Raw genomic sequence first — 126852 nt, forward strand, 5'->3', positions numbered from 1 at the left:
CAATAACTGAAACGACGCTGACGGTAGACATCCGCAAGATCTCATTTAATAAGCAACTTAGATTGAACTTAAATTTAACATTAGAAACTACGTTAAGTGTTTTGATTAGCCCGATATTTAGCTGACCAATAAGCTGAATGGAATCACCGAGGCATGTCTAAGGATAAGGATAAGATCAGTATTGAATAATGGCCAGCAAAGGCGGATTCGTGGTCTAGTGGTAACTCACTTGACTTTCAATCCAGGGGTCGCAGGTTTGATTCCCCGTCGCATCACTTAAAAAATACTAATCGTCTTCCGGCAGAGACGTTTAATGGGGGTCCCGTGTGACAGTGCTATACACTGGTGCACGTTAAAGAACCAGGGTAGCTCAATAAGCCCCCCCCCCCCCCCAACCAGTGTTACATTATGTATGTGCACTATGCTACTACAACATAAAATGGCAGACTAACAATCTTAACGGAGGGCCAGCAAGGGCAATGACATATTTCTCCAGTGACGGTTAGGTCGCGCCCGTTCCACAGGATACAGTCCAGACACCGTTTAGACAACACTACGATTTTGTACATTCTGTATGGATTTGATCCGATACATATTAGTTATCTTTCATATTTTTAAAAATACGGAATATATTGCAAGCGAGCCTTCGGCTCGCTTGCAATATGTTCCGTATTTTTAAAAATATGAAAGATAACTTGCTTACAGTTTGTCACGTCCGCACACCGGGCAAAACGTTGACTGACAAACGCCGACTCCACCCAAAAATTGATTGACAAGCCAGGGAAATAATCTAGTGGCGCGGCACCGGTTCTTTGATGTCACGTGATGTCTGGTGCGGTACATGCAGACCTTAGAATCGTTTTAATAAACACACAAGATATGTTGTTGATTAATTTTGGTTGCAAAATTTAATAAACACACAAGATATGTTGTTGATTAATTTTGGTTGCAAATCTAGGGGTCGGCCACTTAAGAATGCCCGTATTATGGAAAGCATCAACATTTTACAGTAAACAATACAGGCACCGCCTACTTTCTAGAAAAGTCACGTACGTAGGCCAACTATCACTGTATTTTCTCTGTATCGGAGTTCATATCAGGGACGAATTGCAGAATATGGGAAATATTTTCTAAATTTAAAACGAAATGCAGCAATCTCATTGGCTTTCAAAGTAGGACAAACTGTAAAGCAGTATCTGTCACGACATAGTCAGGATTGGAATGACTTGACACAATCGGCCGAGTTTCCCGAAAGTTACGGGAAGCACATTTCTGTAGGGAGCCATAACGCAATTAAAATGAAACGACTTTACGCTTGTATTTATGAATTTCTGTTCAAATGAGTATCTGCCAGTTGCTGTTAGCTCATAAAAGTAGGTTCAGATTCTTAAGGAGAACACTTTAAAGAATAAAAGCATGTTAATTTGTGAGCGAGTCCTTTTAAGACGTGTTCTTCATTCTATATGTTAGATTGTCCAAATTGCGGAGGAAGTGTGTTGTTGTCGGCGTTGTGCAAAAGCTTACGCTATGGGCATATAAACTCTGAACTTTCGAAGGTATTCAAATAAACATGGAACACAGTATGCAGAAAGATACAGTCCTCTGTACCTAACTATTGTCTAGTTGTATTCCATGTTAGACTAAAACAACAGGTTGCGTTTGTTCCGCGGCGCTCTCGTATATTATCCCCCGCCGAATCGAAGATTAGGTAGGGGGATATTGTTTTGGCGTTGTCCGTCCAGTCATTCCGTCCTTCTGCCCGTCCGGTACCATATCTTGGTAGGCATTGATCAGAAAATGATCAGACTTGGTCAGAATGTTCCCCTTGATCAAATCTCGACCACTTTCAAAAGTGGGTCACATTGGGTCAAAAACTAGGTCACTAGGTCAAATCTTTGGAACATACTAAGAGGCATTATACATGGTCAAATATTCATGAAACTTAATCAGAATGTTTTCCTTGATGAATTCTTGGTCGTAAATAAAAATGGGTCACATATGATTGTAAATTAGGTCACTAGGTCAAATCTTTAAAAAAAACAAATATTGTCCGGAACCATATATCATGGTAAATGGTTGGTCACGTTATGTTCAAAATTGGTCATGATGTACCCCTTGATGAAATATGGACCACTTAAAAAAGTGGGTCACTAGGTCAAATCTTAGAAAAATCTTTGGAACATATTAGAGGCAGTGTACATGGATAAATATTCATAAAACTTAATCAGAATGTTCTCCTTGATGAAATCTTGGACTTATTTAAAACTGTGTCAAATATGATCGAAAATTAGGTCACTTGGTCAAATCTTGTTTGTTTTTTTGTCCGGAATGGAAATGATTGGTCGGATTATGTTCAAACTTGGTCATGATGTACCCTTTGATGAAATATGGACCGCTTGTAAAAGTGGGGCACCTGGGGTCAAAAACTAGGTCACTAGGTCAAATCTTAGAAAAATCTTTGAAACACAGTAGAGGCATAATGTATTGTCTTATATTTATGAAACTTGATCAGAATGTTTCCTTGATGAACTCTTGGACATGTTTTAAATTGGGCCACATGTGATACAAAAATTAGGTCACTAGTTAGTTATTACTTCAGACATATCTGAACTTTCACTTTGAAATCATTCAAATTCATAGAAACTATTTCAAATGTTACTCTATATACGAAACTTTTATTTCAAATAATTCCAAACAAACTCAAACTTATATCCAATGTTCATAACGGTCCATTTCTGTGCAGCCATATTACAGGTTAATGTAGGAATATTCAACCTACTTTTCATTCCCAATCCATGAACTTGCCTAATCAGGCGGGGGATATCAATTCAACGAATTTGCTTGTTTATTTTTCGGTACATTTAATTATTTTGTCTGACCAAGAAAAAAACATTCTCATTCATCAGGGGTTTGATAATGATAAATCTGTGGTACGCGCTCTGGTGAACGAGAGTGGAAAAAAAAACTATTCCAGTCACCTTAACAGTCATTACTTCAATAACTACAGTTATGCACATAGCTCGGTAACCATATTAGCATGATTGAACTGGATTTCATATGTGCCCGATTCGAATTCTGGTCCTCTTGGTTGCCCATGAAGTTTCATTTTGACCGATAATGACTCTTAGTGTGTGGGTTTTGCTCTGTATGTAAAATTCATGTCCTCGTCCGCGCATTAACATTAAACCGGTTCGACATAACTATACTTGTATGTTACAAATACTTGAACAGTAGATGACACGCTTGTTTTGGTATATGTCAAAGGTCATGCATGGTCACAATCGATGTTGAACAAAACAAAAGGGTAAAGGTTAATTAGATTCAAATTTGTCCTCATGATGAACAAGTTTCAAAATGTCTGGATGGCAAGGCCTTAATTAAGAGCTTTATTACGATAAATATACATAGGGATTTAAATTTATCCTATATACTTGTGATTAATCAACATTTACCATTCCTGGCTGAAAGTGATGAATCTACAAGCTGGGATCGAACCCGGAATTCTCTGATCCAGAGTCAGACTATATAAGCGTACCACGTAGTCATCACTGCTTCACCAGGATGACCATGACACCAACAGGTAGGTTATTTATAGAATTATACCTGTTTGACCATGGCTTTTTGGTTGATAATTGCCCCAGTGGAAGGAATTTATAATTCACCGAGGGCTTTAAATAGCCCGAGGTCAATTATTTTCACTGGGGCAATTCTCACCAAAAAGCCATGGTCAACCATGTATTATCCTGTATAATACATATGTTTTGTCATTTGTCAATGATAGTAAATGTTACTATTTATAGTAACATGTGTATTATACGCCACTAATAGGTCTTTTGTTTTGGGGGTAAGTAGGTTAAGGTCATGGCCAATGTTGTATAGAAACTAGAAAGTCTTGTCTGATCACTGAAGGTTTTTGAGCTAAGACAATGCAACTTAACTGATCATTGACTAGAACATGTAGATGCTACTTTGTGTGTTAGTCACAGGTCAAGGTCACAGACAATACTGTTTAGATTGTAACTTCGTCCATACGTACATTTACTCGAAAACTGTCTAGGACCATGAAACACCTCCGATAGGTCGTAAGATGACCCCTTTAGTTTTGGAAGTCGAGTAATAGTTTGAGAAAACATTGTTACTCCGGAAACTCTGCACGATAATTTAAACAGTAGCATTTTTTAAAAGGTTGTGCTGACCCGTATATGACTCCCAATACTTTAGTCATCCATTTTTGCTTACCTTACTGCATACCCCCCCCCCCCCCGTAAGATGAGTAACGCGCCACTTCTTTTTGCCTTTATATACCATAACGGTATGGTTATGATGAAAAGTACAATTGTCATATCAATGCGTATAGCGCAATTAAAAAATGTAAATACTAAATAATCATCAAAAAACGCGATATTTAGAGGAACTATTTGACGTCAATAGTAATCTTAAGTTACTACATTTCATCACGTCAGTAAATAACGTCATTTTTTCCAAAAACTGATAATTTAAGCTATGCAAGAAAAGGTATCACTCATGTTTTTTTCCGGTCCGGATCGAAAATTCCGACATGAGGGCACGCGCGCAAGTCGGTAACGAGACTTGCCCCGTTATCGACCACGCAGCGTGCCTGACGGCCCGATAGATAGTTAATGCTCTAATTAACGTTCAGCATCCTTTTGTACATGATTTTTTTTTTATACCACCTTGAAAAGAGTGCATATTTGTTTGGAATCTTGCCGGGCCAAGAGGTGAAGGTGAAATGATCGCTCAGCTGGCTAGAACCGAAGTTAAATCTCAATATAACTGCGTAAAAGCCAATGATCACATTTGGATCAAAGGTCTTACAGCTGTGTTTTGTTTCAGGTCCATAACTTCTTAATTGCTAGACCAGTGTGTGTATACCACGTGAAAAATTACGTCATATATGCTACGTCGGAAGGCAACATAATGCTTATAATAAAGACTTAAATCAGAGATAACTTTTCTTTTACTACACCATTTTAAATCAAACAAAGGGCAGTCTATGCCGCTTAAAGAGCCCCGCCTTAGTTGTATTTCCGAAGTTGATAAGGTGATCAATTAGTTTCATCAAACATTTCGACAGACCTGTTTCCAAAATAATGTTTCCACAGTGCGGCCGTACTATGAAAAGGTTTGTCGAAGTGTTTTAAGAAACTAAACTCTCAATCATACTCTGGTAAAAGACCGAAGGCGGGGCTCCGTAATGTATCAGTCACATTATCCAGCGATGGGATATACGATGGGCAACCGATGCGTTTGTTGATAAAAATGGCGTGGTTGCCGGCCGGACACCCATAGTTAATCGGACGGTGACTGAGGCCATCGGGCGAATCGGTGGGGGTCATCGGGAGAAAATAAGTTGTAGTTAAAATTCAGCGATGTCTCCGCCGATGCCCACATCGCTCCTCATCGGCAACCCATCATTAGCACATCTTTCCAGAATCGGCCGATGTATGGCCGAGCATCGTCCAGTGTCCGTTGAATCTGAGGTCATCAGGGGGTGAGTGGTGGGCAACAGACATCGGCCGATCATCGGTCGATGTTCGACCAAACATTGACCCATAGTCGACTGATGTACGACCGATGTACGAACGATGTTCACCAATGTATGAGCGATTTAATATATATCGACCGATTACCGCTCGAACATCGGTGCCACGCTGGTCAAAACATGTTTCCCTCTGGAGTCACTCGCCAAACGATCATCGGCAGGGGTATACCTGTTGCTGTGACAGATGTGTTAAGGATAACTTGACCGATGAGGACCGATGTTTGAGCATCGCTCACACAACCGGTCTACGGCCACCGGTCGGGAAATCTGACTGAGGCATTAAGCGGCGTAGACTGCGCTATGTTTCATTTAAAATGGTGAAGAAATAGTGAAGTTATCGATGTTTAAAGTCTTCATTCGAAGCAAAAGATTGCCTTCCGACGTAGTATTTATGACGCAATTTATAACGTGGTATACACACACTGTAGACGACTGAGAAATATTTCTTGGCACAAAATAGTCGCTATTTCAAGACTGCGTTGAGTAAATGTTTTTGGTAACATTTACTATTAAGATATTGACAATCAACTGTACGGTACGGTATTGCATGTATATATGTATGGCAAAAATGCAGGCCTCTTAGTGCTCGCAAACCTTCAAAATAAAGAACTTTACCTAGATAGTGTACATGGACGTAGACGCAAACATGCTGCCATTTGATATATAAAACGTCATTAGAATTTGTCGAGAATGCCGATTGACATTTTTACCCAATTTTTGGACTGACTTTATTTCAAAACTGGCCTATATTCTATAGAGAAGAGCATTCATAAATAAATCCCGAGGGTTCGAAAATGTGGCTGCTTAAGTGATAGCTGTATTTTTGTTTGTTATTTTAGCAATTAACAATGAGACCTAGTCTGACCATACATGATCCAATAATTTACGTGTTATCTTACACAGGCATTCTGACAATATTTTTATGAATATTAGGAAGAACATGTGGTCGCCTGTGTTCCCAAGAGCTTTTATTAATCTAGTAATCTACTTTTTGACCCATTTTTTTTTACCTCTATAGAAACATACATTATGATGAAGTTCTATAAAAAAAATGGGTATAAATTCTGGCTGCTAGATTGTTTACAAGGAATATCGACAACTCACAACCTCTGTGCTTAGGCGAGATAATACACTGGTGAATTAACTGGTTCAGCCAAAATATTCATTATTTGTTGAAAATGTATCCAATTATCATTGTTGGCATTTTCAAAATTGAGTAATTTAGATTATTTTAATAAAAATAGCAGCTTTAGGACTTTGCATTGTTGCTTCAAATTAAATCAAGAGATATTTGTCACACATTATGCCCACCTGAGCGCCATGTTGTCATGAATATTAAGACAATTGAATGAAATATGCATGGACCGAAATGACAGCTGATTTGTCATTGACATTGGATGCCTTTAAGGTTGTTTTAAGATTATGACCATTGTGTGAGGATAGAAGTTACAGTTTTTAATCATATTCAGATGATGACTGATATTTGCAGATAAACATGTATTCTCTTAGCAACAGGGAACAATTTCCTTAAAATCAATAGGGGTTATCTACTGGTCAGGGCCAGCCTCCATGTCAAATTTGATGGCCATTGGTCCAGGCATTGTTGAGTTATCACTTGGACAAGCTTTGACAACTTTTTCCCATTCAAGGTCACTGTGAGCTTGACGTTTGACCCTAAATCAATAGGGATTGTCTACTGGTCAGGCCCAACCTTCATGTCAAGTTTGATGACCATAGATCCAGGAATTTTGAGATATCACTCGGACGATAGACAAAAGCAAAGCAATATACCCCCTCTTTATCGAAGGGGGCGCATAAAAAATACTAACAGTTTCAGAGAAGGCAAACTTTGAAACATTGCCATAACATTACAAATTGCCATAACACCAAAAAACAAGGATATAAAGATATAACAAGACATATTTCATTGAAAGCATGACAATTTAATCTAGAATACATCCACAGTGTCAAAAACACCAGGAATCATTTTAATAACAATTTCATATGTATACATTTATTAGTAATCTGAATCTGTAGTTTTTCTACAAGTCAGAGAAAGAGCATAACAAGGACAACCAACCATGATTTTTACATGTGTTCATGCATACATGTTCCTAACACACTGCCCTTTTTATTCCTTAGCAACTATGCCTTAAAAGTTATTCCTTAAACAGGTTTTTGACTGACAGTGATATTAAACAGTGAAATTTAACATTCATAAAGAAAATATGAAATACAAAAATAACAAAAACATGTGGGCAGAATTCTGTAAAAATTAAAATAGAAAATGGCAAATCAAGGTTTAATCAAACTGAAAATCTACAAAAATCTGGCATATATTTCATTATTTAAGCAACAAAAGATGTTTGACTTAAAATTGTATGAGCATGATTATCTTGAAATTCAACATTCTCAAGTTACTGTCGAAGCCTATGATGAAAATGTTATTCTTATAATACACATGTTTACCATTGTTGCTATCAAAAGTAAGGCAATATATGAAATGCAAACAATTATAACAATGTCAACGAAATATGTAATGAACAACATTGTAATATATATCCTCTTTTTTTTCTCCATTTTAAATTTTGATACATTCAAACACGTACAAATAATTCATGAATCAAATGATGATAAATACATACAAAGTAAACAAAAATGAACACAATAAAACAAGTTAGCATAAAACTTTGTTAAAAGAAGCAGGCATTATTCAGGTTAAATTTGTTGTTCTTTAACCTTTCATTAATAATTTTATGAAATGAAAATTTCAGAATAACACAAAAATCTAACTCAAATAATTTACTGTTTGTGCTACTGTTTCTGCCTTGTTATTTGCTTGGATAATTCTGATAGCTTACGCAGACTTATTTGTTTAGTAAAACAAAAAGTAAAGCTGTTTCATACAATTAATCATAAATGTTATGAAAATTCATGTTGTTGATTTTTCAACACACCTTTCCACACTTAATTGAAAGACTAAGTGACATAATTTATAACCATTTCCGTTGAATATCAATATGATATTGAAGTACAATTGCAATTTTAAGAGAATGATGACGGTATGAATGAATGAAAAACTTTCTGCAGGAATCTTTCTGCAAAATTTCCACAACACTGATGGAATGTGAAACCACATAATTTTCAATTACATTAATAGAAAGTGCCCGAATTTGAACACTTGCTTTTCCAGGGTTCAGCACAAGACACGCGTATCTCAATAAAGAAATAGAATATGTTAAGTCTGTCTAATGCAGAGCCTGCATTTCACACAATTTGACAAATATGCATGTATCCATTGAACATGATCTGTCTTAACATACAGCCCACCTGAGGAAGGCAATTTCAAATTGGACCGTCCCTTAGAAGAATGTAATTCATAAAAATGTCCCAGTCATAAAAATGAAAGTTGAAGGAAACCAGTATTCTATCACAAATTGGCTTGATTTTTTTAACAAGCTATAATATATTCCAGAAAGCCTGGATAGCTTTTTACCAATCTTGGGTAGGAGTCTTGTGCTAACTTCCACCACTGCAAAAGAATCATCCCCATATACATTCATTTTGACATTCCAGCTTCCTTGGGTGGCAGTAGGTTTGACTGAAATAACCCTGATCACAAAATTCTCTTGAGTGAATTAGAATTATACAACTGTATGATCCAACTATGAATCAATCAATCTTTTCATCAAGATAATGCATTTCTCAAATATTGGATCAACATATATACATGTTGCAAATATTTACAAATGAATGTCCTCATCACAAAACAAATCACAAGACTGTGCCAATAGAAAACAATGAATTAAATTCACAGCAATATTTTAACCAATAGATAACAGGCACCATACATGAACATTTAAATTACATTTAAGTTCCTTTCGAAGCCTTATGTTTTTCGTGTGAAAAAGTCATCACCATGTGACTGTTACAACTACTAATTCCAAATAGTCTCTCAAATATTCCCCCTACTAAGACAGTATCCAACAGTACAAGTTTATCATACAGTAACTTGACCTTGGAAAAATGAACATGATTCACATGGTCATTCTGTATAATACACCACAGGATGTTTTCATACACAACAAATCTTACTTTGCCTACAAGTCTATGACCATCTTTTTAAAAAAATGAAACAGGACTTTAAAGCACATGCTTAGGGCAAACAACATCCGGTTCAAATCCAGCATTAGCATCAGAAATGATCAAAGCATTGATCAACATCGACACCATGAATCAAATCCATAGCTGAGACAGGCTTTCGGCAGTTCGAGACCGCATCTGTATCATTTTAACATTTCAATCTTGTGACCACTGACTCATTAACACACAAATATTGTCACCACTTTTCTCTTTTGAACTGGTTTCCTCTGAATCCTGCCGAACCTGAACCACTTCTGCGACTTGATTCAAACGACATCAAGGGGCGGGGCTCCTGCCTCCCTTGTGCCCCAAACTTCCCTATGCCCCCACCCCCTCTTCCAGACGCAAACCCACCTCCCAAACCATCCCCTGACATCTGTCGTCCATATATCGCACCTGACGTTGAGTCCGATTTTCTTGGAAATGGCGGAGACGAGTCTAATAAACTTGGTATTCCAGCACCGGAATTGGAATAATTTGAAGAGCTAGAGTTTCTATGAGAACTAATTCGTTGGGAAGTTTCACCATTATCCGACCCATAGGAATACTGTTTCTGAGCACTGTGTCGCGCATCCGACCCCCCGTATCTATTATAACCACCCACACCTCCAACACTATCCTGTCCTGCTTGCGGGGGCAAACTATCATGACTATATTCCCCATATCCAACCCCAGTAGCACTATCCATACTGTAGTTCCCTATTTCTGAACTATTCAATCTTTCCCGGCTTGAATTGTCTACAGATATATCAGCACTGTCATTAGAAATATCCATATTTCGAGTCTCGTAATTTGTGTATGTATCCACCCCACCCTCCCCGAGATTCCTGCTCTGGGGATAAGCTGAATTTTGAGCGGAATAATCTTGACTGAAATCACCACTACTTGCACTCAAAGGTGCTTGAGAGTTATCATTCACAAACGCATTTCCATTTCCACCAACCGACACGGTGGGATTGGCACTATATTGAGCATTGCTGTAGTCATAAGTTTTTCCAACATTATTACCAGACGGTTTGCCCCCAGGAACTGGTACCCCTGTGGGTGCGGTCATTGCTGATTTTGCAAGTGCTGAGGCCAACACCAGTTGTTGTTTAAGAGTGGACAGTAACTCGAAAGTCTGTTCATCAAGTTTGATATTCATGCCCTTGGCAACTTCTTCTATAGACATTCCCTGTTGTAACATTATAGTCAACTGGTTCATATCGGGATTGGGATTAGTACTTTTTACAGCCTGCACCCCGGAGCGATCATCATCCCCCTCCATATCTTCTGGTGCTTGAAACTGCGTTATATCCATAAACCTATGAGGCAAGGTGGGGTCTTCAGGAGGAGTGGGCTCACGAGCTTTGGGTATGTTTACGGGCTTGGGTTCTGGGGGTTGAGACAACAGCCCTGGCTTGCCTGAGGGAACACTGCTCACATTGGTACTAGAGCTCAGCTGCTTTTGATTGGCTGTATAACTAGCACTACTTGCGCTACGTGACACTGGTGGTTCCTGTTTCACAGGTTTAGTGTCTTTAGCATTCATGCTTTGACGCTTGTTTTTATCGACACTTGATGCATCTTTGCTAGAGGGTGGTGGGACATTTTTCTGTGGTATCGATATTCTATCACGACTACCCTCCCTGCTTGAAGGCTTATCTGAAATCAGAGATTAAGTCATCCTCAGACAACAATGACGGAATAACTTATTACTTTATAATTGCTTATAGAATCTGCAAAAATATTACTTCAAGTTGCCATATTTTGGAACAGGGGTGTGGAAACATTAAAATTATCAACTTGTCCACAGACAGGTGATTTGCAACAATCCACATGCCTGTTGTTCAATTGTATTTGCCAATACTTTTGGAATAAAAAATGGTCAAGCTGCAAGAAGGTCAAGTTAAAAGACAAGCAAAATCTGTTAAAATGAAGATATATACTGAAAGTAAAATATAACGCCATTAAATTTTTCCAGATCGGACAAGGTGGGCAAGTTTTCCACACCCTTGGAAAAGTACCGGTAGTAAACAAATTTAAAATCTTGGTTAAACTATACTATTTTACCTCCTGCTTTGTAAGGAATTCTGTATAATGTAATAATATAAACCTACTAGGCAGTATTTTGATAACTGTGTGTTTACTTGAGCAAACATGCAAGATGGTAACTTCAGCAAACATATTGGGCACTAGTATTGGCTTGTATCTCGAACTTTTTTGATGGTACCTTGAGGACACATACTGGGTTGTATCTTGAACAAACTTTTTTGATGGTACCTTGAGGACACATACTGGGTTGTATCTTGAAACTTTTCAGGATATTAAGCAAACTTACTGGTTGTTTCTTGAGTAAATTATGGGTGGTATCTTATGCAAACTTACTGAAACATGTAGGTATCTTGAGCAAACTTACTGGGTGGTATCTTGAGCAGGTTACTTGTATCTTCTCCACGATTTTTCATCTCTTTTATCATCTTTTTCCTCTCCTTACACCACATCTCATGGCAGTCCTGGTCTTTGGGCAGACTGAAGGGATGGAATAAAAAATTAATTAGCATCAACAAAGTGCTGCTTCTAGTCATTGAAATCAGCACCAACACCCAAAAAATGCTCTGATTACTAAATTGCTGGGCTTCTTCAGTGTTCATTTACACCGCAGTGCCTGTTCAATTTATTAAGCCAAGTAATATTATGAAAATTCAGACTGGTTGATCCAGAAGTCTAAGTGCTAAGAGATTCTACATTTGGAGGAAAAAGTTATTACAACAGTAGACAAAGTGGCGTAAACCAGAGCAGCAATTTTCAAGGACACTGTTTGCACATGTTTTAACAAAGCTTGCATTTCTTTAAGATTTAAAATAACTCATTGCTATGTTATATGTTCATCCCTCTTTTAATATTTTAATTTGACTAAGTCGGATTTACAATTTCTTGACACAAGAAGAACGAATACATGAATAACATCAAACAAAGTTCTATTTTTCATTATTAAAGTTGATATAAATGATTCTAAGAAACCTACTCTGGTGGTACAATGAGTTTTGGTTCGACATATTTTAGCCACGGAGACATAAGAGCCTGGTCTGCGTTGCAACGTTTGATCGGGTCAAGCTCCAACATTGTGTCCATCAAGTCTAGAGCTGGCTTTGGTAGGCTAAAACAAATATATATATATGTATATATTTACAGTTCAAATATCTTCCAGCAATGTCCGACATGTTTTCGTGTACACTGTAGAGTTTTAAACTGTCCGTCATATCTTCGAAAAACGAAGGACATAATTGTCCAACATTTTTGCCAGTGTCAAACTGATATATATCCAAAATTGAATTATCCATGGCCTATAATGCCTTTTAATAACTCATTTTTTTATATTCTAAATCTGTGCAAAGTGCATATGCAGTACCATAGATTAAACTAAAATACAGATTCCCAGTATTTTCCTGGGTTCAGTACAAATTAATTTGCATTGTAAACATGTATTGCCAAATTCATTTACAAATTATTTGTAAAGTTCCAATGCAAGACATAAAGTAGTTGCTGAGATAATGACTTTCAAAAACTTAACCAGAATTTTAAAGTCAAATAATAGATCGGCAAAATTTGCATTATATGCAAGATAGAGTTATCTTTCTCGATTAGAGTATAAAGTTTCAACATATATATATGCAATATATCAAGTAGTTGCTGAGTTCTTGACTAATATTTGCTTACCAGCAAAACAAGAGCTGTCAGTAGACAGCGCGCTCGACTATTCTCAGTGATTGACAATATTAAATAATATCCATCCAGGAGGATATTGTTAAAGTGTAGTTAATAACAGGAACTTGTAAATAGAAAAGAGTGTAAATAAAAAAAGGCTTGTTGAATGGTCAATAGTAAGAACATTAATAATAAGATAATAGAAATTAAAGCATATTGTATCATTAGAAAAACATGTACAAGCATACATATAACAGTAACATAACAGGGCTTTGTAGGAAAAAAATGTAAATAAAAACAAGAATTAGTATTCATAGATAAATGGGGTTGTTAAGATATTTTTGGGTGTAAACTATCCAACACCTGGAAAATGCATAAGAAGTTTGAAACTGTGAGTCTTTAACAATCAATCTGAACATGCTAACATCGAGTTAAAAAGTTGTAGTAAGTCTGTATCTGTTGATGTGCATCTAAAAAACAGAAATGTATTGTTTAATACTAGAAGTAAACAAATTAGTGTCAAAAGGCTTGATAGAGTTACCACCTCCTGTGTACAGGTTGGGAGCATGATGGTGAACAAGCGTGCGAAGTTTCAAAGCCAGATGTCAATGATCTTTGAAAATATTTGAGGTGGTATGCAAACTTTAACGTAAATTCTAAGTCAAAAAAGGGCATAATCCTGTCAAAATGCTTGATACAGTGACCTCCTCCTGTGTACAGGTTGGGGGCATGATGGTGAACAAGCCTGCAAAGTTTTAAAGCCAGATGACAATGAACTTTGAAAATATTTGAGGTGGTATGCAAACTTGAACGTTAATTTTAAGTCGAAAAAGGGGCATAATTTTGTCAAAATGCTTGATACAGCTACCTCCTCCTGTGTGCAGGTTAGGGGCATGATGGTGAACAAGCATTCGAAGTTTCAAAGCCAGATGTCAATGGACTTTGAAAATATTTGAGGTGGTATGCAAACTTTAAGGTAAATTCTAAGTAAAAAAAGGGGCATAATTCTGTCAAAATGCTTGATACAGTGACCTCCTCCTGACCAGGTTGGGGGCATGATGGTGAACAAGCGTGCAAAGTTTCAAAGCCAGATGTCAATGAACTTTGAAAATATTTGAGGTGGTATGCAAACTTTAACGTAAATTCTAAGTCAAAAAAGGGCATAATCCTGTCAAAATGCTTGATACAGTGACCTCCTCCTGTGTACAGGTTGGGGGCATGATGGTGAACAAGCGTGCAAAGTTTCAAAGCCAGATGTCAATGAACTTTGAAAATATTTGAGGTGGTATGCAAACTTGAACGTAAATTTTAATTCGAAAAAGGGGCATAATTTTGTCAAAATGCTTGATACAGTTACCTCCTCCTGTGTGCTGGTTGGGGGCATGATGGTGAACAAGCATTCGAAGTTTCAAAGCCAGATGTCAATGGACTTTGAAAATATTTGAGGTGGTATGCAAACTTTAACATAAATTCTAAGTAAAAAAGGGGGCATAATTCTGTCAAAATGCTTGATACAGTGACCTCCTCCTGAGTACAGGTTGGGGGCATGATGGTGAACAAGCGTGCGAAGTTTCAAAACCAGATGTCAATGAACTTTGAAAATATTTGAGGTGGTATGCAAACTTGAACGTAAATTTTAAGTCGAAAAAGGGGCATAATTTTGTCAAAATGCTTGATACAGTTACCTCCTCCTGTGTACAGGTTGGGGGCATGATGCTGAACAAGCATGCAAAGTTTCAAAGCCAGATAGCAATGAACTTTGAAAATATTTGAGGTGGTACCCAAACTTAACGTAAATTCTAAGTAGAAAAAGGGGCATAATTTTGTCAAAATGCTTGATAGAGTTACCTCCTCCTGTGTACAGGTTGGGGGCATGATGGTGAACAAGTGTGCAAAGTTTCAAAGCCATATGTCAATGGACATTGAAAATATTTGAGCTGGTACGCAAACTTTAACATAAGTGGTTATGCCGACGATCAGGTGACTAGGATAGCTCTCCTTATTCTTCGAATAGTCGAGCTAAAAAGTAACCATAATTTCTGAGTTGAATAATAAAGGGCCATAATTTGCATTATATGCAAGTTGGAGTAATCTTATTTGATTTATCAAGTACGGTAGGTTGGATAATTGGAAACACGTGTCTGAAGTTTCAATGCAAAAAATGATGTATTTGCCAAGATATTGAAATAAAGGTGGTAACATGCAAGTCCTTAACCAAGGTGTGACACTGATGACGGGATGAGTAGTATAGCTCTCTATTTCCTTTGAATAGTTGAGCTAATAAATTATTATATTATACAATCAACATATGACAAAACATCCATAGTACAAGTTTCGATGATATAACATTTTCAAGTTGCATCCTAAAATTAAGGTCAATTTCTTAGCATGAAAATGATGACTGACAAAGCCTATGACAATACCTGAAATATTTTTTTGAAAATGTACTTGTATGCTAATTACATTCATGTAATGAGCATTTTGCTGACGGCCCTACATTCATTACTCACAATGAGAACTCTTCCCTGAGTTTTCTGCGGTATTGTTTCTTCGGTTTGAACGTGTGGAATAGTGGCAACTTAATCACGTCAGGCCAGACTGCGGGGCAGGGGGAGCCACAAGTTTTACTGATCAACTCCAGCTGCGCTATCTCTTGTTGGGCTTGGAATATTGGCTTACGAGTGAATAATTCTCCCAGAATGCATCTGAAAAATTGGAATGCAGTGTGCTACATTTATGTATATAGCAGGTACTGCAAATATTCATAGAGATTATGGCCTGTTTATTGCGAACATTTTATTAAAAAAGTCTTTAAAGTGTTCACTTTAAATACAAAATCAACAAATTAAGACTCAACATATCATACAGATTTGATATATTCAGTTTTGGTGTAAGGGCCGGTGCAGTCTCATGCACCAAATATAAAGATTATAAGTATCTTCCATGGCTGAGAGTGTAAAATAGGTCCATCCCAACCCAAGTGTAGGGTGTTTTTTTCGCAGAACACCCTGCGCAAGGATTGTGATGAATCTATCTTACACGAGCGGCTATGGTAGATGCTTTTTCTCCCACCTCAGTTTAACAAAATGAAGTTAAAATGTAATTTTTCGCTATTGTGTGTAGTGAAAATATTGTGCATATAGATGATGAGATAATTCGTGGTTGTCATGGATATGCGTACAGTGATTCAGATTATGTAGATAGTCAAATCCTTCTTTAAATAGTTCTTAGGAGATTGCAGCATTAAATCTTGAATGGGGCGTGAAAACTTTTTAATGGTGCCATTTGAAGCGAGAAAATATTAATTTGGATTTTAAATATTTCCTCAAGACAAGGTTTCCATGATGCTACAGACGAGACTCTTCAACAAGGGAGGTAATTTTGTGATGAGAATAAAAAAGGAGTTCCATAGGGGTACTTGTTTTATCTTTGCCCATGGATAAGGATTTCCAAAACAGCCATTTTTTTTTATATCTACTTATTGTAGGTGGGAGATAATTCACTGCCCATCCCGCCCCACCAACAAGCCAAACCTACCCTATACTCCAGATGTCTATAGAGGGTCCATATCTCTCTTCTCCTAGAAGAAGTTCCGGGGGTCGATACCAGAGCGTGATAACCTTGTTTGTATACAGCCGTTCCTTGTCCTCGGCATCATACAGTCGTCCCAAACCCCAGTCTCCAAGCTTAATCTGGCCCCTGCAAGAAAATTCATTCATGTGCTTATTGATTTTCATCTGGAGATAAGCGTGATCTCTACCTTTAAATTAAAAGTGAATCATTACCCTCAAGGAAGGCAATTTTACTGGCTAATATAAGTTAGAATTTGATCATGCTTGGACGATACAGAAGCCTTCATGTTGGCACTACACAAAGGTAGCAGCGTTCACAATAAAACAGGCTGCCCGCCAAAATGGACAGCTCAAATGTCATTTGGGTTGGTTAAAAATTGAAAAAAAGTGAATATTAAGTAGAATAAGTAGGAGCTGGTCAGTTACTTTTCTATTTGAGATGGTTCAACAGAAACTTAGTGAGAACCCTGAGGTAGGTGTTATATGTCAATGCTCATTAATCTATTTGTTTTAGGCCAACCTTAAAAAATTTCTTGTTTGGAGTAACCCTACCCAGATTTTTTAAGGTGGGTAGGTAGGTAGGTTTTTTTTTGTTTTTTTCTCCAACGACAACTGGATCTTGTGTACAGTACATTCACTACATAACACTAGTTATTCAAGGCATTGTAATAAACTTTTGAACAACAAACATCTTAACTTCTGATCCTTTATTTTTTTAATTTCAAAGAATTTCAATCTACTTAAGACTGACACAGAGATGAACTCAACAAAACAAACTTATGACACTCAAGATAAGCAAACGAAAATGTTTCTGTTGCAGTCTCTGAGGGCTTTGACGAGACCGTTATTTTTGACATTTTTTCGAAGTTGTTGTAGTAGCTCTCCGGAATTGTTTCATCATTCTCCATTAAAATATCAAATACATCGTACCATGTGTAGTCGACATTGAATTTTCTTACAAAGTTGTTTTTAATTTTTTTATTTAAGTAATTTATTGTCACACAAAACGTAATTTCGTTCCGTTCACGTTCGACAAACTTGCAGTCAGCCATGTTTTCGAAACGCTCATTGCGATCAGCGATAAAAACCGAAGCTCTACGAGTGTGTCTACAAATCGAAAAGAACCGAAACAGAAGAAAAGAGCAGAAACAGAAAATAGTAGCGGAAAGGCGTTGAAAAAAAAAATCGCGGATCAAAATGCCAAAAAAAAATTTGAGTCAGCAACGATTTTTATGGGTCGGTCGCGTTACTCCAAACAAGAAATTTTTTATTTTAGGCCTAATAGAATATTACACTAGTGGTCCTTCACTTTATCAATTTTATAAAAGCAAGCACTTAAAACACACAATGATTTACAAAAATTAATCTCATTTTGAGAAAAAGTTTTTTTAAATACCCCAAGATGTCACCTGGACACAGGAATGCTATTTTACAGTCCATTTTTTTTTTACTTTATAGCTCTGGGGGTATTACCAGCTATTACTAACTGGGGGTAAAACACATAATATAAAACAGATAAATGACCAGATATTGTTTTGTGTTTTTCATTTATTTTCATCTAGATACATTAACTCCTTTATCGTATCAGGAACAAGAAGTCAGAGCTCCATGGTTCAGGTACTAGCATGCAGTTTAATACTGCCCTCTAGCTATTGAATGTTGTCCGTAACAACATGGTTCAAAACAGTACAAGTGACCACCCTCGTGCTGAAGTGTTTGTGCATAATGGTTGTGAGTGTACATGTAGTAATAAGTAACTATTTCTTAATATCTGGGGGTATTATAAACTTCACTCACCTGTTATTCAGCAGAATGTTTGAGCACTTAATATCTCTGTGCAGGAAGTTCTTATCATGGCAGTATTTGAGTCCCTCCAGGAGCTGTTTCATGAACGAGGCTATATGAAGTTCGTCAAATGTGACAAGACCAGATTCGAGGATCCCCATCAAGTCATGGTCCATGTACTCAAACACCAAGTAAAATGCACCTGCAAAGAAATCGTTGTTAAGAAATCGTACCAATTTATTAAATCTTTATAATTCATGATAGCCTAATTATCAAGGTTCATTGCCAATTTCATTGTTAACATTGGGTAATATATTTTATTTTGCATATTGGTAATACAGCAAACCACTGGCTATATTATAATTACTCTATTGTATCATTGGAGCTGTGTATAAGGCAGGCATATTTGTGGATGTGTTTTAAAACAGGACAGATACGGAGAGCATGCTTGTGTTTTTCGAAAAACAGTTGAGCTTCATACTAAAAACAATAGTTTCTACTGATTTGAATGTTTGTCTGAGGAGGAACGAAGAGCATTGTCATTGACGGACAACACTCCCAGAATTCCCCACTTTACTCTTGGAAAACATGCATAGAAGGGAATATTACTCTTCATTCCTTCGAGAGGGTGTATTTCCATAAGGATTCATTAAACATACTGCTTAAGAGCAGTTGGTAAATTGATAATATGCGTTAAGATTTTTTAAAATAATTAAACATGCTACAAGACTTATTGTTATAAAGTAAAGCTAAACCTTGTAAATTGCCCAAGACTTAATGTTCAAGACTGTGGTAGCTGATAATCGATCAGGTGTTCTTTTATTGAAAAATGTTTAAGGCAATTGGTAGCTGCTTACCAGATAAAAACCAAAATGATAGGTAATTGCTTCCGTGTAAAGAACCAAGAAGTTGATTTAATATTGGTCATAACCTTGTGTAAAAAGGCGAAAAATTCAGATTAAAATAAAAATGTCTGAGGAGGAACGAAGAGTGTTGTCAATGACGGACTACACTCCCAGAATTCCCCACTTTACTCTTGGAAAACACACGTTGAAGGGAAAGTTACTTTACATTCCTTCGAGAGCATGTAATTCCGTAAAGAGAAATTTGTAGAATGCACCAATAGTCATCTAAAGCTACAGACCCTCTTTTTTGTTCCAGACCTTTTTTCCCATGGTTTTGAAGTGAATGGTCTTCATAACATACATGTATGTATTCCAAGAGAATGTGATATTGTAAGTGTTGGGAATCTGTAAATGGTGACTGGCAGCTGGTGCCTTAACAAATGTAAACTATCGTGTATCTTTATTTCTAAATAAAAAAATGTGTTCTACAGATTCTTAACCGAACAGAATGGTCATTGTTGAAATACACTCCGAGAATTTCTCACTTTACTCTTGGAAAACACATGTTTAAGGAAGCATTCTTTTCATGCCTTTGAGAGTGAGTATTTACAGTGTTTTGGGGCCAAAATTCCACATATTCCCCACCTGAAAAGTATCCCCAGTAAATATTTCCCCTTCCCAGGTAAATATATAATAGTTAATTTTTAACCTGAGGTGACTCATATTCACAAATGTTCAAGATAACATGCAAACAAGTATTCTGACAAAGTTTCATTACATTTGGATAAAAAAAGTATGAAATGGGGAAAATATTTACTCAGAATTGACCTAGTGACCTGGTTTTTGATCTGAGGTGACCCATGTTCACAAATGTTCAAGACAACATGTTGTCAAATATTCTGACAAATTTTCATAAAATTGGATAAAACTACTGACTTTAGGACATGGAATAAAAACTTAAAACAGACTTGTTAATGCTCACCTCCCCTTTAACACCCACCCACCTACCTGTTTTTGCCATTTTTTAACCTGTAATTTTTCAATGAAAAATCTGGCTAAAAGGAGTGCATTATAAAAATCATGAGGGATTCCCTTTAGGAACCACATATATTTGATATCTTAACTTATAATAGAACAATTGATATGACACTTAAATCAATGTAAATTGCACTGCAACCACTTAATAACAACATTTTAATAAATTGAATACAAGTCCATGAGTATTCATCATTTGTCCATGGTTATCATGTGACTAGTGAATATATTAAATTCTTAATTGGTAAACATTGATGAATATTAATATCAGGGTGGTTTTGGTGTCATGGTTACAATTGTGTACAGATTTAAAAGTATGTTTGAGGAGGAACGAAGAGCGTGGTCATTGACAAACTATGCTCCCAGAATTCCCCACTTTACTCTTGGAAAACACACGTTGAAGGTAATGTTACTCTTCATTCCTTCGAGAGGGTGTATTTCCGTAAAGCATTGAGGGGTCTTAAGACATTGGCAGAATTGTTGACAGATCCAGTAAACGGCCACCATGGAAATAGAATCTTAGTAGCACACCAGTTCATTACATTGTACCTTGAACAGTCTTTATTAAAAATTATCATAATTATCAAACTTGACAACATAATAACTACTATAAAACTGTTTATGTCTATCTGCTCTAATTCAATATTAGGCTTAATCATAAACTTAACAAACATATTAAGCAGATAGTTTGTTCTCCCTGACAATTTTATGACAATTCTTTTTATAAAAATGTCACTCGTTTCAGCCAGGATTAGAATGACAACAAATGTGTCCATCTTTTGAACCTATAAATGAGGAAGAATTCACTGTCCTGCATTTTCAGTTACATCTCAAATAATTGGATTTAGTTGTAGTTCGCAATTTTTCTATGCTTCCAGTGTTGTAATCATTAGAAAGACAACATTGATGGAATTTTACACGTGTATAATAATAATTTTTAAAAATACAGGAACTAGTTATTTTTTTATAAAATTTGGTCAGTTTTGTTTGACATTTGATGAACATTTTTACCGTGGGTTCTGAAAACTGATATTGCCTCCTTCAGCACTTTGGACTTTTGGTCACTTCAGACGATTTATCTTTATAGAAAGGTATATTTCCCAACTTCCATTTGCCAAATAAGCATTTGGAAGAGTTGAAAACATATAAATCCCGATTAAATCTGAAGAAAACATGACGTAACATTTCGTGTCAAATATGTTACGTCTCGAATCGCTTGGTTTTTTGACAACAACAGACATGTATAATTCCCTTTAGTGACCTGTTTTTAATTTTACCGAGGTCAGGTGTTCATTTGATGAAAACAATAGTTCCCATAAATACATACAAAACGTGTATTGATCGATCAAAATATTTCGCCTAAAGTCGTGTCTCAAATGTTACGTCACAAATTATTCAGATTTTGTTCATGTACACAGCCCTTTGTGTATTTCGACAAACTTTAACTGTGTGGCATATAGCTAATACCGCGACAGAAAAGTAGCACCGAACGCGCGCATTGATACTGTGTAGTATATCCAAGATGGCGGAACAAGCAAAGCATGGGTAAGTGTTGTCGTGGAAGTTACGTCCTAACAGATTCGAGGTGGGCTTATTTCATTCAGTTTCATGACATTAATTGATGTAGCTTGTATATTTCGCCTGTACGGGTGCACAAACTAATGATTTGTCTCAATTGCCTTGAGGTTTAAAACATTCGAATTCACGCGCGTTCAGTTCAAATGTGTTGTAAGATCGATCTGAAGCTGGTATTTTGGTGTCTTATGTTACGTTTACGAAGTATTTTGGTGTCTTATGTTACGTCTACGAAGTCATTGTGTTTACATCGGTACACGCTGTATTTTAAGCAGTCATAATTCGCAATTTTGCATATCAACTGAGTAAATTTTAACCAGATAATTGGGAATTTCTTAAAAAATGCCTGTTGTCACACAGCTCTTATTACACGTATACGTAACGGCGACACCATTCATTACCGATTTTGACATTTGGGTAAAAGAGTCCCAAGTTACGTCCAAATAATTTTGAAAAGCATTTTAAGTCTCTAGTGCTAGTAAGAAAGAATGTATAAACATGTTATGTACCTGTGTTACGCAATAATCAAGAGACATATACGAGAAATAAGCCTCAAATAGCTCATATTACTGCCACAAATGTATATAACTCTACTCTTTGATGTGTGCCTTTGTGTCCAGTTACATCTGGATGTAAAGTCCTAAAACCGATTGTATGCTTCAAAACTCGGCATGGTTTGCTTTGTTTTTCTGCATAAAAAACAACTATTTATGTGACAAAGCATTACAAATTATAATAAAGCAAATGTTTACAACAAGAAAGGGTTCCATTTATTGTAGAATGTCATCGTTACATCACCAATTTTTTAAATAAATTGAAGGCTCATTACTTCTTTTGTGTGAAGTGCTTTCAGTGTTTTTTTTCACTTTTAGGGGAATGGGGCCAGGGCCCGTCAGGAGGGGAAAATCGCGTCGTAAAAGGGCAAAAAGGGGAAAATGTATAAATGCAAAAATCATTAAAGCTTTGCCTTCCTCTTTAATAAATTGAACATGGGACGCTTGTTTTTTCGTATAATCGTAATATAATTAATTTTCCGAGCGCTTGAACGATACCGATCAATCAAGGGAGACTAGCACGTATAATCACTACGTGTAAAATGCGGCGCCAAACTGCGTTTACCGTATTGAAAAGTGCCGTAATTACGACCGGCAAAGTTATTTTAGAGGACGATTTTGACATCGTCGGGAGGGGAATTTTTTACTGAAATAGGGGAAAAATATATACTTTTTGGAGAGGGGAATGGGGCCAAATTTCGGCCCCAAATCAGGCCTAAAAAAAACACTGGCTTTATTTAAATCTTCTAAGGTATTTTAGAAGTGACAAAAACAAATGCAGTAGCATGTAAAAGAACTTACTAAACTATTGATCAAAAAAAATTTTTTATGTGGACACCAAGCAATTTGTGATGTAACAAAACAAGCTGGACAGTGAATTCTTCCTCATATAGATGAATGTAATGTCCCTCTGTTCTGAATGAAGTTCCATATATTTCAGAAACTTCACAAGATGTAGAACAGATTTTGTTATTCTCCCTGACAATTTTATGACAATTCTATTTAAAGAAATGTCACTCGTTTCAGTCAGGATTTTAAACTCCTACAACATATGTTCCCATCTATAGATCTTTAATAAATGAAATGTCCCTCCGTTCTGAATTAAGTTCCATGTATTTTCGAAACTTCACAAGATATAAAACAGATTTTCTTTTTCTCCCTGACAATTTTATGACAATTCTATTTAAAGAAATGTCACTCGTTTCAGTCAGGATTTTAAACTCCTACAACATATGTTCCCATCTATAGATCTTTTATAAATGAAATGTCTCTCCGTTCTGAATTAAGTTCCATGTATTTTCGAAACTTCACAAGATATAAAACAGATTTTCTTTTTCTCCCTGACAATTTTATGACAATTCTATTTAAAGAAATGTCACTCGTTTCAGTCAGGATTTTAAACTCCTACAACGAATGTCCCCATATAATAAATCTTATTTATGAATCAGGATGAAATATCTCTCTGCTTTGAACAATGTTCAGTTTATTTCATAATCTTGCCAGCTACAATACCTGATACCAGTTCCATTTTCAAAAATGTCACTAGTTTTTATCAATCTTAATATGTAAATTGGGCCAAACAACAAAATCATGGGGGAGGTCAAACAAGACACAAGTAAATGGTTTGTAAAGCTGTTTCAAATTGTGAATTATACATAGCAGGCTAGTTGAAATATTCAAACATGACCATGTACATGTACATGTGTAATCATAAAGGACTGTTGTGCCTGTTATAATACAAAATCCTGTAAGCAGTTTCAACACCTACATCTAACCCTTACCTCTATCCTTTCTGAAGTCAACAGCGTCCTGTTTATCGGTGACGATCTGTTTCAGATTAATGATGGACGCATGGTTGAGCTGGCGCAGAATCTTGATCTCACGCACCGCTGTGATCGGGAATCCCTCTTTTTCGTTCTCCAACCGGACTTTCTTCAATGCCACCAGCTCGCCTGCGAAATGGAGTATTCTTGTGCAATGCCATAATTATTGTTTCTTACGAATGGGAATAGTGCAAATTTGTTACTCAAAGCCTTTATTTTCTAAATGAGCTTTTATTCCTCTGTGCTGCTCAATGGAATATATTTTAGATAGTAAAATTAGTGAAATCCTAGTCATAATTTCAGTATCATCAAAATTTTATATCATGAATTTTGGTGCTTGCCAATCAAATTTTGTTTCTTTATTCATCTACTGCTACCCTGCTACCCTACAATTTATTATTTGTCACTTCAGTAAAATTAGTCCAGCATTGACCAGAATATATATATATATATATATATATATATATATATATATATATATATATATATATATATATATAGCAATTTTAGGTTCGTAAAGTTATTTTTAAAACACTGGCCATCTGTTGATGGTTTGGAAAATGAAGGCCAGTCGGATTGTGTACTATACAATACCAAAAAGTACCAACATGCTTATACAATGGCATTTTTATAAGCCTTTCAATTTTTAGTTTGTGCATTTCGCGCAGACCGCAGTTGATTTCTTTTACACATACATTGTATTCATACCTGTTGCACCATCCTTTGCTTTATACACCTGTCCAAATGTTCCCTCTCCGATAATCTCAATTATATTGTACATGTCCACACATCCCTCTCCCCACTCCCCCTTGACACGCTCACGAGTAAATCGATTTTGGCAAAGCCTGAACAAAAAAATCTGAATATATAGATATACATACATGATATTATATGCATACTAAACAATTTGAATCCAGTGTTTTTCCCACTTTTTGTGAATTGGACCATATCAGTTTAAATAAATTGAGAAGCAAAATTTTCAGTAACAAATAAACATGTATTCTTTGTATATGTGACTATTAAATAGTTTATCACAAGATAATAATAATAATGATGACATTAGGCCAAAAAAAATATTGTTTGTTTAGGGTAACCTTCCCAAAATTTCTTTGTAGGGTAGGTAGGGATTTTTTTTTTTTTCAAAATCTGTCGTAAGTTCAGAGTCTTTCCTACATTACTGTCATTGCCTGACTTCGTTTTATCATATAAACAATAATTCTGATAAAAATCTACATTTATCCACCCTTCGTAACTCTCTTTTAGTTAACGAATATTTTTTTTGCTCAGAAACAGAAAAAAATAGTTAGGGTCAGCGCATATTTATAGGTAGGGTCGGGTTACCCGAAACAGACATATTTTTTTAAGGCCTTATTAATGTTACAATTCATGGTTATTAATGTTACAATTTATGGTTATTAATGTTACAATTCATGGTTATTAATGTTACAATTTATGGTTATTAATGTTACAATTCATGGTTATTAATGTTACAATTTATGGTTATTTATGTTACAATTTATAGTTATTAATGTTACAATTCATGGTTATTAATGTTACAATTTATGGTGAACAAAACACACTTGTAAGCCTTAATATCGAAGACTACGATAATGCTTTCCTAGCCTTTACAAAGTCTATATTTCACATAATAAATTATAAACATCCAGTCATCTAAAAAAGACTTTTGAATGAACAAGCCTGAATTCTTATACTGTTGCTTGACATCAAATTTTTGACCAAGCCCTGCTATATAAAATTGCAGGCTTGTGTCAATTTCTACCTTTGAACTTTGTGTTAAACTGCATAACAAAGTTTGTGTTTGACACAGTAATGTCCAACCGTTACCTAGGTCTCTTTGGTTTATGTTCCTTCTTATCACCAGAACCCGCATCAGACACGGGCGTATCCACCGTGTCCACGTCATTATCCGGCTCGTCAATGATCGGAGGCATTGGGAGATCCATCAGCCCGCTACGTCGCTGAGGACTGGCTGGCCGATGCTCTCTGTAAATAACATGTCAATTGTCCATTTCATGAAATGGAAGTACAGATTTATTTATTTTTTAAATTGTCTCAAGTTTACAGATTTATGCAGGAATACTACAACATTTGTCACAAAAGTTTAAAATTCTGAGGAAAAGCATATACTGAAATACATGCACAGAGGGTAAATAGTTTGATTTTTACAAATAATTTAACAACTGAATGAGACGGTTTCATTTTCAACAGCCTATGTTTACAGGAATACTGGAGCAGGGGTTGATTGTAATAGGTGGCTTCCACTGTCTAAATGATTTTAATCATCAAACCTTCATCCAATTTTGAAGGTATCTCTTGAAATTCCAACCCACAAAATTAATGAGGTAGAGGTCCCTTCCCCCAACTAATACCTTTCAAGTGATAACCCTGCATGATAAACCAGGGTAAAAGCACTTATTCAGTTTTTGGCCCTATTCCACTCCTTAAAAGTTATACAATCCCCCTATCCAGATAAAATCCCCTTTAAAAAAAATAAAATAAAGGAAAAAGATATTAATTTTATTTTAGAGGAGCATTTAGCAGTTAAGTGCCATTCATAAATATGTTGATAGAATTGTTGAATATTAGGTTTGGAAACAAGTTATGAATCAGGTAAGGATTATCCCCATTTGCAAAACAACGCTTTTTGCCCCCTATCAAATGGCCCCATCACCATTTCCTTAAAAGTGGAAAAAAACACTGCCAAACATGTGTACAAGTCCTACCTAGGTCTGCTCTTTGGGTAGTCTACAGTGGGTGGCATTGGAAGGTCGATGATTCTGTGCTTGCTGGAGACAGAAGAAAGGGGTGGGGTTGCCTTCTGGGGCACGCTAAAAAAACAACACATGGGATGATTTGCATACATGTTTGCTGGAAACAAAAGAAAGAGGTGGGGTTGCAAGGTTCTGGGGCACGCTGAAAAAACAACACGTGGGATGATTTGCATACATGTGTTTTAACGCAAGTGTTTTATGGTTATGCCCTACTCTCTTGAACTACAATCTTGGAATCCATGATTTTGATTGTCACTATATTAATACAACACAGAAGTTTGCGTGAGAAATTAAATGTAAGTAATACGTGGAACCAGAAATCAATTTTTAACAGAACAGCAGTCTGCTCAAAATAACCTGTCGACAAGCTTCATCTTTTTTTTTATAATAGTATCAAATTTTGTAAACAAAAAATAACTGAATGTACATACCTAGCAGCAGGACTAGGTTCCACATCGCTTACATTCTCATATGGCGAATCTTTGGCGAGAGAAACATGTTGATGCATTGGTGGAAGTGCTGATGGTCTCTCCTCATTCATAAATTCTTTCTCAGGTATTTTCTCTGGTGGTAGCCTTTTAGGTGAATCAATAGGAGCCTCTAGAAGACGGGTCTGTGAAGAGCCCCTATGGTTATGCTGATGCTGGACGTTTTCCACCTTTACTACAATATTTGACTGTCTAGCATCCTGCAAACGCTCTTTTCTAGAATACTCAGGCTCTTTAATTAATGGAGGTTCAACTGTTTTTCTGCTGCGATCAGGACTTGGAGGTTCTGCCCGTTCGTGCTTTACTTTAATGTCCTCATGTTTACTCGAAGAATGCCGCAGCTTTGCTGCAAGCTGTGCATCTCGCATTTCACGAGCTTTTTTATGCTTGCTTAGCTCTGATGCAAGGCTAGTTGGAGCATATTTGAGCTTGCTACTGCTCACATAGTCACGAGATTTTGAAGTACGAGTAGGGCTGGCTGGTGGAGAATTACGCCGTTTCATCTGTCTGGAATGGCTACGAGACCGCGACCGACTTCGTCGTCCCCAACTTCGGCTTCTGGAGCGACGTACTGCTTTGTTACTGCGACCTCTAGATCTATTAAAAACAATAACATACATGAACCATTAAAATATGATACACATAAATATAAAAAAATGACAATGGGGACAAGATATAAAATGCTGATATTTTTCTGATTTTTGAAGATATCTGAATGAAAATTCCTTTCTAATATTGCTAATCTTCTGTTCAAATTTATAAAGCAAAATCAAACTAAAAGGTCTGGAATCAATATAATTTCAATAAAAATGGGAAATGGAATTTGCAAGCTTAAATTCGGGAGAAAGAGAAATTTTCAAAACCAGAAAAGTCTGCGGGGAAAAGGAATGCCGATTTTTGGGGATAAATGGACAATTTTTTTTAACATGGAAACGGCCCATATCCTGCAGTAAAATTTAAAAAAAATCACTATTAAACTTAAGAAGAGGCAAAAATACTGAGTCTGAAACTTACTCACCTACTTCTAGTACATGGCCAATTTAAGTTTAGTACAAACAGCATTTTTAATTATTTGTTCCACAGTGGCTTGATGACAAAGGCTCATTAAAGTCACAATAAATAATTTCAACTAGCCAAAATTATATTTTATACATACTTGAACATGTATATAATCAATATAATACATTGCCATAAACATAAAATGAGATTTGACAAAATTCAAAAATAACCTATACTGTAATATGAAACAAGTGAAGAATGTTCGCCCGGCGAAAATGTAAACAAGGCCAATTCTCGTTGAAAATTATAACTTCTTCGTAAGCTACAAACAAAATACCTGGCTCATAGATGCAGTGGCCCGTTATATACACGTTAAAAACGGTATTCTTGTCGAGAGAAACAGTATACGACGAAAATGCTTCAAAATGCGAATTATCACAAGCGCTAGCCAGACACTGTTCTGTCAAAATGACATAGTATCCGGCTCGCCTTAATCGATTAGCGAAAGCGGCCGAAGGGCGGGAACCAACGGAACACTCAACTCTTTTCCGATGGTTCCCGTCCTTCGGCGGCTTTCGCTATTCGATTAAGGCGAGTCGGTAACTACGTCATTTTGACAGCATAATGTCTGGCTAGCACTTGTGATAATTTGAATTTTGAAGCATTTTCGTCACATACTGTTTCTCTTGACAAGAATACCGGTGTTAACGTGTACATAACAGGCTACTGCATCTATGCGCCTGAGGTAATTTGTTTGTAGCTTACAAGAAGTTATAATTTTCAACGAGAATTAGACTTTGTTTACATTTTCGCCGGGCGAACATTCTTCACTTGTTTCATATTACAGTATAGGGTATTTTTTTTTTTTTCAAATCTCATTTTATGTTATGGCAATGTATTATATTGATAATATACATGTTTAAGTATGTATAAATTATAACTTTGGCTAGTTGGAATTATTTATTGCGACTTTAATGAGCATTTGTTATCCACTGTGATTTGTTCTACACGATAAGCATAAATGGAAAAGACAAGAAAAAAAAATTAACCTGCTTCTACTGCGTCTCCTGTTGTATGGACTAGTAGGAGATCGAGACCGGTACCGCTTCTTCACGCCAGTTGGACTTGTAACACGGTAAGCACTTTTTGATGATGATGATGATGGCATGTCTGCATATGCCTTAGGAGGTTCTACATATGCTTTGGGTGGTTCTGCATAAGCTTTTAACTTTGCGTCCACTTCTTTAACAAGTTCTGGTGACCGATGCCGCTTTTTAGACTTTTTAATTTTAGCACTTTTTTCAGTTCGATATGGACTAGTTTCACGTATCACAGGCGAGCTACTATGGCTTCTCTCATTCATATATGACCGTATTGCTGAAGCAGGAGATTGATCTTTTTTGGGTCTATTTTCAACACGTCCTGGTGCTACTTGCGCTGCTGCGCCAGATACGTCAGATAACGAACCAGAATCCGAACTAACATCTTCATACGCGACTATACTTGTCCGACCAATCATTTCAACTGTAGCATTTCCAGAACCACGACCTTTTTCACGCTCATTTCTGTCTTTTTCTTTGGGTCTCTTGTGAGATTTGTGTTTGGACTTCTTTCTCTTCTCCGTTTTTTTGCTGTAAGACTGACTTTGCGACGTCGAGTTACTTCCGGGTACAAGATGTGCGTATGAACGAGCGTCATACTCGTCGTAAACATCTTGCTCCCGCTGACGAGGCATCTTTTACAGAAAATCACACAAAAAAATAATGCCACATGATGGTAGTTCAGAAAAAAATCGATAGTTACCTCCCTTCCGACATTTTGAACCGCAAGATGTCTCCGTCCATCTTCACATAAACCTCATAAAAATCCATATTTTGACCACAAGAACGAAGTCCACAGCATTCAAACTTGATTCTTTATGCAAAACACTAAGTCCTCTTGGCATTTGCAAGTTGCGTACAATGGCGACGGTCACTAATCTGTCTTTTATGCCATGTTGAAACAGGATGTTGCCGGGACGTTGGTTTCGATTTGTTTATTTGTATTTTTCGTAATTATTACGTTTAATTCGCTGTTGATAGCGAAAATATACTGATATTCAATCAAAAAAGACTTTAATGTTTTCAAGATTTTATTTGTTCATGCAAATTTTTCAATGATGCCATAGATTTTCAGCGATTTCTACAGAGATCAATTTTGACAATTCGACAGTGAAATGACCTAAATTTTAGACTGCACCTACACAGAAATTGATGACGTAGTTAGCACCCAATTATCAGGAAGTAGACTTTTTGGCTGTCAGTATTTTTATCGATTGAACAACATTTCAGGTATAATTAAGAATAAGTATACTTTGTTTAAATAGTACGGAACTTTAAGATACATATGATTACAACTGAGTTATCAGAAATTAGTCTTTTGAGAACATAATCGAAACAATTAGTAAAGTAATGTAAATCCGCGACTTGTGAAAATATTCAGGTAGTCTCACATTAACATGAAAGCCAGATTACTTTTCACTAACACATTAACGTCAATGGATATTCTCAGTCAGTTGTCATTTTGCTGTCAGGTGAAGACTGTCATGCGCTTGTTTAAAATGTTTAACAATGTTAATTTATTATTATTTTATATTTATTAATTTAATTAATCTGTATGAATACTTAGTTGTCTTGTATATTTAATTAATGTTGTTATGACTTGTTAAATACTGATTATCCATATCAGTTTTACTCTTAGGCTTAAAATGAAAGCTATGTGTTACCGTTTTTTGTTCAATTTAAATTAAATCATAAGATTTAAAATAAATAAATATTTTTTTTGTGTCTATTTATTTAGACTAGGTGGATTGTTGGTTTTCATGTTATTTCCTGAGCATTTAAAATCCACAAGCACAAGATCCTTTACAGCTTTTATCCATTTTTTTTTTTGAAAACAGGATTTTAAATTTGAAATTTCCTTAGATAATTCAAAGCGAAAGAAGGAGAAATCTCCATATAAAATTAGAAATCAGGGCTTGACGCTTATTCTAATACTTGGTTGCCCTTCGGGCAACCACCTAGCCATTTTCACTTGCCCGAATAGATTTTTTACTTGCCCAATTTTTTTGGGCTCATTTTGTTGTTATACATCACATCAAAACCCATTTCCAGATTCAACCTGCACATCAGGGCTTGCTGTATTTGAAATAAATCAGTTGTCATGAAATTTGTAACTTAGCACATACATTCAAATTATTAAGGATGAAATAAAATTGAATTATAAGAACGAACAGTCAAGCTCTTATTATCTTAGCCTTGTAATCTTACATTTATTTTGAAGTAAATTACAATTTATCGCAATGTAAAGTGAAGTAAATCGTAAAGTTCCAAAAACCGAGCATCCGAAAATTGGGGCAGTCCGAAAAATAGCCAAAATTAACATTCTCGCTGTGTCTGAGTCCAGGAAAATTGTTTCCGCAAGACTTGACCCAGCGTCATTTTCGTTTCTTTCATAGCTGGTCTTTTTTTCGGATGACTTAGCCTGTTTACGTTGAAACATTAAAAAAACTTGACAGTGTCGACTGTCAAAACGCCATTTGTGTACATTGTGAGGGCATTAACTGTAATGCTAGCTATATAGATTTGGTGCAGCTCACGCGATTGGCCAACGGATCAAGATGGAATTACTCAAGCTCTATCGGAAAATATTCGGCCATCTTCGCCATCGTAGTTTCTAATGAAAATGTCAGAGGAGCTCCGTTTGACCCGATTTTTCGAGTCAACAACCAATGAGTGCATTAGTTTCGGTTTGATAAATACTTTCCAAGAAGGAGAGTACGGACTACTATTTTTTTACCAGAAAAGTCGCCACTATGACGAGGTTTTTTTTGTTACTGCCCGATCGGGCAGGTAGATTCTAAAAACTACTGCCAGCCTGCAAAAATTACTTGCCCCGGGCAATCGGGCAGTGGTAAATGTAGAGCCCTGGATATATATTACAGTGAACTCAACATATTAGACCCACTTTGTCTTCCTCACTTAGCCAAGGGATAAACCCAATGTTAGCGGGTTTCCTCTGAGGGTAATACTATTTCCCTGCCTAGTTTTTTGGAGCTGCTTGTTTACCATGGAGGGTAAATATGAACAGTAGCTTCGGTAATCTTCAGATATTACCGTATCTCCCCGACTATAAGGCTATCAGCTTATAAGACAACCCCCTAACTTTGCCCATGAAATCTGGTGTTTTTGTCTAGACGTTTATAAGACCGGGTTGATTTTTAAAGCAAATCAAGCATTTCATTTTCTCCAAGTCTGTGACAATGTTCAATCTAAACAGTCAATTATCATCTAAATTTGTTCATTTGCTTGAAGAAAATTACCGATTTCTTGTCAACTGTGAGCTCTCTAATGTGGAGGTAGGTTAATAATAGAACAAGGTAACGGGGTGAAGGATTTATTTTACAAATTTTATTTTCGTACATCCTAAGGTTCATTTATATTTGAAGTATGTTCTAATATTTCAGTCATGATTTGAAGGTTATCAGACGACGAGTATTGTTTTTTTTCAATCATATGGTATTTTCTTACCAGCCTAGACGCAATCTTTGGAGTAAAATGGGATCATACGGTAAAGACTAACAGATTTTAATAAATGCAAACCATTGCCACACATCTTTGATCTCCACACAGCTTGTGCTGTTACGTCACAAATTGTACTGTTTGATCTGCAGCCGAAAAACACGACACATTCTAATACATGTGGAAATAAGTTAAATTTTGCACGTGTTTGTTTGGATTGCTGATATGGGACTTAATTTCGTAAAATGCATATTTTAGACATTTTTTTTCAAAAGCTGTATACATGTATGTTAACAAAAATGGTAGAATTTGTTGGGACAGCGGTAGAAGGGTTCTTAAAAGCGGTATATTTTTATTACCGCCGGTAGTGTTCACATGTCTGTTATTAATTTGATATGATTCTAAACCATGACCTCTGATGTCATGCTCAAGCCATGATCAATACAAGGTAGCATATAATTATATATTTATTATTTAGGTAGTAAAAATTATATAGAGACGTTTATGGGAATATTCCACAGAAAACCAGACATGTTTGCCTTTCAACATGCGCTATGAACTTTGAATGCATGTTTGACCCAGTTACTTTCAATCATGATTTTCTTAAATAGTTGTAACCTTTATAGCCTTTTTGGGGTGTAATGTATTAATCAATGTGATACTATATATCAAATTAAATGTCATTATTCAGTATTCTGTTTAATGTTTGAGCATATATGACTGCAAAACATTATGTGGTAAAGTTTATTTAATATTTTGTTACAAGTGGATCTGAACAATAAATTAAAATGTCAGAGGAAAAATAATAACAGCAATTTAATGTAGCCATCATAATCAATTGACATTTATATTGAATTTACCGAGAGTCTTATCAATTTCAGTGGCATTTGTTGGAGTTAACCCCTCCGAATGCCACGGGCGTAATTCTTCAGTCAACTGATCAGCCCCCAAGGGCTGAATAATCCAAACTCTGAGGAATAGGGACAGCCGATAAATTCATTGTGTTGGCACCAAAATTGAACATCTGCAGAGGGAAACAAAAAAAGTGGGTCTTACGTGTGGAGTGTACTGAAAATATTTTGCCCCAAGTTATCAGCATTTTGCTACATTATTTTCAGGATGAAAGTCTACGACCTTGTAGCAGCATTGCTTAGTGTTGCGGAGAAAGGTGCAAACATAGCACGAATTATTCGTTCAGAATCTTCATTACTGGAGCTGCTTGTACAGGAGAAGAAGGGAAAACAGAAGAACGAGAGGTTTCTTCAAGACTTTAAAACGCTGGCTGATGTTCTTGTACAGGAATTGGTCAAATTTGATCTCAAAACTAAGGTATACAACAAATATATATATATATTCATTATGTTTAAATTCTAATTGCTATAGCCTTAGCTTAAACAAACTAATATTCTTGTATTATAGCACTATTTTGGATGGTTTTCAAGTGAACTTGGCATTCAAAGTTTTTGCAAGCATTTTTTTGCTTGTGGCAGGATTTAATTCCACCTCATATTTATCAAGTGAATTTCAAATGAAGTGCAATATTGAAAGTTCACACATCAAAAGAGAAACCAACTGCTGATATCAGCCAATTGGCATCTACTTTTATGTATGATGTGGGACTTAAACTGAAGAGGCTGGCTCATATATCCACACAAAGCATCCATACACATAATTTTGCAATGGTTTTACTCCAACTGACCAATTAAATCATAGCATAATATAACACTCTCAAAAACAACTTAGTGACAAAATAAACTCTATGAAGTGTTAAATATGGCTGTTTGAAGCTGTTGGAGCGGTACAAATTGACCATTTCGTAGGTGCAAAGTGTTATTGCAATCGTGCTTCTTTTAACTTATCGACAAGCACTATTCACTACAGTCTTGTACTTGTGTATTAGCTAAAGTTATAGTTCAGCTATTCAGCTATTGAGCAGTTTTCTCATTTATTAGGCCGCTACATTCTAACTACCGGTATTACTAAGGCATACATTTTACATTAAATGGAATATCTGACAAATATATATAACAATGCACATCATATGAACCCAAATATTGTATTATTACTTCTTTTTTACCCATAAGTTTCCAGGAATGGCGGACAGCATTCATGGAGAGGAAAGCACAAAGTTTACCAACACACTAGGGGACACCGTAAGGGTAGAGATTCAAGACACACCAGAGGAGACCCAGAATTTGCTCAGTGAGGTTTACAACCCTTTTTTTGTTGTGGTGACTGGTATTATAGCAATGCTTAAAGAGGCATTCTCACAAATGGTTTAACTTTGGCTATACTTCAATACTTGGTTCACTTGTTGCCAGATACAATTTTTGGTTGTTTGGCAAGGCACATAACTCTGGCTTTAATAGTGGTTGTGTTATGTCCCTTGTTTGTTTTGACCAGAATTTATTGCAGAATATGAGGAACCATGTAAATAAGCATTTAAGCTACAGAAATGCATAACATACACAAAATAGAGAGTGGTGAAATGCATAAACAGTGAGTGAATCACAGAATTGAGAATTAACCATAATTGGTTTTACTAAGTCTCTTTTATGTCCCTTGTTTGATTGAAAATAAAACAAAAGGGTGTTAATTTTCACTCCCCAGCACTCTTGTTTTTAAGTACTACAGCACTGCCAGGAATATATTTTCTCTGTAAATCATGTAGCAATGTTTATCAAATTATGTTCAATATCTCCAGCCGATATGCCAAAATATATACCATATTGTTGTAGCCCTTGTTAATAGTTACTCATTCCTCATTTGGTGTTATTAAGATTTGAGTGATGTTGTTATTTTATATGCAGTTATTTTTACATTGACAGGGCAAGTCTTAGATGAAAATGACACAGCGGCCAGGATTTTGTCCAAGGCTATTCATATACAGACTGCTGTCAAGGACGCTGGGTTGTTTGCTGATCAACTTGACCATGACCTCATAGTTGATGACCTTGGAGTCTGGATTGACCCAATTGGTATGATGTGACTAAAATTTAGATTTGAGCTGGCTTTTTTATGTGTGTATGTGATTTTATGAAACAATTAAGGTATTGTTGTAGTGTTGGCATTGGCAGATGCTAGCTTCATATTAGGGGCGTAATGTGATTGCCATTTGCCTCTCCATTTGGATGAGTTCACATGAATTATATGAATACCTTCTAAAAGTGTAACAATTCTTTAACCTTTCTTGAAAATTCTGTGCTCATACAAGTGTGTCAATAATTGATTTATTTTTGGAACTTTGAAAAGGGTATGCATAGGTATACTAGCTTAAAATATGGGTTAAGCAAGCTTTCCAGCCTTCTTCATTTTTCCAACCTTTTGAAAAGGTCTCATATTTTTCTACTTCTTACTAAAACCTTTTTTTTCCTTTTTTGTGTGAAAAATGCTGATTTATAGATAAGTTTTTAGCTTTTTTTTTTTTTTTTCCCTCTTAAGTCTGAAGCAGCACATATTAGTCCAGTTAAGCATTTTCATCCTGAGGTGGCCTAATGCCTTTAAACTTTTCAACAACTTGAAACAAGTGATCAAAGCTGAGTTTCATAACAGGTTTGATGAAATAGGTATGACATTCAAAATGCTTGTCTAAATAAAAGCAACTAATTACTCACTAAGATCCTGAGTAAAATAATTATTTCGTTATCAAAAATGGCAGACACCATAAACTTAACATTTACGCTGCTTAATATAAACCACAACACAAATTAGTGACTGGGCTTGTTATTGGAAGCGCGTATCTATTGCACAAAGTATTGAATGAATAAGTAAATATTGCATGTAGCATATATCTATGAAAGGAGTCAGTAAAAATGATTATTTCAAATCGAAAGATACAGGTACAAATTGTTCAACACAATATATTTGTAAAATCAATTTGATTTCAAGGGTGAATATATAAGATCAATATTTCATCAAATTGTCCACATATACAACATTACGCTTACTGGCAATCAAACTTCACACTCGCCCACATAGATGTGCTAGGCCAGAGTAAAAACTAAAGATAAAAGTTCAGCCCAATTATGGAATATAAAAAGCTGTGGAAAACTGTACCCACTGCGGCCAAGCGACATGTATGAAAAAAATAATGCACTTATGCCATGTATATTCACGATGTCCTCTCTCATTTTTGGCTTGATTTTTGATGGGGCCACGTCATCCGTTCAAAATGATACAACAAGGAGCACCGAACACATTAGTTTCTGTTGGAAAGGCAATGTGAACATTGAAATGCTTGCTTCAACTGGAACAAAACTAATTTAATCATGGAAACACTATCTTCTAGTGGTAGCCTTCTGCAATTTAAAAAAACACCCACATTGATGTATACTTTTGCCAAACGAAAATGTCTGTAATATAAAAACCATACAATATAGCATATATAGCGCAGTACGAAAAAATTGTGCATTCCCTCCAATATCCTTCCGACAAACGTCTCACTTCTGAAGCAGACAACAAATCGTCAATTTTGAAACAGTAATAATAATGTTTTACATTTTTTTTATAAAACTAATTTGATTACTGCTTTTCTATGTGACATTGCTGCTGGAGAGCTTTGACTGTTAAGCATAAATCAGTGTCATGTTTGAACGAAAATTTAAAATGAGCAGAATCCATTGCTCAAGTATTTGAAAATTGCAGTATTCTTTTCCATGGGCCTCATAAACTTCTAAAATAATGGGAAGACATTGCTTTTGCTCCAGTTGTCTGTCTTTCCATCCATCTGTCTCTGTCAAAAATCCTGTCTGCTCTTTACCTCGTGAATCACTGGAAGGATTTTGAAATATCAATCCACAAATGTTTACTATACTGAGATAATGTGCAGAGCGCAAATCATAACCAGCTTGGTTCAAGGTCAAGGTCACACTAACAGGTCAAAGGTCATATGACTATATTTTGTGTCTGCCCCATATATCTGAAACCGCTAGAAGGATTTTGAAATCAGTACTCACAAATATTCACCATATTAAGACGATATGCAGAGAGCATGTAACAATCAGCTTGATTCAAATTCAAGGTCACACTTAGAGGTCAAATGTCAACCTCTTGAATTGATTGAGGGATTCTGAAATAACTACCCAATAATGTGCAGAGTTTATGCTATCATGTTCAAATGAATAGGTCAAAGGTCATATGGTTCTAATATGACTATTTTTTGTGTCCGCTACATATCTTATGAACTGCTTTAAAGATTTTGAAATAACTCGCCACAAATGTAAACCATATTTAGATGACATCACACTTAGAGGTCAAAGGTTATATGACTATGTTTAACATATTGCAACAATTAATGCATACGGGAGACATTAGTCTTTTATTACAAACACAGCAGTCTAGTTTCTTATTGTAATTGTCTTATTTCAATGACTGATGACTGTTTTTTTCATGTATATATATATATTCCATAGATTCTACAGGGCAGTACATACAGGGTGACATTGGCCAAGAAGAAGCTGGGCTCGTAACGGAGGGCCTACAGTGTGTTTCTGTTCTTATCGGCGTCTACAGCAAATCCACAGGACTCCCAATCATTGGCGTCATTAACCAGCCTTTTGCCTGTCTAAACGATGATGGAGTGTAAGCAATATTTATAAGTTCAAGTTTAACCACCCTGACTTTGTGTTTTTCAAAGAAACATTGCATTATTGTCAAAATTTTCTGTTATTTTTTTTACCTAAATTATAGATAACTTTAAGATACCCTCATTATTCCAGACACAGAGTAACCACCATTATTGTGCACAATACGTCCGTTTGATGTCATTGATTTTCATACAGTTCATTATAAGTTTATAAAGCATTTAAGAAGATAAAGCAAAATGATCAAACATCCATCAATGCAAAAAATGTTAGGTATAATGTATTAAGTGGCAGATCGATAAACATACATGACTGTATGCAAAACGGTCCTATTTCTTTATTTTTTTACTTTTACATAATATTACTTCCCTTCACTTTAGTTTGCATTGCTGCCATTTTCCTCATCTGGAGGTGGTTGGGGTTTGTTTGGGAGAAAAAGGAATTTTCATAGCCTATCATTGTCATTGCTCCCATCTTGCAAAGTCTTTCGCCTTGGCGATAACTACTTCTTTTTAGCTCCACTGGCCGATGGCCATGGAGCTTATGTCGTCACAGATTGTCCGTCGTGAGTGTGTGCGTGCGTGCGTAAACTTTTACTTTAAACGACATCTCCTCTGAAACTGATAAGCGGATTTTGACAAAACTTCACAGGAATGTTCCTTTGGTGGTCCTTTACCAAAATTGCTCAAATGGTTCCGGTCCATTGCACAATATGGCCGCCAGAGCTAAAAATAGCAAAATCTTTAAACGACATCTCCTCTGAAACGGTTCGGCAGATTTTGATGAAACTTGACAGTAATGTTCCTTGGGTGGTCCTTTATTAAAATTGCTCAAATGGTTCTGGTCCATTGCACAATATGGCCGCCACAGCTAAAAATAGCAAAATCTTTAAACGACATCTCTTCTGAAACGGATAGGCAGATTTTGATGAAACTTGACAGAATTGTTCCTTGGGTGGTCCTTAACCAAAATTGCTCAAATGGTTCCGGTCCGCTGCACAACATGGCTGCCAGGGCAAAAAAATAGAAAAACCTTTAAAGAACATCTTCTCAGAAACCGATGATCAGATTTTGATGAAACTTGACAGAAATGTTCCTTGGGTGGTCATTAACCAAAATTTGTTAAATGGTTCCAGTCCACTGCACACCATGGCTGCCAGAGCTAAAAAATCAAAAAAACTTTATACGACTTGTCGTCGAAACCGATGACCTTTTTTCGATAAAACTTGACAGAAATGTTTGTTTGGTGCTCCTTTACTCAAATTGCCCAAATCATTTCGGTCCACTGCACAACATGGCAGCCAGAGCTATTAAAGTAAAAAATTTTTTTAAATAACTTCTCCTCAAAAATTGATGATTGTATTTCTATGAAACTTGACGAAAATGTTCGTTAGGTGGTCTTTGCTTGAACCTTTTGGCCAGTGGAGCACAGGCACTGATGTGCCTCTTGTTTTGTATATGATCACATGGAATTTAGTACACATGTTACAAATGGCAATACTCCCATTTGTAGCAAGGCCCAATACAGGTACTTTGGCTTTAATAGTTGTTATGCCCTTTCATTGACTGGACCTGCTTGCTTTGTTAATTTTGGTTAATTTTTCTTTGTCTTAAAACCAGCTCGTAGTCTCAACATTTCATTAGTTTCACATTACATTACTTCAGTTTACAGTAATTAACATTACATTAAGTTACATTACATTGCTTAACATAACATTTCTTTACATGTCTTTATTGTACAGGTGGACAGGCTCAGCAGTATGGGGTGTCAGTATTGCAGATCTCAATTTAAACTCACTTGCCTTAGATTCCTCAAGCAACTCCCATTTGTCGTCAACGAGCTTCCCACCACAGCCAGATTCAGACAAATCAACAAAACAAACCATCCTTATCAGCTCCATTGAATCGCAGAACATTCGAGACATTCTTGCCAAGAATTATAATTTAAGACACATATCTGGCGCAGGAAACAAGTTGCTTGGTTTAAGTTTAGGCAAGGCAGCAGGATACGTGTTAACACAAAACACCATTTTCAAATGGGACTGCTGTGGTCCACATGCGATCTTAAGGTCACTGGGAGGTGGAATTGTTGCATTTTCTGACTTTGAAAGGTTAAGTTTGTCTGAAGAGAATGATGTTTGCTTGTTGCCTCAGATTATGTATAATAGGCAGGATGTTGAAGGTGCAGTAGGCGCACAGAAATGGTGCAACCACGGAGGGATTGTGGCTTACACATCACCCACATTTCTGAAAGAACTTGTTTCATTATTTAGACCTAAAACATAGATTGCTTGTCAAAGAGCAAGTAGGAATTAGAGTTATCCCTGTCTGTTTTGTTTACATTCAATGTAGCAAAGACATAAAAGGACACAACAGGAATTATGTGGATTGTTTTAGACCAAATAGGATATATCTATTGTTGATTTGTTTGTTTGTTTTAAATCAATTAGGACTTTAATTGTTTTAGATATCATGTTGTGTTGACATATGCTGGCCCTAGATTGTTTAATGGTCATAGGTCTTTGCTTGTGATAAAGTGATACTCATATTTAAAGTCAATACATTCACATGTATAACAAACATAAGTTTTGAGTGATAAACCTTTAACTGCTTACTAAAGTGTCTTTAAAGAGACAGGAGGAAATGCACTGTTTCTTTGGGAGCAATTGGACACACACGGTTTTATTTATTACATTAAGGTTGCCTTGTTAATAAACAAGTGGAACATCAGTGCTCCAGTATGATTTTAAGAAGGGCAGGGTGCTAGGTCAGAAAGGGCACTTTTTATGCATATCGAATGAGCCTTAACGGCCCCTTGCAAGGGCTAAATCAGCTAATGTTCAATTCTTATTGTGTATGTGTTGTAACTTCTTTCAATACTAATAGTTTGCTAGGAATACCTTAGTGTTCATCATTACTTCAGTGTTAGAATAATGTTGATTTATTATTTTTATACTTGTTTCTGAAAATTGACTCATAGTTTGTTCTGTTTTCTGTTGTTTCTTAAAAAAAATGTTGAAAGATGTGAACAAAAAATCAGGGCCAGTATTCATTAAACCTTTTAACTCATTTCATAACTTTCTCCATCTTTTTAAGTTAAGTTATATATATTTGTTTGACCCAGAAATGAATATCCAGTTATAAGTTAGTATATCTTATATGCTCTGGTCAAGTTTTACATACAACAGGCAAAAGATGATGAGTGGTCGGTCAGATTGAAATGAAAAAAAGCTACTAAAGAAAACAAAAACTTATAGTCTTATTATCAATATCTTGCCTGTTGGTGATTATATTTATTAGTGTCAACAGGCAATTTGTTAAGTGTATTTTGAATTGCTTGTAATTTGCATGTACATACATTTATACAGAGAATGTTTATTGAGGTGAACATATAACACCAGGCTCAGTTTCTCAAACAATCTTTATTCTTTACAGACAATTTGGTATTAAGTAAAAACATAATCCTTTCAGTGTGTTTACTGAGGCTAAATAGCATCTAGATTGGGATTAATCATGATCAATTAATTTCTTTAATGTTAAGTCGTTTAAGTATTTTTTGCTAATAGAATTAAGATTCTAAAGCTTTTTAAAAGATTTACAATATATTTATGTGTTCAGTGCATGTTTTTTTTATAATTTATTTATATTTATTTTATTAACTTTTCATGTTATTTTATTATAGTATAATGTACATTCAGTTTTAAATAATTCATCACTTAAAAACTATGAAAACTAAAGGATCATTGTTAACAATTGTAAATTCAATGTTGATTGTGTCATTTATTGTAAAATTGTTCTTCTTATTCAAATGCATTTGTTGTAGTTGTTGTTATTAAAGAATGTATAAGTCCTCCTTTCGGCTCGAGAATTCCCCTTTAATACTGCATGGGGGTTACAAATGGTCTAGCCATAATGCACCAAACAAGGGCAGGCAGACCTTGAAGAACTTCAAGCATCACCAGCAGAATAAGTAGACTTATCTGGCTGGTGAGACGAAATATTCCTTCACACAAGTATTACCACCTGTCTAGTTTAAACCATGTGTCTAACATGTTTAGTGATCAGATATTCATATGATTTATCTATTTATTTTGAGCATTTGCAATGTTCTTATTTTATTCAATTGTTATATAATGATTCTTATTTTTCAAGTTTTATAATGCGATGACTTGCCTTTGAGGTTTGATGTGTAAAGAGAGGCAATTGTACCCACTTATTTTAATGCAATTCCACATGAATCCGTCACAAAACTTCATGTTTGGCAGTATAGTCTGTCAAACAAGTCTTTTGTCTTTTTTTTATGCCCTTGAAGGGCAGCATAAAGTAATCAGCCCATCCATTCACACGGCTTCTAACCAATAAACAAGTGTGACTTAAAACTTGGTAGACAGGTTGGTCATTACCAGTAAATGAACCCTATTGATTTTGTCAGTGGGTGACCTTGAGCTGAAAATCTGTTTCCGATCAATAATGGAAAAACTCCTAGCTAACGGACCTCAACACTTGAACACTACCAGTGGATGACCCCTCTTGATAATTGATACCAGGATTTTAAATTAGTGAAAATAACCTACTTCATTTTCTAAAAAAACAACAGTACTAGTAATAATGTTCCTTATTCTCTTTAACATATAAGTGTGTTTTTATATACCATGTTTTTGTTTTCAAGATTTTTATTAAATTTGAATCCTGACAAATTGGTGTTCACATACATACATGCTTAATAATACCAAACACTCATTTAAAGGTACAACAGACACACATTAACTGCTACTTCAGCTGTCAATGATAACTTTCAATGATTGAATAAAAATGTGTTTATACTTTCCTCTTTAAAAATGTAACAGATAAATATTTTTCAATACTGCTTGGGAAGATCATTCTGAAAATATTTTGTTTACTCAATGGTACTTTTGGGGGCATTTGTCACATTCCTGTGACACATCTTGTTTTTAATGATAAAAACACACCCAATAAGCCTTGATCAGGTCAAATTGCCAATTGTAAGATAAGTTTCAAAAAAGGAGTTTTTTTGTCTGGGGAAAAGAGCGTGTCCATCTCACTTATAAAAATGCCATGACAAACTGACTTTGTACTTGCCCATGTTCACTCAGTTCATAACTCCAGATGAAAATCAACAATGGTCATTTACTGATGAGGGAGCGATATATCATTTAGACTGAGTAACGTTGTGTACTTTAATCATTTTATCATATTTTGAAAAAAATAGTGGTGTAAGCGATTGTAACATTTGAACATAATATGATAATTTTACCTTATAGTTAACAATAATGTTGTTAATCATGTTGTTAACTTTAACAAAATTCTGAACACTTGGCCCAAACATGAGGTATGTGATTACGTAACATAAAACCCAAACCCTGACCAAAACTGGCACCTGTGTTGGGTACTTGTTAACACAGATTGTTTTGTCACAAGAGTACTGGTAATGTTTGGTATTCCGACACTTGGTTAGTCACCAACACTGCCCTATAATATTATGAAAATTATGAGTTTGGAAGTATAAAGCTTGTGACGGTCTTATTTTTTGTCAATGGTGTATGATTTTTTAAAGCTTTCGTCCATTTGTTAAGAAATTAGAATTTAATCATTGTGATGTTTATATCTTTCTTCAGAAATAAGACATAGATTTTATTGTAAAGTTTAAAATTATGGCCTTGTGTTGTTGGACTAATATTAAAAGCTAATTAATTTATTTGCAGTGTTCTATTTTCAGAATTAAACATTAGAAAAATGAATTGATGAGCTGTAATAAATCATAAATTGTGACAATTACTTATTATCCTTATAATAACCAGTTAGTATCATGTTCAAACTCGATATATTAAATATTGCTTAGTCATGTATTATTACTTTGTTATTATTATTTTTGATCTTGTAGTATTTTAAGACATTTTGTTTTATTGTTATCGTTGTACAATATATTAAAATACCTAAGATACCAGTCTTTTTGTTTCCATGTCTAAATGTGTTTTTAGCTCACCTGAGCACAAAGTGCTCAAGATGAGCTATTGCAATCTGTCTATGTCCGGCGTCTTTCGTCCGGCGTCCCTTGTCCGGCGCCTTGCAGCAACAATTGTTTCTAAACATCATCTTCTCCTAAACCGCTGGGACATTTTTTATTAAACTTGTACCTTGTGTCCTTTTCAAAATTGTTTAAAGAAATTATTTTTATGCAGAAATCTTGTTGTCATGGCAATGTAAAGAAAAAAACTACAAAAAAATTCTTGACAAAAAAGGCCTAGAGCTTAGATATTTGGAGTGTTACATTGTCTAGTGGTTGTCTATTGACTATGTTCAAATTATGCCGCTGGGGTCAAAATTGGCCACACCTTGGGTTACAAGTTTACTATAAACACATTTTTTTAAAATCTGATTGTTATGTAAAGTTTACTCTTGAAGCAAGTCTTGCTATGTTGTCTCTCTTTCTGTTGGAGATTGAATTATTATCTATAACAATGGATTAGATTTTAGATTTTATAAATTCTTCAAATATACACTTCTTAGGTAATTATTGTTCTTTTTATAGGTTTAAAGGTTAAAGTAATTAGTACATATATTTACTTATTTTCTTGAAGAATTTCGTTTTTTACTCAATAATGAATTTAATAATCGGACTTTTCCATTGAACGTCATGTAGACCATTGTAAGCTACAATCTTATAATTTGCGTGAATAGTTAAGAATTTAGTTCATGTATATTGAAGGAAATGAATGTTGTGTTAGTTGGAAACAGATACTTTGTTATTTGCAGCAGAGCAGTGTGTAGGTCTATCAGATCCTCAGAGTTAGCGGCAGTTCATTGTTTTTATTGGATGGTGCACTGCCCATCGTTTGTTTGTCTGTACTTAACACAATTGCTTGTAAACATCAAATTATGACCCTTTGGTCAAAACAGGACAGGCCCCGAGGTTTTTCATTGGACTTATATAGGGAATTCTTGAAAATCCTCTTGTCTGAAACCGTAAGGCCAAGACCTGTAATAATCTGTAACAAGCATCATATCTTTCTTATTTTTGAAGGTACAGCGAATAAATTTTGACCATGTTCACAATTCTGTAAACAAATAACACTGCTGTGCTTTTATGACATTGACTGTGACCTTTTGGCCTACTTTCTTAATTTTGGAGCTACAGCAATGAAGTTTTGACCATGTGTAAGGTTTTGAAAACAAATATCAATGTTGTCCTCGGATGACCTTGGCTGTAACCTTTTGACCTACATTCTTATTTCTGGAGCTACAACAATAATATTTGATCCATGTATAGAGTTTTGTAACCAAACAGATATCAATGTTGTCCTAGGATGACCTTGGCTGTGACCTTTTGACCTACATTCTTATTTCTGGAGCTACAACAATAAAATTTGATCCATGTATAGAGTTTTGTAACCAAACAGATATCAATGTTGTCCTAGGATGACATTGACTGTGTCTTTTTGCCCAACTTCCTTATTTTTGAAGCTACAGCAATGGAATTTGAACTTTGTGTAGAGTTTTGAAAAAAATATCAATGTTGTCCTATGGTGACCTCGTCTTTGACCTTTTGACCAACTTCCTTATTTTAAAAGCAACAGCAATAAAATTTGGACCATGTCTACAGTTTTGTGAACATATATCAATGTTGTCCGTTTGACCTACTTTGTAATTCTTTAAGCTGCCGCAATGAAATTTGGACTATGTTTACAGTTTTCATAACACATATCAATTTATCCGTATTTGACCTTGACTGTGACCTTTTGACCTACTTTCGTTTTTTGAAGCTACAGCAATGAAGTTTTGACCATGTTCACAATTTTGAAAACAAATATCAATGCTGTGCATGTATGACATTTACTGTGACCTTTTGACTTACTTTGCTATTTTTGAAGCTACCGCAATGAATTTTTGGTCATATGCAGAGTTTCGAAAACAAATATCAATATTGACATTGTCAGGTGACCTTTAGAACTACTTTCTTATTTTTGAAGCTACAGTTTCGAAATTTGGTCCATATGTTCAGCTTTGAGTACAGATATCAAGCTATGTTGATATACAGGTTAAACACTTTTACTCAGGTGAGCGAATTAGGGACATCATGGCCCTCTTGCTTTTAATAAAAATGATTATGATAAAATCTTGTGTTGAGGGATGGGTCAAAGGTGTGGAATTAATTGTCGAATGCAAAAAGAAAAATACGGGAAAAAACATTAACCAAAATTACTTCTTGATTGTGTTCGATGGTAAAATGATCAAACACTATTATTCATAGAGATGAACAGAATACCTACAACGACCATGGTTAACATATATCCCAGTCAACCGGTTATTTCTAAAAAAAAATGTGTAAACGTCAAGAAATGTGCCAACAACAGCAGGACTCAACGTTGGTTTCACCAGTTTTGAACACTCCACTTGGCACTTATCAGCAATTATCAAAGAAATCAAAACTTTTAAGCCTTATCAGATCCAGCATCATCTTAAAGACAAGTATAAATATACAAACAAACAGTAAAGTAAACCATACCACTGTCATAATCATTCTCTTACTTAAGTATTTGTAACCAATTTTTACCAAACTTGATGACAATGTTTACTGGCTTAATATCTTGAGCGAGTTTGATCAACAGCCAGATCGCATTATTAACTCGTGTTTTGGCCCTCACTTCTTTTAACAATTTTTCTTTTGTCCGCTTTTTATCGAGAGCATTTCTAAACGAATTTTTACTAAACTTGGCTACACTGTTTATGGCTAATACCTTGCCTGATTTCGATCAACGGTCAGATCGCAATTATAAAACTGCAGCCCTTTAATTGTTCAAAATAAATTGATCAAATGCACTTTGACCGCTGTCTTTATTGTGTATCCGTTTTAAAATCTTCACTTCAATGAGGCAATTTACCTTTTTAATCAAGGTTGATCAACAGCCAGATCACACCAATTTCTCGGGATTTATGGCCTTGAAAATAGAGAGGATGCAAAACATTACTTATACAGGTACGTGTTGACCAATATGCCATCAAGGTATGTGTACATCGTAAAAGTTTATACTGACATGTACAATAGCACGACGAAATTTATTACTGCCACTAACAACGTACATACAAGTATACAACTTTGATTAAAGTGATATTTCGCAAACAACTTTTAACACATACAAGTTTCACACACACAAATACACATACACGGACACATACAAGTACAGCTACAATAACACCTACACATACTAGTTCACATGCAGGTACATGTACAAGTACATATAAAAGTACACATACATGTACACACACAAGTACACAAACATGTACACATACTAGTTCACATGTAGGTACATGTACACGTACACATACAAGTACACACACAAGTACACAACCATGTACACATACAAGTACAGCTATAAGTTCAACTACACGTACCAGTACGTGTTCAAGAACACTTACAAGTACACATACAAGTACAAGTGAACACAAAATACACATACAAGTAAACGTACAAGCACACATACAAGTACACGTACATGTACACTAACAAGTACAAATAGTGTTTTACAATCTCTCTATTTTCAAAATTTGACCATCTTCATACAAGAGCTATACTTATCAAATCCTAAGCAAGTGGGATGGCAAGTTTTAATGGGATATTCTTTTTATATCTCATTCGGTGGAGATAAGCCAGCAGATCACATTATTTAAAACAGAGTTATGGTTCATTAAACTGTCAAAATTGACCCCATCTTCTGAAGGAAACGCCATACCATCAGGACCATGATTCAATTACATCCATTCACCAAGTGATGTTTGCTTGCTAAGATATAACAACCATGTTTTAAATTTTCTAAAGTTTAATGAATACCATGTATGATAAAGAATATATAGATGAAATTGTTTTAACTAATCACCATATGATATACAGAGTATATGTAAAAGAAAATAGTATAGTAATATGAACAAGAGGGCCATGATGACCCCAAAACGCTCACCCAAGCAAAGGGCCACAACTCTGTGATAAAGCATTAATAAAAATGTTGCAATTTAAACATATCTTTGCTGATGACGATGCCTTATTTTATATTTGTAAAGGGTCATGCAATGAAGATACCTGTACAGTTTAATTGAATTTGGCCGGGTAGTTCCAGAGATTTTTTTAAGCAAAACAGTAAGTCGGTCATTTTGTTGTTGTTGTTGTTGTTGTTGTTGATCAATCTCAATGCCTTGTTGTATTTTTGTAGATGGTCATGCAATGAAGCTTCCTGTTAAGTTTCAGTGAATTAAGCTTGGTAGTATCAGAGGAGATGTTTTTTTAAAGCAAAACAGGAAGTTGGCCAGATTGTTGTTGTTGTTGATCAATCGTGACCCCTTATTGTATTTTTGTAGAAGGTTATCCAAGGAAGCTACCTATAAAGTTTCATAGAATTTGGACTGGTAGATGAGATGTTTTTTTAAAGCAAAACAGGAAGTTGGCAATTTTGTTGTTGTTGTTGTTGTTGATGATGATCAATCGTGACCCCTTCTTGAATTTTTGTAGAGGGTCACCCAAGAAGCTTCCTGTAAAGTTTCATTGAATTAGGAGTGGTTGTTTCAGAAGAGATGTTTTTTTTTAAGCAAAACAGGAAGTCAGCCATTTTGTTGTTGTTGCTGTTTTTTGTTGTTGATCAATCGTGACCTCTTGTTGTATTTTTGTAGAGGGTCACCCAAGGAAGCTTCCTGTAAAGTTTCATAAAATTTGGACTGGTTGTTTCAGAGGAGATGTTTTTTAAAGCAAAACAGGAAGTCAACCATTTTGTTGTTGTTGTTGTTGTTGTTAATCAATCGTGACCCCTTGTTGTTATTTTGTAAAGGGACACCGAAGGAAGTTTTATTGAATTTGGCCAGGTAGTTTCAGAGAAGATGTTTTTTAAGCAATTGTTGACGGACGGACAGACTGTGTGACGGACGGACGACGGACAAAGACCGATCACAATAGCTCACCTTGAGCACTTCGTGCTCTGGTGAGCTAAAAATATATTAAAAACTAGCAAGAACTAACCAGTAAATGTAAATATTGAAATGAAAATTGCAGCGTGACGTATATAGACGCATATAGCATACAGAGAATTATATAGCATAAGTGTATTCAAACATTATCATAACATAACTGTAGAATAACATTTGGATACAAAAAGCCTACTAAATCAAAGCACTGAAGCTGATGCAATGAAAACAAAAGGGACAAGCCAATTCGTCAAAACATGGAGTATAACCTCTGTTTAGAGACACAACACTATGACTTAAAATACACTGCACTGAATAGAGACATACGTAGACATGCCATAAATGATAGCGTTACGTCCTTTAATCGGTCAGTGAAACATGTGTTCACTGGAACACGAGTCTACTGGATACTTATCTTTAAGTTTGTTTGTATGCGCCTCATTTAACATTGTTTTAAGGCACAAAAATCAATGCATAACAAGTCAACGAAATACATAACAACAATGAATACAGATAACATTAATATAATACAATCCTTATCAATAAATGTTTTGTGATTTCCTTGAAATGGTCGTCACTGAAATTCGGCGATTGTTACGTTTAACACTTGGAGCACAATTTTAACAGTTTTATAAAAATGATTCAATAAAATAAAAAGTAGTCATTTTTGCGACGGTAAAACATATCAATTGGGTAAAATTAATCTTAAAATTTATAGAGACAAAGCATACCGATACCACATTATTATTCTGAAAAAGTGGCATTCGGCACACAATTCTCTCCTTCCCAAAATATCCAAGCAAACCCATTTTGAGGAAATTTTTAGAAAATATATGCATATAATGCAAAACGCACACTATTAAAATGGATATTCGCATACGTCCCTGCCAAGTACTATTCAATGAGTAGAATAACATCTTGTAACCGTCTTACTAAATACAAGAATGACAATAACCTAAACATGACATCCCATTTAAAGGAAATACTCGAAATTAAACACGATTCTCCAGAATAGATAAGCAACGTAAATATATTTAAATCTAAAACGAAATTATAAATACAAACACCTTGCACATAAATATAATTCATACATTTCGGTATGTTTTTCAATTTTCAACAATTTCTCCCCAAGTTCATAGTTTGGCTTCCTTTAATCTGAAGTCTCCTTTCTTCTCTCACTAAAAACTTTTGCTGGTATCATGTCACGGCCTCAAATCCATATGTTTGTGCTATTAGTCTGCCATTAATATATATATGGTGTCTGTACAGCTTACTGTGTGGTCACTCATACTACTACTACTACTGTGTAGTTATTAATTTTATGGACATACGAAATTGTTTACTATGCCATAGTGATTCGTAAATATAGAATACAGCTTAAGCCGGTGCTAGGAGCCGTTCACAGAAATGCCTCAGAAGGGTCTGTCATCCAGCGTGTCTGTACACCTATTTTGAAATACCTTATACAAAAACAACACTGTTTCTATATGTTTCCTCTTTTTTGGACATGCTTTCATGAAATGTAACAAAGATATACAATTCGTTTGTTTCAATAATGGATTTCTTATTTTTTATGTCTTAAAAATGTAGTATAACTTGTGATGCTTACATAACTAGAAAAGTGCTAAACATTTATCATGCCATGATTGCAACATATCTACATTAAACAAAAACGCTTATTTCACCTCTTTGCCATCCTTTTCGGTTTAGTTTTCTTTTTATCTGTTTTTTCTTCACCATCCAGAACACACACAGTCAATGTCAAATAAAAAAACAACACACAAATACATTCTACACCAGTCTTATTAAAGAAAATGGAATTAATAACTGTATGAATTAGAGCTACCACTGGATGTGATTAATACCCCAACCACACGACTTTCTTGTAATAAGAAGTATCATTGACTTCCATTAAATTACTAGTCTTAAGGTTCTACCAAAACTACCATATACAAAATAATAAGTTTTTTGTGTTTTTGTTTTAAGCACAACGCTTCTCAACAAAGTCAATGCGGGTATGAAGTTTAAAGTCAGTATTAAAAAAAAAACTATGGAGTTACGGAGAAAAGTAGACTTGTTCCGGTTAAAAAAGTCTAAAATTATCAAAGTGCATTAACTCTAAAATATCTTGCACGAAATCACGTTTCTTTTGCACAGCAAGTCTCAACACAGTCAATATTGGTATGGAGTTTGAAATCAAAACCTTAAAAAAACATATGGAGTAAAGTTGACTTTTTCCGATTACCCAGGACATAACGTAAATCAAAGCTGTTTTACTTGTTAAATGATAACGCTTCCTTGGGCATACCTGGTCATAAAATCGCTGATCGTTTTATTTTAAAACAATTACTCAATTGAATAGTACTAAATTATTAGACAAATGATTTTAATTAGTATAATTAATAATTAAAATAAGTACAAGACAAATCACCAGATGATTGCTGTTTCTATTTATTATAAACTGAATAAACAAGTCTTGGGTCCTTCAAATAACACAACGTCAATTATAACAACATACAAGGCCTGACCTAAATTCATTAGGTATCCACAACCACTATAGAAGCAGATATTTGGTGTTGCTACCTTTGGTGTTTGGGCCTCCACCAACTGCTCCCCTTTGAACCGAGTCTGTCTTATTTGCCTGAAAAATAAATCGTCACTTGAGAGCCGATTCTTTCCCAATGGCCAGTAATGTAAACCATCCATTGAGAGCCAAGTTTGTCTCAATTGCCTAAAATGTAATCCTTTTATTGGGAGTCGGGTCTGTCTCTATAGCGCGAAATATAAATCGCCCATCGAAAGCCGAGTCTGGCTCAATATCCTGAATGTAAATCGGTTATTGAGAGCCGACTTTGTCTTAACTGCTTGAAATGTCAATCGCCCAGACAGAGCCGAGTCTTTCTAAATAACACGAATAGTAAATCGTCGATGAAGAGCAATGTCTATATGTAAATCGTTCATTAAGAGCGGGGGTGTCTTAATACCCTGATATCCAAGTCGTCCATTAAGAGCCGAGTCTGTCTCAATTGTCTGAAATGTAAATCATCCATTTAGGACTGAGTCTGTCTTAATAGCCTGAAATATAAATCGTTTATCAAAAGCCGAGTTTGTCGTTACTGCTTAAAATGTAAATCGCAAATTCAGAGCCGAGTCTTTCTCAATAGCACAGACTTGAATTGGTCCATCAAGAGAAGAAACTGTCTCAACTGCATAAAATGTAAATCGTTTATTAAGAACCAGTTATGTCTCAATAGCCTTATATGTCAATCGACCATCAAGAGCCGAGTCTGTCTCAATTGCATGAAATGCAAATCGTTCATTGATAGTCGGGTATGTCTCAATTGCCTGAAATGTAATGTTTTGCACCTTTTTTATTGGGCACCAAAGTCCTGTAAATTGTGAAGATATCATTAAGTTTTTTAGTAATAATAATACTTCATGTACAAGTAAAACCTCCTAAAAATGATGTTTAATCACATTGCTTACGTCAATTTCCATGCTGCAATACATCTATTTTAGGACGATTTCAACAGGCATTATACGTATTTTCTATAGCTCGATTGTGGCGAAAACTTTCAGCCTATAGGAACTCTCTCGAGTCCACACTTTAAGTAGAAGCCAGTACTGGTGTTCGTTTTGAGATGCCATGAGAAAGTGGGAATCGAACTCAAAATCAGTTTGTTGAGAGGAATTAAGGAAGGCAGAAAAAGGTGTCAAATATTGTTGGCTGTGAATTATCTAAAAAAAAAAAAAATGGTGTTTTTTTTAAAATGCTGCATCTTCAATTGTTTGACATGTAAATCTACCTTTTAAAACCAAAACGATCAATCATCAGCCTTTTTATTTCATGTTTATAAACAATATATATATATCAGGGCTGATGAGCTACATATATATGAATGTTTGTGTGTGCGCGCGCGTGCGTGCGTGCGTGCGTGCGTGTGTGTGTGTTATTTTATCATAATTGAAGCGCATACTAGCTACATAAGTGAGAGGCCATCTAGAAAAGCGCTACCTAAGATTTAATAATTTTTGATCAGGGTCAGGAAAACGCGACCATATACTTCATTAATGCGATTGGTACATTTTTATGGTCTTGCTATAACTGGACTTGCCTTTGTCGTCTTTCCCTATTTTTGCTCCGTCTGCTTTAACTTCGGATTGCCTGATGTTTTACTCGATTTGCTGCTACTAGAGGCTGCGGCTTTTCCAGCATCACTTCGGCTGTTTCATTCATACAAGGCTATAGTTTAGGCAGGTTGTATAAAGGACAGGGTGTTGCAAAAAATAGCCAGGGTACTAAGGGCAAATTTGGCATATTGTATCAGGCTAAGGGGAACTTGAATATTATGAATTGGACGGAAAATGTTAGGAATCGTGTTTAATTGATTTAATATTATGTTCCAGCTGACAAATATGTTAAGTATTTATAATCTTGTGATTTTAATCAAAACAAAAGATAAATTTGATAGTCATAAGCATTTGAATTTCAATGAATTTCTATGAAGGCAGAAGGGTGCCAATGAATGCGGGTTTCCATGAAGGCAGAAGTGTGCTACAAATAAGGAGCTGGTGCAGCACCCTTCCGGCACTCTTAGTTAGCTTACCCTACAACATCCATGGAAAACCATAATTACGCATACCTGGTGCAGTCTAATTTTAAGATATTATGCAAGATATTATGCTTGGAAATATACTCTAATTTAAAAAACAATTTAACTATGAAAATGCTCGAAACTTAGATTATTTATCCTGACTAACTGGTAAAGTAAAGAATCATTTGGACGTTTGAAATAGAAACTTTTCATGTGTATACATGACGACTAATGAACTTTTCATGTTATATACTTGACGTCATTGACTTTTGAGAATTACCTCAGTAATCATTATTTTAAAATACTTTACGAAACATATTTACAAACATAAATTGATTCAAAACTGTTTTATTTAAAGACATTGCAGTAGATATGACAAGCTGGACTTATAAACTAAAAAAATGTTAAGAGTTAAGCATTTCTTATGCCACGATTGAAACATATCTAAATAAAACAATAGCGCTAATATCACCTTTTAGGTTTAGTTTTCTTTTCATCTGCTCGTTCTTCACTCTCCTCCTTATCATCATCCTCCTCATCATAATCATCCTCCACCTCTTCCTCCACCTCCATTTTTTTGCCAGCTTTAAATACATTACACACGTCAATGCCAAACGATAAAAAACAATACACAAGTACATACTACACAATCATGTCTTTTCTGTCAAAAGATTTATAAAAGAAAATGGAATTAATATCCGTATGAATTAAAGCTACAACTGGATGTGATCAATACCCCCACCACACAACTTTCTTTTAATAAGAAGTATCACTGAGAGTGGTGTATGCTTCTCAAATGCCACATATCGGTGAACTGACGCCAATTAAATTAATAGTTTTAAGGTTCTATCAACACTACCATACACAAAATAATGTCTTTTTGTTTTTGTTTTAAGCACAACACTTCAACAAAGTTAATGCGGGCATGATGTTTGAAGTCAGTATTTCAAAACACATATGGAGTTACGGAGAAAAATAGACTTGTCCCGGTTAAAAACAAGTATAAAAATAATCAAAGTACATTAACTCTCAAGTAACTTGCACAAAATCAAGTTTCTTTTGCACATCAGTTCTCAACACAATCAATATGTGTATGGAGTTTGAAATCAAGACCTAAAAAAACTTATGGAGTAAAGTAGACTTTTCTCGATTACCCAGGACTTTAAGTTATTTAAAGCTGCTTTGCTATTTACTTGTTTAAATATAATGCTTCCTTGGGCACACCTGGTCATAAAATCGCTGATCGTTTTATTTTAAAACAATTACTCAAATGAATAGTACTAAATTATTAGACAAATTATTTTAATTAGTATGAAGATAAACTGATTGCTGTTTCGTTTTATTATAAACTGAATAAATAAGTCTTGGGTACTTCAAAAACACAACGTCAATTATAACAACATACAAGGCCTGACCTAAATTCATAAGGTATCCACAGCCACTATAGAAGCAGATATTTTATTTTGCTACCTTTGGTGGATGGGCCTCCACCAACTGCCCCCCTTTGAGCCGAGTCTGTCGGATTTGCCTGAAAAGTAAATCGTCAGTTGAGAGCCGATTCTTTCCCAATGGCCAGTATTGTAAATTATCCATTGAGAGCCAAGACTGTTTCAATTGCCTAAAATGTAATCCTTTATTGAGAGCCTGGTCTGTCTCTATAGCGCGAAATATAAATCGCCCATCGAAAGCCGAGTCTGGCTCAATATCCTGAATGTAAATCGGTTATTGAGAGCCGACTTTGTCTTAACTGCTTGAAATGTCAATCGCACAGACAGAGCCGAGTCTTTCTAAATAACACGAATAGTAAATCGTCGATGAAGAGCAATGTCTGTATGTAAATCGTTCATTAAGAGCGGGGGGGGGGGGTGTCTTAATACCCTGATATCTAAGTCGCCCATTAAGAGCCGAGTCTGTCGCAATTGTCTGAAATGTAAATCATCCATTTAGGACTTAGTCGGTCTTAATAGCCTGAAATATAAATCGTTTATCGAGAGCCGAGTTTGTCGTTACTGCGTGACAATGTAAAACATCCATTCAGAGCAGAGTCTTTCTAAATACTAGTAGCCAGAAATATAAATCGTTTATCAAGAGCCGAGTTTGTCGTTACTGCTTAAAATGTAAATCGCAAATTCAGAGCCGAGTCTTTCTCAATAGCACAGACTTGAATTGGTCCATTAAGGGAAGAAACTGTCTCAACTGCATAAAATGTAAATCGTTTATTAAGAACCAGTTATGTCTCAATAGCCTTATATGTCAATCGACCATCAAGAGCCGAGTCTGTCTCAATTGCATGAAATGCAAATCGTTCATTGAGAGTCGGATATGTCTCAATTGCCTGAAATGTAAACATGTTTTGCACATTTTTTTATTGGGCACCAAAGTCCTGTAAATTGTGAAGATATCATTAAGTTTTTTAGTAATAATAATACTTCATGTACAAGTAAAACCTCCTAAAAATGATGTTTAATCACAATGCTTACGTCAATTTCTATGCTGCAATACATCTATTTTAGGACGATTTCAACAGGCATTATACGTATTTTCTATAGCTCGATTGTGGCGAAAACTTTCAGCTTATAGGAACTCTCTCGAGTCCACACTTTAAGTAGAAGCCAGTACTGGTGTTCGTTTTGAGATGCCATGAGAAAGTGGGAATCGAACTCAAAATCAGTTTGTTGAGAGGAATTAAGGAAGGCAGAAAAAGGTGTCAAATATTGTTGGCTGTGAATTATCAAATGTTTTTGAAAAAAATGGTGTGTTTTTTTTTAAAATGCTGCATCTTCGATTGTTTGACATGTAAATCTACCTTTTAAAACCAAAACGATCACTCATCAGCCTTTTTATTTCATGTTTATAAACAATATATATATATCAGGGCTGATGAGCTACATATATATGAATGTTTGTGTGTGTGCGCGCGCGTGCGTGCGTCCTTGCGTGCGTGCATGCGTGCGTGTGTGTTATTTTATCATAATTGAAGCGCATACTAGCTACATAAGTGAGAGGCCATCTAGAATAGCGCTACATAAATTTTAATAATGTTTGATCAGGGTCAGGAAAACGCGACAATATACTTCATTAATGCGATTGGTACATTGTTATGGTCTTGCTATAACTGGACTTGCCTTTGTCGTCTTTCCCTCTTTTTGCTCCGTCTGCTTTAACCTCGGATTGCCTGATGTTTTACTCGATTTGCTGCTACTAGAGGCTGCGGCTTTGCCAGCATCACTTCGGCTGTTTCATTCATACAAGGCTATAGTTTAGGCAGGTTGTATAAAGGACAGGGTGTTGCAAAAAATAGCCAGGGTACTAAGGGCAAATCTGGCATATTGTATCAGGCTAAGGGGAACTTGAATATTATGAATTGGACGGAAAATGTTAGGAATTGTGTTTAATTGATTCAATATTATGTTCCAGCTGACAAATATGTTAAGTTTCTAAGTATTTATAATCTTGTGATTTTAATCAAAACAAAAAATAAATTTGATAGTCATAAGCATTTGAATTTCAATGAATTTCTATGAAGGCAGAAGGGTGCCAATGAATGCGGGTTTCCATGAAGGCAGAAGTGTGTTACAAATAAGGACTGGGTGCAGCACCCTTCCGGCACTCTTAGTTAGCTTACCCTACAACATCCATGGAAAACCATAATCACGCATACCTGGTGCAGTCTAATTTTAAGGCATTATGGTTGGAAATATACTCTTATTTAAAACACAATTTAACCATGAAAATGCTCGAAACCTAGAGTATCTATCCTGACTGACTGGTAGACTTAAGAATCATTTGGACGATTGAAATAGAAAGTTTTCATGTTTATGCATACCGATTAATGACCTTTTCACGTTATATACTTGACGCCATTGATTTATGAGAATAAAATCAGTAATCATTATTTAGAAATACTTTATTGAACAAACTTACTGGTATAAGTTGATTAAAAACTATTTCATTTAAAGACATTGGAGTAGATAGGACAAGCTGGACTTTTAAACAAAAAAAATGTTAACAGCTAAGCATTTCTCATGCCATGATTGCAACATATCTAAATAACACAACAACGCTAATATCACCTGTTTGCCACCTTTTTATGTTGAGTTTCCTTTATATATGTTTGTTCTACCATTTCCCCCTCCTCCTCTTCCTCCTTCACCTCCTCCTCCTCATCATCATCATTATCATATTCCTCTTCCTCCTCCTCATCCTCCTCATCCTCCTCTTCCTCCTCCTCCTCTTCCTCCTTCACTTCCTCCTCATCGTCATCATCATTATCATACTCCTCTTCTTCCTCCTCCTCATCCTCCTCTTCTGCCTCCTCATCCTCTTCCTCCTCCTCCTCTTCCGCAAACCCCTCCTCCTCATCCTCCTCTTGTTTGTCATCACCAGTTTTTTCTTTGCTAGCTTTAAATACATTACACACAGTCAATGCCAAATGAATAAAAACAATACACTGGTTCATACTACACTAGTCTTTTCTGTCAGAATTTTTTTTTTTAAAATATGAAATTAAAATCTGTATGAATTAGAGCTACCACTGGATGTGATTAATATCCCCACCACACAACTTTCTTGTAATAAAAAGTATCACTGAAAGTGTCGTATGCTTCTTGAATGCCACATATCGGTGAGATGACGTCAATTAAATTAACAGTCTTAAGGTTCTATCAAAACTACCATACACAAAATTATGTGTTTTTGTTTGTTTTAAGTACAACACTTCTCAACAAAGTCAATGCTGGTATGAAGTTTAAAGTCAGCATTTTTTTTTTAAAAAAACTATGGAGTTACGGAGAAAAGTAAACTTGTACCGGTTAAAAACAAGTCTAAAAATTATCGAAGTGTATTAACTCTAAAATGACTTCCACAAAATCACGTTTCTTTTGCACAGCAGTTCTCAACACAGTCAATATGTGTATGGAGTTTGAAATCAAAACCTTAAAAACATATGGAGTAAAGTAGACTTTTCCCGATTACCCAGGACTTTAAGGTAAATGAAAGCTGTTTTGCTATTTACTATTATAATATAATGCTTCCTTGGGCACACTTGGTCATAAAATCGCTGATCGTTTTATTTGAAAACAATTACTCATTTGAATAGTACTAAATTATAAGACAAATGATTTTAATTAGTATAATTAATAATAAAACTAGCTATAAGAATAAACTAACTGATTACTGATTATATTTGTTATAAACTGAATGAATAAGTCGTGGGTACTTCAAATAAAACAACGTCAATTGGAACATCATACAAGGCTTGTCCTAAATTCATTAAGTATCCACAACCACTATAGAAGCAGATATCTGGTTTTGCTACCTTTGGTGGTTTGGCCTCCACCAACTGTCCCCCTTTGAGCCGGTTCTGTCTTATTTGCCTGAAATGTAAATCGTCAATTGAGATCCGATTCTGTCCAAATGGCCAGTTATGTAAATCATCCATTGAGAGCCAAGTCTATCTCAATTGCCTGAAATGTAAATCGTCAATTGCGAGCCGGGTCTGTCTCAATAGCGTGAAATATAAAACGCCCATCAAGAGCCGAGCCTGTCTCAATATCCTGAAATGTAAATCGTTTATCGAGAGCCGACTTTGTCTTAACTGCTTGAAATGTAAATCGCCCAATCAGTGCCGAATCATTTTAATTAGCACGAACAGTTAATCGTCGATAAAGAGCAGAGTCTGTATGTAAATCGTTCATTTAAAGCTGGGTGTGTCTCAACACCCTGATATGTAAGTCGCCCATCAAGAGCTGAGTCTGTCTCAATTGTCTAAAATGTAAATCATCTATTCAGAGCTGTGTCTGTCTTAATAGCCTGAAATATAATTCGTTTATCGAGAGCCGAGTTTGTCTTGACTGCTTGAAAATGTAAAACGTCCATTCAGAGCAGAGTCTTTCTCAATAGCCTGAAATATAAATCGTTTGTCAAGAGCCGAGTTTGTCTTTACTGCTTGAAATGTAAATCGCATTTTCAGAGCCAAGTCTTTCTCAATAGCATGAACTGGAAATCCATCAAATGAAGAATCTGTCCCGACTGCATAAAATTTTAATCGTTTATTAAAAGCCAGGTATGTCTCAATAGCCTTATATACGAATTGTCCATCAAGAGCCGAGTCTGTCTCAATTGAATAAAAAGCAAATCGTTCATTGATGGCCGGATATGTCTCAATTGCCTGAGATGTAAACATGTTTTGCACCATTTTTATTGGGGACCAAAGTCGTATAAATTGTGAAGATATCATTTAGTTTTTAAGCAATAATAATACTACATGTACAAGTAAAAACTCCTATAAATTATGTTTAATCATATTGCTTACGTCAACTTCCATGCTGAAGAACACCTATTTTCACAGGCATTATACGTATTTCCAGCCACATAAGTGAGAGGCCATCTAGTATAGTGCTGCTTAAGTTTTCATATCGTTTGGTCGAGATCAACAGAACGCGACTATATACTTCATTATTGCGACTGGTACATTTTTGTGGCTTTGCTATAACTAGACTTGCCTTTGTTTTCTTGCCCTTTTCTTGCTTCATCTGTTCTGACCTCGTTGTGCCTGATGTTTTACTTGAATTGCAGCTCCAAATAGAGGCTTCGGCGTGGCCAGCATCTTTTGGGCTGTTGCATTCATACAATATTATAGTTTAGGCAGGTTTTAAAAAGGAGAGACTGTTGCAAAAAAGGGCCAGGTTACTAAGTGCAAATCGGGCACATTGTATCAGGCTATGAGGAACTTGAACATTATGAATTGGACGGAAATTGGTATGAATCGTGTTTAAATGATTTAATATTATGTTCCGGCTGACAAATATGTAAAGTTTTAAATATTTATCATCTTGTGAATATAATCAAAACAAAAGATAAATTTGATAGTCCTAAACATTTAAATTTCTATTCAGGCAGAAGGGTGGCAATGGATGCGGTTCTCAATGAAGGCAGAAGTGAGCTACAAATAAGGACTGGGTACAGCACCCTTACATTACTCTTTAACTAGACCCTACAATATCCATGGCAAACCATAATCAAGCATACCTGGTGCAGTCTACTTTTAAGGTATTATTCTTGGAAATATACTCTAATTTAAAACACAATTTAATCATGAAAATGATCGAAACCTAATTTATCTATCCTGGTAGAATTTAGAACCATTTGGACGATTGAAATATATATATATTTTATGTTTATTTATAAGGACTAATGACCGTTTTACATTATATACTTGACGTCATTGAGAATTACATCAATAATCATTATTCTAAAATACTTTACATTGGTTTTATGAAACAAACTTACAAACGGAAGTTGATTCAAAAATGTTTTATTTAAAAACATGGAATATATATGACAAGCTGGTTTCATGAATAAGAAGTGTTTACAGTTTTCTTTTTCACGTTGACTGCAATCTGCATAGCGTTTAAAATCGAAAGGGGTTTCAATTCTCAAACAATAAAATTTGGTTTATGAACATGAATTGTGTAGAAAATGAAAAAAAACCAATGTACGGATTATATTGTGCATGGAAGACGCTTCACTTTCTTCAATCCAAATATCTTAGACATATAATTAACCGCAGTTTCATTTGCTTCAACACTTATGATGAGGTTTGCAAATTGGTAACAACTGGTAATATAGTTAACGTTCTTTAATCGTGCACAAATCAATCTCATATCAGCATTAACCAATACTGAAATTTCATTCAATTCTTGCACTATAAACATGTTTTAACATATATTTGTTTTTAAATCTAGTGAGGTAATTTGGTATCAATGTGTCACATTATTATGGTTCTTATACAGCACACTCGTTCACATTGCTGTTGATCATTAAAGCTACTTTACATCTAATTTATTATACAAGATTTCAAGTTCTGAAGAAAAGACCATTGATTTGCGGATTTCTGAAGTTTTAAACAGGGCCATCAATCTGACAATGTCTAAGCTGGAGTTAAATAACTTGTGAGAAAAGAGGCCATTGTTACTGTTAGCAAATATATAAAGATGTTATGATTTAGCTAATGTCTTTGACGGTTAAAACATATTCAGACAAAGAAAACAAGAACAACGGCGGTGGCAATAACAGATGGACGGACATAACTTATGGAAAACCAACAAATTACTTGCCGAACCGGCAAACATATTTATAAAGACGTTTGTTTTAGTAATGTTTTAGCTGAATTACCTTAAAGTCATTTTTTGTGCTTGTGTAGACAGGTCATCTTTATCGGATTGCCGTTCTAGGTACTCAAAGTATTCCTTGTCGATGTTGCCCTTTAGGAAAACTTGTAAGCGTCTTAGTTCTGCAAGCTTTTGTGGTCCTTTGTATTTAACTTCATAGATATCTTTCTCAGTGAAGTCAATAAGTGTGTAACTTTTAATCTCAGTGACTTTACAAATACTAATAGCCACAATTTTATAATTGCTATTGTACAACTCTTTTAATTTTTCAGCAGTCAAAAAGCAGTAACCTTTAAATGTGCCATGGTTATTTAAAATGACATTTTCCAAATTACTTTTTCGAAGTAATGGATAATAGAGTATGGTTGGCTCGGAATAAACAACTTTCATACATTTGACAGGTATAGCGCAATTGCTTATTAAAACTCCTTGAGTTTCGGTTGCCCATAATCTACAATTGTAATTAAATCCGCGGTCAGGACTAGTTTGACTCTTCGGAATATGTTCGTCCAAAGTATCTTGATTTGTAAGATCCACAATATTTGCCGCCTTCTTAAGCTTTTGCAATTTTTTAATGTCGATTCTTACGATTATATATTTTTCGGGCCGATCCAACGATTTACTTACTAAATAATTTTTTGCTTTCATCAAAAATGATTTATTCGCCTTGAGATCTGCAGATGTTGAAATATACTGTGTAGTTTTACATGTTCTTCTTATATGTCCACGAACAGTTACACATCCATCTGGACATCTTGCAGATAGAGGCTCTGTTGATTTCTCATAAGGACCCAACACACGATAAACAAAGTGTGAACGTTCCATTGTGTGTAAATTACTTTGAATCAACCGTTTTTACATGTGTACTACCGCGTCATTTATAGTACCAATATTCTGAAAGTCCAATAAACATTCCTCTCGTGTAAACATATTTGTTTTATTGCCGGGTCAGCAGCGTTGAAGCTCTAGTTGCATCTAAGGATTCGATACATTTAGTGAGGGGAATCTCAGCGTCTGAAATGAAATGTAATTCAAGAATTAACATTTTTTTAGTTGGGAAACATAATTCAAACAATAAGTAAACCTCTAGCTGATGCCATGTACCAAGGGTTTCAGTTTTTTGCCTTTATTGAACTTATTTAAACTTTAGGAATACATAATATCGCGGGCTTAGGGTGAAAAGTGACATTTTGAAAAATTCAGGAAAACATAAAAACTTATTTTTTTTCTCAGTTGCTTTTATTTACCTTTTTTATATATATTATAGTTTTAATTTAGTGTACATTTAACGATTACATCACATTTACACCTACTATTCTTTTTTCAAAAAGTGATACTTGTAAAACATCCAGTTACCACCATTTTGCAAATAAAAGTATTTTATAATATTTAAAATTTTCTTTTTTCGCAAAAGGGTTGTAACTGAAACTTGTTTTTTTTTATATAATTTGCATGATAGCTATAAAATTTGACTTTTAATCACTTTTTATTATTTGCATTGTAAAAGATGCTAAAACATCAACAGGAATAAAAATAGCTATGATGTTTTAAGTTTTATAATACATTTGAAAAAAACCCACCTTAAATAAATCATTTAATAAAAGCAACAACACCATACACCATACACTGTAATAATCTTGATTATAAATTTTAAAGTTAAAAAATCATCTTTATTTCCAAGTGTTTCAAAGTTTTATTTCAAACAAGTATTTAGTGAATATATAATAAAGTACATTGTACTTTTATTTAATTAATTAACACAAACTTCATTCTTTGAAAAATCGTATTTCAACTTTTTAAAGTTTAAAGTAAAAACGTTTTTTTTGTCTTGAATCTGATTTAAAGCAGAATTTTAGAAATATCATTACGAATCACCATATCATGCTGTTGACATCAACTCTTACAATGGCATTCATGGTGAATAAAATAACATGAAAAATTAAAGATTATAAATGAAAGGCATTTTATATTGAATGGTGATTGGAAACTATACCTAATCGCCATTTTTACATGAAATCACATTAGGGGTTTAATTATTCCTAAACTCATCAATTTTAGACTACCACTTTCTGAAAATCCTTAACAAAGCATGATTTCCACCTTCTAGGTTCATGAATACTAGTATGATTTCTAACTACTCTAAAGAAACCCCAGCATGATTTCAATTTACTGGGGTCATAGATAGCGGAATGACTATCGGTTTTTTTCTAAATAAACCATCAACCCTGGCATGATCTACATCTACTTTCTTCATTTTAACTCATGATTTTCATTACATGGTTCATGAATATATTAATGACATATACTACAATTAAGACAATAGCCAGAGCATGATCTTTATCTACTTGGCTAATTAGTATAAGGACTTTCATTGATCTACATTAATCTGGTAATTTACACAAGCATAATTTCTATCTACGCGGCTCTGATATCCGAATTATATCCATACTGGAATAAAGCCATAAATACCGGCATGGTTTCCGTATAGAATAACTTAAAAAGATTTACTTTCTCGCCAGAGGTCAAGGGAAACATCAATTAGTGCCCAAGCATTTTCACATAATAGCAAATCAAGTCACCGGTACTAAGTTTCAGTGCTAGAGGCAACAGCAGTTTCCCCTATATTGGAATAAACTGCGACATCTGAGTCGGAAGGAAAACACTGTACCTCTTAGCCATCAAAACTGTCATTTTTGTTTGACGTATGGCCACTTTCAATGTTTTTGCGTTACTAAAGACACCAAGCGTATCACAGTGGTTCCAATTTATACAAGCCCGTAAGTCCTGCACTGATAAAATGTCTTCCGGGCTTGCCCAAGTAATAGTATAAGAAATTAGCTTGTCCATCCATAGATCTAGTTTTAAAGACTGCATTACAGTTGCACATCTCTTCTTCGAAAAACGCATGAGCTAAAAAGTCAAATCTATTTTAATTTTAACACATTGCCATACCGTTAACATGTGCACCAAATTTCAAGTATTATGGCAAGTAGAAGCGCTGTAATGGATTTCGAAAAGTAAAGCTAAAAATACACCAACTAATGAAAACAAGTGATAACACATTTTATTTCATCCGATGTTTTTTACACTTAAACAAGACATTTCTCATTCATGAATCAGTTTACTCTAGTACAAATATATAAGCAAGTCAACAACAAATTGAAAATCAAAAGATTGTTTCCAAATTTACAGTGCAACATTTTTGGTATGTGAAGTTAAGTTTAAGAAATCTCGAAAAATGGAATCCGATTCTACATACGGTATAAAAAGATAATATGTATTGATGCATGAAACATTAATTAATACTATTTTTAGTTTATGTTAAAATTGGAAACATGTTAAAGTATAAAACATTGAATTGTGTTTATATACACTGACCACCCATTTCATAACATGGTGTCAGAAGTAAATTCCACTGGGAGAATGGGCAAAAAAAGCAATATATTCAGTGCTATTGATTTTTTTTCTCTACACCATCGAACAATACTTTCACGGATTACAAAATGAACAAATTTCATCCGCCAGAAAATTTTGACTTTTCATGACCGACTAAATGGGAAGATTGGAGAGACTGTTTAAAACGTTATAGGACAGCCACAAAGAAGAAGAAGAGTTGCAAATTTCATAGTTTAATCTTTTCTATGGAGAAAGACGCCGAACATTTATTTCACAGTTTTGGACTTTCGGCAGAGGATCAAAAGAAAATTGATACCGTATTAGAAGAATTCAACGGACATTTCACACCGATAAAAATCATTATTCATGAAATAGCAATGTTTCATTCTCGAAAACAAACAAAAGGCGAATCGGTCGACTCTTTCATCAAGAGTCTGTACTAGTAAGCTGAGAGCTTCGAGTTCAACGCTGCCGTAAAATCAGAACATATTCGAGATGCATAGTGGTCGGAATTCTCAGCAAACATTTGTCAGAGAAAATGCAGTTAGAATGCGATCTAACATTAGAAAAAAAGTATCTCAATGGCAAGACAGAGCGAACTGGCTAAGGGACAAGTTCGAGCACAATCGACTGGACCTGCCGAATTGGATGAGCGGGCGTGGCCAGCCGAGATCCAAATAATGTTATCAACGTCAACGACGTGATGAAGCTTACCCAATGCCACAGTGTTCTCGGTGTAGCCGTAGGCACGGTTTGACGGAAATCGCCAAAGTGTTGGAAATTCAATCATTTTGAAGTGTGCTGCAAAAATGTAACAGTGTGTACTTTTTATGTTCCATTAAATGTGACACGCACGAAGAAGATTAGTGGAAAATCAAATTGACAATTTGTAATTCAAATATTGTATTTAAAATTGACACAGGGACAGACGCTACAGTCATTTCTATTCCCCGACCATACCAGCACTTAGTTTTTCCTATAGGGCATTTATGAGCAGTTATGAAGACCACTTACTATGCAGGTATGTCATGATCGAAATCTTGTTTTATTATCTTTTATATATATATATATATATATATATATATATATATATATATATTTAACATCTGTTGAGAATAATTATTTTTTAACATTGAATGCACAAACTAGAGATTGATGCCCAGAAATATATTTCTTATTTTAATGCATTATCATGTCTAACTCATTTGACTTAAATGATCAAAGCAAAATAAGTGCAAACGATTAAGCTACAGCAATACATTAAGCACATTTTTGGCTTTTTAACTGGGAAATTGTTTGTTAATTAATATTAAAACACAATTATAATTAATACTTTTTAATCTGTACACAAATTATATGCTTTTTGGTATTTATCATCAATCAGGGTTTAAATTTAGCTGTCGCTAACTCGCTAAATAAGGTTCAAATTCAGAAAAATGCGAGTAGAATGCCACTCGATGTTCCTAGCGAGTCACTTTTTTCCATCGAAAAGTAAACAAAACCTCCGACAATTGTTTCAGTTTTACGCACTTTTGAATTTTTCAGCATTATTAAGTAGATCAGGCACCTGTCTCGTTGTCATAAACCCTGTATGCACATGTGAAGTCATACTCCAAGAACGATGAGAATGTATGTTGACAAATCATGTAGATATTTAGAAAGATCAAATTAAAGTCAGAATTGCCGAAATTCATGCTGATCAAAGAGCGATTATAAATACTCTGCGATGAAGAGCCGCAAACCGTAATAATGAATGTTTTTTTTTTCAATTAGTGTTTATTTATTTAATTAAAGTATACAAACACATATAAAGAGTAATCAACGCCCGAAGTGAGAAGTGATTATCGATTTGGCTCTGACCAGTTACTGACTCAAGTAGCAGCAGTCAAAACAAAAAACAAACAAAAAAAATGTATTTTATTCACTGTGTTCAAGTATGTTCAGGTCAAGTATATCTTATTTATCAGCTAAATCAAAAGAAAAATCTTAAAGTTTATAATGCGTAAGATAAAAAACAAACATTTTTCATCAAATAGTATTTAAAGCGCGGGAAACAGGTGCCCGTTTGCTTTCTGTCAATTTCAATAAAAGTTAAAGGAAAACAGTTGTACACAATAAAATTGTTGTCAGTGTACAAACAGTATGTTCAATTTGATACCTTTTTATTGCTTTGCCATTTTTTAAAAGGTGCCCGTTTGCTTTCTGTCAATTTCAATAAAAGTTAAAGGAAAACAGTTGTACACAATAAAATTGTTGTCAGTGTACAAACAGTATGTTCAATTTGATACCTTTTTATTGCTTTGCAATTTTTTTAAAGGACAATTATTGACCATATGGTATATTGTCATTGAGTTGAAGTGTTTATTAAAGCTGGTGGGAAATAATGGTCTCTTACCTTGTGTTGTACATGCATTGCCAAAATAAACACAACATCCATCACATGAGTTTTAATTTTAATTAGTTTTAATTAAAAATGCTGTTAAATTCATGCAATTTGATAAAAGAAATTAAAAAGCAAGTAGTATTGACAACTTTGCAAGTAAGTGTTTAGGTCTCTTTTTTTAGCACGTGGCAAAAAAGTTAAATTTTAACCCTGATCAATGTCAAATGAGTTCAACATGATAATGTACTAAATTAAAAATATGCATGAATTTATATAAACCCTTTTAAACAAAGACATTTCCTGAATCCAAAACAAAATAATTTAATATTGATGCAGAGTTAAGTTAGAATATAAATATCCTCTTTATTTGCAGGTGTTACAGTGAAATTTGCACCAGTGTTTTTTTCTGTGGAGATAAAGAGAGTGCCCTGCGATGAGAAGCCAACTCCTGATCTGACCTTGTTAGGCCAATATGAAGTAACTGCGTGGCAACTCTGAAAACCCTGCAGTTAGGAATGCACTTAAATCATTAAAAGAAAAGTGTGAAATTAACCTTAAAAAACTTGAATTATGTTATAATATTTCTTTTGTTTGACATTCATTCAAGGTGAAAAGAAAACATGCTGTTTTCCTCATGGTTATTTTAATTTAAAATTGGTAGGAGGGAACATCACTATAAAGTTTCATGTTTATAGTCAGATCAAATCTCATATACATGCCAAAAGCAACATTTGAAAATATCAAAATGGTACATGTTGTATGTAGCGCAAGTTAATTAGTAATAATAAACAAAATAAACAAAACATATTTCATCAATCTCAATTTATTTTATTATTTTACCCTTGTCTGTCCGTGCATGTGTGTTTGCAGCAGTGTGTGGTTCTGTACGATTCTGTGTTGCTCAAAACTCGAAGGTTATTTTACCTAGAGTCAAAAAACCTCGATGGAATGTTATTTAGGTGCAACTAGGATTTGTTTCCTCCTACTATTAGTAATACAAGGGTTATTGTCCTTGATTTAGCAATAGACTGTCAATTAAAACCACAAAACTATATTTCCTAGAGTTATGAAACCTTAGGGGAATGCCAAAGGGATGATCAAGTATGCACCTTAAGAAATCTAACTCTACATACAATAAGAGAAGCACGATCACAACACACAGATAAACTAGCAAACAAACTCAAAGAACCTAATATTATATGTACAGACTTTTGGAAAATACTGAAAAAATTTAGTAACACAAATTCGACATCTGCATCAATACCACCACTCAGACACAATGGTTCGTACATCTCAGACGACAAAGACAAGGCCAACCTCTTAAATAACTTCTTTCAGTCCAAAGCAATACTTTACAACGCCGACAAAGATCTACCTCTAGTCGACCAATCTTCCATTGTTAAAAACCTATCCTCAATCGATATTTTACCGGATGAAGTCTCATCAGTTCTTTAGACTCTAGTAACTGGTAAAGCAACGGGTCCTGACAGGATTAACAGCAGGATTCTGAAAGAAATCGCCTCTGAGATCAGAGGTCCACTCCGCAATCTATTTAACCACTCACTATCACATAGTCGATTTCCCACCCGATGGAAAATAGCAAATGGCTGTGCAATTTTCAAAAAGAACGATCCACACGAAGTCAGCAACTATCGTCCGATCTCGTTGCTATCTGTCATCAGTAAGACGCTCGAAAAAATCATTCACAAACACTTGTTCAACTTTCTTTATTCAACAAATGCAATATCTTCTCTTCAATCTGGCTTTGTACCCAATGACTCAACAGTCAATCAATTAGCCTCTCTCTATCATACATTTTGTCAAGCCCTAGATACCGGGAAAGGGTTTGGCATAAGGGACTATTACATAAACTTGAATCAAAAGGAATTGCAGGCCCTCTTCTCCGCTGGTTCTCGAACTATATCTCAGACCGCTCTCAGAGAGTTGTTATTAATGGATCGGTGTCGAAACTCCTGAAACATCAAGCTGGTGTCCAGCAAGGGTCCATACTTGGGCAACTACTATTTATTGTCTTCATTAATGACATTTTTGATCAAATACAATCAGGAATACGTCCATTCGCCGACGATATAAGCTTATACGTGATTGTTAACGACTCTGTTACTGCTTCTGTATCTCTGAATGCGGATATGCAAAAAATCTCCCAATGGAAGTCACATACAAGAGGTTTCCTCGCACAAACATCTTGGGCTCACATTTTCAAATGACGGCTCATGGCAAAACCATATTCTAGCTATTGTAGAAAAGGCTTGGAAGAGAGTACATGCTCTCATATCACTCAAGTTCGCCCTAGACAGGAAGTCCCTTGAAATAATGTATAAGACGTTTATAAGGCCGACTCTTGAATATGGTGGCATTGTATGGGGAAACCTAACCCTTCGAGATGAAAATCTACTCGAACAAGTTCAGTTAGAAACACTCAGAAATATCACTGGTGCCACTAAGCTTGTAAATTCTGATAAGCTTTATAATTTGGCTGGGTTCAAACCACTTAAGTCACGCCGAGAGCAACATAGACTCACACTGTTCTATAAGATGATAAATTCCATGACACCAACTTACTTTTCAACTCTCGTCCCGAACGTAGTACAGAATGTTACGTCCTATAATCTACGGAATTCTGCTTCTACAAGAAACTTGTAGCAGACAAGTTTTCGCTAAGTCATTCTTCCCATCCACTATTGCCTTAAGGAACGCTCTTCCTTCTTATATCCGAGAGTCTGAAACTGTGTCGAATTTTAAGTCACGACTATCCACACTTTATCACATATCAAACCCACCAATATAATATATTATTATAAAGGCAATCGTTTCGACTCCACTCCTTAATGCACTGCAGGTTAAGGACCCATTGTAGTATTTTAAAGGAGCATTGTTTTCGAAGAACATAATTACAGACCCCTACTGTCAGTGCGGCCAGACAGAAACGACCAAACACTACTTCTTTAACTGTCACCTATATCGCAACCAGATTCTCTTTCAAAATTACCAATCACCTCAACCTGTTTATTTACAAACACTCTTATTCGGAAGTCCTCTTTCTGGTGACATAACAAACCGTAACTTATTTCGCCATGTTCATAAGTTCATATCAGCCTCGAAAAGGTTTTCGTAATCTATTATAAAGGCCTACTCGGGAGTGTCCCCGAAACATGAGCCTAAACCAGTTCACATACCCTACTTCTTACTACCTCTTTCTCTCCTACCATCTCCTTTCTCTGCAACAACCGGTCAAAACTCCGCATAAATAATCTTTATACCTAATTCTAATTCTCCCTCTTTTCTACCGATTCTTTCCTATTAAAGTTAATTTATGAATATTTTTTATGAATAAAAATACTTTTCTGTCTACGCTATTTTTTGTACATAAAGATACATTTGTGGCTTCCGCCAACCTTACCATATGTATTTTTCTATATTGCTATAAGTTGTTTATACTATATCGATGTATTAATGATATAAATAAGGACAGAAGTCTTAATATTAGCTCTAAGTTATCTCTTCAATCCTTACCCTGTATACTTGTAACATGCTGATATATGCTGATATATTAACAACATATGAATAAATACTGTTTAAACCAAGTATGTATCTTGGGTTTTGTTTGCGGCTGCACTTAATAAAACCAGAATTAAACCCTATAGAAAAATATGCATTACTGGACTTGTGTTGCTTAAAACTCATAAACTGTTTTATCTAAATTCATGAAACATAAGGGCAATATTAATGGGGTGTTGGAATTTTGCACTTGTTTTTTTGCTGCACTTAATAGAACGTGTGTTATGGCTCTTGATTAAACAAAAAATTGCATAGCTGGTCCCAATTCCAACACTACGGTAGAGTCATAAAGGTTATGGGGAATGTAAATGGGGTTATAATTTTTGCATGTATAACAAGTGAAAGGCCCTTCAAAGAGGAAAAAGGGAATATCTGGATTGTTTCACTAGAGTCACTCATAACTTCACCTTTCAGGAAGGTATTTGATGTTATTAAGTAGTGGAACTCATTAAGATAATGCAGATGTATGAAGCAGGAACAAAATAATCGCCATTGCAGTGGTGACAAACAAACGCGGCCTTCGGGAACGTCCTATGGACACATTTCTCGTTGAACATGTTTTATAAGTAAGTTAACGTTTTGACGATGGAGATTTTAGAATTAATAAATGCAAGTATTTTAAATGTGGAATTAATTGTCGGAAGTTATTTTATCCCCTCTTGCCATGGACAATTTTTTGAAATTACATGTTATCCAAGTAATTAAAATGAAGAATGCCAAAATGCGTATAATTTAGTAGTAACTTGATCCCAGCAGTCTCAAAATAGGTTATAAAATGCAGATATGGTTCCATCAACCGGACATTTTCATTTTATTTTTAGCAATTCTATCTGCAGTTGAATTAAAAAAAATGCAGAAGTTTTACAATGCATTTCATGCTAAGGAATATATATCTGTATATCGATCGGTTTAGCCATTCGGAACTCCTCGGCCATTTTTTTTCAAAAACAACCTCGGATGTATGCCGGTACATCAGTTGAAGTAGTTCGTATTTGTTTGAATTACATCGTTAATTAAATTTAGTGTTTTAGAATTGTATTTATTGATCTAAGTTTAAATTGATTACCAGTGAAGTGTATATTTGCAAACATAAATAAGATTCCCGAGAGTTAAGACATAAAGTTTAACTGCTAAATAAAATTACTACGCGATCTACTTGCAGCGGACTTAAACGTACCTCTTTTTGAGGATGTAAACCGTCCAAATACATCCGAGGTTGTTTTTGAAAAAAAAATGGCCGAGGAGTTCCAAATGCGGTTTAGCATGGGTTTCAATAAATTCAATCAAAATGGCGGCTTCCGGTATAAACAATGTGGCTCGAAGTTTGGAAATTAAATCTTATTTTTGACAATAAATATGTTTTAAGCATGCTTGACGTCATTGTTGATCGTCTCATGCACTAAAGGATTATTATTTAAAGCAATCATTATGCAATAAAGCATGTGTATCTAAAACTGGTAGCGATTATATTGCGTAATTAGTGACTCGTTTTGAATGGAAATCCGACAGGTCAACTTAACTGGAACATGAGTCATTGTTTGGTCCAAATTGATGTATCAAGCTCATTTTTGATCAAATTCTGACAAAACAACAGTTATGAACAAATATCTTTTCACAAATAGCGTTATAAACACTGGACTGGATATACCTCAACATAAGTAAGCGGCTAAGTTTATCACCTTATATTTTGTTTTTATTTGCAGCATAATCCGGGATTGTAATATACTTGTCAATTGTAACCACTGCCCCGCCCACCCCTCGCCCTTGTTCCAGGGGTATACCTGGGACAGCAGAGGCAATGGGCTGTGTTTTTACCTTTCAATAACCCAAAAAAGTACTCTGAAAAATACCCTTGTTCTTTTTGTTTTAATAAGCACATGTCATTGCATTTCCTGTGATAATAAAAACAAAATTTAGTCTATGTAATATGGAGTCTGATGTTTGATGATGCCTGTGTAAGTGATCATTTTTTACAAATCCCAAATAAATCCTAAGTTATGTCTAAATACAGTTGCATATGATGTTAAACTGATTCAGGTAGATTTATATAAGTCGTTTCAAACTTTTTACTAAAAGCAGGGTTATTTATTATTATGAATGATCGTCATATTAAAGTACGTTTTAATTATATAAGACATTAGATTTATCGATATAATGTTTGTACTAAACACGGATGAATAAATAGTATGTATTCCGACATTTTCCCAATGCCCATTAGAGGTTCAGTTCAAGATGGCATTAAAATGGGTTTAAGGGCAATTATTTTGAACAATCTTTCTTATTTATATTGAATATAAGGAAAAATATATTTTTCGCTCTTCGCTCGCTTCGGTTTTTATGAAAACTGACAAACTTTTTTTTTTTTCGCTCGCTCGCTCCAATTTTTTTTTGGCAAAAATCTGAGGAACTAAACATTAATTTGGTGTGGCCTTCGGGATTTAATATCAAACAGACGAAGTAATTGAAAATGACTAGGTTCCATGAAGTTCATTAATACATTTTTTGTAAAATGGTTTTACTTTGACTTTGATACAAATTCAATATACTTAGCACGGGTAATGAGAAATAACTTATGTTTCTTTCAAACTGTGGTTGTCTTATGCTTGTTACATATCAATAATTATTTTAAGATGCTGCTGTTAGTTTATTTTTGACTTAAAGGTTTTAATGCAATTGACACAACATCAAAAGTATGCAAGTTTCGTGAATCTATTCGTTACAGTCAAAGCCATTTTCGTAAATTTCGAATATTTATATTCAATGCTACGTTTAGTTTGAACAGGAAATGCATCTTTTAGATACTAGTAATCGCTTGTTGAAAATGAAAATGAAATAAATCATCGGGTATGAAACTCATGAATGTTTTGATAGTAAAATAATCTGCTTGTTGATTTTCATTTCCATACCTAAAACAAATGCATACTTATTGAAGAGAACATTTATGTATAGTTTCCTTGTTGAATGATAATTATTTATTGAATATTATACAAATTTAAACGAAAAACATCAGGATGGGTTTTTTAATCACTGCTATGTAATTGAATTTATATAATTCTTTCAGCTTTTTTTTATTAAAACTGATATATCTAGTATATGGGCTTAACCATGATTAAGAAAAAAAGATCTCCAGTGTCACGCTACAAGATACAAGGAGCAAACTTACTGCACCCAGGGTTCTCAATAAGTTTCGGTTGAACTGTCTCAAATAGTAAAGTAACCGACCAGCTTCTAATTATTCTACTTAAAATTCATTTAGTTTTCCAAATTTGAACCGCCCCAATTGCCATTTGAACCGTCCATTTTGGCCGGCAGCCGGTTCTTATTGAGAACACTGTGCACCAGACAGGATACACCACGCTAAAAGGCACAAGGAGTAAAGTTACTACACCAGACAGGACACACCCGCTACAAGGCACAAGGAGCAAACTTACTACACCAGACAGAACACACCACGCTACAAGGCACAAGGAGCAAACTTACTACACCAGACAGAACACATCACGCTACAAGGCACAAGGAGCAAACTTACTACGCCAGACAGGACACATCACGCTTCAAGGCACAAGGAGCAAACTTACTACACCAGACAGAACAATACACTCTACAAGGCACAAAGAGCAAACTTACCACACCAGACAGAACACACCACGCTACAAGACAGAAGGAGCAAACTTACCACACCAGACAAAACACACCACGCTACAGGGCACAAGGAGCAAACTTACTACACCAGACAGAACACACCACGCTACAGGCCCAAGGAGCAAACTTACCACAGCAGACAGAACACACCACGCTACAAGGCACAAGGAGCAAAGTTACTACACCAGACAGGACACACCCGCTACAAGGCACAAGGAGCAAACTTACTACACCAGACAGAACACACCACGCTACAAGGCACAAGGAGCAAACTTACCACACCAGACAGAACACACCACGCAACAAGGCACATGGGGCATACTTACTACACCAGACAGAACACACCACGCTACAAGGTACATGGAGCATACTTACTACACCAGACCGAACACACCACGCTACAAGGCACATGGAGCAGACTTACTACACCAGACAGAACACATCACGCTACAAGGCACAAGGAGCAAACTTACTACACCAGACAGAACAATACACTCTATAAGGCACAAAGAGCAAACTTACCACACCAGACAGAACACACCACGCTACAAGACAGAAGGAGCAAACTTACCACACCAGACAAAACACACCACGCTACAGGGCACAAGGAGCAAACTTACTACACCAGACAGAACACACCACGCTACAGGCACAAGGAGCAAACTTACCACAGCAGACAGAACACACCAAGCTACAAGGCACAAGGAGCAAAGTTACTACACCAGACAGGACACACCCGCTACAAGGCACAAGGAGCAAACTTACTACACCAGACAGAACACACCACGCTACAAGGCACAAGGAGCAAACTTACTACACCAGACAGGACACACCACGCTACAAGGCACAAGGAGCAAACCTACCACACCAGACAGGACACACCACGCTACAAGGCACAAGGAGCAAACTTACCACACCAGACAGGACACACCACGCTACAAGGCACAAGGAGCAATTTACTACACAAGACAGAACACACCACGCTACAGGGCACAAGGAGCAAACTTACCACACCAGACAGAACACACCACGCAACAATGCACAAGGAGCAAACTTACCACACCAGACAGAACGAACCACGCTACAAGGCACAAAGAGCACACTTACTACACCAGACAGAACACTTCACGCTACAAGGCACAGGGAGCAAACTTACTTCACCAGACAGAACACATCACGCTACAAGGCACAAGGAGCAAACTTACTACACCAGACAGAACACACCACGCTACAAGACACAAGGAGCAAACTTACTACACCCGACAGAACACTACACGCTACAAGGCACAGAGAGCAACTTACTACACCAGACAGAACACATCACGCTACAAGGCACAATGAGCAAACTTACTACACCAGACAGCATACACCGCGCTACAAGGCACAACGAACAAAGATCTTCACCAGACAGGATACGCTACGCTACAAGGCACATGGAGCAAACGCTTTACACCAGGCAGCTTACACCACGCTGCAAGGCACAAGAAGCAAACTTACTACACCAGACAGGCTACATCACGCTACAAGGCACATGGAGCGTACTTACTACAACAGACAGGATACACCAAGCTACAAGGCACAAGGAGCAAACTTACTACACCAAACAGGACGCATCATGCTGCAAGGCACAATGAGCAAACGTACTACACCAGCTAGAACACATCACGCTACAAGGTACATGGAGCATACTTACTACAACAGACTGGACACATCACGCTACAAGGCACAATGAGCAAACTTACTACACCAGACAGGACACATCACGCTACAAGGCGCAAGGAGCATACTTACTACACCAGACAGGCTACATCACGCTACAAGGCAAAAGGAGCAAACTTACTACACCAGACAGGATACATCACGCTGCAATACACATGGAGCATACTTACTACAACAGACAGGACACATCACGTTTCAAGGCACAATGAGCAAACTTACTACACCAGACAGGATACATCACGCTACAAGGCACAAGGAGCAAACTTACCACACCAGACAGGACACACCACGCTACAAGGCACAAGGAGCAAACTTACTACACCAGACAGGACACATCACGCTACAAGGCACAAGGAGCAAACTTACTACACCAGACAGGACACATCACACTGCAAGGCACAAGGAGCAAACTTACTACACCAGACAGGACACATCACGCTACAAGGCACAAGGAGCATACTTACTACACCAGACAGGACACATCACGCTACAAGGCACAAGGAGCAAACTTACTACACCAGACAGGACACATCACACTACAAGGCAAAAGGAGCAAACTTACTACACCAGACAGAACACATCACGCTACAAGGCACATGGAGCACCCTTACTACACCAGACAGGATACACCACGCTACAAGATACAAGCAACAAACTTACATCAGTCAAGCTACATCACGCTACAAGATAAAAGCAGCAAACTTACTACACCAGACAGAACACATCACGCTACAAGGGACAAGGAGCACACTTATTACGCCAGACAGGACACATCACGCTACAAGATACAAGCAGCAAACTTACTACGCCAGACAGGACACATCACGCTACAAGATACAATTTCCACATTCTTCAAAACAATATTTAGTTTTAAAATTTAATTCTAAAACCTAAAAAATGCTAAAAGCCATGCTAAAATACCTCGGATTAAAAATCTAAAAACCATGCATAAATACACCATAATCTGTCACTTTCAGGAAAATGTTGCAATAAATCACTTGACACTAAAACACATCGACTGAGATCGTTACTAAGTTATGGCACAAATGACAGACATCCTACTAATAAGCAATATTTGATTATTGGCATCCTACTATTCAGTATTCTTTGTTAACGACATATCATATAATGCTTAAATAACATGATGAAATAAATTCCAAAAGTGTTATTAATTATTTTTTATATGGGAGTAAGATAACAATTAACATGACGCTGCCTGTCAGTCAAACTAGCTGATCAATTCCCGACTGACAAATCAGCGTCCAGATTAGGCAGGGCTTATCAGTTGCCGTTGCTATCCGCCATGACCTCCGACAATCCTCACATATCAACAGTTTACGCTGTTATATATATATAACACAAATTATGTCTTATAATTGAGTGATAGTAAAGACAGTTTAAGAAATCCATAATACTGACATTTTCCCTTAATGCTGCTAAAATCACAATTGATAACCAGGGACTGTTTAGTAGACTAATTCAATTCTCAAAATGTCTTAATGTAAACGTACATAATATACGTATATTTCCGTTTTAATAGCCTTAAAATAAGAAATATGATTATGAGAATTAGTGTACAATATTGATGATATCTTGCGATTTAGTTTGATTTTGAAATTTGTCTCCTTATTGTGCGAAAAGTTTTAAATCCGAAGCATATACATTTGCTTGTAAGTTTGTTTGACATATTAGTGAAAAAAACACCTCAGTTTATGTGAGTTTCATTTTTTATTAAATTTAATTAAATATCTGATATATAGCTTAAGGTCACAAAAAGTATATACGTATAGATAAAACAAAATCATATTTTTAAATGACGCAAATCAAAGTAAAAACCTTTGCATTTATAATGACTATGGTCGTTTCAAAATTTCTATGCTGATTGTTAGAACAGTTTTGCATTTCATTTAATACGGAAATTTATTCATTGAGAGAAACAATAAGGTAGTTATATCAACAATGATAATAATGCTTTACACTTGTATAAAACAGGTGATTCTGAATCGAGAAAGGAAGAAAAACAGCGAAATCTATTGAGTTTTGACAATGGATCTATTCAAACATCTTTTTTTTGTTGATTTTCGGATAGGAAATTAATACTGTTTTGTTTCCCTTTATTTGTGTTTTGAAATACAGAGACTGTTATTGTACTGTAACGAAATTCCGATGTTATTTAGAAATAAATTATTTTAAAGTCTAGACATTTTGCTACCTGAATTATACATTGCATACAATTAATAATAATGAACTTATTTAATGTTATACTTGCTTTAATTGCTATGTTTTACCATGTCGCATGCATTTAATTTTTATCTGATTCTCATTGATAACTTTGGTATTATCATGGTCTGCTTCTGGGTATTTGTTGGAGGTCCCTAATTAAGATGTCATGTGACACTGTAGGTGTAGCCTTATCGCTATCGGCGTGGTGTCAATTGTTATTGGCCCTAGCTTCAATGTATAAAATGTTACGACATTTTGGCGCAAAAATTAACGCACACAATTCTGTCGTCGTCTGCACTTACACTGCATTATACCTGTTTTGGCAGTATGATTAATTTATCAGCTGCTCTTCTAAAAGCCAGTTTAAAAAGTTTCATAAGCGAGGCATAATGTTCCTTCTGTTTGCTTAATATATACACCGACTTTGGCAATACCCTAAACCATAATAACCAGAAAATCTAAAAATAGTAACAACCGTCAAGTGTTTGTCTACATCGTATCTTTCATTGTTTTTGACTGAAAATGCAAGAGATTTAGAAATTCTGCCACTTTGACCCAAATCTACCTCGCTGACATTGGCAGAGGTGCACATGTCTGACGATTAAATCACACCATAGAGTACGAAAATGGTTTTTCCCTTTCTTAATAAAGATATTCTACTGACTGGTTTAAACATTGATCGAAAGGCTATAAGAAATGCGCGCGAAATTCGTTAACAGTCCACGTTGTCCGGAACTGCTCGGCCATCTTCGGCAAGCTTTACGATGAATGTTTACCGGTGATAATCAGCTTCTTGACATCACGTTTTACGCAAGTTTAGGCGTAATAAAGATTTTATGCTCAATTAACTGATGTGATATTTACTTTCTGCTAGTAGTCCAACAAACTATTGACTTAAAATGTCTTGTAGTCCGACCAAAAATCTGGTAGTCTCGCACTACCGGACTACCGTTAGTGTCGAACCCTGCAGACAGAACACACCATGCTACAAGGCAAAAGGAGCAAACTTACTACACCAGGCAGGACACATCACGCTACAAGGCACAAGGAGCAAACTTACTACACCAGACAGGACACACCAGATAGGGCACATCACGCTACAAGGCACAAGGAGCAAACTTACTTCACCAGACAGTACACACCACGCTACAAGGCACAAGGAGCAAACTTACTACACCAGACAGGACACATCACGCTACAAGGCACAAGGAGCAAACTTACTACACCAGACAGGACACATCACGCTACAAGGCACAAGGAGCAAACTTACTACACCAGACAGAACACACGACGTTGCAATGCCAAAGGAGCAAACTTACTACACCAGACAGGACACATCACGCTTCAAGATACAAGGAGCAAACTTACTACACCAGACAGGACACATCACGCTACAAGGCACAAGGAGCATACTTACTACACCAGACAGGACACATCACGCTACAAGATACAAGGAGCAAACTTACTACACCAGACAGAACACACAACGCTACAAAGCAAAAGGAGCAAACTTTCTACACCAGACATGACACATCACGCTACAAGGCACAAGGAGCAAACTTACTACACCAGACAGGACACATCACGCTACAAGGCACAAGGAGCATACTTACTACACCAGACAGGACACATCACGCTACAAGATACAAGGAGCAAACTTACTACACCAGACAGAACACACAACGCTACAAGGCACAAGGAGCAAACTTACTACACCAGGCAAGACACATCACGCTACAAGGCACAAGGAGCAAACTTACTACACCAGGCAAGACACATCACGCTCCAAGGCACAAGGAGCAAACTTACTACACCAGGCAAGACACATCACGCTACAAGGCACAAGGAGCAAACTTACTAAACCAGGCAGGACACATCACGCTACAAGGCACAAGGAGCAAACTTACTACACCAGACAGGCTACACCACGCTACAAGGTACAAGGAGCAAACTTACTACACCAGACAGGACACATCACGCTACAAGATAGAAGGATTAAACTTACTACATCAAACAGAACACATCACGCTACAAGGCACAAGGTGCAAACTTACTACACCAGACAGGCTACACCACGCTACAAGGCACAGGGAGCAAACTTACTACACCAGACAGGACACACCACGCTACAAGGCAAAATCACCTTATTTATAAGTTTATTTCCCGGTCTATTGCAGAACATTTTATTGAAATGAGATGGTTCTTCCGTCGACCTAGCCAAAGGACCCTGTGGCTCCCAGACAACATCAACCATGTAAGACTCGAATGATCAGTACAGACAGTGAAGGCCCTCCTTAAAATATAATGGCGATACTGCCTTGTGAACTTGACTACCGTTTGTAGCTCTTTACGTGTTACACAGTAGGGTCTCTGCTCGCTTCTAAGAGAAAAACTACAATCTGTAACAACCAGACTAGCAGCCAGCTATATCCCATCCTGGAACTGGCTCGGTTCAACTTGAATCGCAAATTTCAGGACTCGAACACGGCCTGGTGCTCATCACCCAAATGAAATGCATTCATGCCAATAACACCATACAACAAAATGCCATCATAGTGTAGTCCTGAATGAAACAGCAATAAAACAGACCATTAAATCGCTCGACATACATGTATAATAAATCTTGTCGAGTGTTAGCCCATCTAAACCACAAAATCACGTTATGTTACTATTATTACCGACAAAGTGACAATGCGACCAAACTTACCCTGTAAGACCTGGTGTAACCACCTCCCATTGAGAAGTAAGAGCGCTAAAACCTTGGAAGTGGTACCCCACTCAGGGCGAGCTCATTGCTCCAACCCTCGGCATGGCTGAACCGTATAAACATCCATAGTTGCCTTAGGGTCACATATTCACTCCATGGCTTTAAGCAACTGACATTGTTTATGAGCTGCTTGATTGAATCTGGCTATAGTGATGCCCGGTTATTCTCGGGCCACCAAACCGCTCGTGTATACCTCGTAAGAATCGCTATAACATCCCTTTATGACTGCCTACCTGTCCCTACAAACTTAGACTTACCAGATTGATTAAAAGAAAGGATTACCTTCCCTATATCCTAATCAGGATCACATGGGCTTAAACACGGCCTACTGTTCCTCATCTCACTGAAATGCATTCTTACTAGAAACACGATACAACGCCAGTGCAAGCATATTATAGTCCTGAATGAAACAGCAACAAAACAAACCGTTAAACGCTCGACCAATTCCGAGCGAGCCTCTGGGTGCAAAGCCATCAAAATCACAACAAACACCACATTCATATAAAGTGTTATTATCATTAGATAGCTAAGATATTTATTAATCGAGAAGTCAATCATGTCCATTTTTGCGACAAAACACTAATCATTCATATCACATCACGATCCGGAACGACTGATCGTACTAGGCGCTCTCTATCTCACCTAAGAAAAGCAGGTTCATCTTTTTCTCATCTGATTTGCTTGACATATCAGCCTGCAAAGTCTTTTCGGATCAATAACACGTAAATAACAGATAAATAGATGAGTAAGTTATTAATAAATAATTTATCAACCAGCACCTCAAAGCAAAACTCGCAAGCACCAGACTTTTATGAGCGCAGGATAACCAAATAAACAACAACGTTTGAAAGCAAATATTTAGTGATTTACACTAAAATATTGCTCAACAAGTACCCATCCTACCTTAATCAATAACGATCCACACTCGGAACTTGCATGCACATAGCCGTAAAGACCAATTGAGTCATGACCGTAACCCAACCAAGCACCTCAGTCAGTTGACATGTATTGCACTAGAACACCACTTTAGTCACCATCGTAGTATTCCTACTATTACATAAGGACATACATGGCATTTTAACCAGGTATGTGTGTTGGGGGGGAGGGGGGTAAGAATCAGGAGATAGGGGGTACCTATTCCCTAATAAAGTATTGGCGTTGTTGTTGGCTTCTACTTCTAGGTCGTATGGTAGTTACACAGAATCCCTGTGCCTGCGGTGACTTCAAAATTCAAGATTTTAGCGATCGAGAAACACCACAATAAGAAAGTCAGCTATAAACAAATGCAATTTTCAATGTGGACACTAGCACCATAAGAAAAACAAAAACGTCCGCTTAAATCAAATTCTAACTTTTCCACAGCGAAGGTAATACAATCGTCTAATATACTCAACCACGAGAACCCAGATACCAAACACAAGTGGAATGTGAAGGGCAGATTACATCAATTAGGAAGTGACTACTCAAGGCTACATATTTTTTGTTTGCTTTTAAACACATGACAGTGATTCAAAGCCTGTTCCATTAAAGACCATTGTCTACTTTCCATCTTTAAAATATTTTAAGGTTGAATGGTTTGTGAAAAAAACGTGCCGAACATGCTGAATGTACTTGATTTACTTTTTTCTGTTAAAATTTAACCGCATTATTTCTACTCCTACAAAGAATATGGTCTCTTTATCGAATGAATAGTGGTAATTCAACCAAATATTTTTATTACAAAAACGTTACTTTTTATAACGTTGTTTAATAGTGGAACTTTCTTCCCATTTTTGTTTATTAAATACAGATGGTTTAATGAGCTAGCGGTTTAGTAAATTAGATTCTAATGAAAGATTACTATGTTTAATGAAAAGGACATACTTTTGTTCACATTAGCATGGCTTATTGGTGCATAAATGTCAGAAAAAGGAATTGCAATCCGACCAATGGAGCCGGAAAAGGAAACAAAAATGTGCCAACGAGATTGTAATGGTGTATTAATTTCTGTACATGTAGGATGGTCAAGTTAGTTATTCAATAATACAGTTGCCAGAAAAAGTTAAGCAAAATAGTATGCATCTCTGATGAGATGTGTTCTATATTTAGCTTACAATGTGCTTACTATCAGCTGTAGGAAATCAATAAATGTTTAGAACTCATAAGATACACTTTTATTTCTGGGCACCTCAATAATCCCCTAGGTTTAAGGATATAACATGAAAGAACTTGTTTACATAATACAAAAATGCTGCATTTACATGCGTTAATTCACATGACAGTAGTTTAATAGATATATTATGTATAAAAGTGATTGTTTTAAGATGCACCCTTACTCTCAATTAAGCAGGACTACAACTAATACAATTGTTTTAATTTACCGGAAAGGATGAATAAATATAGAAAACAATGATTCTTATAAGTTTTCAGCTATTCAATACATGTACTGTTACAATGTTGTTATCAGTAATTAAAACAAAAGTTTAAATGCACTATTAAGTTATAAGTAGTTAAAGGTTTATCACTGAATAGTTTTGTTTGTTATATTGATTATAAATATGAGTATAACTTTAAGTTAGGTGAAAAAGTATTTTTTTCAATGAGCTCTATAGATTGTCAGACCACTGTGTGGTTAACTTTAATCTGCAATCATGCTTTGATATTAATACTAAACATTCAAGTAGTAAAGGTAGCCTAGAAGGCAACTTTTTTAAGTATATGTGTGTGTTGGTGGCTAATCTGATGAAAAACGTGACACAGAAACTAATAACTGTTACTGATAATCATCCCAATACAATTCAAAATATTGGTGATGTTGACAATAGTATTTGTGGTTTTATTCATAATATTTGAACACCATTTTTATGAAAAATGTGGATAACGTCAAAACGTAAACAAATATTTCTTAGATAATGAATGCAAAAATAAGAAGTCTACTTTTTAAAAACATAAAAATACTTATAGAAACGTTCTAGTCATAGATAATAGAAAAGCAAATGTTCAGAAGTATATAAAATACTGCAAGGATGAAGCAATTTATATCGAATGGTAAACAGACAGAAAAGTAAGAATAAAATAAATTGTCAAATGCTAAAGCATCTTGGAGATGTTAAAGGAACTGATGTTGTTGTTTTATGAACCTGATATGTATATGCGATATATGTTGACGGAATCTTTTGGGATGGTGAAAAACAGATAATGTTTGATGAGCTTAAAAAACCCATTGTCTTGTGATGAGATTGTAAATGCTAGTAAGAAGTTGAATTGTGGAAGTCAGCTGCGTCTGACTTAAAATTAAATGCATTCTCAAAATATGGTACAATGTTTGAGCAATTTCGGTCATGTTTGTGTACTCCTTTTAACAAAATATTTTATATTAACTACTTTCCAGAAAACGTTTTTATATTTCCATTGCATAAAAAGTCATATTGAATTATATGGGATTTTTATTATTAAATAACCTTGGATACTTGTTAACACAAGTTATAAATCATAATTGACTTAGTTATTGGACTGAAATAAAATACTGTGTATGATTTATTGAGGTCCAATATGGTTTTCGAAAGCAGATGGGAACTGTAAATGATAAATTTGTGTTACATGGTATGATAGAACGTTTGCTAAACAATATAAAAAACTCTATTAGCAGCTAATATTGACTTAACCGAGGCATTTGATTACATTTTTAGAAATAAAATATGGTTTAAGTTAATAAAACTTGGTGTAAGAAGAAAAATATAAAATATAGTTTAGTAAATGTATAAAAATGTAAGATCATGACTTTTCATGTATTCTTGGTGATGGTGATACGCTAGGATGATTTGTATCCTTTCTTATTTTGTATGTATTTAAATGATACAAATGAACATTGTAGGCTTAATGGCTTTGATGCTGTTGAATACGATATGTTGAAAATGTTATTATTGTAGGCTGATGATATAGTTATGAATCAGAATGCATTGCATCATGACAGATTGTTTCTAACTATGTGGCTTTCTTAAACAAACGACAAGTGTTTAGCTGTTAAATTTATTGAAAAGGTCAGGACCCATATGGTCATTTGACAACATGACACTGTTTATTAAAGCAAAAGAAAACAATAACTAGCAATAAGAACCAGACAATAACTATAACTATACACTATTAGGGAATGGTACGACCCTATGCTATGGTTACATCGTATTTTGATTTTGATAGTGATTTTCAGAGTTTGAGCCTAATTCGCATACTGGATTGGAAACAAAACTCATGCTTATGAATCCTGTAATTTAGGACTTTACTTGAATTATTAATTGTTCTTCTTCAAGAGTTAAATGGTTATTAATAACAGATAGATGTTACTATCATACTACCGTACTTGTATATATAACCATGCATGATATGGTACCAACATTCATGTCAGATCTTTCAACATTTATGAATATACCCTTTGATCAGTTTCAAAAAAGACCTTATTTGCTATATGTTGCCTAGAACAAATTATCTCAATGATTCTTATAACAGTATGCACGTATGGAATGAAATACATATAGAAGTCACAAATGTCCACAAATTGGCAACGTTCAAATTTAAGTATCAAACTTTTCTTTTGAATAAACATTAAACCATTCTGGTAAAAACTTGAAATCCGACTGAATACATTAAAAAAAAATTTTTAAACGTTATATTTATTATCATCTTTCTCACTTATTATAAAATAAGTTGGGATTTGTCGGTATGCGATTGAAATTCGCTAAAATTATACATGTGTTTACCATGGTTTATTATTCATTAATACTTCATATGATTTAATTTGTATCCTTTTTGCTATGTGTGAATTGTGTACTTGTGTTTAACATGATTAACATGTTTTATTATAAGTCATTAATGCTTTATATGATTTGTTGTTTATCGTTTTTGATGATATTTATATAATAGTATGTATACATGTGTGAATTGTGTAAAGCTATATGCCATTATGTTTGTTTTAGAAGACCATATTGAAAATATGATGTGTTAAAGTTGACATTGTAATTATGTCATAATGTGTTGCCTTCTTAAAATAAAGATTTTATTATTAATATTATATTATTATAATGTTGTATGAAATGAATATGTTGTCTTGACTTGGCAATACCATCGAATAAAGCAGTTGAGACTAAATAATAATTAATTGAACATTGGGACAAACATTCCAAGATTATTGATACTATTTCTTACAAAACAAACCCAATTGGATTTGATATTATTTAAAGTTAAGAGTTTATGCAATGTTATATAGAATAAAATGCTCAATGTTTTGTCATGTAAAATTTAATCCCAGTAGTTAAGAACTCTACTTTCAATTCGGGTTGAGAGTGGATCAATACCTAAATCACCATATATCATAACATTTGGTGTCCCCTGCTTCAGTTGTAGAATTATGTTTAGGTACATCAATTAAAATTATCCACAACACTTACATTTCAAAATCCAACACTTCAGACAAAAAACATTTAACTGAACTGCCTTTTCTATATCAATCTATATATACTACTATGAAATGATAATTTGAAAATACCTGTTTCATAATTGCAAATTTTGAAAACTTTATTATTCAGGATACACCCTTTTTACATAAATATCATATGAAAGGTTTCTCTTACAATCTACGGTATCTGACAGCATATTTGAAACATGTAACCATATACAGAAACATCAAATACTATAACAATAAGATGGACTTTAAATGTTAAAATTAAAAAAAATAATTTGAGCTTCAAAACTTAGCAAGCATAATACATATATCCGTTGCACCATGTGTAGCTGTATTTAGAAGTTAAGAAAAGATTTCAAATAAAAAAGGTTTTGCATTTTGTCCTCAATTTTTTTATGCAAATAAATAAGTTTTTTTTTTTTTAAAAAGTCAGTACTACCCATTCTGCATATTTGTAACCAGGATATGCTCTTAAACTTCTATGGTTCATTATTATAATAAATATCTTTCTTATTTGATAATATATCACCAAGAACCCACAAAACAGTGTCGATTATGAAGTTGTTTTTTTTTTTTTTTTTTTTTTTTTTGGGGGGGGGGATTTTGACACAAACACATAGTTATATTATCGACAGACTTTCAAAAAAAGGCCAATGCGTATGATCCAAACGCTGATAAAATCTCTTTTTTTTAAACTTGTTTAACTCATTTTTTTCCCCAACAAATGTCGCAATTGATGTATGTTTTACCCTTGAAAAAGATTGTTTTTCAAAACTAAATAAAACATGAACTTATGAAACGTTTTAATTTTTGGCCGTCCTTACACACTTTCGCACAGTCCATTAGTAGCGAAATAAAACCCCTAGTTTTTTCCCATTTAGCGTCGTTTTGTTTCGTTTAAACATCAGAAGAAAGTCGGATAATTAAGCAGATTCCAACCGTTTAGCCAGAGATACGTCGGGGTCTAACATTTTGTAGCATGTGATCTCAATCGTGAATCTCAAATAAGCTTTAATCGCGTGTTTGTTCAGTTATTTGCAATTCAATTGTTCAAACTAAATGTTAGTATATCCAGTTCCGTCAAGTCAACCACTCGATAACTTGCAGGATCAGGGACCATGAAAAGTTGTATTTCAATGGTATCGTGAGTGAGAACAATATTGGTATCAATATTCTATTAGACACCATTGACCACCAAGTGTTACCCTGACCTTTGTGCTTGTCACAAATTTTACTGGCAACATACTGTCCCATCGTGATCTACATTTATGTCTGTTTCGATTGAAATTATTAATGAAAACCTGACCTCAATGAAACGACTGTATGACTGAACCAGGTGGCGGACTAACGGTATTTTTAAAGGACGGACGATATGACGGACGATGATCTCTACCATTAACTCATGTTTAATCAGAATTTTTTCAGAGCCATAAAGTTTATTTATGAAAACATGAAACCGTGTGTAAAGATAGACAATAAAAAGTCATGTTATTTCAAAAGTACATGCTAGTCAAACGAGTCAAACTAGGCGATCAAATAAGCCCAGTACTGTTTAGCCTATACTTAAATGATCTCGAAACAAATATACGCTCAAATAAAAACGCAGGCATAAATATCGAGAGTGAAACGATAACAAATTTATTTAACCTAATAATTTTACTTTATGCTGACGATACGGTCCTTTTTTGGTCGCAATGAAAAAGAATTCCAAGATACACTTTGTTTTCCAAAATTATTGCAATCAATGTAATCTAAACAAAAGTAAAGCTTAAATAATGATTTTTGGTGCCAGAAAAATAGATAAATTCCGTTTTAGGATTGATAATGATAATATTAAAATTAAAAAGCTATAAATATCTTGGAACTCTTTTCTCCAGTAATGGAAGATTTAAATCAGCAAGGCAACATATAGCTATTTAAGCAAACAAAGCAAGGCACTTACTATTATTAAAAATACATCACCTAGATAGTCCAATAGACTTACAATTTAATCTTTTTGATAGCACTATCTTACCAATACTTATATATAGATCGGAAATTTGGGGGTTTGAAAATATTGATATCATTCAGAAATTATATAATGACTTTTGAGGAAAATCACTTACGCCAGGAGAAGTACATCAATGTATATTCTTTACGCAGAACTTTGAACCCCCTAAATATAATTATGCGCTTGAAAATAATAAATTTTTGGTCGTAAATTTTAGATCCAAACTCTCTAAAATTAGTATCGTCATGTTATCACTATATGCTTAATACACAAATAAAGTGAAAATGGTTAGCTTACATACAAAAAAAACACTTAACGATGTAGGCCTCCCTAATGTAATGTAATGTTCCAACAAGCATCTAAAAACCTTAAGTCGATTGACACATTGGTAAAACACATTCTAATTGACCAATTTAAACAGTCCTGGCATGCAAACATCAATAATACAGATAAAAGCAAAAAACCTTTTCAAAAAAGACACTGAACAAGTCTAAAGATCTTGAACATAAATGATGCTCTTACTTTATTTAGGTTCAGATCTGCAAACCACAAACTAGCTGTTGAAAGAGGTAGATGGCAAAGCACCTCCAAGGCTTATAACGAAAGAAAATGTGATTTCTCTCATTAGACATCGGTGATTAATTTCACACGATACTAGTCTGTAAGAAGTTAAAAAAACCAAAGGACTAAATACATTTCACCATTATTTTCTAACCGCCCTAATATTTTGAAATATAAGCAATTAACGACAAGTACAGATAAAGACACTCTCTAAATTGTATGTATGTTAATTCGAACAATACTTAAATCATGCAATCGAATTTAACAAAAACTCTCGTCATATCCTACTGTTGTGTTCACATGGGTATCACATGGTCTGGGATGTGGAGGCGCTGCGAGCATGATCCCGATTGGCTGGCTGGAGCGCCTTGGCTGCTGATTGGCTTGGAGGTGGAACCAGCTCGAAAGGAAAACAACAATCCCACTAGAAGCCGACCACTACTTAACATGGACCGATAAACCTTACGTTCCATAGAATCATGGATCCATTATGTGTCATAAACCATTGTATTACGCCGATGTACAATATTGGCGACTAAATACAAAACTACCATCTAAAATTATAAAATAAAAAATAAGAAATGAAACCAACACAACACTTGAAATTGAAATAAAATATTTATCTTACAAATTAATCTTTAGTTTCCTCAGTCTCCTATGGTCAAATTTACAACCAAAATAATTAATTCATCAAAATATTTCCATTCATGTATTCGCACTAAACCCACGCAGAAAACGAGGAACAAATACCATCTCCAATGGCGATGCGCTTTGTTAACTCATCCGCCGTTTATCATTTATCACTGCAACCTTTTCACTATGGTATAACTCAATATATATCGAAATATTTAGTATTGTATATATCTAATCCAAAATGAACAAGAACACCCCAACCTCCCCCGGCAATATCTTGCCCATACAAGCATATATCTATTACACTAAATATTAATTGATACGTACCCTTAAAACGTATTTGTCTTCATATTGACTTTAAGATCCTTTATCATATCTATGAATTGACTATTTCTGTAATACAAACAATATAACCTAATATATAATTACCTTTACTTGTGAGACATGCAAATTACTATCTGAATATTACTATCACTCTTTATAACATTGTATCTGTATATTTTCACGAAATAATACATAGCCAAACAGAGCCCCTGGTGTTTTATACCCTTGTCTGAGTATCATAGTTGATACAATGTGATACTGCTCTATTTTATAGACGGGATAAAATAACAGAGGCCTTGCCAAGCTTTTATACACGTACATATGTAGATGTTCATCATTTTACGATATAATAAACCCTTATTTCGAATTCCTGTATCCGATTACGAATAATTAATATGCGTTCTATATATATCCTATTCATGTTGTTGCATACATTGTAACCTAATTTAGTAATAAAACGAGTCTTAACAAGTAAACTGATATCTTACTAATGGTTTGGGGAAATAACACATGATAGCCGTCATGTTTTCGACAACCATTTATATCCCCCTTTTGTTATAATCAGTCAATGTAAATCGTTTGTTAAATATTGAAATAAATTTTTACAACCCGTATCCCATATTCAACTTTCAGATATTCTAAAAGATGAGCAGCCTTTTCGTCATCGTTTTACTTCAAGGCGCGTCCGCCGCACGGCTTGTGTGTTTACAGTATACTGGCGGTGATTCTAAATATATTTTACATATTATCCTATTCAAATATGCGGTTTAAAATGAGCAGCTCTTTGGGATGCAACCCGTTCGCCCTCTCCCCACGAAACGAAACATATAGTTAAAGTGATTAAGCGGTCCTCTAACACACAGTGTTTGACTATTTTAGTCTGAATTGGTGCATTTCGGTATATTGTATTTATTTGTCTACGATATTGACAAACAAACAATATTTGCGCTCCCTCTATCCTTTAGTGGTTACCAATGGAGGGCACAATCGCTCACAGTTAAGTGTCACCTTCGCGATATCATCAGGGTTATTATTTGAGAATGTTGCTGAAGTAAGTCCCAGTTAAAAAGGTAATTTATGTCAATATGTTCAGTATTGTTTGAAAATGCTATTAATTCTCATAAAATAACTTACATTTGCTATTAAATTCCCGACCTGTATTCAGAGGTCTTATTTATTATTCATCTACCAGGAAGAAAATTTTCTCTCAATGCATAAATTATTTCAAACCCGGAAGTATGTTTTTAAGTTTGATAAATGATAACCGTAAACTTCCACACCGGTCTTGCTTGAGCACAATGCAAAAGGGCACAAGGAGCATACTTCTAAACCAGACAGGCTACACAACGCTACACGACACAACGAGCAAACCTCTGCAGAAGGATCAAACTTACAGCACCAGAGATGCCGCACTACGATACAAGGCACGATGAGCAAAGTTCTACACCATGAAAAAACTTCGTGTACCAGACAGGACACGCCACGATACAATGCACAAGGAGCAAACTTACTGCGCCATACGGCACGAAAGACGCTAAATGGCACAAGGAGCAAACCTCTGCAGCAAGAGCAAACTTTTCACACCAGACAAGACACACCACGCTAAATAGCACCAGGAGAAAACTTACTGCACCAGATAGGACACACCAAGCTACAAGGCACAAGGACCAAACTGACTGCACCAGACAGGACACACCACGATACAAGACACAAGGAGCAAACATACTGTACCAGACAGGACACACCACGCTACAAGACACAAAGAGCAAACGTACTGCACCGGACAGGCCACACCACGCTACAAGGCACAAGAAGCAAACTTACTGCACCAGACAGGACACACCACGCTACAAGACACAATGAGCAAACGTACTGCACCAGACAGGACACCCCACTCTACAAGGCACAAGGAGCAAACTTACTGCACCGGACAGGAGACACCACGCTACAAGGCACAAGGAACAAACTTACTGTACCGAACAGGACACACCACGCTACAAGGCACAAGGAACAAACTGACTGCACCAGACAGGACACACCATGCTACACGACACAACGAGCAAACTTACTGCACCAGACAGGATACACCACGCTAAAAGACACAAGGAGCAGACGTACTGCACCAGACAGGACACACCAAGCTACAAGGCTCAAGAATCAAACTAACTTCACCAGACATGACACACCACGATACAAGACACAAGGATCAAACTAACTTCACCAGACAGGACACACCACGATACAAGACACAAGGAGAAAACTTACTGTACCGGACAGGACACACCACGATACAAGACACAAGGAGCAAACCTACTGTACCGGACAGGACACACCACGCTACAAGGCACAAGGAACAAACTTAATGCACCGGACAGGACACACCACGCTACAAGGCACAAGGACCAAACTTACTGCACCATACAGGACAAACCACGATACAAGGCACAAGGACCAAACTAACTGCACCAGACAGGACACACCACGATACAAGGCACAAGGACCAAACTAACTGCACCGGACAGGACACACCACGCTACAAGGCAAAAGGAACAAACTTACTGCACCGGACAGGACACACCACGATACAAGGCACAAGGAACAAACTTACTGCACCAGACAGGACACACCACGATACAAGGCACAGGGAACAAACTTACTGCACCAGACAGGACACACCACGATACAAGGCACAAGGACCAAACTAACTGCACCAGACAGGACACACCACGATACAAGGCACAAGGACCAAACTTACTGCACCAGACAGGACACACCACGATACAAGGCACAAGGACCAAACTTACTGTACCGGACAGGACAAACCATGCTACAAGACACAAGGAGCAAACTTACTGCACCAGACAGGATACACCACGCTAAAAGACACAAGGAGCAGACGTACTGCACCAGACAGGACACACCAAGCTACAAGGCTCAAGAATCAAACTAACTTCACCAGACATGACACACCACGATACAAGACACAAGTATCAAACTAACTTCACCAGACAGGACACACCACGATACAAGACACAAGGAGCAAACTTACTTTACCGGACAGGACACACCACGCTACAAGGCACAAGGACCAAACTTACTGCACCATACAGGACAAACCACGATACAAGGCACAAGGACCAAACTAACTGCACCAGACAGGACACACCACGATACAAGGCACAAGGACCAAACTAACTGCACCGGACAGGACACACCACGCTACAAGGCAAAAGGAACAAACTTACTGCACCGGACAGGACACACCACGATACAAGGCACAAGGAACAAACTTACTGCACCAGACAGGACACACCACGATACAAGGCACAGGGAACAAACTTACTGCACCAGACAGGACACACCACGATACAAGGCACAAGGACCAAACTAACTGCACCAGACAGGACACACCACGATACAAGGCACAAGGACCAAACTTACTGCACCAGACAGGACACACCACGATACAAGGCACAAGGACCAAACTTACTGTACCGGACAGGACAAACCATGCTACAAGACACAAGGAGCAAACTTACTGCACCAGACAGGATACACCACGCTAAAAGACACAAGGAGCAGACGTACTGCACCAGAAAGGACACACCAAGCTACAAGGCTCAAGGATCAAACTAACTTCACCAGACATGACACACCACGATACAAGACACAAGTATCAAACTAACTTCACCAGACAGGACACACCACGATACAAGACACAAGGAGCAAACTTACTTTACCGGACAGGACACACCACGATACAAGACACAAAGAACAAACTTACTGTACCAGACAGGACACACCACGATACAAGACACAAGAAGCAAACTTACTGTACCGGACAGGACACACCACGATACAAGGCACAAGGAACAAACTTACTGCACCGGACAGGACACACCATGCTACAAGGCACAAGGACCAAACTTACTGCACCAGACAGGACACACCACGATACAAGGCACAAGGACCAAACTAACTGCACCAGACAGGACACACCACGCTACAAGGCACAAGGAACAAACTTACTGCACCGGACAGGACACACCACGATACAAGGCACAAGGAACAAACTAACTGCACCGGACAGGGCACACCACGCTACAATGCACAAGGAACAAACTTACTGCACCAGACAGGACACACCACGATACAAGGCACAAGGAACAAACTTACTGCACCAGACAGGACACACCACGATACAAGGCACAAGGAACAAACTTACTGCACCAGACAGGACACACCACGATACAAGGCACAAGGAACAAACTTACTGCACCAGACAGGACACACCACGATACAAGGCACAAGGAACAAACTTACTGCACCAGACAGGACACACCACGATACAAGGCACAAGGACCAAACTAATTGCTCTAGACAGGACACAACACGCTACAAGGCACAAGGAACAAACTTACTGCACCAGACAGGACACACCACGATACAAGACTCAAGGAGCAAACTTACTGCACCAGACAGGACACACCACGCTACAAGGCACAAGGAGCACACTTTATGCCCCAGACAAGACACTCCAATATACAAGACACAAGATGCAATCTTAATATACCAGACAGCACACATAACGCAACAACGTTACATATGTAATTATTACACACATTAAAAAGCATTATCGTTAATCAATTAGTGTTGGGAAACTTTCTTGGAACGGTTTGTGAGAAAGGCAATTCATCTGTAGTCAAATGGATTTTGGTTATCACAGCTTACATATATATGTCCAAACATTAATCAAATATGTACAATGTTTTAATTACTCTCTAATAAAATATAATGTTTCATAAACATAGCCGGCATGTAGATCTTAATGAATTGAAAAAAAATCATATTTACATGCAATATTGAAAATGAAAAAAATGTAGTTATAGGAAAAGAAGAAAGATAACTCCAGTTTGAAAGATTACTGTTGTTAAGTCATTGTAACTTCCCCTTTTTAATGACATAAAAACAGGTGTGTAAAAAGTTTTTACACACCTGTTTTATGTCATTACCAACCCCTTGTTCATGTATGTTTGCTCTTTAATATCAATCTTTTTTTTGTTGATGTTTTGGTGGAAGGACTCCATAAGATTAAAAAGTTAATGTTAGTGAAGGACTATATAGATGGGTATCTAAAATGATAGATGCTATAGCACATTGAAATAGTTTGATTAGAAAAGTTGTTAAAGGTCACGCCAAATATATATTGGTAACCTCCTTGATTGATATATGTAAAGTACTAAATTCAGGACAGCTGAATGTTTGCTTAAGAAATTAAAAAAAACAAAACATTTTGAATTGATAAATAAAGAGTATTTTGTGATTATGTTGAATAGTTATTTACTAATACAGTTGAAGATGTACTTGATATACCACAGTTATAATCATCTTATGAACATTGGTAATAAACCTCGTTTCCGCAAAACACCCTACGCTCGGGTCGGAATGAACATATCTTACACTCTCGGCCATGGAAGATACTTATTATCTTTGAAGAAGGAAAATAATAAGACCAACTTTTGTTGGACTTAAATGTACCTTGAAATTAATTATAAAAACAAATGTATTAACATTGACGAACATATTAACTGGTCAGTTGTAAGAATGTTTACTTAGATCACAAGAGGAAAAACATATTTCATTTACTTTAAATAGATTATAATATGTATATTATAAATACTAAATTCAGTATTTATATACAGCTCTTAACTGTGTACAAGAACATATTATAAATATGCTGTATTTTTATGCTATTTCTATATTAGCTGTGTGCGACCTTGTTATCTGTTACTAGTTATATATTATATATATAACTTTATTAAAACATGTAAAAAGCCATTACATAATGCATTGGGTTAATAAAGGTTAACACACACACAATACAAATATAAAATATTGTACCTGTTTGTATTTGTTTATATATTATATTAATTGTCAACTGCAGCAGAACTGCTTGTTGTGTAGAAGAAGTTGAACGACTTCCAAGTTACATTAATATAAGACAAATGTTTCCCCCTTCACTCCTGGTATGTCTCAATTGATTGTAATAAGTAAACGTCTTCTTCCTCCTCTTCTTCTTCTTCTTTTTTCTTCATCTTCTTCCTCTTCTTCTTCCTCTTATTATTATTATTGACAGTCCCACCTTTTTGACAGAATTAACAAATGAGATTGATTTTGCTTATCCTTGAGGTTCGAAAGTTCTTGACGCAGGTTTATTTACGAGGACGATTATTCATGTACTGCATAAACGTTGAAACAGTGCAATTCGATATTTGTATTTGCATTTTATCCTTCAGTGATTAAACATAAACTCTGTGACGAGACAAATATTTTAGATCAGAAGGAGCCAGTTTTAGTTCGGGTATTTCAAATTAAACGAACATTAATATTCACGAATGCTTTGGTGCAGGTGTATAATTTTAAACACGAAGTTAGCGGGTGACGTAATTGTTAAGTAGCAGGTTGAACAGGACAACGCTCAATAAATGGCGCGCGGTGTAATATAACATATTTTATAATTTAAATCACTCCCAGCGTGGCGGTCCCGGATAGTGTAACGTCCTGTAATTATTTGGGCTCCGGCCCAAACAACCCCACTCAAAACTCTCTGGACTCCACCCTCTGATCTCCTGCCAGGCTGACATAAAAATCTTCCTCACCTTTAAAGGTAGAATTAACGGGGACTGTTAAACAGGGACTACTTTAAATTTTCGAGCGTTGCGCAGTCTCAATTTATATGTGAACCCAAATTTTGCAAAGAAAACAGCAATAAAATATTTCAAATTACCCTATGTAATAGAATGCTTTTATTTACAGATTAATATGTATCATTATTTATTTTATCCGAAATATAATATACATACTAATGTTTTATATGCACAAAGTAACAGACAGTAAAAGAAAACTAAAAAGAAACGTGTTATAAACAAGCACGAACCTGACTAAGATCTTAAATTTGTTTTGATTTATCACCCTCTTTTCGTGTGTGTTTTGTTTTGTGAAGCGCAGCACTGAATGTTAAGATGTGAAGTTAGCAGTCTAACTGTCTTGCAGTACAACAGTGGCAATGCATATATATGAGGAAACATGCACTAAGAATCATGGAATAAAAACTGTAATGGAAATAAATTTCAATAGCTTCACGTCTATCTGAATGATTTGTATTAACCAGTGTATTCTATTGCACATGAACAGCCTTAATGAAGACTAGATATAATGAATAAAATAAAGCGGGAACTGTTCGAAATGGACGACATCTAAATTTCGTAAACAGTGCGTAAGTCTACACCCCAATTAAGCCATTTAAACCATTTTAACGAAGATACAAGAATTAGACTGCTTCATTAGTACCTTTGAGAGTTATTATATAAAAAAACAACAACAAAAGACAAACACTTGTAAAACAGTTACCATGTAATTGTATTCATATACTGCACAATTCTGCAGCACTATTTCACATCTCGAAATTATTTTAACATGGAAATAAAGTTTACCGAAACGGCTGATTTAACAATGACGAATACTACCGAACGCATTTAATGAACTGTTGGCGTTCGGCATACCGGTTAATTAACTGGTTTTATTTCAAATTATGTGAAAGCTATTTTATTTTAAATATAAATGTAGGGGAAGCAACATACCCCACCACCTTAAACATAAAGTCCATTGATATTGATATTTTACGTATTATTTCTTTCAACATACCTTTTATTAACATGTGCTATATCGGTGCGGTTTATAGTGAAAACACAAAAACATTTTGGTTTTCGGTAATTGTATCTATCATTTTCTACGGTAAGGTAATGAATAATATTTCATAGTATAATGTAAATTGTTTAAATTTTTAACATCCAGTAATGTGTACATTGTAAATCTAAACATTTAGTTACACCGAAATCTCAGAATATAAAAATATAATGACAGTTAATTGGTACATAAGTTTATTCATACAATCAAATTATTTCATCAGTTTCATGTTCAACGATAGGATGAGTGAGTAAAGAGAGTTGCACGCTAGGAGTGAGATATCTAAATACCTAAATTACATTGAATGGTAGAACTACATTATCATGGTCAATGTTTGCAGACAAATACTACTGTTGAAGTAATTGATAAACTATAACCGTTTTAAATTGTCGTTGCATTAATACAAATAGTAAATATTACAACAATAAGACAAATATCTCAGATTTCAATGACATAATAGTTAAAAAAGAGTACATACCGAATCCGACTAAGTTACATGAATGAATATGACTAAGTAGAATGGTACGCGGTATTCTGTTTGAAGTGAGTAGGCTTGAATCTAAAGGTGGAGAGTGTAGGAAACACGATACGCATTTAAAGTTTAAATTGGTTTGTTACCTATACTTCAGTTAAAATAAAGGAGCATTAGGTACGCATGAAAGGTAACACCTACTAAATTCTCATCTTCACTCATATTATGAATTTAATAGTTGTTCCAAATATCCTCATTAAATAAATCATTGATGTGTCCATAGTCGCCACAGAAAACCTCGACATAAAGAGTCGTCGTCTGCTATAAAGCGCTACAGTTATCCTCGCTACAATAATCAAAGCCGCCACAGTTATTCTTGTTAAAAGAATCACAGTGTTTCCTTGTTAGAATAGTCGTAGTCTGACCCATAGTCACCACAGATATTCTCGTTAAAAATCATGATCTCACTCATAGTCGTCACGGTTATCCTCGTTATAGGAATCAATGTCTTGCTCATAGTCGCTACAGTTATTCTCGTTATAGGAATCATAGTCTGGCTCATAGTCGTCACAGTTATCCTCGTTATAGGAATCATAGTCTGGCTCATAGTCGCTACAGTTATTCTCGTTATAGGAATCATAGTCTGGCTCATAGTCGTCACAGTTATCCTCGTTATAGGAATCATAGTCTGGCTCATAGTCGCTACAGTTATTCTCGTTATAGGAATCATAGTCTGGCTCATAGTCGCTACAGTTATTCTCGTTATAGGAATCATAGTCTGGCTCATAGTCGCTATAATTATCCTCGTTATCAGACTCACTGCATGGCTCATAGTCGCCACAGTGCCTTGCTTGGTAGTCTATCATTACATCTTGATCGTGCTCACTTAAGTCATAGAAGTTGCAATCTTTATCTATTTCATTTAAATCATCCTCATCATCCTCATCATCTGAATCATCAGAGCTGCAATTTTCAGAGTTGCTTTCATCATCCGATTTGACACAGTCATGCCCACTATTCATACTATGTGAATCTGGTATCACTACATTCATATACATAGACGGAATTTCGCACACATGTAATAATATTTCTTCAGTATCCGTTGCCCATTTTCTTACATTGTACCTATATCCTCTTGTAGGACTGTTGGGATTAGCTGAAATATGCTTATTTAAAACAGCATTGTCTGTAAGATCAATGATATTTATGTCTTTTCTCATTTTGCACAGCTCTACCAGGTTAATTTCAACGATAATGTACTTTCGATTTTTCTTTGCTTTTGCCTTTTTTAAGAACACTTTGCAAGCTTTCAGACTGGCTGAAGTGGAAATAAATTGTGTTTTTTTCGCTCTTCCCCGCACGTGCCCAAACACCGTCACTTTTGCAGATGGATCACGAGCCGTAAGAGTTTCTGTTGGTTTTTCATTATGAGCTAACAAACGGTACACGCAGGATGGGATGACCATGATGGAACAGTTCTTTAATTCTGTTAATTCAGGCCGTTCTGAATGTCTTCCGTCGCTGTGGAATAAACACGTTTATAAGTCAAGGAAATCGATTATATAACAATGTTTACTTTGATGATGATGCTGATGCTTTCAGATTGTACAGATTTATATTTTTATCTATTTCGTTTTTTTTCTTATCCAAAAGATTACTGCTGTAGTGCCGCCCCTGCTACCGGAGCTTAAATAGTTGGTCCTTTGGTTAGCTCTGAGACCGCGAGGTTGTATTGATGCATTCGGACAACTAACTATTGTTCAATCTCATCTCATCAGAAAAGCATTAGTAATTCATTTGCAAATTGAATCATTTTAGGCTCGGATTTACAATAGTTTGGTCATAAAAGTAAGTAAAATAACTCATTCTTTTCTGAAAAAATGTTGCCAATATATGAATTGGGAGCGAGTTCTTTTAACCTTTCCTGCTGTTTATCTGTTGATTAACTACTTACATTTTCAACTAAATGCGCCGTTGAAGTGAGGGCAATTGCTTACGTTATTACATCATTTCGCCCTCTTCTAACGTACAATGCAAGACATGTTTACCATGTCGATTTAAATCCTCCATACATGATCTTGTTACAGGCCAGACGAACCAAACTGCAAGTTTTGTTTTACAAATCACCCTTGAGTTAGACCTTTACCTTTAACCTACTGATATTGTTCTTGCGTGCCACACGCCCCTTTACCAAAGTTAACACTTTTTCCACGGTAATTTAACATTCCTTATGCATGATCATAGTTACAGCCCGGAAAAAACGAAATGCAAGAAATTTTGACCAATAACCATTGAGTTGTGACCCTAACCTTTGGCTGACATCGTGATGAACATGAATGTCATGTTTATTTTTTTTTTATAAATTTCTGAAAAATTGACCATGGCCAAGTTTCAACCTGAACAACATATATTTACATATTCAGGTTTCAGTTTTTCCAAAAGGTATTTCCGTCGTCGTTTCACTGCAAGACGCTTTCCCCGGTGGGTTCGAGTTATATTCGATGTGATTTTAACTATTTTAAAAATATCATGGTCCATGCGGTTTAAAAGACACAGTTTTTTGGGGCAAAACTTTGGGCGAGCGCCGTCTCCCCTCGAAATGAAAAATATATTGCGGAGATGAGGATTAAAGGGGGATTCAGGCGTCCTCGATATAAGCCTGATTGAGGTATTCAACGGCGGACACAATCACAATCACTCACTGTAAAGGTATTACTTGAGATTGTTGGTGAAGTAAGCCTGAGGTATGACGTCAAATTGTACATGTTAACAAACCCTTATAACTTATGTTGATATTTTTCGATATAGTTTGAAAATGGTGTTAGTTATCTCAAAATAACTTACTTTATTTTAATTTCACATCTGTGTTCAGAACTCTTATTTATCATTCATTTACCCGGAAGATTATTTTCTCTCAATGCTTAAATTATTTTAAACCCGGAAGTATGATTTGAAGGTTGATAAATGATAACCTTAAACGTCCAAATAAAGCGAAATGAAATATGATGGAAAGGAAACTACATGAAAGAGCACAGCAGACTTGTTTAAAGGCACAATGAGCAAACTTACTGTACAAGACATGAAACACAATATGGCTATTAGACACAAGGAACAAACTTTCTGCAGCAGACAAGACACACTACGCTACAAGGCAGAGGAAACAAACTTACTGCACCAGACAGGCAGAACAGCGTTACAAGACGGAGGGAGCAAACCAGACAGGCCACAACACACTAAAAGGCCAAATGAGTTGACTAAGTGTATCAGACAGGACACACCACGCAACAAGTCCCAATGAGTTGACTGACTCCACCAGACACGACAAACCACGATACAAGACACAAGGAGCAAACTTACTGCACCCGACAGGACACACCACGATACAAGACACAAGGAGCAGACACACTTCACCAGACATGATTCACCACTATCCAAGGCACAAGAAACAAACTAACTTCACCAGACACGACACACCACACTACAAGGCAGAAGAAGCAAACTAAATTCATCAGACACGACAAACCACTCCGCAAGACACAAGGAGTAAACTTACTGTACCAGACAGGACACACAACGCTACAAGGCACAAACACCAAACTTACTGTACCAGACAGTACACACAACGCTACAAGGCACAAACACCAAACTTACTGTACCACACAGTACACACAACGCTACAAGGCACACACACCAAACTTACTGTACCAGACTGGACACACAACGCTACAAGGAACAAACACCAAACTTAATGCACCAGACAGGACACACAACGCTACAATTCACAAACACCAAATTTACTGCACCAGACAGGACACACAACGCTACAAGGCACAAACGCCAAACTTACTGTACCAGACAGTACACACAACGCTACAAGGCACAAAAACCAAACTTACTGCACCAGACAGGACACACAGCGCTAAAAGTTACGAACAACAAACTTACTGTACCAGACAGGACACACAACGCTAAAAGGCACAAACACCAAACTTACTGTACCAGACAGGACACACAACGCTACAAGGCACAAGGAGCAAACTTACTGTACCAGACAGGACACACCACGCTAAAACGCACAGAAAGCAAACTTACTGCACCAGACAGAACACACCTCGCTACAAGGCACATGGAGCAAACGTACTGCCCCAGACAGGACACACCACGCTACAAGGCACAAAAACCAAACTTACTGCACCAGAGAGGACTCACCACGCTACAAGGCACAAGGAGCAAACTAACTGTACCAGACAGGACACACCACGCTACAAGGCACTATGAGCAAACTTACTCTACCAGACAGGACACACCACGCTACAACACACAGGGATCAAACTTACTGCACCAGACAGGACACACCTCGCTACAAGGCACAAGGAGCAAACTTACTGCACCAGACAGGACAAACCACGCTACAAGGCACAGGGAGCAAACTTACTGAAACAGACAGGACACACCACGCAACAAGGCACAGGGAGCAAACTTACTGCACCAGACAGGACACACCACGCTACAACGCACAGGGAGCAAACTTACTGCACCTGACAGGACACACCACGCTACAAGGCACAAGGAGCAAACTTACTGCACCAGACAGGACGCATTTTATAGTGAACATGAATGTTATTGAAATAGTAAACTAAACTAACTAAACTAAAATCACATATATGAAATATTCTCTATAATTATGTTTAATTATTTGACGTACAATGAAACTTAACAGTCAATGTGCTCCTTTTGCAATATCAGTAAATTCATATCGGTTATTTAATACTGACATCAATTTTGACAACCCATACCAAGTATTTAACTTACATTTATTACAAAAGGGCGAGCAGCCATTGCGTCGTCGTTTCGCTGCTAGACGCGTTCGTTGCAGGGGCTGTAGGTGTGAGTTGTATTCGGGGTGATTATTCACATATTATCTGATCCATGCAGTTGAGAGTACGTTTATCTGGGGCGCAACTTTGGACGAACGCCTCCCCCCCCCACACCCAGGAAAATATATTGTGCTGATTTTGAGAGATTTGAGGGGGATTTAGCCGTTCTCTCACACGCAAGGGTTGACTTAGTGAATTTCTGTATATTGTATTCATTTTTCCAAGGTATGCACAAACGAAGAAATTTTGCGCCCCCTTTACCCTCTAGTGGTAAACAGTTGAGGACACTATAACTCACTGTAAAGTTTCACCTTAATCTCATCACGGTTATCGTCTGAGAATGATTGTGAAGTAAGCATGAGATAAACAAAGGGTGGTATTTATATTTTCAAATCGTACATGTCACAAAACCCTGAAATTTATGGTGATATGTTAAGATAGAGTTTGAAAATGCTTTTAGTTTTCATAAATAACTTACATTGTATTTTTAACTCCACACCTGTGTTCAGAACTCTTATTTATAATCCATTTACCCGAAACAACCTTTTTTCTCAATGCGTAGATAATTTCAAACCCGGAAGTATTTTGTAAATATTTCGTTATCAATAAGCGTTCAGGTATCTGGTTCGGAGCGGCCAGTGAATACAAATGTTCTCGGGGTTGAGTACTAAGCGTTATAGAGTGTGTTCAGTATCTATTAGTTCATACACACAACTTAATTCAGACAAAGCATGTCATGTTTGTTCACCTCATAATCACCACGTTAAAAAAGACTCTTTAAATTCGCGGATTCAGCATTTAACTCACAATTTGCCATAACAACGCTGTTTTTTCTCACTAGCTAAATAACTAGAGTTGTCATTTTCAATATAAGAATGCGTTTGCACATATTTCTTTGATAGTAATAATATTTGGGACTTACCTTATTCCAAATATATAATGCACAAATGGGGGGGGATGACGTGTATCCAGATAGACGGAAATTGTTCTTAAAAACGGTATAAAGGTAACATGAAAAATACAATCTTAAGAGACATAAAATGAAGGTAGATTTTGGATATTTTATTTACATATACCAGCCTACCAATTCATACAATGCTAAAAACGTAACACTCCTAAATAAAAAAAACGTAATAAACTTGTCAAAACATTTAAAGCAAACATTTGTTTGTTTGTTTTTATTATCGCTAAGGCTCGATTATTCATACTTTGAACGACGGCAATCTTATCTAAGCGTAAAGATAAATGCATATGCAGTTAAATAAAACTAGTATTTATCAAGCCTATCAACATGGCCACTGTTTGAACAGACCAATAAATATTATTGTGAGTAGGTGGTTGCGTTTATGAACAGACAATAATAAAGCAGGGACATACACGTGTAGTCTTGTTTGAAAGATGTTGTGAATTTTCCCAGTAACACAATAAATCGCATTCTAGAAAACTTGTAAGCGAGATGAACCTCAAACAGTGTGGAGTAAGCCTGCTTATATCGATAAACTTAGTTTGAAATAGGAACAAAATTGGAACACTCTAGCAAGAATAAAAATTTCCCTATGTCGCGGTAGTTTCCCTTGTTATTAATTTCACTATAGTGTGATTTGAAAGTTGCTTGAACATGTTGAACGAAATGAATGTACATATTGAAGTGTATGTTGGTGTATTTCGTGCAAATAAATATAGTTTTTTACACCAGTTGTAAAACCACTAGGCATTAAATCCTTTCGGATTAAATTACCAAATCTGAACATCTCGGAAGGAGAGCCAAAGTTTTATCTCAAGATTGAAAATATTCATAATTCATGGAGTGTCTATGGTTTTGAAGCGTATCAGCATTTACGAGAAGACGCTACGTAGAAGGATTCTCCGGACTTTTAAGACATATTTCAGACACGAAAAATGTGCTATGGATATGTATTAGGTATCACTGGTTATATTCAAACCAAACAAGTATAACGCACATGTTTCAGCATATTTTTATAACTAGAGCAATATTAACAAAGTATTTGCAAATTTTGAATTGCAATTATATCTCAATCAAGTCAACATTCAGAAGAATAGAATAACACAAAGTTACGTTTGTCTTCACACCGGCTCGGTATTGAGGCTGGTCGGTAGAGAAACATACGAAGAGAAGAACGGTTTTGGGCTACATGTAATGAGTTCAAAGACAAATACCATTTGTTATTTGAATACATATTGTATAATGATAGACGTGGTAAATATATCAAGAGATACTAAAGAGAAATACCAAATATGTTCTAAGCTTTTCAGTTGTTAAAATCTCATAATGCAAATGATGTGAAGAATAAAGCTGTATCTATCTTTAATGCTTTTGAAAAAAGAAAGATACATACCCAAATCCAAGCCAAGGAAGACCTAAATTTTATTTCATGTTGATCGACCAAAATATATATCCAGTTTCGTAATCATATTTATTCACGTTTGAGGTTATACACATTATATCATTATCAGCAGGGTATAGTGAAATGGTATAGTGAAGTAATGAAGTAAGATAAAGTTGTTGTTTATGATATGTTTGTTTGTTTTATCTTTAATTTGCTCGACGAATAATTTACTTACGAACATATTTCATATTTTTGATTATGGGCCATTTGCTCTAAATGTACGTACAAGCTTAAGTTATACCAATAATAGACATACAACAGAGAAAGTTTTCATACATAATATACTTAGAAAATTATATTGAATTATACAGATAATACAGTTATTAACATTAAGATACAGATTAACCTAATTGTAAATATGCTCCGCCATACATGTATATATATAAACCATTGTATTACATTAATTTGATCAAGGGTCATATTGGCCTATTTCAAATATGTAGAGTGTTGTATATTGTTGTATGTTGAACTTTCTCCTTCTTTTTCTTCTTCTTCTTTTTCTTCTCCTTTTTCTTCTTCTTCTTCTTCTTCTTCTTCTTCTTCTTCTTCTTGAAACACAGCTGTGTTTGGTTGACACATTAGTCTCTATAATTCCCTGTTCCACCATTGTCATTACTTACGGGTCTGCTGTCTCTGTATTTATTTTTCTCCTTGGTTAATTAATTGTTATCAAACATATCGGCAATAAAACAATATGAAATTAATACAATGTACATACAAGATAACATTGAACAAAACAGGTCAGTTGTAAAGGATTCATGTCATGTGATGTTAATAACATCAAACATATGACTATCATACCCTTAGATATAAGGGTATATATTTTTCAGAATTCTTTTATTTTATTTGTATAAGCTACAGAACAGTGTTATTTACAGTGTTGTACCTTCTTTCGATTTAGAAATCACGGTTCATTGTTTATCCAACTATCCAACGCGACGCATGCAATGTATATTGTAAGTACGTCCACATATTTGCGAATCCGGTAACTAGTAGTAGTACACTTTTTTCTGACAAGCTCGCAAGGTCAATCCCCCGCCTCAGCACTAAAATCAACCACCTTGTATGAGAACGATAAACGGCGGTCCTGTGTGACAGTGCTAAACTCAGAGACCAGAGTAGCTCTTACCAGAACTGCATTCTATCTGTGCACTATGGCTCATAGCCTAACAAGACTACTCTCCCTGGGTCAAAAGCCGATGGCTGCGTATCTAGGTGGCGTCGTAAAATAAATGTCCCATCTCCCTTCTAATGTACTGAAAAAGCTAAAGTTCTTTCTAAAAGTAAATTTATTTAAAAAGTCTGTATAACCGAAAAGAAAATGTATTAAGTTTGTGTCTAATTCTTATTTATATTTGTATATATATTCTATATTACAACTTAAAGTACTGTGCTATATCAAAACAAAGCATCAACAAAATGAGCACTTAAAACAATTCAGTACAATTTATTATGTTTGTGTTATTACCCAAGTTCTTCTCTAGATTAACTTAACTGTTTAGGTTTTAATGTTTCTCAACATATTGCATGCATAGCAATATTTTGTTAAAATTTAAAATCAACATTATTGCACATTTTAAGAGTAAAGCATAAATGATTTCAGTCATGCTATGGTGATCCGAGGGAAAATATTTTAGATTGAGATTGAGAAATAACATCAGTGTAATATGATATAGGGGAGTGGTTTCACTAATAATAAGGTTAATATGTAACGTTTGTTTTAGAACTATTCAGATCTTGAATTACTGTCATCTTGTTTAATTGCACAAGGATCAAAAACGTACATAACAAGAAAAAGCTCATAAATTAACTAAATAAACTTACATTAACCCCCCCACACACACACACACACCCACACACACACCAAGCTCATGTGAGGTATTTGAACATCAAGATCCGAATATATCCTATTAGCTTTCAACAGTAAATTCTTCTATCGACGAAGTTCATGACGGTGTAGCAAATACTAACACAAAGGAAAGGTCAGAGAGGACTTTGCGTATCTGAAAAAGCCCAAGAGTTTCATTTGCATATATAGTATACAATCGTAACTACCGTTCATTTAACAGTTTATTTGCTCGCATGTGATATATATAGGAGTTCTCGTAAAGAATGTATTAAATTTATTCATTATCCACAAGCAATGTGAAAAACGGTCTTTAGATATCTTGATGCAAACTGTAAGGGAGGTATCTCCTTGTAAATGATCGCTCTGTCAACTGAATGTCCTGCCATTGATTTCATATTGTTAGATCGAATGTTTCGTCATGTATGTCACTAATGATGTACAAGTAGGAAATTGTTTAACCCGCTCTTTCCTTCCTAGCTGTGTAATATGAACACGTCTAAGAAACGTCAGAACGAAGCGATAGTAGTTTGTGACTTAGAAATTTATGATAATGCAATTGAACAATGGCAATGGAGCAGGCTTGAACCTGATATCCAATATATTCAAGCCTCCTCGATTGCCATTATTCAATTGCATTAACATTAATTTCTCTCTCTCTCTCTCTCTCTCTCTCTCTCTCTCTCTCTCTCTCTCTATATATATATATATATATATATATATATATATATAAACATCAAACACCAACGCAAACAAATTAGCATTAACCAAAAGACATAAACATGTCATTGAAAACCATCTCTACCGGGGTTGAGAACTATTTTGAACAAACCAAGAGCGGATAAAATGTGCAACTAGTTCTATTCTATGCATTTTTTATATTATCTGTTACGTACTTCGAATAACAATAATTACAAGAAAAAATATTGACACATGTATGACAAATGATTTAGTGGGGAAAAAAAGTTTACATACGAAAGAGACGTATGATTCCAACAAAAAGGCACTTTCAAACGTCTTTCAGATTGTAAAGTAGTTTCTACGTCTTTGGAGGTATGATTTGATTCTTTTTCTCTCTAGAAGTGAAGGCTAAGATGAATTACGTTTTGTTATTATTTTAAATACACAACTGTTACGTTGATTTGGTAGCTAAGAGTGTTGTGATCGGCAATGTTGCGCTCTGTACAGTTTGGCAAAGTAATATAAATAGTGTTTTGGGGACATGCTATTTAGAAAATGAACTTGGATAATGCCTAGCACATTTTATACAAGAGACGAGAATTACAAAAACAGAGACATGCTTAACATGTATCACAATTAGTCTTTATTAACTATTCTTAGAAATTCAACTAAGTAAATGCTGGGGTTACAAATTTTTTTATAAATATTTGGGTTACAACACAATAAGTATGACATCAGTGTAGGTGGAAACAATTGACGTTTAATAAATCCTCACGAATACTTAGATAAGTTATTGATAATTGCCCTAACTAAGATGTGTAAGGGTGTGTATTAATGCATGTTAATAATAACAAAATGACAATGTTATCCTGTTGTTTACGTGAGTTTGCAACAACGGTGAATTCAATTTGTAAAGCATACCGTTACCTTTGTAATCAAGAAACATTCTTTATAAATGGAAACGTCATTGACATAAAGAGAGTTCAATCAAGAATACGTTTGTTGAGAGATCATTTGTGTAAGACTCTTATCGTTAACCCCATAACATGTGGTAAGGAACATTTAATATCCCATATATTTTCCTGGTATATTTCTATGATATGTTGTTTCTCAAGTGATATCTTGACTTTAAGTATACCTATGGAGGTATCGTCGCCATTAACGTCTTAATGTTATTTCCGTGCATTTCATGGCGCACAATATGCTGGATATAGATGAACATATGTAACCCAATTGCAAAAAAAAAATGAAAGTAAGCTTGTAGTTCAAGGAAACGTCCATGTTTTTTTAAATTTCAAGTAACGTTAAGTCAATTCATTTGTAAAAGAAAATGCTTTGAGGTTGATTTTAACATGACTATTTAAGACATTTCTTAAAAAAAGAAAAAAAGAAACAATATTTTGCTACTTTAAACATTTTCTATGAAAAAGAATGTACTAACTGATGTTATTATTCCACCATAAACGACCAAAATAAAATGTACAGTAACTGTCCACTGAATACACGCATGCAGAAGCATATCCTTGGCACGGAAAGTAAAAACATCCTGGATTTAAACCGGTTATAAAACACAAACTTCTCTAAAGCAATGGTCAAAATTCATAAACTATATGATGGTGTTTCGTTTCCAACATTATACAACAGACACAATTGTTTTCTTTCTTTGCACTTATCTATAAAATCATTATTACACTAACTGTGCTCTGTGATTTATACAACTTTATACAATTGTTCTGTTGTTGTTGTTGTTTTGTAATTGTTGTTGTTGTTATTTTTGCTATAAGAATGTGCATCTGTTATAATTCCAGTGAGGAACTTTGTTGCCATTAACACAACACGAATGGCCATACTATATGGTCATTGAAATTATAATGATAATAATAATAATAATAATAATAATAATAATAATAATAATAATAATAATAATCTAATCTGTTTTTAAGAAATGTAAAAATAAGTGAATGTATTTAATGACCAAAACTGATTTTACCGAGAAATCGCGTCTAAAAGATGTTTGTGAATATACGGCGACATGGCACCGACTATGAAGTACTGTTAATTACAAAAAAAAACTATGCCTTAAAACTTCGCAGACTTTGCTGATAAATATATTAAATATAACTATTGTGTCGATTTGATACCTCTGCAAATGACCGTGTCATTCATTACTTACATTTGAAAAGAAGTACTTGCTCATAAAACTGTTTCTCGTAAGCCTAGTTGAAAAAATAATATAAATCCAGATAAGTTTATGTTGTGTTTAACAGTGTGTGTATACCACGTGATAAATTACGTCATAAATGCTACGTCGGAAGGCAATATTTTGCTTAAAATGAATACTTAAATCAAAGTTAACTTTTCTTTTACTACACCATTTTAAATGAAACAAAGGGCAGTCTATGCCGCTTGCAGAGCACCGCCTTCGTTTCATTACCGGAGTTTGATTAGGTGATTAGTTTCCACAAACACTTCAACAAACCTGCCTCCAAAATAATATTTTGACAGTGCTCCGTCAGACGGCCGTATTGTGAAAAGGTTTGTCGAAGTGTTTTGAGAAACTAAACTCTCAATCAAACTCTAGTAAAAGTCCGAAGGCAGGGCTCCATAAGCGGCGTAGACTGCGCTATGTTTAATTTTAACTGGTGAAGTAATAGTGAAGTTATCTTTGTTTAAAGTCTTCATTCGAAGCAAAATGTTGCCTTCCGACGTAGCATTTATGACGCAATTTATCACGTGGTATACACACACTGTTTAGTTCGGGGCGAAGTCACTCACTGCAATAAAAATTGACTACACAGACAAGGTAAAAGAATATTCGAACACGGTTGACCTTAAAAAAAAGGTAACCAAATCATCTGTTCCATGGGAGAAAGACAAGAACAACAAGGTGTGCATTAACTGTAAACATTTAAATGTTAAACAAATCGGTATACATCGTGTTAACTCACAGTGACTGAACTAAGCAGAAATAGATCACACTCCACCTCTCTGGGAATATATTCCCCTATTTCTTTATTTTTGAATTATTCAACCCCTGTTAACATATGTCGGTTCTCTCATATTATAACTACCCTCTTTAAATGTTCTCTTTCCAACTTTTCTCGGTAACCAGTCATCGACCACTTTCTCTTAACTCCTATATTTGTACTAAATTCCCCTGTAAAAAGCATCCTTTATTTTATTGAATACCTTTAATCTCTTCTATAAGAATATTATACTTTGTTCTCTTGCCCAAGTTCCCACTCAATGCTCATTTGTGTTTCCTTGTACGACTCAATCCACTATCCTACATCTCCTTTTCCACAACCCGTATGTCTCTCCCCTCTTCTTTAGCTACTTCTTTCTTTGCACCTTTTCAGGTTACCACAGGGCACCACTGTCCGTTTGCTAGGCACGTAATTGAGTAAACCAGTTGCATGTACCATACGAGATTACCGTCTGCTGTGCGAGAGAACAATAATTTTATACAACACTAATTAAATATGTTTTTCACAAAATAAAATAGATACATAAATAACTTACATCACTGTTTTTCTTAAAAAAGGATCCCTTTTAATAACATAATATGCGAGGGGCTTAGTTTCCTATAGGCCATGTAAGCTGCGGCCTACACCTAATTGTATGCAAAAAAATAACAAAAAAACAGCCATATAAATATAAGGTTCCAAAGTAAAGTGTAAGGAAATCAGTGTACTTAAGAGGTAAACATGAGGTACTTATTCGTGGCAGATTCCATTATTTAAAATGTAGGTTATAAACTAAATTGGAGTATAAAAATACATGTTGACATGCATCAACGCTAAACTTATTTTTATGTAGTATTTACATAGCTTCTAAAAATCTATTAATCTATTAAATGAACGCTTTTATTCACAATATGCAAATTAAGTCAATCTTATAGTCATACATCATTGACTTCATTCACTCTATTGGTCAGTTATTTTTAACAAGTAATCCGATTTGCTACATCGATCCAATTAAGACCAATATTGAATACCAGCCCCAGTCCCCTTAATGGACCAATAAGGATAAAACAGGGACAAACACGTGTAGAAATGATTTTTTTCTGTGAAACAATTATGACATACCTGCGTGTATTAATTAGCATGTTTAACCTCAAACTTTGTTGATTATGCACTGTTGAAACATCGACCTATGAAGTGATAGAACAGGAACAGACTGTTGTTTTTAAATGGGAACGATTCAAATGTTATTGGTTTGTAGTTTCCCTTCTTGTATCTTTGTAACATGGTTGGCACCAGGGCATTTCCTTGTAGTTGTCCTTGTTATATATTTGTAAACTGTTAGATTACTATGCTTGTTTCTGTAGTTCTATCTTTGAAAAAGGGTAAGCTACTGGGCGTGTCCCTGTTTTCCTATCTTTGTAAAATGATTTGCTACTGCGTGTGTCCATGTAGTTCTATCGTTGTAAAATGGTAAGCTAATGGGCTTGTCCCTGTAGTATTATCTTCGTCAAATGGCTGGCTACTGGGCTTGTCAATGTAGTTCTATCTGTGTAAAATGGCTTGCTACTGTGCTTGTCCGTGTAGTTCTCTCTGTGTAAAATGGCTGGCTACTGGGCTTGTCCATGTAGTTCTATCTGTGTAAAATGGCTGGCTACTGGGCTTGTCCATGTAGTTCTATCTGTGTAAAATGGCTGGCTACTGGGCTTGTCAATGTAGTTCTCTCTTTGTAAAATGGCTGGCTACTGAGCTTGTCCATGTAGTTTTCTCTGTGTAAAATGGCTGGCTACTGGGCTTGATCATGTAGTTCTATCTGTGTAAAATGGCTGGCTACTGGGCTTGTCAATGTAGTTCTATCTGTGTAAAATGGCTGGCTACTGGGCTTGTCCATGTAGTTCTCTCTGTGTAAAATGGCTGGCTACTGGGCTTTTCCATGTAGTTCTCTCTGTGTAAAATGGCTGGCTACTGGGCTTGTCAATGTAGTTCTATCTGTGTAAAATGGCTGGCTACTGGGCTTGTCCATGTAGTTCTCTCTGTGTAAAATGGCTGGTTACTGGGCTTGTCAATGTAGTTCTATCTGTGTAAAATGGCTGGCTACTGGGCATGTCAATGTAGTTCTCTCTTTGTAAAATGGCTGGCTACTGGGCTTGTCCCTGTAGTTCTATCTGTGTAAAATGGCTGGCTACTGGGCTTGTCCATGTAGTTCTATCTGTGATAATGGCTGGCTACTGGGCTTGTCCATGTAGTTCTCTCTGTGATAATGGCTGGCTACTGGGCTTGTCAATGTAGTTCTCTCTTTGTAAAATGGCTGGCTACTGGGCTTGTCAATGTAGTTCTATCTTTGTAAAATGGCTGGCTACTGGGCTTGTCAATGTAGTTCTCTCTGTGTAAAATGGCTGGCTACTGGGCTTGTCCATGTAGTTCTCTCTGTGTAAAATGGCTGGCTACTGGGCTTGTCAATGTAGTTCTCTCTTTGTAAAATGGCTGGCTACTGGGCTTGTCCCTGTAGTTCTATCTATGATAATGGCTGGCTACTGGGCTTGTCCATGCAGTTCTATCTGTGATAATGGCTGGCTACTGGGCTTGTCCATGTAGTTCTATCTGTGATAATGGCTGGCTACTGGGCTTGTCAATGTAGTTCTCTCTTTGTAAAATGGCTGGCTACTGGGCTTGTCAATGTAGTTCTATCTGTGTAAAATGGCTGGCTACTGGGCTTGTCAATGTAGTTCTCTCTGTGTAAAATGGCTGGCTACTGGGCTTGTCCATGTAGTTCTATCTGTGTAAAATGGCTGGCTACTGGGCTTGTCAATGTAGTTCTCTCTTTGTAAAATGGCTGGCTACTGGGCTTGTCCCTGTAGTTCTATCTGTGATAATGGCTGGCTACTGGGCTTGTCCATGTAGTTCTATCTGTGATAATGGCTGGCTACTGGGCTTGTCCATGTAGTTCTATCGTTGTAAAATGGTTGGCTACGGGGCTTGTCCATGTAGTTCTATCTTTGTAAAAAGGTTGGCTACGGGGCTTGTCCATGTAGTTCTATCTTTGTAAAATGGTTGGCTACGGGGCTTGTCAATGTAGTTCTATCTTGGTAAAATGGTTGGTTACGGGGCTTGTCAATGTAGTTCTATCTTTGTAAAATGGTTGGCTACGTGGCTTGTCCATGTAGTTCTCTCTGTGTAAAATGGCTGGCTACTGGGCTTGTCCATGTAGTTCTCTCTGTGTAAAATGGCTGGCTACTGGGCTTGTCAATGTAGTTCTATCTTTGTAAAATGGCTGGCTACTGGGCTTGTCCATGTAGTTCTATCTTTGTAAAATGGCTGGCTACTGGGCTTGTCAATGTAGTTCTATCTTTGTAAAATGGCTGGCTACTGGGCTTGTCCATGTAGTTCTATCTTTGTAAAATGGCTGGCTACTGGGCTTGTCAATGTAGTTCTATCTTTGTAAAATGGCTGGCTACTGGGCTTGTCAATGTAGTTCTCTCTGTGAAAATGGTTGGCTACGGGGCTTGTCAATGTAGTTCTATCTGTGTTAAAGGGTTGGCGACTGGGCTTGTCCATGTAGTTCTCTCTGTGTAAAATGGCTGGCTACTGGGCTTGTCCATGTAGTTCTATCTTTGTAAAATGGCTGGCTACTGGGCATGTCCATGTAGTTCTATCTGTGTTAAATGGTTGGCTACTGGGCTTGTCCATGTAGTTCTCTCTGTGTAAAATGGCTGGCTACCGGGCTTGTCAATGTAGTTCTATCTTTGTAAAATGGCTGGCTACTGGGCTTGTCCATGTAGTTCTATCTTTGTAAAATGGCTGGCTACTGGGCTTGTCCATGTAGTTCTATCTGTGTTAAAGGGATGGCTACTGGGCTTGTCCATGTAGTTTTCTCTGTGTAAAATGGCTGGCTACTGGGCTTGTCAACGTAGTTCTCTCTTTGTAAAATGGCTGGCTAATGGGCTTGTCCATGTAGTTTTACCTTTGTAAAATGGCTGGCTATTGGGCTTATACATGTAGTTCTATCTGTGTAAAATGGTTGGCTACTGGGCTTGTCAATGTAGTTCTCTCTGTGTAAAATGGCTGGCTACTGGGCTTGTCCATGTAGTTCTATCTGTGTAAAATGGCTGGCTACTGGGCTTGTCAATGTAGTTCTCTCTTTGTAAAATGGCTGGCTACTGGGCTTGTCCCTGTAGTTCTATCTGTGATAATGGTTGGCTACTTGGCTTGTCCATGTAGTTCTATCTGTGATAATGGCTGGCTACTGGGCTTGTCCATGTAGTTCTCTCTGTGATAATGGCTGGCTACTGGAATTGTCAATGTAGTTCTCTCTTTGTAAAATGGCTGGCTACTGGGCTTGTCAATGTAGTTCTATCTGTGTAAAATGGCTGGCTACTGGGCTTGTCAATGTAGTTCTCTCTTTGTAAAATGGCTGGCTACTGGGCTTGTCAATGTAGTTCTATCTGTGTAAAATGGCTGGCTACTGGGCTTGTCAATGTAGTTCTCTCTGTGTAAAATGGCTGGCTACTGGGCTTGTCCATGTAGTTCTATCTGTGTAAAATGGCTGGCTACTGGGCTTGTCAATGTAGTTCTCTCTGTGTAAAATGGCTGGCTACTGGGCTTGTCAATGTAGTTCTCTCTTTGTAAAATGGCTGGCTACTGGGCTTGTCCCTGTTGTTCTATCTGTGATAATGGCTGGCTACTGGGCTTGTCCATGTAGTTCTATCTGTGATAATGGTTGGCTACTGGGCTTGTCCCTGTAGTTCTATCTGTGATGATGGCTGGCTACGGGGCTTGTCAATGTAGTTCTATCTGTGTAAAATGGCTGGCTACTGGGCTTGTCAATGTAGTTCTATCTGTGTTAAATGGCTGGCTACTGGGCTTGTCAATGTAGTTCTCTCTGTGTAAAATGGCTGGCTACTGGGCTTGTCCATGTAGTTCTGTCTGTGTAAAATGGCTGGCTACTGGGCTTGTTCATGTAGTTCTATCTTTGTAAAATGGCTGGCTACTGGGCTTGTCCATGTAGTTCTATCTTTGTAAAATGGCTGGCTACTGGGCTTGTCAATGTAGTTCTATCTGTGTAAAATGGCTGGCTACTGGGCTTGTCAATGTAGTTCTCTCTGTCTAAAATGGTTGGCTACGGGGCTTGTCCATGTAGTTCTATCTGTGTTAAAGGGTTGGCTACTGGGCTTGTCCATGTAGTTCTCTCTGTGTAAAATGGCTGGCTACTGGGCTTGTCCATGTAGTTCTATCTTTGTAAAATGGCTGGCTACTGGGCTTGTCCATGTAGTTCTATCTGTGTTAAATAGTTGGCTTCTGGGCTTGTCCATGTAATTCTCTCTGTGTTAAATGGCTGGCTACTGGGCTTGTCAATGTAGTTCTATCTTTGTAAAATGGCTGGCTACGGGGCTTGTCCATGTAGTTCTATCTTTGTAAAATGGCTGGCTACTGGGCTTGTCCATGTAGTTCTATCTGTGTTAAATGGCTGGCTACTGGGCTTGTCCATGTAGCTCTCTCTGTGTAAAATGGCTGTCTGCTGGGCTTGTCAATGTAGTTTTCTCTGTGTAAAATGGCTGGCTACTGGGCTTGTCCATGTAGTTTTATCTTTGTAAAATGGCTGGCTACTGGGCTGGTCAATGTAGTTCTCTCTTTGTAAAATGGCTGGCTACTGGGCTTGTCCCTGTAGTTCTATCTGTGATAATGACTGGCTACTGGGCTTGTCCATTTAGTTCTATCTGTGATAATGGCTGGCTACTGGGCTTGTCCATGTAGTTCTATCTGTGATAATGGCTGGCTACTGGGCTTGTCAATGTAGTTCTATCTGTGTAAAATGGCTGGCTACTGGGTTTGTCAATGTAGTTTTATCTGTGTTAAATGGCTGGCTACTGGGCTTGTCAATGTAGTTCTCTCTGTGTAAAATGGCTGGCTACTGGGCTTGTCCATGTAGTTCTCTCTGTGTAAAATATCTGGCAACTGGGCTTGTCAATGTAGTTCTATCTTTGTAAAATGGCTGGCTACTGGGCTTGTCCATGTAGTTCTATCTTTGTAAAATGGCTGGCTACTGGGCTTGTCAATATAGTTCTATCTGTGTAAAATGGCTGGCTACTGGGCTTGTCAATGTAGTTCTCTCTGTGTAAAATGGCTGGCTACTGGGCTTGTCCATGTAGTTCTCTCTGTGTAAAATATCTGGCTACTGGGCTTGTCAATGTAGTTCTATCTTTGTAAAATGGCTGGCTACTGGGCTTGTCCATGTAGTTCTATCTTTGTAAAATGGCTGGCTACTGGGCTTGTCAATATAGTTCTATCTGTGTTAAATGGCTGGCTACTAGCTTGTCAATGTAGTTCTCTCTGTGTAAAATGGTTGGCTACGGGGCTTGTCAATGTAGTTCTATCTGTGTGAAAGGGTTGGCTACTGGGCATGTCCATGTAGTTCTCTCTGTGTAAAATGGCTGGCTACTGGGCTTGTCCATGTAGTTCTATCTGTGTAAAATGGCTGGCTATTGGGCTTGTCCATGTAGTTCTATCTGTGTTAAATGGTTGGTTACTGGGCTTGTCCATGTAGTTCTCTCTGTGTAAAATGGCTGGCTACTGGGCTTGTCAATGTAGTTCTATCTTTGTAAAATGGCTGGCTACTGGGCTTGTCCATGTAGTTCTATCTTTGTAAAATGGCTGGCTACTGGGCTTGTCCATGTAGTTCTATCTGTGTTAAAGGGATGGCTACTGGGCTTGTCCATGTAGTTTTCTCTGTGTAAAATGGCTGGCTACTGGGCTTGTCCATGTAGTTTTACCTTTGTAAAATGGCTGGCTATTGGGCTTATACATGTAGTTCTATCTGTGTAAAATGGTTGGCTACTGGGCTTGTCAATGTAGTTCTCTCTGTGTAAAATGGCTGGCTACTGGGCTTGTCCATGTAGTTCTATCTGTGTAAAATGGCTGGCTACTGGGCTTGTCAATGTAGTTCTCTCTTTGTAAAATGGCTGGCTACTGGGCTTGTCCCTGTAGTTCTATCTGTGATAATGGTTGGCTACTGGGCTTGTCCATGTAGTTCTATCTGTGATAATGGCTGGCTACTGGGCTTGTCCATGTAGTTCTCTCTGTGATAATGGCTGGCTACTGGGCTTGTCAATGTAGTTCTCTCATTGTAAAATGGCTGGCTACTGGGCTTGTCAATGTAGTTCTATCTGTGTAAAATGGCTGGCTACTGGGCTTGTCAATGTAGTTCTCTCTGTGTAAAATGGCTGGCTACTGGGCTTGTCCATGTAGTTCTATCTGTGTAAAATGGCTGGCTTCTGGGCTTGTCCATGTAGTTCTATCTGTGTAAAATGGCTGGCTACTGGGCTTGTCCCTGTTGTTCTATCTGTGATAATGGCTGGCTACTGGGCTTGTCCATGTAGTTCTATCTGTAATAATGGTTGGCTACTGGGCTTGTCCATGTAGTTTTATCTGTGATGATGGCTGGCTACTGGGCTTGTCAATGTAGTTCTATCTGTGTAAAATGGCTGGCTACTGGGCTTGTCAATGTAGTTCTATCTGTGTAAAATGGCTGGCTACTGGGCTTGTCAATGTAGTTCTCTCTGTGTAAAATGAATGGCTACTGGGCTTGTCCATGTAGTTCTCTCTGTGTAAAATGGCTGGCTACTGGGCTTGTCCATGTAGTTCTCTCTGTGTAAAATGGCTGGCTACTGGGCTTGTTCATGTAGTTCTATCTTTGTAAAATGGCTGGCTACTGGGCTTGTCGATGTAGTTCTGTTAAATGGTTGGCTACTGGGCTTGTCAATGTAGTTCTATCTTTGTAAAATGGCTGGCTACGGGGCTTGTCCATGTAGTTCTATCTTTGTAAAATGGCTGGCTACTGGGCTTGTCCATGTTGTTCTATCTGTGTTAAATGGTTGGCTACTGGGCTTGTCCATGTAGCTCTCTCTGTGTAAAATGGCTGGCTACTGGGCTTGTCAATGTAGTTTTCTCTGTGTAAAATGGCTGGCTACTGGGCTTGTCAATGTAGTTTTCTCTGTGTAAAATGGCTGGCTACTGGGCTTGTCCATGTAGTTTTATCTTTGTAAAATGGCTGGCTACTGGGCTTGTCAATGTAGTTCTCTCTTTGTAAAATGGCTGGCTACTGGGTTTGTCCCTGTAGTTCTATTTGGATAATGACTGGCTACTGGGCTTGTCCATTTAGTTCTATCTGTGATAATGGCTGGCTACTGGGCTTGTCCATGTAGTTCTATCTGTGATAATGGCTGGCTACTGGGCTTGTCAATGTAGTTCTATCTGTGTAAAATGGCTGGCTACTGGGTTTGTCAATGTAGTTTTATCTGTGTAAAATGGCTGGCTACTGGGCTTGTCAATGTAGTTCTCTCTGTGTAAAATGGCTGGCTACTGGGCTTGTACATGTAGTTCTCTCTGTGTAAAATATCTGGCTACTGGGCTTGTCAATGTAGTTCTATCTTTGTAAAATGGCTTGCTACTGGGCTTGTCCATGTAGTTCTATCTTAGTAAAATGGCTGGCTACTGGGCTTGTCAATATAGTTCTATCTGTGTAAAATGCCTGGCTACTGGGCTTGTCAATGTAATTCTCTCTGTGTAAAATGGCTGGCTACTGGGCTTGTCCATGTAGTTCTCTCTGTGTAAAATATCTTGCTACTGGGCTTGTCAATGTAGTTCTATCTTTGTAAAATGGCTGGCTACTGGGCTTGTCAATATAGTTCTATCTGTGTAAAATGGCTGGCTACTAGGCTTGTCAATGTAGTTCTCTCTGTGTAAAATGGCTGGCTACTGGGCTTGTCCATGTAGTTCTCTCTGTGTAAAATATCTTGCTACTGGGCTTGTCCATGTAGTTCTATCTTTGTAAAATGGCTGGCTACTGGGCTTGTCAATATAGTTCTATCTGTGTAAAATGGCTGGCTACTAGGCTTGTCAATGTAGTTCTCTCTGTGTATAATGGTTGGCTACGGGGCTTGTCAATGTAGTTCTATCTGTGTGAAAGGGTTGGCTACTGGGCTTGTCCATGTAGTTCTCTCTATGTAAAATGGCTGGCTACTGGGCTTGTCCATGTAGTTCTATCTGTGTAAAATGGCTGGCTACTGGGCTTGTCCATGTAGTTCTATCTGTGTAAAATGGCTGGCTACTAGGCTTGTCCATGTAGTTCTCTCTGTGTAAAATGGCTGGCTACTGGGCTTGTCAATGTAGTTTTATCTTTGTAAAATGGCTGGCTACTGGGCTTGTCCATGTAGTTTTATCTTTGTAAAATGGCTGGCTACTGGGCTTGTCCATGTAGTTCTATCTGTGTTAAATGGTTGGCTACTGGGCTTGTCCATGTAGTTCTCTCTGTGTAAAATGGCTGGCTACTGGGCTTGTCAATGTAGTTCTATTTTTGTAAAATGGCTGGCTACTGGGCTTGTCAATGTAGTTCTATCTTTGTAAAATGGCTGGCTACTGGGCTTGTCCATGTAGTTCTATCTGTGTTAAAGGGTTGGCTACTGGGCTTGTCCATGTAGTTTTCTCTGTGTAAAATGTCTGGCTACTGGGCTTGTCAACGTAGTTCTCTCTTTGTAAAATATCTGGCTACTGGGCTTGTCAATGTAGTTCTACCTTTGTAAAATGGCTGGCTATTGGGCTTGTCCATGTAGTTCTATCTGTGTAAAATGGCTGGCTACTGGGCTTGTCAATGTAGTTCTCTCTGTGTAAAATGGTTGGCTACGGGGCTTGTCAATGTAGTTCTATCTGTGTGAAAGGGTTGGCTACTGGGCTTGTCCATGTAGTTCTCTCTGTGTAAAATGGCTGGCTACTGGGCTTGTCCATGTAGTTCTATCTTTGTAAAATGGCTGGGAACTGGGCTTGTCCATGTAGTTCTATCTGTGTTAAATGGTTGGCTACTGGGCTTGTCCATGTAGTTCTCTCTTTGTAAAATGGCTGGCTACTGGGCTTGTCCATGTAGTTCTATCTGTGATAATGACTGGCTACTGGGCTTGTCCATGTAGTTCTATCTTTGTAAAATGGTTGGCTACGGGGCTTGTCCATGTAGTTCTATCTGTGTAAAATGGTTGGCTACGGGGCTTGTCCATGTAGTTCTATCTGTGATAATGGCTGGCTACTGGGCTTGTCCATGTAGTTCTCTCTGTGTAAAATGGCTGGCTACGGGGCTTGTCCATGTAGTTCTATCTTTGTAAAATGGCTGGCTACGGGGCTTGCCCATGTAGTTCTATCTTTATAAAATGGTTGGCTACGTGGCTTGTCCATGTAGTTCTATCTTTATAAAATGGTTGGCTACGGGGCTTGTCCATGTAGTTCTATCTTTGTAAAATGGTTGGCTACGGGGCTTGTCCATGTAGTTTTATCTGTGATAATGACTGGCTACTGGGCTTGTCCATGTAGTTCTATCTTTGTAAAATGGTTGGCTACGTGGCTTGTCCAGGTAGTTCTATCTGTGTAAAATGGTTGGCTACGGGGCTTGTCCATGTAGTTCTATCTGTGATAATGGCTGGCTACTGGGCTTGTCCATGTAGTTTTCTCTTTGTAAAATGGTTGGCTACGGGGCTTGTCCATGTAGTTCTATCTTTGTAAAATGGCTGGCTACTGGGCGTGTCCATGTAGTTCTATCTTTGTAAAATAGTTGGCTACGGGGCTTGTCCATGTAGTTCTATTTTTGTAAAATGGTTGGCTACGGGGCTTGTCCATGTAGTTCTATCTTTGTAAAATGGTTGGCTACGGGGCTTGTCCATGTAGTTCTATCTTTGTAAAATGGTTGGCTACGGGGCTTGTCAATGTAGTTCTATCTTGGTAAAATGGTTGGTTACGGGGCTTGTCCATGTAGTTCTATCTTTGTAAAATGGTTGGCTACGTGGCTTGTCCATGTAGTTCTATCTGTGTAAAATGGTTGGCTACGGGGCTTGTCCATGTAGTTCTATCTGTGTAAAATGGTTGGCTACGGGGCTTGTCCATGTAGTTCTATCTGTGTAAAATGGTTGGCTACTGGGCTTGTCCATGTAGTTCTATCTGTGATTATGGCTGGCTACTGGGCTTGTCAATGTAGTTCTCTCTGTGTAAAATGGTTGGCTACCGGGCTTGTCAATGTAGTTCTATCTTTGTAAAATGGTTGGCTACGGGGCTTGTCCCTGAAATTTCCATAGCTTTGTTAAGGAACTAAAATGGTTTTGAAAGTACATTGTTTGTAAAAAACGATGCACTTCACATGGACATGTGTAACAGCCGCATTTTGAAATTTGTTTGGATTTTGAAGTCAATGAAATGCTTTATCTGCTAATTCGTTATATATTTGCGTTTTGATCTAAAATGTGTTGCTAATACCACCAAAAAGATATGATGTACCGGCATGTAAAAGATTAAACCGAAGGCTAATACAATTTTGCATTAATCCAATCGGTAAAATGATATGATATAATACAGTTTGTTATACGTGCAAATGACGTTTTATTATCACATATTTGAAGAATTACACATAATTTAGTTCAAAAACATGCCATACTTAGTGTTATTGTCAAAATAAATGTTTTTCAGATAATTAGACATTTGCTATCAATCATTGTTCGTGCACATATTGCATCACAAATTTATAATCCATTTAATGATATTACTTCGAAATAGAAACTGCCTACGTAATAGATAGGTGTCTGTAAAAAAGTTCATGGTAACCTTGTTCAAGTCCATTCAATTATGATTTTAATTAGAATACTTCAGTTTAGGTGGAGACAATAAATGCTAATAAATCTATACAAGTACTTATATCCGTCATTGTTAATTGCCCAATTAGGTTCTCAAGATGTGTGAGTATGTTTATAGTACTGATAATTGATTTTAAACATACATCGTTATACTGATTCACCTTTCACGCTTGAAAGACGTTTGGCGCATTTTATTTGTACAGCATACTTACCTTGTAATCAGTTTCAGTCTGTAACAGAAAAGTCATTGACATCAAAAAGATTCACATTTGACTAAGTACTCTTGGAATACCATGAACTCCATAATATAGGGTTGCACAATTTGTACCCAATCTCCTGGTATATTATTTCAGCTGTTACCTATCACGTAATATATTGAATTTAAGTGTGTCTAATGGGGTATTTTCTCATTGACGTCTTAACGTCTTAACGTTATTTACGTATATTTATTAGTGCATAATATGATAAAGAAAAAAAAACACAACATTGGTAAGCCTAATACAAAAAAAAAATCATAATGGAAAGCTAGCTCGTTTTTGGCTCATTTTGTAATAGCTTATGCTAAGTTAAAAGCATTGCTTTTCTGAAATTGATATTTTATTGAACATTGGAGCTTTCGGACGCATCAACCAAATCAATATTTGGATGAAAACAGAATGTACCCTGAATAATAGCAATGAATCCGCCTGAATAAAGAAATGGCGTTTACGGACACCTTCCAACGAATAACAACGCTAGCTGGAGCTTATGCAAATGCTACAGAAAGTAATACAATATCCAATAAATTGCACACAACAGACACCATAATTTCTTTGCATGTCTTTGCATTTATCTATAACATCATTTTACCACTGGTTGTGCTATAATAATGAACATTTGTTATTGTTCCAGTGGATAACTTTATGTTGCCATTTAAATAAGTATTGTTTGTTTTGCATGCGAGATAAAGAGTAGGCTATTTAAATTAAAAACATTTGGGGAACGAGGGACGAAAACAAATGATTAATTACGGGTCAAACAAGGTTAATGATTTCGATGCACTGAAGCAATCAGGCTTGTAATTAAACTTGCTGGTGATGTTACGACCATAACCCTAATTGTGACCAATGATGTTAAAGACTCTGATAGGAACTATTCCCAGTAAAACCTCGCGTTTACCTGTGGTTATATTAATTGTCGTTGATGCAATAAACTTACACAATATGTTCCATAATTGTTGTACTTTACTACATTCCCAAAATAATTTTCAATTGACTCTATATTTGAGTAACACAAACTGCATTTCACTAGTTTTAATTCATGGGGCAATTAGTTTGTGGAAATTATTCTCATAAGAAATTTATAATGAAACTACACAAGGTTGTATCTATTGTTGATTTGTATATAATACCGTATATTTTGTTCCAATCTAAATATTCATTTTCGATTTCCACGTGTTCGGTCCATTTGATTTCTGAGGATTGGCAGACAGATTTTATGGTAAGTATTGAGTAATGAAACTTGTTTGTTTGTACTGATTTTTCAACTTTTTCTTTGAGTGTTATGTTTTCTGTAAAGGTGATACCGCCTTTGATTCATTGCATCTTTATATATTGTGGTACTAAACGAATAAGAGTTTTATATTCTATGAAATCATTGCCATTTATATCGCAAAGGTACCTCATTTGATTGTAGCCGTAAAAATTGTTTGTTCTATAGTCAAATATATGTTCAAGATATGTAATGCCTTTATAAAACCATTCGTTATAGAATAAGGTAAGGTTCCTGCTACAAATATTTTTATTGTTCTATAAAACTTGTTTTAAATGTAAATTATTTTTAATATCATAAATTTGTTTCATATTAATCCAAGCTTTAAGGACGTCGTTTAAAAAGATTCCTAGAAATTATATGTATTAGTGTTTGATCTTTTTAACAATCAAAGATTAATTCATTTCCGTAAGACATCAGCTTCTGATGAAAGAATATTTTCCATTGACCTTTGTTCCTGCCGTCTAGATGTCTTTTCACCCAAACAGCTTTTAATGACTCAAGTAAATTTTCAACTTTTGTTAACTTTTGTCTACCTTTTTTAAGTTATTGGTATAATATTTCTCTTTTGATCTTGTCTGCTTTTCCGTCGAAAAAGAAATGGAATATGTCTGATTATCATGTAATATGTATAATTACAAATCTTTTTATTTTCAATTTGATTTAGCTATTATGTCTTAGAACGTAACTGTTCCTTATAACTTACTTAGTGGGCCGATAATAATTACTCAATATAAGAATGGATAACTTGAATATAATGATTTGTTATGTTTCTATATGTTCAGTAGAACTCATGGTTCACTGCATATAGCTGACCAATGCAACGTATGGGGAAACTTGATATTAAAAAGTTACTGACCACTTTCATAGCTGACCAATGCATCGTGTTGGGAAACCTGGTATTGAAAAGTTACTGACAAATATCTTAGTTGTACCAATGTAACGTTGTCCTTGTAAGACTGAGTAAGTAAACAACACGTCGTGTTAGGTTCGATCCTTTTACTCAACTAACAATATAAACAAAACAACGGAGGTGACGTCGACGTTAAGTCCATACGCCGCGACGTCACGTTACGTATGTTTGCGCGTAATACTATACAAATACAATTCATGTCACTCCGGGGCGGCGAATGATATAAGTCTCTAGCACTGTCGGTGTCACACAGCACTTCTAGTGGATACGGCTTTACGAAAAGGCGTGTAGTGAGATGTCCATTTTGTGTCCAAATCCGCGCTGCACGAACAAACCCATCGTTTCCTGTAATGGTCTCCTCCACAACTGCTAGTTT

The 126852-nt window shown here is 36.1% G+C and overlaps 5 protein-coding genes across 14 annotated transcripts; 2 read left to right on the forward strand and 3 right to left on the reverse strand.

Annotated features, from left to right (window-relative positions):
• Window positions 1-7485: 7485 nt before the first annotated feature.
• LOC128229341 (cyclin-dependent kinase 12-like) lies at window positions 7486-31091 on the reverse strand. Its single transcript, XM_052941213.1, has 12 exons — window positions 29911-31091; window positions 27806-28459; window positions 27327-27431; window positions 26428-26586; window positions 25291-25427; window positions 24541-24711; window positions 18763-18952; window positions 16931-17092; window positions 15904-16098; window positions 12714-12845; window positions 12105-12217; window positions 7486-11350 (listed from the first exon to the last, which is right to left on the reverse strand). The coding sequence occupies exons 1-12, from the start codon at window positions 30594-30596 to the stop codon at window positions 9903-9905; spliced, it is 4152 nt and encodes a 1383-aa protein (XP_052797173.1). The 5' UTR covers window positions 30597-31091; the 3' UTR covers window positions 7486-9902.
• A 21-nt stretch (window positions 31092-31112) lies between these two features.
• On the forward strand, window positions 31113-44967 carry LOC128229350 (inositol polyphosphate 1-phosphatase-like). The gene is made up of 6 exons (XM_052941225.1): window positions 31113-31191; window positions 34539-34749; window positions 35505-35622; window positions 36249-36398; window positions 38832-39000; window positions 40744-44967. Exons 2-6 carry the CDS (start codon window positions 34540-34542, stop codon window positions 41285-41287), a joined length of 1191 nt encoding a protein of 396 aa, XP_052797185.1. The 5' UTR covers window positions 31113-31191; window position 34539; the 3' UTR covers window positions 41288-44967.
• A 3862-nt stretch (window positions 44968-48829) lies between these two features.
• On the reverse strand, window positions 48830-92583 carry LOC128239018 (uncharacterized). 10 transcript variants are annotated; one of them, XM_052955460.1, is made up of 11 exons: window positions 92518-92548; window positions 91387-91452; window positions 62737-63746; window positions 61065-61176; window positions 59879-59936; window positions 58635-58962; window positions 57687-57795; window positions 56032-56089; window positions 55034-55145; window positions 54082-54190; window positions 48830-52607 (listed from the first exon to the last, which is right to left on the reverse strand). In XM_052955460.1, the coding sequence occupies exons 3-10, from the start codon at window positions 63555-63557 to the stop codon at window positions 54097-54099; spliced, it is 1692 nt and encodes a 563-aa protein (XP_052811420.1). In that variant the 5' UTR covers window positions 63558-63746; window positions 91387-91452; window positions 92518-92548; the 3' UTR covers window positions 48830-52607; window positions 54082-54096. The 10 variants fall into 10 exon arrangements, with proteins under 10 accessions (XP_052811420.1, XP_052811404.1, XP_052811413.1 ...); XM_052955444.1 differs by lacking the exon at window positions 91387-91452 and having other exon boundaries at window positions 92518-92583; XM_052955453.1 differs by lacking the exons at window positions 91387-91452; window positions 92518-92548 and adding an exon at window positions 91489-91622.
• LOC128227729 (uncharacterized) lies at window positions 67128-77366 on the forward strand. The gene is made up of 4 exons (XM_052938527.1): window positions 67128-67149; window positions 68885-68988; window positions 75403-76527; window positions 76722-77366. The coding sequence occupies exons 1-4, from the start codon at window positions 67128-67130 to the stop codon at window positions 77364-77366; spliced, it is 1896 nt and encodes a 631-aa protein (XP_052794487.1).
• Window positions 92584-98996: 6413 nt separating the features above from the next.
• Window positions 98997-105165, reverse strand: LOC128238743 (uncharacterized protein PFA0635c-like). Its single transcript, XM_052954960.1, has 2 exons — window positions 104957-105165; window positions 98997-101122 (listed from the first exon to the last, which is right to left on the reverse strand). The coding sequence occupies exon 2, from the start codon at window positions 101065-101067 to the stop codon at window positions 100066-100068; it is 1002 nt and encodes a 333-aa protein (XP_052810920.1). The 5' UTR covers window positions 101068-101122; window positions 104957-105165; the 3' UTR covers window positions 98997-100065.
• Between the last annotated feature and the right edge of the window lie 21687 nt (window positions 105166-126852).

This window comes from Mya arenaria, chromosome 1 (genome assembly GCF_026914265.1).
Source record: "Mya arenaria isolate MELC-2E11 chromosome 1, ASM2691426v1".
Taxonomy (NCBI): Eukaryota; Metazoa; Mollusca; class Bivalvia; order Myida; family Myidae; genus Mya; species Mya arenaria.

Excerpts from the sequence above, each read along its gene's own strand:
- LOC128238743 (XM_052954960.1), bottom strand. The coding sequence starts at position 101,067 with ATGGTCATCCCATCCTGCGTGTACCGTTTGTTAGCTCATAATGAAAAA.
- LOC128229341 (XM_052941213.1), bottom strand. The coding sequence starts at position 30,596 with ATGCCTCGTCAGCGGGAGCAAGATGTTTACGACGAGTATGACGCTCGT. Across the intron at positions 26,587-27,326 it reads TACCCAAAGAGCAGACCTAG|AGAGCATCGGCCAGCCAGTC; the intron begins GTAGGACTTGTA and ends TGTTATTTACAG. Across the intron at positions 17,093-18,762 it reads AACATTCTGCTGAATAACAG|GGGCCAGATTAAGCTTGGAG; the intron begins GTGAGTGAAGTT and ends ATTTTCTTGCAG.
- LOC128227729 (XM_052938527.1), top strand. The coding sequence starts at position 67,128 with ATGAAGACCACTTACTATGCAG. Across the intron at positions 67,150-68,884 it reads GAAGACCACTTACTATGCAG|GTGTTACAGTGAAATTTGCA; the intron begins GTATGTCATGAT and ends CTTTATTTGCAG. Across the intron at positions 76,528-76,721 it reads AGAACACACCACGCTACAAG|GGCACAAGGAGCAAACTTAC; the intron begins GCACAAGGAGCA and ends ACCACGCTACAG.
- LOC128229350 (XM_052941225.1), top strand. The coding sequence starts at position 34,540 with ATGAAAGTCTACGACCTTGTAGCAGCATTGCTTAGTGTTGCGGAGAAA. Across the intron at positions 34,750-35,504 it reads AATTTGATCTCAAAACTAAG|TTTCCAGGAATGGCGGACAG; the intron begins GTATACAACAAA and ends TTTACCCATAAG. Across the intron at positions 35,623-36,248 it reads GGAGACCCAGAATTTGCTCA|GGCAAGTCTTAGATGAAAAT; the intron begins GTGAGGTTTACA and ends TTACATTGACAG.
- LOC128239018 (XM_052955444.1), bottom strand. The coding sequence starts at position 63,557 with ATGGAACGTTCACACTTTGTTTATCGTGTGTTGGGTCCTTATGAGAAA. Across the intron at positions 55,146-56,031 it reads TGGAGGCCCATCCACCAAAG|CTGGCAAAAAAATGGAGGTG; the intron begins GTAGCAAAATAA and ends ATGTATTTAAAG. Across the intron at positions 54,191-55,033 it reads AAGAAAACTAAACCTAAAAG|CCGAAGTGATGCTGGAAAAG; the intron begins GTGATATTAGCG and ends TGAATGAAACAG.